At 34.2% G+C, this 144179-nt stretch overlaps 12 protein-coding genes and 2 pseudogenes across 17 annotated transcripts; 8 read left to right on the top strand and 6 right to left on the bottom strand.

Moving 5' to 3' along the window:
* Positions 1 to 5855: 5855 nt before the first annotated feature.
* On the bottom strand, positions 5856 to 9205 carry LOC122606462 (annotated as a pseudogene).
* A 2430-nt stretch (positions 9206 to 11635) lies between these two features.
* LOC122608720 lies at positions 11636 to 15006 on the bottom strand (annotated as a pseudogene).
* Positions 15007 to 18119: 3113 nt separating this feature from the next.
* On the bottom strand, positions 18120 to 21666 carry LOC122606896 (auxin-responsive protein IAA13-like). The gene is made up of 4 exons (XM_043779783.1): positions 20983 to 21666; positions 19669 to 19958; positions 18967 to 19081; positions 18120 to 18541 (listed from the first exon to the last, which is right to left on the bottom strand). The coding sequence occupies exons 1-4, from the start codon at positions 21429 to 21431 to the stop codon at positions 18439 to 18441; spliced, it is 957 nt and encodes a 318-aa protein (XP_043635718.1). The 5' UTR covers positions 21432 to 21666; the 3' UTR covers positions 18120 to 18438.
* Positions 21667 to 40068: 18402 nt separating this feature from the next.
* LOC122608010 lies at positions 40069 to 44428 on the bottom strand. The gene is made up of 4 exons (XM_043781090.1): positions 44229 to 44428; positions 43839 to 43970; positions 41478 to 41665; positions 40069 to 40457 (listed from the first exon to the last, which is right to left on the bottom strand). Exons 1-4 carry the CDS (start codon positions 44276 to 44278, stop codon positions 40243 to 40245), a joined length of 585 nt encoding a protein of 194 aa, XP_043637025.1. The 5' UTR covers positions 44279 to 44428; the 3' UTR covers positions 40069 to 40242.
* Positions 44429 to 47075: 2647 nt separating this feature from the next.
* LOC122606951 (nuclear transport factor 2-like) lies at positions 47076 to 52824 on the top strand. Its single transcript, XM_043779851.1, has 9 exons — positions 47076 to 47200; positions 47524 to 47658; positions 49151 to 49454; positions 50247 to 50575; positions 50974 to 51160; positions 51552 to 51673; positions 51749 to 51814; positions 51966 to 52047; positions 52578 to 52824. Exons 1-9 carry the CDS (start codon positions 47162 to 47164, stop codon positions 52688 to 52690), a joined length of 1377 nt encoding a protein of 458 aa, XP_043635786.1. The 5' UTR covers positions 47076 to 47161; the 3' UTR covers positions 52691 to 52824.
* A 661-nt stretch (positions 52825 to 53485) lies between these two features.
* Positions 53486 to 54514, bottom strand: LOC122608503. Of its 2 annotated transcripts, XM_043781606.1 has the most exons (5): positions 54443 to 54514; positions 54266 to 54334; positions 54053 to 54187; positions 53870 to 53950; positions 53486 to 53747 (listed from the first exon to the last, which is right to left on the bottom strand). In XM_043781606.1, coding segments are annotated over exons 1-5 (516 nt in total). In that variant the 5' UTR covers positions 54444 to 54514; the 3' UTR covers positions 53486 to 53517. The 2 variants fall into 2 exon arrangements, with proteins under 2 accessions (XP_043637541.1, XP_043637540.1); XM_043781605.1 differs by having other exon boundaries at positions 54266 to 54497.
* A 5004-nt stretch (positions 54515 to 59518) lies between these two features.
* Positions 59519 to 63228, bottom strand: LOC122607682 (plasmodesmata-located protein 3-like). The gene is made up of 3 exons (XM_043780702.1): positions 62375 to 63228; positions 61358 to 61549; positions 59519 to 59714 (listed from the first exon to the last, which is right to left on the bottom strand). The coding sequence occupies exons 1-3, from the start codon at positions 63126 to 63128 to the stop codon at positions 59707 to 59709; spliced, it is 954 nt and encodes a 317-aa protein (XP_043636637.1). The 5' UTR covers positions 63129 to 63228; the 3' UTR covers positions 59519 to 59706.
* Positions 63229 to 71936: 8708 nt separating this feature from the next.
* On the top strand, positions 71937 to 73139 carry LOC122609367 (F-box protein AUF1-like). Its single transcript, XM_043782416.1, has one exon. It carries the CDS (start codon positions 71937 to 71939, stop codon positions 72960 to 72962), a length of 1026 nt encoding a protein of 341 aa, XP_043638351.1. The 3' UTR covers positions 72963 to 73139.
* Positions 73140 to 78734: 5595 nt separating this feature from the next.
* Positions 78735 to 79659, top strand: LOC122609366 (F-box protein At4g18380-like). Its single transcript, XM_043782415.1, has 2 exons — positions 78735 to 78810; positions 78996 to 79659. Exons 1-2 carry the CDS (start codon positions 78773 to 78775, stop codon positions 79657 to 79659), a joined length of 702 nt encoding a protein of 233 aa, XP_043638350.1. The 5' UTR covers positions 78735 to 78772.
* Positions 79660 to 92701: 13042 nt separating this feature from the next.
* LOC122607153 lies at positions 92702 to 98668 on the top strand. Of its 3 annotated transcripts, none has more exons than XM_043780076.1 (4): positions 92702 to 92783; positions 94248 to 94334; positions 94442 to 94991; positions 95442 to 97027. In XM_043780076.1, exons 3-4 carry the CDS (start codon positions 94445 to 94447, stop codon positions 96893 to 96895), a joined length of 2001 nt encoding a protein of 666 aa, XP_043636011.1. In that variant the 5' UTR covers positions 92702 to 92783; positions 94248 to 94334; positions 94442 to 94444; the 3' UTR covers positions 96896 to 97027. The 3 variants fall into 3 exon arrangements, with proteins under 3 accessions (XP_043636011.1, XP_043636012.1, XP_043636013.1); XM_043780077.1 differs by lacking the exon at positions 92702 to 92783 and adding an exon at positions 93521 to 93714; XM_043780078.1 differs by lacking the exon at positions 92702 to 92783 and adding an exon at positions 98285 to 98668 and having other exon boundaries at positions 94080 to 94334; positions 95442 to 96916.
* A 3934-nt stretch (positions 98669 to 102602) lies between these two features.
* Positions 102603 to 104135, top strand: LOC122609365. The gene is made up of 4 exons (XM_043782414.1): positions 102603 to 102794; positions 102924 to 103173; positions 103287 to 103513; positions 103590 to 104135. Exons 1-4 carry the CDS (start codon positions 102603 to 102605, stop codon positions 104133 to 104135), a joined length of 1215 nt encoding a protein of 404 aa, XP_043638349.1.
* Positions 104136 to 115265: 11130 nt separating this feature from the next.
* On the top strand, positions 115266 to 122258 carry LOC122607500 (probable inactive histone-lysine N-methyltransferase SUVR2). 3 transcript variants are annotated; one of them, XM_043780484.1, is made up of 11 exons: positions 115266 to 115336; positions 116270 to 116483; positions 116572 to 116613; positions 116951 to 116986; positions 117091 to 117640; positions 118307 to 119382; positions 120100 to 120365; positions 120451 to 120517; positions 120631 to 120681; positions 121203 to 121282; positions 121993 to 122258. In XM_043780484.1, the coding sequence occupies exons 2-11, from the start codon at positions 116301 to 116303 to the stop codon at positions 122075 to 122077; spliced, it is 2436 nt and encodes an 811-aa protein (XP_043636419.1). In that variant the 5' UTR covers positions 115266 to 115336; positions 116270 to 116300; the 3' UTR covers positions 122078 to 122258. The 3 variants fall into 3 exon arrangements, with proteins under 3 accessions (XP_043636419.1, XP_043636420.1, XP_043636421.1); XM_043780485.1 differs by having other exon boundaries at positions 121203 to 121299; XM_043780486.1 differs by lacking the exon at positions 121993 to 122258 and having other exon boundaries at positions 121148 to 121236.
* A 2084-nt stretch (positions 122259 to 124342) lies between these two features.
* LOC122607501 (60S ribosomal protein L23) lies at positions 124343 to 127447 on the top strand. Its single transcript, XM_043780487.1, has 3 exons — positions 124343 to 124680; positions 126668 to 126709; positions 127148 to 127447. The coding sequence occupies exons 1-3, from the start codon at positions 124383 to 124385 to the stop codon at positions 127228 to 127230; spliced, it is 423 nt and encodes a 140-aa protein (XP_043636422.1). The 5' UTR covers positions 124343 to 124382; the 3' UTR covers positions 127231 to 127447.
* Positions 127448 to 133470: 6023 nt separating this feature from the next.
* On the top strand, positions 133471 to 136204 carry LOC122608273 (60S ribosomal protein L23). Its single transcript, XM_043781359.1, has 3 exons — positions 133471 to 133819; positions 135477 to 135518; positions 135960 to 136204. The coding sequence occupies exons 1-3, from the start codon at positions 133522 to 133524 to the stop codon at positions 136040 to 136042; spliced, it is 423 nt and encodes a 140-aa protein (XP_043637294.1). The 5' UTR covers positions 133471 to 133521; the 3' UTR covers positions 136043 to 136204.
* Positions 136205 to 144179: the final 7975 nt, after the last annotated feature.

Below are 144179 nucleotides of genomic sequence, written 5' to 3'. Positions count from 1 at the left end.
GAAGCCATTGAACTTCAAGCTGCAAAAGGAGAATTCTTCTCTGAATTCTGTTTGCTTACTATAATGAAACAATGATTGTATTGAAAGTGATAAAATTACAACGATATTACAAAGGCTTAAATAAGCCAATTACAACAGTTTAGAAGGAAAGGAGCGTGGGTCATTAACCACCACAATCTATTCTATATATACATTTGAGATGAATGGAAGCAAGCTGTCAATTAGCATTAATATTATTATTACCAGTATTATTAATATCATTATTGTTATTATCCTTAATATGCCCCCGCAAGATGGAGGATCCATCGGATACTCCAATCTTGGATCGCATGCGATGAAATGGTCCTCGGCCAAGAGGCTTGGTAAGTATATCAGCGAGTTGATCTGCAGAGTGAATGTGTTAACCCGTAATGAACCATTTGCTAGTTTCTCGCGAACAAAGTGGTAATCTCGTGCTAGGTGTTTCATCCGTGAATGGTAGACCGGATTTGCACACAAATAGGTAGCCCCCGCATTGTCACAATATATTGTAGGGGAATGAGGAATGGATAACCCAAGTTCCAAGAGTAGATTCTGAACCCGTGAAAGTTCAGCCGCACCATTTACTAATGCCTTATATTTGGCTTCAATGGAGGAACGTGAGACTGATTTCTGGCGCGTCGAGCGCCATGAAAGGGTGTTTGATCCAAGATTGATAATATAGGCAGTTGTGGAACACCCCCCATCGGCGATACCACCCCAATCAGAATCAGTAAAGGCTTGAAGATGGGGAGGAGAGCCACGGTTAAGAAATAACCCATGATGAATGGTACCTTTTAGATACCGAAGAACAAGTTTCAGTGCTTGCCAATGAAGTTGAGTTGGTGCATGCATATATTGAGATAGTTTATTGACAGCAAAGGAAACGTCAGGTCGAGTAAAGGCGAGGTATTGAAGTGAGCCTACAAGTTGGTGGTACGGTGTAGGATCAATATTAGGCGAGCCTTCAGTGAGTGATAATGTTTCTGTAGAGCTAAGAGGTGTAGCAACTGGTTTGGCACCATCCATTTTAAATTTAGTGAGCAAATTTTGCACATGAGCATGTTGAGATAGAAATAGGCCATTAACTGTTGAGATGACTTCGATCCCAAGGAAGTGATGCAGCATGCCAGGATCCTTGATTGAGACTTTTTTGGAGAGTGCTTGAATAACTCGTTGAATAAAAGAATTGTTGTTGCCCGTTAATACGATATCATCAACATAAACCAAAAAATAGGAAACAATGTCATCCCGATTATGAATAAACAAAGATGGGTCTGCCAATGACTTTTTTAACCCAGTTCTAACAGAAATGTGGCAAGTTCCATGTACCAAGCACGAGGTGCTTGTTTGAGCCCATAAAGCAATTTTCTTAGTTTACAAAGATGATCGGGTAGATCCGGATTAACATAACCTGGTGGTTGGGACATATAAACGTCTTCATTCAAGGTGCCATGCAAAAAGGCATTATTAACGTCGAGTTGCCGAATTAACCAGTTTTGAGACATGGCAATGGCAAGAACAGTGCGGATGGTTACAGGTTTAGTGACTGGAATGAATGTTTCAAAATAATTCTTTCCATGTTCTTGAAGAAAGCCCTTCGCAACTAGACAGGCTTTATATTTGTCAATTGACCCATCCGGACGTCGTTTAATACGAAACACCCACTTGCATCCAATCGGATCGTGTTGTGACGGAGGGACAAGGCTCTACGTGGCATTTTTGAGAAGAGCATTGAACTCGTTATCCATTGCCTTACGCCACTCGGGATCTTTCATTGCTTGAGTATGGGTACTTGGTTCGATAGTAGGCGGAATTGAATAAATTGTAGTTTGATTAACAAACTTGGAGTTAAAGTATTTAGAGTTAGGTTTGCGTGGGGGTGGGGGTGGGGGTGGGGGTGAGGATGAAGTACCAGGAGAGGTTTGGTTAGATGTCTTTGATTCAGGGGGATTTGAGTGAGCTGAGAGAGAGGGTGGTTGTAGAGACTGGGAAGTTAATGAAGGATCAGAGTGGACTGAACTTGAGTTTGGTGTTTGAGTGTTATGTTGTGGGCTGTTTAGGTCAGTAGGGATTAAAGGGGAAGGAGGCTGGTTAGGAATAATATGGATGGGTGGAGATGAATTTTGTGAGTGGGCTTGTGGAGGGTTTATGTCCAATGAGATGCCTAAGAACTTGTCCACTGCAAGAATGGTAGTGTGTGAATTTAGTCCTGTATGGAATGGGAATTGAGTTTCAACAAATTCCACATGTCTTGAGTGATACATGCGCCGGTTTGTGGGATCATAACACTTGTAGGCAGATTTAGATGATGAGTAGCCCAAAAAAATACATTTTTCCGAGCGTGGATGTAGTTTGGATTTCGCATAAGGACGAAGCCATGGGTAACACAAGCATCCAAAAGGTTTGATTTTGGTGTAAGTTGGATTTTTTTGGAAGAGGAGAGAATACGGGCTCTTGAAATCGAGAATCGGAGTAGGTAAAAGATTTATTAGATATACGGCCGTTTGAAATGCATGCGTCCAAAAGTTTAGAGAAAGACGTGCATAGTGAAGGAGAGATAAGCCTGTCTCCACGATGTGGCGATGACGACGCTCGGTGACGCCATTTTGCTCTGGGGTATGCGGTGGGGTGGTAAAGTGAGAGATACCTTGAGCTTGAAGATATTTGGTGAGACTAATATATTCTCCACCATTGTCGGTGAAAAGGGAAACTAATGGGGTTTGAAATAATTTCTCTACCAATAGTTTGAACTGTGGAAATAAGGCAGAGACATCAGATTTGTGTTTCATCGGATATAGCCAAATATAGTTGGTATGAAAGTCTACAAAAATTACATAGTAACTGAAGCCATCAATTGATTTTTCAACGGGTCCCCAAACATCCAAGTATATTAAATTCAAGGGTTTTATGGTAGTAAAAGAATTCATGCCAAAGGGATCCTTATGACTTTTATTGATAGAACATGAGTTACAATGAAAATCTTGAAGATTAAAATGTAAACCTAAACATTTGGCTATGTTCTTGAGAATCCCGAATAGAAGGGTGCCCAAGTTTGTGATGCCAAGCGACAGACAAAGTGGTCGAAACTGAATTTATTTGAGGCGCTGGCGCTGATGGAAGATGTGCATAGTAGACGTCAAGGTAATTCTCCCCCCGCATTAGATGTGCCCCCGTTTGAAGATCCTTAACAATGAAATGAGTTGGGAAAAATTCCACAGAAACATGGTTAGTTTTACACAATTTGGCAACAGAGATTAATTTGTTTTTAAAATGAGGAACACATAAAATGTCTTTTAAAGAAAGTGAACGCTTAGGGATAGGAATATGTGTTTGACCAATGCGAGTAATAGTAAGACTTTTACCATTGCCAAGGACAATCGCGTCTGGTCCACCATACTCGGATATAGAGTGAAAGGATGCATGATCTGGGTTGACATGGTGGTTAGCCGCACTGTCAAACATCCACGAGGAGGAGGAAGCTGGGCGAGAGGTAGTGGCATTAGCGGTTGGGGTGGCCAAATTGTGCGTCATAGGACCACCAACAGTCACGCGATTTTCTCGAAGAAAATGAGCCAGCTTCCCACAGTCTTTCGCTTCATGTCCTGCAAAGTTGCAAAATTGACAATAGACGGTATTGCGATTGTCGCGATTGCTACCATTTGAGTAAGAGTTGTTGGACCATTGATTGCGAGGTGTTTTGTTGTTGAAGCTACCATTTGAGTAAGAATTGTTGGACCATTGATTGTTGCGGCGTTCAGATACGGGTCGAGAGCCTGATCTTGCTTGTCGGTAAGTATAGTTTGCAGTAGGCATAAGAGTTGGTGATGAGGTTGTTGTATTGAAGAGTTCTCTTTCACAATCAATCAGTTTCTGGAATAATGTATGAAAAGTGATCTTTGTAATCATCACCAATTTCAGTCAGAATATGAACCATGAGATCTTCATCCGAGACGGGGTGTTGAACAAGGGCAAGTTCTTCGGCAATGGATTTCATATCACGAAGATATTCGGTCATTGTACGGGTGACTTTTGGGTTTGACGCAAGTTTCAATTTTAGAGATATGACTCTTGAGCGAGATGTGTTTGTGTAACTAGTTTGTAGTCGGTCCCAAGCTTCTTTGGAGGTTTCCGCGGAAGTAATCAATGGTTGAACGGCGGGAGAGCAACTACCCAGAAGGGCGGCCAGAATTATTTGATCTTGTCGGAACCAAGGATAGTACTCTGGATTGGTTTTTGTGGCTTCGGCATCAAGAAATTCCGCCGGAGCTTTTTTAGTTCCTGCAATAAAGTGGAGAAGATCCATGCCAACGAGGGTTGAGTAAATATGTTTACGCCATATAGGGAAGTTGGTGTCAGTGAGGGGGATGGTGAAATTGTTTGCAGCTATGAGTTAGATCACAGAACTTGGTGCCATGGTGTTGTCTAAAGGGGTTGGGTGGTCGGAAAAAAGTATATAGGATCGGAGGCGGTTTGAGCGAAGTGCTCTGCTACCATATAATGAAACAATGATTGTATTGAAAGTGATAAAATTACAACGATATTACAAAGGCTTAAATAAGCCAATTACAACAGTTTAGAAGAAAAGGAGCGTGGGTCATTAACCACCACAATCTATTCTATATATACATTTGAGATGAATGGAAGCAAGCTGTTAATTAGCATTAATATTATTATTATCAGTATTATTAATATCATTATTGTTATTATCCTTAATACTTACCACCTAAAGTTAATAATCAAGAAATAGCAGTTGATGCAAGCCTTTCAAATTGGTTTGGCTCGAATTCCATACCAAATAACAAGAGAGTTGAAACCGTTACCTATGGAAAAAGCTTATCTCAAGAATCAAAGACTTCAATCAAGAGCATCGAAGAGAGACCAATTTTAGGGCATTGACTGTGGATGAGTTGAACCAGCTTTCAGGGTCGTCGATCTTCTATACCAAGGATGTCACCAGGTCGAAACCCTGATAATAAGGCCATAATTTGCAGCATCGGAAGCTACTCATGTCACACAGGCTAAGCCAATTCTTTGAGCTCTATTTTATTGTATAAAGGCATGCTAAATACCACCAGCAAATACAAATTTAATGTGTTTGTAGAAAAAGTTTTACAATATATTTCGAGTCAAAAAGAGCCTTGGGCACAAGGGTCGCTTTTTGATATTGTTAGGGTGTGCCAAATCAACTGCTGATCCTACAAATTGAATGAGCGATTTGGGTTATGTGAGGTTTCTTATATGACCAAATCAAAGAAAAGAGTATTTCAAAAGGAAATTGGTCCAATGGGTTATAATCGCCGAAAGTGTATATTTAATGCACTCGGTTTTCTAAACCATTTTATGCATGTAGATTAGCATTGAATTTAGGAAAATGGTAAACAATATTTACTAAAACTTAATAATATAGGTTAATGTTGTTTGACACCAAATAGACCCAAACAAAAACTTGCCCATATTATATCTACCCAACTTACTCGGCCCACTTATATAGCTACCTCTATCCATGATATATGAAGTCAGGAGATGCATTATAATAGTATTATATTAGTAAGTAGTAAGTTCATATATTGAAGGGTATTCTCATTAACACCCCACGGGCCAGGTTAGAATGAGCCTGTGTATGTAAGCAACGTTATGGGCCAAGAATAAACTGTAAAAATATGACCAGACTAGTCTTTTTTACCTACTTGTATAATCTGTAAAAATCAGATAATATATTTTATAATATTTCAGACATGAAATGGATAGATGTCCTCTTATTTTACTTGCAAACAGCTAACATCAAGCTCAGTGGATAGAAAGCTAGGGTAGTAGTACGATACATGCATCACATGTTACACTGAGAGTTGGATAGGATCAATACGAGCCACTAGGACACACACCAAATGGTTAGCTCTAGTAAGCGTTAGCCCAAATCCTTCTTCCATATCAACACTTCATAACTTTCCATCTTTCCCACACTGGATCATTACGTCAAGCGTTGTATGTACCTTAAACTGTGTGAGTGATATACCGGGACACATCCTCCTCCCACTACCAAATGGTAACATGTGAAAGTGTTGCCCTCTTACATCTAACCTCTTCTCTTTTTCTTGGAATCTTTCGGGTCGGAATTCATGTGCGTTTTCCCAATGATTTGGGTCTCTGCCAAGCGCCCACACGTTAATAAAAATTTGAGTTTTTGCTGCAATATAATAACCCGCCACCATGAAATCTTCTGTTGATTCTCTTGCTAACACCGGGCAGCTGGATGGAGACGTAACGTTTCCTTCACAACTGCTTGAAAGTATGGAAGGTTTGGTATGTCTGATTCTTGCAGAAGTCTGTTTTCACCAACAACTTGATGGATTTCTTCAAGAGCCTTTTTCATGACATTTGGGTGATTGATTAGTTGTGATAAACCCCATTCCATGGTACTCACCAAAGTGTCTGTTGCGGCAGCAAATATGTCCTGAGATGAAAAGATAAGAGAATAACTTTGTTAAGGGAGAGAGTTTTGTAAGTGATTATACATTTTGAATGATTATATATGCAAAAAACTGTTGTGGGAAAACACAATGTGTTAGATGCATATAACTTTTTTATGTTAGATACATTGATAATACAATAATTAGAACTATAAGAGTGTTTGAAAATTATGATGAGCATTTAAAAGGTTAAATTAAATAGTTGATGTGCGTTTGTTTTACAGGTCTTTAAATTTATAATGTTGTACAAATAACTAACTGAAACAAAACCATACTTACGGACAGCGAACCCGGTTGATGTAGTATAGTCTAGTGATAAGCTACAGGATCGTTCGCATGGACGCGTTGAACTACCTAATCTAAGCCTATGTGTAATTCTAGTTTTTTGGGGGTTTGTCACTGACTCCTAATAAACTATTACCTAAGATTATCTATCTGGTGTTACCGGGGCAGGCCGTGTCGGAAGACAATGTAAATCAGATTAAATTGAAGAAAAGCAAATAACAGTAATAAAATTAAAATACTTGTTTGGACATCTCAGATCTCATGGTACGACCAAATACTTATTCTACTGGTTTGTTAGACTGTTGGAAACTTTATCACGGCTCGGATTCTCGTTAGATTCACCTTGCCTAAGTTACTAGTGTTGTCCCTAGACTCACACTACTCTATAAACAAATTCTCGCTAGTCGCTAGATTCATTGTTTAAGCATTAAGTGACCTAAAGGTTGTCTTACTAGTTCATTATTTTAGTTACCCGACTCTTAAGCCATAACCAGATATAATTCCCTCCAGTGACCACAGTGCTCTTTTCCTAGTCAAAGGATCGCGTCTGGTATTGTTAAGCATCAGGTTCAATTCACCCTAGTTACTATGGTTCTGGATCCCTTGGTTACAAGTGAATCACTTTTTACTCCTAGTTAAAGACCGACTAGTTGTAGTCTGTCTTAGCATGTTAATCCTAGTGTATGACCATAGACAATCATCAGAATTAAATCAACATGTTCAGATATAAAACCAATAGTAACATGAACTACTAATAAACATGGATCTACGATGAACAGTAAAAATCACACTCTACCAATAAACTAACAAACACAATAAAATAGTAAACTACATAATCACATCGATTCCAAACAAGTATTCAGCCCTTAGCCTAACATTATTAATGGAATAACAAAGTCTGAAAATATGAAAGACAAAGTTCAAAGAAAATAAGAGAAATAGAAAAGCTAGATCTAGACCGAGGATAAAGATCAGAGGGCGTTAGAGGCTCCAAAACCTTCTGGAAATCTGCAAGATCGACCTAGGGGTGTTGCTGGGCGGCTAGGGCTGCTGAATCGGCTCTCTCCTTAGGGTTTTGAGGGTTAGTTCGACTTATATAGAGGTGAAAGTCGGCTGCTGAATTGGACTGACCAACGGTGCTGGTTCTGGGATTTACTGGGCCAGCGGCGCTGGTGATGTACCAGCGGCGGGGTGCTTCTTGGCTAGCAGCGCTGGTGACTACTGTTGCACCTCTCGCGTCTTCGTTCAGATCCGAATCACTTTCTTGTGTCTTGTAATCTTCATAGGCTTCCTTATTGAGTTACTTGATGCCCTTTACCCTCTCTCGCATCTTCCGTGAACCTGCATAAACATACATTTCATTAAGTACCAAGAGTTCCAGAATATTAACTCATTTAGGCATAGAAATGAAGCCTTTCACTAGGGGTTTTTATCACAAAATGGACGCTCATCAATAGTCACGCCAAATAAACAGAGAATTAGTTTCTGCCTATATTGCCAAACACTGAGAAAGCATACGCAATTCCAAAATATATGTTACCAGGAAGATAGCTTTGATGTTTTCTTTGCTCAACTTAATCTCCATGCTTTGATCTTGTTGTATATCGAGTAAAATATGGAGCAAGTCTTATATTTCTCCATCGTGTTTTCTTGCCTCTTCATGCTCTGTTATGATCTTCTATATCATTACATCAAATCTTGCACGAAGCTTTTTCACTTTTTTTCCTAATCCATGCAAGTCAAGACTCTTAAACAACCATATGTAATCTGAAAGGTTAAAGTTACCCGATGCCTGAACCAAATCAGCCACCAGTTTCATCACACTGTTTGCACCCTCCTCCATGTTTGTACATCTTTCACCGGTAACCATTATCAATATCACGTTGTTAGTTAACTTCATCATCTCTTTGCCAAGATCCACTACCTCCCCAACTTTAGCATTTTTTGATATTGACTTTATGAAGCCATTAATCTCTTGGTGCCTAATTGAACTAAGCATGTCAAGTGTTTTTCCATTTAGAAGCTTTGACATAACTATCTTTTTCATGAACTTCCAATAAGGTCCATAAGGACTAAACACCAAGCCTTTTGATCCATAAGTTATGTAATCTGTGGTTGAGTTTCTGGATCTATCTAAATACACATGTTCGTGTGTTTTAAGGAATTCTTTAGCTATTTCTGGTGAACAAACAACAATGCTAGGTTTAGCCCCCAAAAAGACAAGAAAAATGGGCCCATATCGAGACTAAAGTTTATAAAAAAGCTTGATGTGGGATTGAAGATAGAAGGTGGAGATGTCCAATTATTGAAAGCGCAAATGGGGTTGGCGGATTATAAGAGTTAGCACGAGTAAGTATCAAAAATGCCAAGAACAAAATGGTGGATACAAGGCATGTAAGAAAGAAAACAAAGTAGGTTTCTAAGGCAGCCATGTTAAAGTGAAGTTTCAAAATAACTTGCTAAAACAAGTTTTACCATGCCAACATTTTTACAAATCAAACCTCATTTTATTTCGATGAACTTATTTTAAATTCAAATTACCGGAATTCAATAAAAAGACATCATGGCCTTTTCCTTGAGTCGAAGTTTTACTCCTCCATGGCCTTTTCTTTACATCCTCGGTGTTGGTTTTTCATTTCTTCTATTGGCTGTTTGTATGTTAGCACATGCTAACTTTTGGTGATCTATATATATTAACAAGAATAAAATTACTTTCGGTGATTCAGTCACCTTTTTTATTATCTATCTAACTTTACATATCTGTCATTTGGTCATTTTTTTACATATTCGTTGCAACTAGTTTCTTTGATATTGAAAATGAACCACGGGCTTCTTAATGAAATTAATGGATCTAATCAGGAATAAGTGTTCTAATAGAAATAACATACTACTAAAAGTCTACACAACAAGTTTATATAGACATGTAATAAAATAAAATGTCTTCAGGAATCACGACCCGTAAAGATGACAACATAAATTAAAAGCTTAAAGCTTGGCAACACACTGTTTTCTTAAATAGGGAATAAATACACACCTATGACTTAACCACTGGGTTGATAGCCCAGTGGCCCCCGCCCCCTTCACAAGGGATCTAGGAGTCTGTAAGGCGTGGGTTTGAATCCTGGCGCAACCCAGTATTTGCTATTCTCACCTACTCCCTGAGGAAGTTACCGGGATGCCAATATGCGGTAGTGCAGCATGGTACCCAAAGAGTACAAGGGCTAAGTGTTTCCCTCCCAATTACCTTTTTTTTTACACACCTATGACTTGCTACATATTGTTTCCACAGAAAAAGTTACTCGAAGAGCATTGATCATTTGGTATAGCAATGATGTAACACAAATTAAGGTTAGGTTAAAATAGGGCCAATAGAGTCCAGAGTCCATTTATACACTTCCTATTTGACGCATACGAATAAAATACTAAGATTATTGTATAACTCGTTGTTATAGAGTAAAAATGAGATAAACACAGTTGAAAGTATTTATTCACGTGAATGTCAAAAACAATTAACAATGAATTTTCATATATTAGTCTTTTCCATGTTGACATAACCATAAAATGGAGAATTTCTAATGAGCCTCAAAAGGCAAATGGGCCTAAAATTGGGCCACAAACAAAGTCCAAAACAACTTTAAAAGACATAAAAGGTCTAAAAACTCATATAATAAAGCGTTCTGAGGACAAAGGATGACCAAACCGCCTACGGCCATTTGCCAAGTCGTGCTCCTCGTTTCAAAAGTCATTTTGACAAGTCGCTAATCCAAAACGGAGTCCAAGTTATATATGGCCATTTTAGTGTAGCTTCTTTAGTCCCACCATCTTGGGCTTTTAGAAATAAAGAGCCCGCTCCTCCACATTTGGGCCGCGTTATGGCAGCCAGATAACTTTGAACTTCTATTGGAAAACAGTAAGTTTTTACTGATCGTCTTGAGTTGATTAATTTCTTGATCACAAAAATAGCTTGGAAGCATATAATATCCTTTCAGTTGCACATGATACTGTAAGCAAATCATCTGATTAACACTGAGATAAGATATGTATGCAGTATATATGCATAAGTTTTGAATATATATTGTCTTTTGTCATGCACTAGCTAGCAATAGTAGGAGACTAAATGTAAGTTCACTTGTCTGTTCAATTCTACAGGAAGTTAAACTTCTCAAGTACTATGCACAACAGGGGAGTTGGGCACTTAATCTAATAAGGTCTTAAGTAACAAATTAGTAAGGAGTAGTTTCCTGTTTTATATTGGTCTTGCTAGCTCTTAAATGTTTATCACATATGTATCATTAAGTTGTCTTAAAGTTGGTACCCAATGTTGTTGGCTATGACACAGGGATATTTATATATGATTTTAAACAATGTTTGAGGCGCTTCTTACCTTGTAAGTAAATTAGAGGATTTAAATAAGTGCAACTTTATTTTTACAGAATGATAGAGCTGGAATTAATATGAAAGCCTTTAAGTTTTGATTAATATGGAAATTGATGTGTAAAAGAGCTGTGATGGCTCAGTTCGACCCATTGGTATTCAACCGAGTATACAGGTGGATAATTATCTTGGAACACTCGTGTCTACTTTTGCTTAAAATTAAATGGGAGCATCAGAAGCAACAATTGAAAATAACCTTCCCACATTTTCGGTACCGAACCAGTTCCCTAGTCAATAACATATACCGTAATTAATTACTAGATTTTCATTATTCAATCCAGCAAAACTCCATCTGTATAAATTATCTCAAGTTCACAACTCCTTTTATATGCTAATCGTGAACCTAAAATTGTGACTCCTTAAAGATATATATGGAGGTACGTGGTGATTAAAACCAAAACAAGTTGAACTTGATTCATTGGGTTCTTCACATATATATATTGCGATTTTTCAACATCGTGGTATATAGAGATGGTGCGCGAGACGAGGCTTAGCTAGAGCTATCAATGGCTTAGCCTTTGCTAAATCTCGAAAGTTTTCCATGAGATCAACATGTAGCTCTTTGATTGGCAACTTCCAGGTGAACCCTTGTATAAGTCTAGCCAGAAGCATAATAGTTATCGTGGATCCCAACAACACTCCGGGGCACCCGCGCCTACCAATGCTAAATGATAACATGTAAAGATTATGGTCTGTTAACACCACTTCATTACCACCCTTCATGTGACGATCTGGGTTAAAAGTTAATGGGTCATCCCAAATCTTAGGATTTCGTCCGAGCCCAATACGGCTTAGTATCACATGGCTACCCTTCAGTATAAGGTATCCTGTGATAGTGGTTTCTTCTAACGACACATGAGGGAGATTGAAAGGTGCAACAGGGTGCAACCGGAAAGCCTCCCTAACACATGCCTTAATATAATTAAGTCTAGGTATATCAGATTCTTCGACCAATCTATCTTTTCCTACAACATAATCAAGCTCTTGGATTGCTCTATCAAAGATCCTTGGTTGGTTAATCATTTCTGCCATTGCCCATTCGATCGCATTAGATGGGTTATCAAATGTTGCTAACACAAGTTCCTATAAGATCGACACCAATTAATATTAATGGACAGATCATAAAAAAGTAACCACATATATATTATTATTTATGCTTAATAAAGACACCAGCTTGTGTTTATCTTACAAGGATCTGGGATTTTATTTGGTCTGCGGATAGTCGAGTATTTTGAATGTTAATGAAAACGTCAAGCAAGTCGTCTTCTTTTGTCCTAATTCCAGCTTTCCATTGTTGTATCCTATCATCAACCAAATAATCTTGATACTTCCTTGCAGTACGAATAGCATCTCTTATGATTTTTTCATGCCCATCAAGATCAGTTATCCATCTCAGCCATGGAAAATAATCCGTCACACTAAAGGCATAAAGGTAATTAAGAATCGTCAAAAGTGAACCAACATGCTCAATCTCTTCTTCACCGGGTCCACCATCTGCACTCCCTTTACCAAAATACCTACTCCCGAAGATGATATTTCTTATGACGTTGCTTGAGTACTGTTGCACCACGGTCCGTATGTTTACAACCCCATTGGTGGCTGCAATGTTAATATGGCATTGGTTGTAAATGTACCTGCAAAAATGCACGCCTTTAATATTAAAATGATAGATTTGAAAGGATGTGAGGCCGAGAGATGAGTATGTAATTCCTCTTGCATATAATTTTTATAATTATGAATATTTAATAGTATTATATTATATTTTGACCTGTTAATGTATCCTCGGATAAAGATATGACTGTCTATATCCATACATTACATTTCCCATATGTTCAGTAGCGTGGTGTATGTCATTGTATTGTTGTCAATAATATCGCAATGTAGCATTTTTGTCATATTAAATAACACAAATCGTCCTTGTGGTTTATCAAAATAGTCACCTTTCGTCCTTAAAAATCCAAAACCTCAAGGATAGTCCTTTATAGGAGGATAAGGTTCACGTTTGGTCCTTTGACTATTTGACCGTCATCTTCTCTCAGTTAGACCCCACACGTGACTACCACGTGAGGGGTATTCTAGTCATTTCCACTCTAAAGGACGAAAGGTGACTATTTAGGTAAACCACAAGGACGATTTATGTCATCAACTCTTTACAAAAACCTGATATTTTTGCATCTTTTTGTTTCACCGACTTAAAGCCCAGTTATTCTAAAATTTAATACACATATACACATACATAAACACATAATACATATATCTCTATTTGAAGATCAATCTATCCAATTTCATTCATTTATTCAAATGAAATGACTGCCATTAATCAAAGGTAAAGAATACAACAAAAAATAATAAATGAAGATGGGGATACCATCACTTTCCTGCAAACCATCGCTGGGCTTTTTTAGGCCATCAGACCGTCGAATCTTTCAGGTCATCTGCTATATATATCTAAATGGTGACAACGGAGATGGGGAGGTCGGCGTTATGGTGATCGATTTTATAGATATAGGTATAAATCTGGATATAAATATCGATTGAAGGTGGGGTGCGGTTGTTGGATTAGATATATATGGATCTGGATATAAATGGTGACGGAAATTTTTATAGATTTAAATACAGGTCGGCGGTGTGTTACCCGACGGATATGAGAGCACAACAACATATGGGTCTCCGTTTGCGGCTGCCAGATGTAGTGTGGAGAGTTGAGTGGGGGTGACGTTAGTGGTGGTGATAAATGGGTCTGACGGAGTAGATGATGAGTAGGGCTGGCGGCGGCGGTGATGAGTAGGGGGTGACGTTAGTGGTGGCGATTTGTGAGGTGCCGACGATTTTTGGTGGTGTGGTGATTAGCGGTGGCGGTAGTATAGATATATGTATAGATTTATACTTAGAAAGAGATAGATGCAGATGTATACATATATCAATGGAAAGGTTTAAAGGGAATGGAAAAAAAAGTATGGATTTTATTGTTTTTTTGTTATTATTAAAAGAAATAATTACACCTTTTAATTTTTGACATAAATCGTTCCTGTGGTTTACCAAAATAGTCACCTTTCGTCCTTTAGAGTGAAAATGACTAGAATACGGCCTCACGTGGTTAGCACGTGGGGGGTTTAACGGAGAGAAGGTGACGGTCAAATAGTCAAAGGACCAAACATGAACCTTATCCTCCTATAAAGGACTGTCCTTGAGGTTTTGGATTTCTAAGGACGAAAGGTGACTATTTTGGTAAACCACAAGGACGATTTATGTCATTAACTCTATTAAATATGTGGTATGAAAATGTTCTTTAAAAGAAAGTAATCAAGCACTGCTAATAACAAGAGAAACAAGTAATCCATGTACATTATCTATATATATACCTAAGTAAATGATCGGATTCTTGATCTCGCTTATTTTGAAGCCACTTATGTTTAGCCACCGAAAGAATGTCCATGGCCAGAAGTTTTCTCATCTTCTTCCAATGATCACTCATTGGAACAAGAACAGTGGTCAAATAGCCACCACTTGTTAGATAACTGGACATGCAATCCGGTCATGACAAGAAAATCCCATCTTTGTCCTTCAAGAACTCACAAGCTATCATTGGGTCGCTCACGGCTATAACATGGACGCTTCCTAGGCGAATGCATAGGATGTTGGTGTTCATTTCATCCATCATCTTATGTATCCATCGGAATGTGGGCCTGTTTCGTAGCATGGGGATTAAGCTTCCGATACAAGGCAATGGTTTAGGACCCGGAGGAAGTGATTTTTTGGGTAAAGAAATAAAGCACCTTATGAGCAAGAACATGAACATGGACATGGTATACACAATGTAGAAATTCATGATGAGTTAATTAAAGTTAATTATATTTTGGTGTATTATTTCGGATATTATTGTTGCATATATATATTGTTGTTTATAAGGGTGATCAGAATAATGCATGCACAAGTTATATATACGTACTCGCATTCTTTTTTTTTTCATGCAAATCCAAATCCAATCCAATAAAAATCCCATTATGAAAAATGAGTGTTCCTTCAGAATCCACATCACGTTTGCACTTTCCAGGTATCTAATCTACAACTCAGCCGCAAATGGTCAGATTGCATTGGGAAAAGCGAGGTTGATTGGAGTAGTTTTTGGATGCATATATGCATGACAGAGTATTTGTGTTTGGCTCATATATGGTCCACGTCAGAGATAGACATGTGTGATGTGTCTAAAAAGTACACCAGAACATAATTTCAACAACTATATATCTTTCAAGTTATTCGAGTATATATAGTAGCTTAAAGGGTTTTGAACTTTTGATCAAATAAAAGTGTATTGTTTTTACTTTTCAGATTTAAGTCCATATATATAACAAATTATATTTAATGGAAGTGAGATTGAGGTAATACTGGTTGGCTTAGATTTATTGATTTACTTCAAGGTAGTCAAGGTTATCACTTTTGACTCGACACGGGTCAAGAATATTTTGATCTTCACTTCTTGCAATGTCGGATTTTTTTTATATCTCAACCTTCTCATAAACTGTCATCAAAGCCGGCTAGATAGATGTGCTAACCTAAGCAGGCCACCAAAATGAGAAAGGCCTCAAATTTTAAACTTTTAAGACTCAAATTAATTTAATTAGTTTTGGGCTCCTAATTAGACTTATCATTGCTTTTAATATCAATAATTTAAAAAACTCTTTCATCAGACATCTTATTTTTGTTCTAGACTTATAAATTAATTACTCGTAATAAATTATAATTGGGCTTGTAAGGTACCAATGTATCATAAGTTTTTGTTCTATTTCTCTAAGAAACCCAAAAGACAGTTTCTCAGTTTGGAGTTTATATGTAACCTACGAATATTCCATTTTTCAAATCTAATATTCTTTTTTTTAGTCTTTGAGGCTTTGTCATATATTTTTTATTCATTTATTTATTTTTATTTTTTTGTAACTTCAACTAATTAATCACACAATTTATAAACTTTTTAATTTGTTTTTGTCTGTTGCAAACTTTGATAAAGGATTAAACTTTTTATTAGCGACTTTGACAAAAGGCCTCCAAATTTGGATTCGTTTAAAGCCACTAAAAAAATTAAGCCAGCCTTGATTGTCCTAGCCTATATTAAGAATCAAGATCCATGAAAAAGCGAAGTGCTTACCTTATGTAGTCAAAATAAAAAAATCTATATTGTCACAAAGGGGCCCACACGTTATGAATAATGAGAGAAAGTATTTGCGTGTTGCGGCGGTGTGATGGTGGGGTGATAGGTCATAGGAAGTGATAAGTCATAGAGTGTGATAGCCAAATGCCTTAGCGGTACGGGCTCCTCCCTCGGATTTAAAAATTCGTTGAAAGTATATCGAATGACATCTCTAATGAAAGAGCATGGAATTTTAACAACACCCCCACAATTTTTATAATTTATCGATATACGGTTTTTGAGATAAAAGATTTTGAATGAATTAAATAAATAAAATGATTTATAGAGGAAAGAGGAAAAAAAAATGAGTGGTTCAGATTTGGGGAGAGAAAAAAAAATGAGTGGTTGAAATTTAAGAGTATTATAAGTATATTAGGTAGAGATGTTTAAATGAATGGAAAAAGAAAAAGAATAATTTAGGTAGTTCAAAATTTTGAAAAATGACAAAATACTTTATAAAATAGTATAGATATAGACATAGATAAATTTCTGACATGGGAATGAAGCCTTGAATTGTTAACACAGGTGTCAACCATAATTCATGTTGGTTTCTCGATGCCAATACGTTGAAGGCTCGGTGTTCACATCAGTGTGAGTGGGTACACGTCGGTTTAGTCGTGGTGTGTGGTTTTTTATGGTTGTTTATTCAAGTGAATTTAGATTAAAAGTTAGGGTTATAAAACTGATCGAGCCATCGAGGTTAAAAGTTAAAACTGAATGAGATAAAAATGTTTAATTTACTGTAATTGGTTAATGTGGTTGCTCAAATTGGCCAAATCTAGACTTTGAGTTGAAGATGTTCACTAATTTGGATCAAACTTTAAAAAAATACACAAATTTATATTCCGTAAAAAATTGGAAGAAAAAAAAAATAGTTTTTAGATCATGTGTTGTTACTTGTTAGTACAACGGAAAATTACTTGTATCTATCTATATAAACAAAACAAGTTTTTGTTACATGACAACATATGAACTTTGAAGTGAAAGCCATAATCGACATTGAAGTTTTTACACAAAAACCTATGAGCTTATGGGTGTATTTTACTGTTATATGCAATGATAAATTGATTCATATTATTACTGTAGAATGTTTGTTATTTTGCAACTCTGCTCTTTCGCTATGGACCATAGCCTATGGTCAAATTTGTGTAATATCTAAGCACTAAATTGATTGAAAGGATTATTATTTCGACCACAGTGTTCTTCACATGCTTTACTCTTATTTCTCGAGTCCAAAAGAGGGGAAGTCTTACTAATATCTATTTCCAAAAAAGGCTAAAATCTCCAACATCTTTATACTTTTAGATAGATAGATGAATGGAAGAACACGGGGGTTTCGTAGCAAGGAAAATAAAGCCTTCTTGAGACACAAGTTAGCACAACGCTTACAACATCCTAAATCGTTCTGTGGAACCTGTCATTTCTAATATTATTTGCAGAATTAAAATACACTGGTCATGGGTCGACCAACCAAACTGTTCGGTCTTTGCCTACATAAAAAGTTACAGAACCTAACTTGTTATGACTGATACTTAGAACCTATTTTTAAAGATGTAGACTATAGAGTCGAAATCAGAAAATTCAATTTTAGAGTTCGAAGAGTTTTAAAAACTCTGCACAACGTGTTTACTTGGATGGTCTTGCAGGATTGTGAAAGGCTTAAATTAACAATAATACCAATATTCAAGAGACCATACATATCTTGCATCTCGATAGCGAGCACACCATAATCAAAACCCTACTTCATTCATAGTAAATTCCATAATTACAATATCATAGAACTCATACTATTGGTGATGTGTGCATTGTGTATGCTTACTAATTACTTATATGCTTCAAGAACTATAGATGCTTATACAAAGCTTCCAGATGAAAAAAAAGGCTCTCACCCGAGACACCACAAAATGTAAGATTTAAACCACCCACAAACCCAAACGCATTGATCAAACTGTTACTCTCTTTTTGCCCCTTAACCAAGAAGAACTTGACTCGAGTTCATCCAACCAAAAAAACGAAGTTTATATGTATATCACTAGAAGGCATCGGTCAAATCTGTGTCTGGTTTTGTGTTCTTGAAAACTCGGTGCTAATCTCATTAGACTCGGAGTTTTTCATGATCCTAAGCCTCTTGACGGTGCTAATAAACATCCTGAAAACAGATAAGTAGAGATTAACTTTGTTTAAATAGATCAGATGTGGCATAATACGTTGTCGGGCAGGTTATGAGATGGGTTAAATTGGGCGATTTAGGTATGAGCCGAAATGGGTTGGATAGACCCGAAACTCTATCTATGCACAGTTATAGGTTATTATACTTTTTCTTATAAGCAATTAGGGAGTCAAGCATTGTTACTAGGTATTATTTCAGAAATCATTTATGCGTTAAAAAAATTGTTCTCTTTCGGCCCGTTTGACCCATTTAAGCTTTATATATTTTTTTCACTTGTTTTACCTATCAAAGATAACATACATATAACTCCAATCGACCCATTCTTATTAAATGGGTCGAAAATTTTATCTCTAGGAGAAATCGAGTCGCAATTTTTTTTCAAAAGTGGAAGTTAGAAATCATACTGCCAAGGAACATCTCCAACAAGCATACAATCTCCATCTTTATCTTCATAAGTGAGGACAAATTCACACGTTCCATCCAACAATCTTGAAGGTCTTGCTGCTTCTGTGCTTGACCCTAAACATATGAACGATAATCACTTGCATCAGTTATCTAAACAAATCAAGAAACAAAAGTTCCGAATAATCCTGGTAATCCTATTTATCAATAGGGGAGGTTAATGAAGGAGTTTAGAGATTTTAAACGAAAGAGCTAGAAAAGTATAACATGCGCATGGCCCCCTCTTCACTTTCCTATACTTCAGACTTCAGAGAGATGTTTATAAAATATATTATAGCATAAAATCATATGTTATGTCCAAATACATATATGATCAACGTGTAGCTTTCACCCTCATTCATAGATTTCCCTGGATACACTACTATTCTGGAGTGTAATATGTAGTTATCCACAAAGAAAGATACCCGGGTACCAACATATGATCTTAGCCTCATTTGCAGTTTAATCTGGGTAACCATCCACTTTTGTTTTTGCCTTGTAGGTCAAGTGTCGTTTTCTGAGTAGGTCATGAAAATATCATTTTTAGTGTTACCCATTGTTTGCAAAAATTACACAGTTTCGGAACCAAACTGAGATCAAAAAGTCGAGCTACAAAATATATGAAGCTTGTGAAATGAAAAACTAATACGGCAAAACTAACTTACTTCTTCCCAAGAACATTTCCTCTAAGGTTTGAGCCAACATCTCATAAGAGGTGTGAGCATTGAGGTCAACCTTCCTTCCGATCAAACTTCCATCAATGTTGACTTTTACTGACCGATACTTCGTGTTGGAAATCAACTTTTTTTCATTAGAATAATCCTTGGTTCCAACAGTTCCATTCTTGCTTTTGTTTTGTCCAGTTGTTGAGATAAGGTTTTCAGTTGGTGACTTGATCTGGTTAGCCAAGCTAGGCATCCTGTGAGCTTTACTTACAGGAGGCCATCCCACAACACTTCAATTACACAAATTCAAAAAAGATATCAGCTTCACCAGAGTCTAGTGATAAAACCTGAACTCAGTTGCTATTAATCATATAGTCTGAAATCAGTTGCTATTAATTATAAAGGTCAAGAAGGTCGTAGCAGGCGCCATTAATGACTTGCTAATTCTACATCATAAAGCAAAAGAATTAACTTTAAAGGATTCACACACTTTATTGGGGTATTTGGATTCGAGTTTTGAAAGTGATTATAGACTTGCTAATTCTACATCGTAAATCAAATATGCGTAATCAGACACACACTAAGAAGCCTTGTCTGGCCATGGTAGTCTCCTTTTGTGTGAGCTTAACCCGGCTCCAGTTTGTGTTCAGTGAACACGAACCTTGAGAACTAGACAGCCAAAGGCCAGACACCATGATCACCAAAGAAAGAACCCGGAGATAGTATTTTCCCACTTGTGTCAATAATCAATTTTCTTACAACCCAATACTCATCAAAACACCCCTTAAACAAAAAGTGGTTTGATAATCTTAACAGATACTCACAACAAAAGAGAACAAGGAAAAAGAACACAAAAATGCATACTGTATTTATTTTTAATCTTTATTCACAAAGATAAAATGGTATGATCTAAGAATGTGGTAAATTTTTTCACATCAAATCTTTTTCACAAGTCAACAAATGACCTCCATATATGCACACAATTAAGCTCAAGAATCCAACATCCACAAAATCATAAATTACCCACAAAATCCCTTAAAGTTTCCAACAACAACAAAAAAAAGAAACACAATTATGCAAGAAACTAGAAAGGGGGATTTGTGGATTCTATCTAAACCTTACACACACAAAAATAGGATTTTGCTAACCATATTTCTAACATGCATAAAAGTGTTGGTAACATATAAATAACTTCCCTAAAAATGATCAACAGACAACAGTCATGTACAATACTTGTCTCTAATTGTTAACTATAATCCTTCGCAAAATCAAAAAAATAATATGAAAAAAAAAAAAAGAGGAAAGGATGCATACCTAGTACCAGTAGGAGGAGAAACAGAATCAGTGGCAATTCTTTTAGTACCAGAAGTATTTGAAGCTGAATTTGGGATATTAACTGAAGAAGATGAAGATGAAGAATTTTGTTTTGTAACCAAACAATTCTGGAAATCTTTCGCAGTCAATATTCTTGCATATTGACTCCAACCATTTCCTCCAGCCTCCATCTTTGACTTCAAACCACCACCACCACCAATACTTAACCCAAGTCCCAATTCAAGACCATCTAAATTCTCATTTTCAGATGAAGTTACTTCATTAGACATCATCATGTTCATCATAACCATACTACTATTATTATTATCATTTTCTTTTGACCCATTCAAGATTGTTGACCTTGCTGTTGTTGACCCATCAGATGACACTCCTCCATCACCACCACCACCACCATCAACTTGGCCTATCAAACCAAGTGTTACTTCCATTTTTACAATAAAGTTTCAATCTTTAACACAAAGATTGGATTTTTAATCAAGAAATATTCAATCTTTGACACAGATATTGGGTTTTTAACAAAAGATTGGAACTTAAAAAAACAAATAGTGAATTTTTATCAAGATATATTCAATCTTGAACAAAAATATTGGACTTTTAACATAAAGGCTTGGATTTTTAACAAGAAAGACTAAAACTTTGGATGAAAGGAAAACAGGGGAAGTTGAGTTTGGTGCAAAACAAAAATAAATAAATGAGAAAAAGAAAACATTATGGACTGGAAGATGGTGGAAAGTGGGACCCATATGTCGGCTTTGTGCGTCTCACAATTCATCATCGATTTCTCCTAACTTTGTCCCCACACAAACATACACACACAAACATAAATTTTTTCTGTTTCCATTTTTGTATTAAACACTTTGTCCCCACCAGTAAATAAAGAGAAAAAATTCTTATAAAAATATTATTACCAAGTTACGAGCTTAATACTCTTCTTATAAGTAACCGCTTCTAATCCACGTTTAACATTATTCATCAATTTTTTTTTTTTAGACACACTACGGTCGCGTTTGGTTCGCAGATTCTGATGGAATTTGATGAAATTGGAATTTAATTTCATTCCTTAGTGCGTTTGGTTACTCAATGATGAAGGAATATCATTCCGTTGGAATGTCAACATTCATTCATTTGATGAAATCTCACTTAAATCTTAAAAAAATGAAAAACATTCCGTCAAATTCTATTCCATCAGATTCCAATTCCTTCAATAGATTTCATTCCTTCTAAAAACATTCTGTGAGCCAAACACGCCCTAAGACACACCCCTCTCTATAACCACCACTTCTTACAATATTCATCCATTATTATATTATTTCATTTTTATTTTCACAAAACTAAACAAACACATTTTATTATAATTAAAACACATTACATTATTTAAAAATAAAAGATAATACAATAATAAAAAAGACAGTACTGGAAAAAAAATGAAATACATAATAATGATACGATTACTCTTCATCGTCATCATCTTTGATTGACATTTTTTCCTAATCCACGGTAAGCCTTTTCATTGAGCCACCGTTTGTCATGTTCTGGACATTTGACTTCCCACGTTGATTTGTCTTCTTCGCAGTTGTCGTGATATGATTTGGCCCATGTGCATTGGTCGGTCAACGTGTGACCAACCTTAAAAACATTGTCGATCACCTTCTTCATCCTTTTGCTCTCATCCTGCAGAAACAACGAATATGTGGATGCTTCTATATCCTAAACATGTTGGTCGCATTGTTGTCTCTTCTTCCTTAGGTAACCTAGGTCTTCGTGTTGAACATTTCACTGACGTCGTCCCAAAAGAATTCGTCGGGATTATTCATTTCGCACCCTACCCGTAACAGGGTCCGGTCTCCTCAATACCCAACACCTCGACAAACAAAGATCTTCTGATTAAGTTTACACACTTCTAGACATTGTGAATGTAATGGTTTATGAAAAATGGTTTATGAAATGGTTTATAGAAGATAAAAGGAGTAGAAAGAAATAAGTTGTGATTTGAAATGGTAGTGTGAAGTTGAGAATAAATAGAGGTATGAAAAAAAAAACATAAAAAGTAAATTAGTCGTTTGATTTTCAAAAATAAGAATAAAAATGTTTTTTTTTTATTTCGGGCCCCACAAACCGCTCCCCTCTTGCTTCTAACTTTGGAAGTCACCAGCCCGGACGCACCAGACGCCGCCGGTACTATTAACTTCCTTCTTCCCTCTCGCATCAGACGCACGCCGGACGCACTCCAGAAGTGCTATAAGGATCGGCCTAATAAGTTAACATCGATATTGGTCTTGTGGAGTAGGTTGGTGGTGACCGGCGTGTTATTGTTGTGGTAGTGGCGTCGTGCAAATGTAAATATAATTGATGTAAGGTGTTAGCGGAAAAATATTTAAATTTAAGACCAATATAAATTATTAAAAGCTGGATACTTTGTTATAAACCTTTCCAAAAAAAGGGTTTATGAAGAACGATTAGGGTTAACGTGAGAATAACAAATATGGAGACCCATGAGAACCACTAAATTCCCTCCCTTTTTTTTTTTTTTTTGGTGTGGTTTTTTATTTTTTATTTTTTGAAACTTTTTTTTGTTTTTTATTTTCCTTTAACAAAAACTTATTCCAAAAAAAAAAAATTTTAAAAATCGTATGGTTTACGTGTGTTTCAAAAAAAAAAAAACAAGAGTAAAGGGGTTATCACGGTACGGGCGTTGCCCTCATCCGTCCTAAAGGGGTTATCACCGAACGCATATGAGAATGGTATGTATTTGATGAGCGACAATCCAAGAGATGGTGGCGATTTGATACGGTACGGACGTAGCCCTTAACTCTAAGGGCAAAAGATGGTTTTTTTAGTATTTCTCATGATTCTCACCATATATGTTGTTCTCACTTAATCCCTTCACAATGAAGAACAATAGGAATATTTCATTTCGAATGAAAAATATTTCTAATTATTTTCTAGAAAAACGGATTTAGAATACGTATTATATATCTATTAATATAAATTGAATCATTCACAGTGTTGAACGGTGAATAGTAACACTTGATCTCACTTGATCATTTCACTATATATATATACACACACATATATAAAGGGGTTAGGTATTATAAAACAAGTATTAAGATAAAACAAATAAGACAAGATCTTGACCCTTAGATCATGGTTAAATTGATGCACGAAAATTCATGAAGCAATTGATGTACGATGATTTTCATGATGCATGGTGATTATCACTCGAGAAAAACCTATTGTTTTATTTGTTTTACTTTAATAGTTGTTTTGTTTTACCTAAAACCTATATAAATATATATATATATATACATATATATGGGTGGGTTATTTATAATACATACATTAAAAAAAGTACAAAAAGTACATGTGTAAGTTAACTTACTTCGTTCTTCTTCTTTCATCTCCGACCGCCGCCAACCACCACCATGATCATCTCCGCCCACCACCAAGATCCTCCGGCGACGGCGACCATCTCCGACGAGACTTACACATATGTAAGTTGTATATAACATAGGTATATGATACGTATTCTAAACCCGTTTTCCTAGAAAATAATTAGAAATATTTTTCATTCGAAATGATCCTACATTCCTATTGTTCTTCATTGTGAAGAGATCAAGTGAGAACAACATATATGGTGAGAACCGTGAGAACTACTAAAAAAACCATCTTTTGCCCTTAGAGTTAATGGTTACGCTCGTACCGTATCCAACTGTCACCATCTTTTAAATCGCGGCCCATCAAATCCATATCATTCTCATATGTATCATATGACAACCCCTTTAAAACAGTTAAGGGCAACGCCCATACCGTATCTATACGTTTTCAACATGTAACCCATATGGCTTAAACATGTAACCCATATGATTTATAAAAAAATAAAATAAATTGGAATGAGTTTTTGTTAAAAGAAAATAAAAGAATAAAAAAAATCAAAAATTAAAAAACCACACGAGAAAGGAGAAAAAGGAAGGAAAACTAGTGGTTTTCAGGGTTCTCTCCCATGTTTTTGGGTCAGTGGTAAACACTCTGGCAACTGAAAACAGAAGTCATGGGTTCGATCCTCATCCCATGCAAAGGTCGTAGGTCTATTTCCATTATTTATGTAGAAACTTGAAGCAACCCCTCTATCTTGATAGATGTAAGGTTTGCCTAGATCTTAACCTCCCCTATACACCGTCGAGGTATTGTGGTTCAACCCCCGGAGAAGGCGGCAATGAGCAGTTTCTTTTTTTTTCTTTATTAACTCTATAAGGTTGTCTCCCTTTTAAACTTAGATGAGGAACCCTCACGTACAAATATTTTATTATTTTTTGAAAAATGAATAAATATTTTTTGATAAAAAAATTTAATATTATCTCAAATATGTAATAAATAACCCGTATATTTGACATATTTATATAATGATAAACTTTTTTTTTTGAACGGCAAAAGATAAATATATATATATATATATATTAAATAGAACACAACCAACTAGCATGATACTAGAGGCCAAGATACAATAGGATAAATCTAATTGATGCGATCCCAAAACAAGAACCGGGAAAAAGTAACATCTAGTGAGAATAAACTAGCAAAACTAACTCGATAAACAAAATAACACGAGCAATCAGGAAAACTTATATAATGATAATCTTAGACTAAGAGGAGTGGTAAGAAAGGGAGGGAGAGGCGACTTGCGCTATGTGTCATGTGGTGTAAGAAGAGTTGTCCCTTAAAAAAGTGGAAATGGGTAGATTTTGGAGAGTGATGCGACTTGTGTCATGTGACATGTGAGATAAGAGAGTGTTGTATGTAAAAAAGGTAAAATTAAATGGGTAGATTTAGGAGAAGTCGGCGAGGGAGGTGGTGTTCAGGGCGACTTTACCTGACTTTTGAGCACAAAGGGGTGAGCTATGGAGGTCGGGCAAAACACAAGTCGGGCAGGGGGATGGTGTGGGGGGCGACTTATGATGACTTGGGGCGAGAGTTGGCAAAAATTGGCACCACTCCTTTCAGTCTTATAAACTGTCTCCCTTAAATTATGGGTGTCTTTTATTGTCTGAATTTCTTTTGGTTGTTCTATTCTAATAAAAAGTACAAGTATTTTTGTGAAATAAATATGAGTTTTAGTACAAAGTACAAAAACACAATGCAGCTGACTTTGCTTATTTTGTATTTGTTTCTGTGAAAGTTGCTTTCTTTAAAAGCAAAAGTTTCTCTGTTTATATCCTTTTTTTTGCTAGTGGATTTATTTTTTGAAACATTGTTTTGGTTTGAAGGATAGAATCCAATGCATAGATAAAGAAAGAAAAATAAAGGAGTACAAGAATCTAAAAATTCACTTTTTTTGGGCAAATTCCCAGTTAAAGAAACTTTAGAGTTATTCAGTTATATATATATATAATAATAATAATAGATAACCCGCTTTATTAAACATACTTCGGCTACACGCTTCAAATGTCTGAAGAAAAATTGATTTCGAGTGTCTACAATGAGCTTTGTGGATTTTAAATATTTGTTATATATCGATACACAACAGAGAATGATCGATATAAACATCGCATGCATACAAGATATACAATTTCTTGAAGTGAAGTCATGACATGTAATTCTCCTGATGTTTTTTTTTTTTAATGTCGTATCAAAAAATTCACGGTATAGTTTTATCAGTAGGTTCATCGAGGTTAAAAGATAAAAGTAAGGAAACTTTCTGATTCACTTGTGATATTCGGGCGATCCAGGAGGACTACCATGGCCCGTAAAAAACTAAAAACTAAAAAGATATACAAATCCAGGAACAATTCGCAAGTAAAATGTTTTTACGTGTACTTAAAAATGTTTTATACACATGTAACACATCAGCAAAGTACCCGTTATATTACCAAACGAGCATGGTACTCGCGCAATGCGTCGGCAGTAGTATGGAAGACAGTCTGCTTTATTAGGGATTTTGGTTAGTTACGTAAAGAAAAAAAAGAAAAAAGTCCAAGGACAAATAAGTTATTTCAAAGACATAAATATTTAATAGGGGGGATTTGCTTTATTAGGGAGTAGAGATAAATATCCATCGTAGTTTGTAAAATATAAACAAATATTAAGTTAGATAAAGTGGTTTGTGCATAATATCAAATGTTAGAGGTCATGAGTTCTAATCTTGTATTTGACTTTTTTCATTTGTTATTTAAATATGATTATAAAAAAAACAAATGTCTACGTAGGCAAATGATGACGTGGCAAATGAAGTGTGCATTAAAAAATATAAATATAAATGTCAATATATCTAAAAAAATTAAAATTATCATAAGATGACACCTAAGCAAAAAACCTAGTTGGCACGAAATGAAAAGTGTCACATAGGAAAAAACATATTTTCTCTTAGTTATATATAGAAAAATATCTATGAAACCTTATAAAATATATTGACTTTTCATATTTTAGGAATTTCAGCACTTTATTATACCTAAAATACCCTTATTTTTTTAATCTTATTCCCCTATACACCTAATATATATATATATATATACACTTTTATACTATTTAATAAATAAAACAATCAATTCTTTAAAAGTTATGGAGGAATTATCTAAAATAACACTAATGATTAAATTACAATATCAGTCATTTATCCCAAATATTTTCATTAACTTTTTACATCAATTATCTACATCATTCAACGATCTACACCATTCAACGACCCCACCACCACAGCGTTGCCGCCACAACCGCCGTCGCATTGCGCGGATACCATGCTACTTAGATACAAAGTCTTATAAACTATTGCCATTCTTGAAATTAAACATGGAAAGAACATTTCAACAACTCATATGCTTGAATATTTGGTAAGTTTGGCGAACACCCTTCCGTTTGCTTTTGAGCAAACATCATATTACATCATAAGTTACGTCTATAAGTCCATTACTTATTTTGTCGATGTACATATATCTTGTCCAATCCATTAGTACCATCAATATTTGATGTAACAATAAACTTAGTTATCAGTATGTACTATCCATTCACAAAAAAAATTTATACTTAAGAGTAAGAAAAATTACAAATTACCTATACATTCATATATAACTAACCAGACAGATATACATCTCGGAAAAATGTTATACTCGTATATCTTTTCTCAAAAAATAAGCTTAAAAATCATTCTTACAACTTGATCATGACACTTAGTAAATCCAAAGGATGTTATTTAAGGAATGAATAACGTGGTGCATATGTCATGTAATCAAGTTACGTTAAAAAGATTATTAATTATGTTGCTTTTCTTAGAAGTAAATATCAGTTTTTTTACTCTGTACCAAAATTAATTGTCAATATGGTTAAGAGTTTTGAATTTCGATATGTGGTGAAATAGTTTACTAAGTTCGGGTTTAAGGTCCTCGTTTGATTTCGCTTTTGAATTTAAACCAGTAGCTAGGAATAACATAACAATAATTATGAGATTACAGTTTACTATAAAACAAATTACCCATCTTTTCAATTTTCTATCTTTAAAATATCTATCTCTAATTTTTAACATATTTATAACTTACACACTAAATCTAACTAAAATATCCCTAAAATATTTTTCAACCATATTTATTCAAACTATCTTTATCCTTTATTCAGTAATTTAAATATTTCTACCTAATATCCATATAATACCCATACTAAAATTATTTACCTAACATACATCTCCTCACCATAAAATAACTACACTGTCATTTACATTAATTACTTTTAGATTAATACTACATCGTTACCACCACCACCACCACCCGTTGCCGCCACCGTCGTTGCATTGCGGGTACCATATCGTGACTATATATGTTATTATAAAATGAGTATTTATTTGAATTGAATTTGTTATTTTTTTTATTTTTATAGGTGATAGATACTAGGTGATAGATACAGACAGCACATGATCTATTTCACATATACATCTATTGTTATAATTATTTTTATTCAAGTTTTATTAGCATAAGGAATCTAAACTTATTGAATCGGGAAAACCTAAAATCAAACTATAAAGTAACCTTACTTGATGAGCGGAAATGGTTAATCATTTCAAAAAGTTAGACTAAAAATCATTTTACTCAAGGTTATGTCACATGCAAAATTCAAAGGGGGAGGGGTAAAGAAATATAACAAGTGAATTATATATGTTAAATGCTTATAATATCAGGAGAATTTTTAAATTATTTTTTAAGAGGATTGATCATTTCTATTTATTGAATGTAACTTTCTTAAAATTTATGACGTATGTGTGCGTGTACGTACGCATGTGGTATGTGTGTTTGGGGAAGAAGGTTGCAGGAATGAGTACACCACCATCAATACCAACATTACCAATCAATGTCGTCACCATCATACCGCCCTAGCTACCACCATGGCTGTCATTTTGTACATATATCTGTTTAGTTTATTAAATATGCATAATAAAGTGGCTTAATAACAAAGTTTATGGGATAAATACGTAAAATAAAAATGAGATTTGGTCATGATATCATTTATAGAAACGATCTTATATAAATCAACTCTCCTTTATTTGTACAAAAATGACAATAACTCACCAAAATTACTTTATTAGAAATCAATTGGTAATTTTGACACATCGTTTTTAGTTTTGTACAATAAACAAGAGTTTGTTTTAACTTTTTTTTATGAACGACAAGTTAGTCATTAATAGTTAGCATTTGAGACCTCACGGTGACATTCAATTGGGCAGTATGCATAGCTAGAACCACACACGTTTAGGATGAAACCCAAAACTCTCGAAAACCCCTTTAATAATCCACTCCTACAATGTAGAAAGTGAGATTCGAACCGTGATGGATTTTTCCCAAAGTCTAAGACTTACCAATAGGCCACCAACTTATTTGAAAATATGTGTTTTAGAAAATGATAATGTAACAAAATTTTGTTTTATTTTATCTATATAACTATATCTAAATTATAGTCTTCATGTTAAAAGTTAAGAAAAATGAGATACGCGAATTGACCAAACCATCCTTAATAAACTAAATCATCATTAACTCTTAATATTAAATTACATTATTAGTATCTTATATTGAAAGAGATCTCTACTATCTCTTTTAATAACCAAACACATTTACATTAATTACCTATACCATTTGACGCCACCACACTATCACCATCCGTTGCCGATATCACACTGACACCATCGTTTCTGTTATTATCAAAGTTATTATTATTAGAAATCAATGGTAATTTTTGGCACATCGTTTATGTTTTTGTACAATAAATAAGAGTTTATCTTTATTGATGGTAATTTGAAAGAATGTTTTTATAGATAACAATGTAACAAAATTTTGTTTTATTTTAATCACCCCGTGTTCAACCCGTATTAACTTATAAACGCTTTACAAATTAACTGAATTATATCCGCGTAGTTTTAAAATACATTATCATGTTAAAATGTATAATAACAACGTTAAATAAATTGAATGATTATGATAAGTTATTATGTAGATAGAAACTAAAGGGAAACAGAACATGTGCAGCTGTGGACACATGTTGAAATACATACGGATGATAAAAACAAAAAAGTAAAACCTATCCAAAAAGACACTATAGTAATCTGCCTATTATAACGAACAACTAAGGTGATTAAAAACTTACATAATAGTATGAATATTTAATAAAAATTTATATTAATGAGATATATTTATAAAAAGAAGGATATTTTAAAATTAATATGATGATGTTATAATTAATTAAAAAGATGCATGAGAGTAGATAATTTTTAAAAGTCTTATGTTATCACAATTCTTTTTTATTTATATAATATAATATAATAATTTTAAAAAGATTATTAACTAAATATGACATCATAAATAAAATAAAAACATTTTGAAAAAATTTATAGACATGACACATCATAATTATTTCTAAAAATAGTTTAAAAAACAATCATTCTTTATTATATATAAAGATAAAGATTTTGTTTCAAAACATAAAAATAAGAGTTAAATACAAAAATAGTCCTTGTGGTTTTTCACTTTTTGCAACGGCAGTCCCTCTCTTGATATTTTAACAACCATGGTCCCTGAAATTATGTTTCAGTTGCAACGGCGGTCCCTCACTAACAGAATCATTAATTAATGTCGTTAAGTTTCCCATGTGAGTAGCAAATGAGGGGTATTAATGTCATTCCACATACACAAACATAGGGGTGTTCAAAAGTATTTGTACCCAAACACGTTATTTAAAAATCTAATCCGATGTTATTTGAAATGTCGGATATTGAAATTTCGGTTCGGATTTGGATTTAGATTTTGGTAAAGATTTTTGAAAACTTTGGATATTCGAATATCCAAAAGTCGGATATTCGACTTTTGGATATCCTAAATTTCTAAATCAAATTTCGGATATCCAAAAAAGATATTATGCCTATCTTATCTTGAAAGTTTTAGATATTTCGGATATTCAAAACCTTTGGATATGTGTTCGGATATTCAAATCCATTATCTGAAATTTTGAATATCCGTAATTCGGATAGCCGAATTTTAGGAAAAACAATAAGTATCCTAGAAAAAAAATATCTCAAGTATATGAATTTTATAAAAATAAATAAATATCATAGATATTGTCGCATTATTAGATATTGAGACTAACGTTTTGGATACTTTCAGATATTGAAACTAGGACTTTTCGATATCTTTTGATATTTTCGAATTTTTTTTTAAAAAATATTGAAATCTAACCAAAAAAAAAAAATTCTAGATATTTTTAAATATCCAAAATATCTGAAACTTTTCAAAAAGCACTATCCGAATTTAAATCCAAAATTTATTGTATCCAACTTTTCATAGAAAATAGGATCGAATCTTCGGATCATGGTTCAAATACGGATACTTTTGAACACCTCTCTGTTTATGTAGGAGGAAGAACATTAATACCTCTCATGTGCTACTCACATGGGAAACTTAACGACACTAACTACCGGTTCCATTAGTGAGGGACCATCATTGCAACTAAAACATATCATTAGGGACCACGGTTGCTAAAAAATTAAGAAAGGGACTGCTGTTGCAAAAAGTGATAAACCACGGGGACCATTCTTGCATTTAACTCTAAAAATAAAACAAACGTTGCAGTAGGAGGGATAAGTATAGGGGTGATTGTGACATTTTCAGAAGGTAAAGACTAAAGAGGAAAAAAGAAATTAGAAACTAACGTTTGGTAAGCAAAAATGGGAGAGGAAATATTGAGACGGGTGGCAAAGACTCCAAACGACAAACCGACAAGATGTGGGGTCCAATAAAGTCTAATCAGGGCTCTATGTCTACGACTTCTTCGATACTCACCCTCCCACGTGGACTTTTAAAATTCGTTTCAACAATTTACACATGGGCGTAAAAGTAGAAAAAAAAAAAAAAAAAAAACAAATCACGAATATTTAGTCAAAATATTATTATCAGAAAAAATATTTACCGTATAATAAACTTTTAACCACGTACCCTTGTAAGAAAAACTAAAATTCCTTTACAAATAAGTTTTATTATATGTTTGAGATTATCTAAAGTTGATCCTAAACATTATATGTAAAGTTGGATCAGAAACGGATTTAAACACATATTTAAATCGAACTAACCCTCAAAATCTTAAGAGAGAGCTGATTCAGCAGTCCTAGTCGTCCAGTATCAACCCTAGATCAACTTTGCAGATTTCAAGAAGGTTTTGGAGCTTCTAAAGCCATTCGATCTTTATCCTTGGTCTAGATCTTATCTTTCTTATTTACTTTCTTTTGTTGAACAATGTCTTTCATCTTTTCAGACTTTGCTATTCCTTTAATAATGTTAGGCTAGTAGCCTGAATACTTGTTTGGATCAATGTGATCATGTAGACGTTTATTGTTTTACTATGTTTGTTAAAATCTGTTGGAGTGTGTTTTACTGTTTATCGTAGATCCATGTTTATTAGTAATTCATATTGTTATCGGTTCTCTATCCAAATATATTAGTTTAATTCTGATGGTTGTCTATGATCATACACTAAGACTAATATGCTAGGATGGAAAACCGTAGTCGGTATATACTACACTAATCAGGTTATCTGTTCGTAAGTGTTCGTGTGATTTAGGAAAATTACTTGTACAACAATTTATAAATTTAAAAGCAGAAATAAAAACGAACATCACTATGCGGCAATACTTGACTCACTCAAAATCAACACACTTGGTGTTCATTCTTTTAATATATGTTTTTTTTTTCAAATTTTTTAATTATCTAATATCAAAATATTCTAATCCTTTTTTTCGTTAAAAAAAACTATAAATTATGAAAAGTAAAACCGACTCAAAAATGATTATGATTTTAATTCGGGTAAAGTCTATTCTTATATATATTTTGATTGTGTATTAAATTATATTAATTATCATAAAATTCCAGAATATATTGAAATGAAATATACAAAACATATAATTTAAATATACCCGCACATCAGACGCGATTAAAGACTAGTATAGATAAATTGATGTATGCATGCAACTTCCTTCTTCCTTTTTCCTTTCTTCGATAAATTTTTTTCCAAACATCTATTTCTTTAATCTTCTATCCAACAAAATCTCTTTTACCAATCTAACAATGATGAATAGCAAGCATACTATAGTTTATTACAAAAAAACCGATGGAGTTTGAATGGTGTCGCCGGGAATCATAAACAGCGACGGCCGGAAATCCTAAACAACGGTGGTGGGAAGGTAGTCGGTCATTAGTTCGGATGTTTGGTGGCGGCTGAAAAACGAATGTCCGCTGATTACAAGGCTCAAGAAGATTGGGCTATAGTCAGAAATCAAAAGTAACTCCGATGGGTTTCATAAGCAACAACCGTGGTGGTAGATGGTGATTAGGGTTTAGATCTTAGACATTTCAAATCAGAATCCAAAAAAGAGATTTTTTTTTATTTGGTATTGTTGTGAAATGGTATTTTGGTAAAGATGGATGAATTCCTTGAAATGTCTAAACATTCCATCTAATTTGTGAATGAATTGTGAATTCCTTGTTTTAGGGAATTTGATGGAATTTTTTCAATTACAATTCCATTCATTGATGAACCAAACAAGTGAATGGAATTTAGATTCCAATTCTTATGAATTCCATGAACCAAACACCCCCTAAGAGGGTTTGTAATGGTTAAGAGGTTGTCGGCGTGGAAGGGAACGACCTTGACCATCTAGGGTCGTCCCATTACAACTCTCGTGTGGATGCGGTGTGGAAATTCCAAAGTGGAGCGGTGGACGGCGAGAAAACATGGGGTGGTGGTGGCCTTCACTCAATTTCTTCAATAGTTCAATTGTTTATGTTTTTTAATATTGTTATATATTTCTTTAATATTGAAGATATATGGTGTGGTGGGATTTATTGTTACGGATGTGGTGTGGTTGTTGAGTAGTTTTATGTGGTGCTGATTTGGTGATGATATGTCACACCACCTGGTGTGGTGATGTGAACCACTACTAATGCTCTTAGTATCATCAAAGCAATTTGGTACAACGGAATAAAAAGGGAATAAAATGAATGAGAAAGATTTTATTTAATTTGTTGTATCAGAGAATGGAATCGAAAATTAAGAAGTGAGAATGATTTACATTCTCTCACCATTCTCTATAATTCAAATCGTATAGAATGAGTGAGAATGTAAGAAAAAAATATTTTTTTTTGTTTTGATGATATTATTTATGTTAATTTTAATTATTTTCTCTTATATTAATTATCTGTTTGTACCAACGATATTATTCATTGTCTTTCTAAATACTTATTTTCTTTCTCACCATTTTTATTTGCTTTTACATTTTCATTTCTTATAATTCTTTTCTACTAAACACCCTTTAAATATCAAACCCCAGTAACGAGTTATATATATAGCCTAGTCCATAGTTTTTATTAATTCAAACTTAATATTTTGTTAAGCTCATCAGTGGAATAAAGAATTAAATCCTTTCTAACCAACGGCAACAAAAAAAAAAAAAAAAAAACGGCGAGTTTTATTTGGATTTTGATATTCGTATCCCTAGACCCTAGTAATTTCGCATAAGAATGTCGTACAAAAAAGTAGATCCATAATTGTAATTTATAGCCCTCATGTATAACATTTTATATCTGCTTAACCATAATCCCGAGAGCAATATAGAGCAATATTTAGTTAACTCCCTGAAAGTTTTTTCGTCTATTTTTTTTTAAACAGTCAGTCGGTATTCGACATCAGCAGTATCGGCTTAAGCTTTTTAGGGACCTTAAACAAGATTAATATTGGGGGCCTACTTGATTAACATACAAATTAAAGCAAACAAAAAAGGCAAAAAAAAAAGAAAAGTAATTCATCTTATATACAATGCTGCTATGTGAAAAGAACGCAAAGAAGCAATATTATTCACTATTTTTAGGAGAAAGTCTTTCATATAATTAAGATTTAATCACTAACTCGTTGGAACTCAGAGTGAAAATCAGCTATTGGATTTTTCGATTTCTTAATAGTTAGGTTTTTTGTTTTCGCTTTTTTCCTTGATGGTTGTAACCTCATTTGTATGGTGTCTTTTTTTTAAAGGCCAGTCATGATGCAATAAAGTTTATTTGCCTATTTGTTTCTTACGCATTATTGTTACCCTTCTATAGTAATAACATATAACAAAAAAAGTCTAAAGTCTAAAACATTAAGCTCAAAATATAAAAATGGGGGCCTTTGTATTTTGGGGTCTTAGGCCCATGCCTAACCTATGTATATAGTAAAGCCGCCTCTGGACATCAATGGACACCTCACCGTATAATGGTGAAGCCATGAACGTACTTTACACTATAAGATATATGTCATAAGCCGTTACAAGTGATTCAAGGGAAAAACTTCCAATCCATGTCACTCTAAAGAGTCGAACCCATGACCTAACGTAAAACCAGGGATGACTCAAGCCAGTTAATCTAGCCTTCATTGTCTTTGACTTGGACCATAAACTCTTTAGTCAATATTATTATTTTGTAATACTTTAAGATTATCTCTCTTTATTTAAAATCTATTCTAAAAGTCAATCAAATTAGGGCATGACATAACAGGTCATATGAAACATGTTAAGACACGAACATGTTAAGGTTAAACACGAACATAACCTATAACTAATCGTGTCATTTTTTCAAATACGAACACGACACTAAAATTAACAGTTGCGTCGGTTAAGACCTTTAAGAAACCTATTAACATCTATTTCATAGAAGTCTTAAATAGTACTTAAAATAAGCCTTAACGATACAAAGTTCTTACAAATCTCAACTAACATAACAATAATAATGAGTATTACAAAAATTCATAGATTTCTTAACTAATACAAATCATATATCAAATGATAATATCAATTCTTAGTATTTTTCTTTTATATTTATAACCTTAATAGGTCCTTACAAGTCTGGATATGTTAAGGTACGAATCTTAATATCTTAATAGATCCAGTACTGACCCGTTAAAACATAAAATCTGTTAAAAACAGGCCGTGTCATGTCTTGTTAACAATTTTGTGTAAAAAAATGCTATGTTTAAATCAAATATATTGTCATGGCCTTTTATTGACTTATTATCGATTGATTAAATTAATAAGTTTCCAATTTGTTTAGAAAAAACAAGGAAAACAAGATGGGCCAAACATATTATTAGAAAAAACCATGTTAACAAAATATTCATGTTTAAGAAAAAACTTCATATTTTGAATAAATATTAATGATAAAGGAAGTATTTGGTAACTTTAAGGTCCCAAGTTTAGTCATTGTTTGACACAAAAAACAAATAAGGTATCCGTTACTAATGAATCTCAGGCTCACATGTGAAATTCTAAGGCCCAAGTTCGATCATTCGGGGTGCCTAGATCATGTGAAGATTATAATGAAAGTATTGTACCGACATCATAAAGCTCATACGAAGTGAGTCGATGGTATCCAATTGTGATATCGAGGTTATGGTTTTTGCTTAATTTTTTTTTTCCTTTTTCCTTTTGTATTTTTTATATTTTGTTTTGTTTCCTTAGATGTAAAGTATGACTTTCTTTTTATATTTTGCTCATGCTCTTTTTTTTTTTCAAATTCTTTTAGGTTCTTGATTGTACATCTATATCTATACTATATTATAAAAAGAATAGCCTTTTTTATTTTTGGTATATTTCACTTGACACCCCTTAAAATACTTTCACATACACTACCTCCTTAACATTAATGATTAAATTACACTATTAATCCTTTATGTTTTAAAATATGTCCATTAACCATTACATCAATTATATATACAACTCAACGTCGCTCCATCACCAACCGTCGCCCAACTATCACACCATCGCCCCGCGACTACCGACGCATCGCGCGGGTACCATGCTAGTATAAATAAATAAAAATGGAGTGCGATTTTTATGAGATAAACACGAGAGACATGTAACATGTCACACATCATTAACGGTCAATTAGGGGCATTGAAATAGTGGGCGGTGATACTGATGGCTTAGGTTGATGTCCGGTTGAGAGGGGCAAAGAGTCCGCCGCCGAGAACGACTTATCATTTTTTTTTCATCTCACACAAAAGGAAATTGTGCCTAATTAAAGTTCTTTTACTTACCCTTTTTTCTATCTAGACTTCTAGTAACTGTGTTCTGGTGTTTCACTGATTAGTTTCACAATGGATATAACATTTTGAGATGAGATTTGCAATATCAACTTTCTTATCTACATTGGATTTAGTGCATCACATCCATGCAAAGTGTCAAATAACTTTTTTTATTTTTTTATTTCATATGTTGAATATACTCTAGTTTTTAACGGTTTAGTTTACTATAAAAAAAATAAAATAAAATAATGGCATAGCTTGTTTTCCGTTTTCTATTTTATGTATAAAACTACTCGTATAATAGAAATGATTAATCCTCTTAACGAAATAGTTTAATAATTTTTCTAACTATGAGATGATGACATGTGGAAAAATCAGGGAGTAAGATTAGGAAAAAGAATTAGTGGATATCACATGTCACCTTCTTAATATATTAGGAGGATTATTAAGCTATTTGGTTAGATTTCATACATTTGTAGAATTGCAAGAGTGGATTATTTATTTATTTATTTTTTGTTGGGTTGGGGCGGGGGCGGGGGGGGGGGGGGGGGGGGGGGGGTTGGGTTTTATTCAAGGCATACGTGGTTCAAGTTCCACATTATGTCCAGTTATATGTCACTGTCCTGTCTCAAATGCTATCTAATTTGATGTTAAAAAAAACATGATTATTTCATTACTTTGTATTTCTTTTGTCGTTCATCTTTCATATTCCCTACTTTCAGTCAGCTAAGTACTTACGGTTTCTAGAGTTCATGTAAGTTATACACTTAATTGATATAGCCAAGTGAACATATACGTATGACATATATTGTGCGAAAAACTAACTATAACAAATTAACAACGTACGAATGCCTCGAATTCCCATGGTGAACTTCACCTAGTTTTGGGTTACCACTGCCCACTAACCCTGCGATTTGCAAAACTCGGTCCAAACTAGTTAAGTCGTTGAAACCAACCTGTTTTGTAAAATTTTGATGCATTCGTAAAATTGCAATCAGGAGCAATACTATATATATATATATATATATATATATGGGAAAGATAATTTGAGACCAACTAAAAAAAGTCCAAAAAAGGACCATTGATTTTCGTAAGTTACACACCACCATCATGATCTAATATGATATACAAGACTTTTTTGTAAAAACACTAAGACTTTCAAGCGACGGGCCCATAGAAAAATCATGTGTAAATTAACTTACACACTTACACATGTGTAAGTAACTTACACATGATTTTTCTATGGATCCATCGCCGGAAAGTCTTAGTGTTTTTACAAAAAAGTCTTGTATATCGTAGTAGATCATGATGGTGTACAAAAATCAATGGTCCTAGTTGGTCCTAAAATAAGAAGTGGTCTCAAATTATCTCACCCCATATACATATATAAATCCTCTTGTGGCAGCGCAAATTCACCTTCGACGACCCCAGGCTATGTAAAAACAAAAAAGTGGGTTGTCGCTCAGGAACTAGTTGTCTCGCAAAACGAGTCGGATACATACTCTAACAGATTTGTTTCATGTGTTTTCTTAAATCTTGTGAGCACTTTTTCGAATAAAGGAAACAATAACTAGCCCATAAGGTCCGACTCCAACCCAACGACCGACCAGTTTGGTCACAGACCGATACCACGAGGTCACGTTCTTGGTTCTTGTCTTCTTGGTCCAGTTTTTGACCGTTCAACTTGCATAAAATTAAACCAACACCACATGATTAACTTCCTTGATGACATTAAACATTGAAACCAGATCACATGAGTATTAGAAAAACAGACCAAATTGTAGTTTTAATGGGTTGTGATGGTCAAAAAGCTAAAATTTCAAATGTGGGCCTATGAAGAAGACAAAAACCCCAGAAAATCTTACTCGATTATTACCAAGAGATATTCCTCCTCTAATGGCTAAAAACCATACTCTTTTTTGTATCATTCTATGTTTCTACTTGAGCACCCAACTTATATCACCCCACTCACACCACATGGCATTATTAATCTATTGAAAAAAAGTACTCGTAATACTCTACTATAAATAAGTGCACAAATATAAACATAAACATTAAGAAATGCATAATTATTACTTATATTTTACAATAAACATAATATTTATTGTTTATTCACATATTATTAGAAACCAGGTTTTATTAATATTGTATCAACAATCAATCAACAATAATAATACAATAAAGTTAAGATACTACTTTTTAAAAAAGGGACATTTGTGTAAATATAAATATGGACAATTATTTTGTAACACTTGAAGTGATACAGAAGATTAAAATGGGCCTAATAATATAAAAACAATATAACAAAGATGGTATGCCTAAGAATATAGTGCTGTAACAAATTTAATGGTCTGGTCATAAAGAAAACAATATAACAAAAGTACAAAACTTCATTAAGTCTAATTTGTGGATATCCATTATCTGAACTTCATTCAGATGCTAACAAATATTGTTACTGCAGGTGGTAAGTATATCATGAGCTAAATATAGTCCATATAGATATCGAACAAAAGAATGAATTTGGATAAAGCTAGAAGCTTAGAACTACAACGGACACATTATACAACCATCCGTTGTATGAAACATGTATATTTTAAAGCAAAATATTTATTTGGAAAAGCACCTGAAATGAATACTTGTTTCGATTTAGAATTATCTGTAAGAGTGTAAAATGACTCAAGTGGCTTGAGGTTGTTTGTTTTCGGGAGCAGCTGGTTCTTGAGTTATAGTGCAACCTGTGGAGCATGGCTGGCATGCAGGTAAAGAAATTTCATCTGAGAGACTAATTCTGAATGTTCTTTCCTTTTCTTCATTTTCAGGAACATGTAAGAGAGCTTCCATTATTAAAATTTCCCATTCACGTGGCCGGAAAAATGATTGCCAGCTCTCTTCTGTTAAAACACATTATCATCACCATGACATTTAAAAGACGGATAATATTAATACTTCAGCTTTTAAACTATGTGACATGATTTGCAAACTATCATAACTTTGGCCCTTTAAGTAGAATAGGGGTGTGAAATTGCCAAATTAGGATAACTGGGTTCTGCTAGAGATGCAATCTAATGGTCAAGTCGGGGTTTCTTAATCTATAATGGGTCAAAAAAAAAGTAGCTCAACAGGGAACAAGTCATATGGGTTAAACAAGCTGAAAGTCCAGCACAAAGTGTATCTTTAATGCTTAAAACCTCCTAAATATGTTGATTTAAATGGTTGGTATAACTGAAAAATTATAGTTTTTGCAAACATATTTGACAAACTGCCAAGTCATAAAGCATGTACTTATCATGCTGAACAAAAAAAACAAAAAACTATTTTGACCCACGCCCGTTTGACCCAGTCGCCCAGTATATTCTGGCATTCTGCAACCTCTAGGATGGACATGGTATTACGAAGTGGGTTGGATTGTCAAAATTCAAGTTTGCAATACCTAGATGCGGATTGGGTTGAGTAGGACATAATTATCTAGACTTAATAGTTTATATACAACCTATTTTCTAGTAACTAGCAATGAATTATGAGATGTACTTCCACACATGTTCAGATTAACTGAGTTTCTCGGGAAATTTAGAACAATAGGAGAAGGCTGTGAGGTTTTCAATAACAAAAGTACTTTGCATCCAAAATTTGTCAGGCATTGTGGATTACTTCAAAAGAAAAAGAAAGAGCATGTATAACACTATAACTACACAGTATGAGGCTTGCAAGTGTGCATCTATAATTCTAGATATAGGAAACTATTTAAATGACAATATATGCGTAATCTTGGGGCGTGTTTATGTTTCAAAGAGGTGCACACAATCTGAGAGGAAATGTTTATGTTTCACATTCAAGGACTTCTGAACGTCACTCACTGGATATGAAACGGCGATTAACGTATATGGAGTACATTGATATGATATGGTTCTTACCCGCATTGCGAACAGCCCTTAGTTGAAAAATTCCACTACCTTGGGGTCCAGTAACAGGAAAAGTGCAGGATACAGAGTGCCTTTTATGAGTGACTGCAAGTGATGCATTATACCAAGGACCTCTAGCAATCGGCACCCCAATTGCATCTATTACAGCCTGGTTTTGGCTCGCTTTCTCTAAGGCTTTGCTGAAAGAAATTAAATTAACACAAAGTTGAGTTTGTGCAAATATTATGTACAGCAATAATTAGCGGAAAGATACAAACAGAGAAATCTTAGAAGTGGCATTTAAAATCTCACATTACAGTAGAGCAATGATAGAAACCAAACAGAATGGCAAAAAACCATACTTCATTAAGGAAATAAAAACTGAACCTCTGGCGGCCCCCACAGACTGGTCCACAACCAACTAATAAATCATTGACTTAATTCCAAATGTAAATAACCAAACAAAATAACAATACGCAGAATCATAAGTCATAACTCATACACATGTTAAGAGCCTTATATACAAGCAATGATAACTCAAGCCTATTTCACTCACATTCTTTGGCTGAAACTTTGTAAGTTGCTTAACCCAATTCATCTTATAGCATTTTATTATCATAATCACTCGATCCAATAGAGATAAATGGGTTGAAATTTCCAATTCTAGTTTAAAAGAGACAACGCATTGGCTGAATCTCAAACTATACGTCTCTAAGTTTAGACCTACCTATTCAACTACCAGGTAGCCGCCCCAACTCAGAACGGCTTTTTCTTGAATCTCAAGTAGCATAGACAAAATGGAAGAAAGCAATATATCAATACCATGTCAACATATTGCAATAAAGCCAACAAGTCTTAGCCTGATTCAACTGGCAAGGTTTCGTGATGGCCAAAGTTGCTCTATAAAAAAAATGTCGAGGTTTAAAAGGAGAATATCAACTAGTTCGGTTTCCATGCATGCATCACAGAAACTAACTCTGCACTAACCTCACTAGATTAATTACCCAGCAAGCATCATCAAATTTATGATTGTATAATACCACTAAGAAAAGGTTAACACGGATTTCTTCCGTCTTATGAAAGATCTAACTAACTGTTCAAGCCTAAATCCAAACAAATTGAAGACTCTGGTAATTATCATATTACAAACCATGATTAGATCATGGAAACAACAAATAATAATCTCTAAACAAGCAGCCCCTCATTAAAGCTATTCAATAACCAATGTGGCAATGTCAACAATAACAGCTTTGCCAGCAGCAAAAAGGATCTTTTACACCATTATGATCTATAACAATCTTTCTTGAAATTCAGATGGAATAATACGTGATCAAGCACCAATGAGTCAAATCTTATATAAATGATTTATCATATTGAAAAACAAAAGCACTCCCTTCGTTCATTTGTCCCAAAATAAGGGTTCACTTTCCAAATTAATACTACATATCTCATTCTGTTCCTATGTACACTAGAAAAAGAAAGCTGCATCAATTAAACACCCTAGAAAGAATTGGACAGCCAATCAGCCAATTAAAGATCGAATTAATGGTATATTTCTTAAACTGTCTGATTAGAATTATCCCCTTAATAAGCCCGAGTCCGACTACCTTCTTATTTAAAGAGTGGTGCCAACAAAGGAAACACTCCGTACTAATATACTACCAAATTTAGCAATGTGAGACATGTAAAAAAATTTCGATTCATCAAAGGTAAGATAATTCCAATGTCTCACATTCAGACAAGCATTAACTGGGAAATTGGCAAATTGCAACTACATAGTAATTAGGTAACATACTATACCAATTTTGACAATGTGAAGTACGTAAAATGGAAAATTTTCATTCAATGTCCCACCAAAATCCGAGATAAAAAGATCAATGCTACCTTTTGATGAGCAATCAAACTACCCTATATTATCAAAATCGGTATATTGAATAACGTTTCCGTAACACCACAAAAGGTCAAAAGTCATATATGTCCGTATACATTGCAATCCCAACTTAAAAAACCATAGTGAAAGGTATTATTAACACCCCACAACTCAATGTTTAAGGGATGTTTGAATTACCTTCTTTTGTTAGCTTATCGAGTTATTAAAACTTCAAAGCTCATTTTTGGGCATACAAGCTTTATCAACACGAGGTTAACCTCATAAGCCAGATAAAAACAAGCTTATTGCCTTTCTAAATTTCTAATAACCGGATAAACCAACCAAATAAGTTCACTTAAAAACACCCCCTTTAACGCGATCGACCTTATTTTCTTCTTTCTAATCAACCTGTTACGAATTTTTACACTTTCCACGCAATCTAGCTAGCATACATGTCGTTAATAAAGAATCAAGTGTTGGGATACAAATATAAAATGACTCACCTGCTACAACCATGATAAATAAGAAGATCATCAAGAGCACTTAACGCAACGCCGCCCGTCACACAAATCAACCCTCCTGACACTATCCTTCTTCCCCATGTTTTCTGCTTCACTTCATCCACCGCCCCTTTGCTACAAACACAAATCACACCCACAGAATTATTATTTTCTTTTCAAAACACAAGTATCCACATTTTAACAATTTGTCTGTCTATCATGGGACTAAAACTAACAACCTTTTGATTGATGGGTTACCTCAAATACCCACAATTTATTTATATATCATGTATGTGTATAAAGATATATCAAATTGAATTTTATATATATGTTACGATATAATATGAAGTTAAAAGTAAAATGTAAGTGTAAATTAATGAACTTTATTGATACCTAGAAGAAGGGTTGCGCTTGAAAAATGAAATAAACCTCCTTCCAATCATCCCCTTTTTTCGTGTGTGTAAAACCCTACTGCCAATTTCCAGTTTTTTAGTTTCAGAGACAATCAAATATTTTTGGGGGTTTTAGAATGTAATTTTCTTGCCCCAAAGTTAGGCTTAGGCTTATTTTTGCCTTAATTGATTTACTTTCGATAGATCTCCTTTTTTGTCATCTAAAAACTTATCATTACTTAATAATTCACTTACAAAATAACTTATAAGTTTTAAAATAAACAGAATATAATATAATGTTGGTTAAATTTAGCTAAGCTTGAAAATAAGTTAAATCAAACACCAATTTCAATTTCTTTATAAAAGTTTGCAAGTTAAGAACTACAAGTATATGCTACTGTTAAAAATTATTTTTAGTGATATTTTTATTATATATAGAACGGTACCCGTACGATACGGCAATATAATGACAGTGGCGGTGGTGGAGGTGATGGGTGGTGGTGGTGGTGGCGGTGGCGATGTAATGACGGTGGCGGTGTGGTGACGAGTGCGGCGGCAGCGGTGGCACGTAGGTTATTGATATGATGTGGTTTTGATTTATGATACATTATGCATTAGAATGTATACATTATTGAAATTAAAATCAATATTAACATTTATGTTAAATGCTGAAACTCAAAAAGAGATTTGTTTTATGATATAGTATAGATGTAAATACAAATAAAGAATTAGCCTAGTGGTAAGACAAACACTTTGTGACCTTAAGGTCTCAGGTTCGATCCCCGCTAGACACAAAAAATAAATACTTCAAGGTACTCGTTACCAATGAAGCCTAGACCCATATGTGAAGTTTAAATACGCGGGTTCGATCTTTCGGGGTGCTCAGATCACGTGGAGATTAGGATTGAGGTATTTTACCGGCATCATATGGCTCATACGGGGTGAGTCGATGAGTATAAAATTGTGGTACTAAGGCTAAGGTTCCCCATTACCCTTTAGTATGGATGTAGATATAGATATAAATAACATTTCATTTCATTATAAAAAATTTTATTTTTAATTTTGTTTACAAGCATTTATTATTTTATAATTATTGTATTAAAACTTTAATTTATTAGTTGACTTTGTGTATCGAAATAATTGCAAACTTTTAATGAAACTTTAATTATGATAATGTGATAAAATTAATATCGTTTCTATATATTGACCGAGAAATTGAGGATATATAGGTGCATGTGTAAATTATATTTAAGGTATTATTGTAGTTAGGTCGTATAAAATAAACTCGAATATGGAGTTTTCTTTTTTCTTTTTTTAACATGATACTGTTACACGTACACTAGTGAGCGATATGTCATAACAAGAATCGATCAGTTCTAGTCCTAAAGGCAGGTAAAATGAGGCCTCGACGGATGGGTCAAAGATCAAATGTCTATTTAGCTTAATATTATTTCTTCTTATGCCAACTTTTTAGGGTGACAACTAACAAGTTGAATGTTTTTTTGTTGTCATAACCTATTTGAACCAAGACTGACTGACTCAGTGACGATACGGGTTTGACTGTGACAACCATCTCATCTCCTGAATATGCAGTGCAAACTTAACAAGCTCGTAGCGAGCCTAAGGTGACGATGATTGTCTTAGAGTGGGATAAATGTAATTTCCATGTGCTTTAGAAGGATATAATGAATATGATTTGATTGCATCAAAGAGAATGTATTGTATGAAATAGTGAGTATGATTCACTTATGTCTTGTGTCATTAGAATGAGAAGTGAATGTACTCAACTTTATTGTTGAATGTATATCACTCACATATGTGATGTGAATTTGTGGTTAAAGTGAATGTAATTTACTTTGTTATGTGAAAGAGAATGACAATACACTAGTCATGTATCACAGAAAAATCCCTCTTTGTTGCTATATGAGATATGACTTATATATGAGAAAGAGAATAAGTGTATATCATTTGATCATTATGATATGTAGTGAAATAATTTATAGACAAAATAAGTAATTGGGTTGATGTCCCAGAATAGTTATCACCCATTTTTTTCAAAGCAATATATGATGAGCCAAAACAGTTGTTTTATTATGTCCTTACGCCTTATTAATACGTATGTAATCACATACGTGATCATAACCCTTTGATTATTAAGTTTTGAAAGATCAAATAGTGCTATTATCTTAGTCGAGTGAAAATATATCCCTTACATACAAAATCCTAAGAAATATTATGACCAAAATTCATTGCTAATCATTAACAAGTAAGACTAATAAATCTATATTAGAATGTCTGAAGTGTAGTAGTATTCATACTAAAACTAGATAAAACTCTATTAAAACTAAGAAAAAATATGTGTCCCCTATAAAGCTCGAGTATTTTGCTTAAGACTAATGAAGTTTCCAAAGACAACCACAACTCACTATCAATATCGACATCTAACATAGAGTTTTCGATTAACAACAATAATACTAATTCTAGAACCAGTCTTAAGGATTCAAGTGTCTTAATAAATTGGTAAAAAAAAGTCTTTAATTTCTGATAAATTCACGTTAGAGGTCGAGAGACTGGTGTTTGACTAGCTCCAAGCAAAAGTTCGATAAACCTAACTTAAAAAGTTTAGCTACACTTAAATATTTTTAACTAACTCCATACACCCAAACTCAACAAAACCTCAAAATATAGGCCCAAACCCAAAAATACATTCACAATCAAACTATGAATCTACACCGTCCATTTTTACAAAAATCCAATCCAATCCTACGGCTATCATAAATTAGAACCCACTCACAAACACATCATCAAATTTTTATTTCAAAACCCTTTCATAGATCTCATCATCTCTAAAACCCCATTTCAATTTATGATCCTTTGAATGCTTTTTATAATTTAATTAATTTCTGGGTTTTTTTTTTAAACTTTATTCTTATAATGGCAGGCCAGTACTCATCTCCTGTTACTGCTTCTCAGGTATCCATCTATATCTATATATGTATATGTATGTATGTATCTATATTTATATATATATTTGTGTCTGTGTTTTTATATCTGTGTCTGTGTGTATATGTCTGTGTCTATATGTACATACATATATGTGTACCTCTGTATATCTATATATGTGTGTGTATATATATATGTAATATAATTTCTGGGTTTTTCTGTATATGTACAGTTTCTGGAATGTTAAGGTTGTTGAATATTGGAAACACACAACAAAAATGTTTTCTTTGATGATATATATATGTTTGCTAATTTTGCTTTTCTTTTCTTTTTGTTTGTTTGTTTATTTTTAGGTTGGGTCATATTTTGTTCAGCAATATTATCAGGTGCTTCAACAACAGCCTGAATCTGTTCATCAGTTTTATACGGATTCTAGTACTATGATTCGGGTCGATGGTGAATCGACTGACAATGCATCAGCAATATTCGTGAGTTTTTTTTTTTTTTTGTACATCAGTTGATTACTATTATTAGTATATAGTGGATTATGTTATTATTTGAAATTGTTTTTTCATCTAATGTGTCATGTATGATGCCTGTGTTGGGAGAAAAAATCACTATATGGTGAACATTGTATCAAGGATTCTCGTGTTGACCCGTACATTTTGTACCTTTAAAAAAAGGTGTATCAAATTTGTACCCTATGTTTCGTGAAGCGAGTTTTTTAACCCTGAACGGCTGAACCTCACCTTATGAGGGTTAAAGTTACATCAACTTTTGACATTTTTTTTTATTCTTGACTTAAAATAGAGGGTTAGATAGTTTTAGGAAGGTTGAGTGAAGTTTTAGATGTCTAAGTTTGTTGTTTTGTGGAAAAGTGATTTGGTAATTTGGTAAACAAATTACACTTTAACAAAACCATTATGATTATTGTTAAAATGTAGCATCACCGGCTGTTTAAAAAAAAATGTAGCATCATCGTGATATAATTAACTCTGATAATATTACGCGATTTGATTATTTTGGTTGCAATAATCGGTTTTAATATGCATTAATGTAGCTCGTTAACCTTCTATGAAGTTGATTAAGCCTTGAGGTCTTTATACATGAGAGCAAAGAAAGGATGATATGAATTTGCTATTTTAGGTTGATGTAGTGAGCATAACCTATATAAGTACTAATTGCATTGTGTCCTACGTTTGAACACCAATTTGGTTGGATGACCTTAAACCAAAGCTGTTAAAGGCCCAACTCACGCAAAGGCGCAAGGGTGTCCCCCCAAGATTCTAGACTCATGAACGCGAGGACTTCATATAGAATAGATCTGTCGAGAGCATATATCTAAACGTCAGTAGGCATATATAGCAAGTAAAGTATGAAAGACAGCTCAACATCATAATTTAATATTAAATCATCATTCAGTTTTGTACTAGAAATAGCAATTATAGTTCACTTCAATAAATTTGGCATCATGCATAAGCTAAAGATAGTTAGAAATAAGTGGAGTATGAAAAGCGTATAGTGTTAAACGTTTTACTTTCGAGGCGGAATATGATAGCTAGAATTTTATCATGAAGGCCAAAATGACTCAAATGCCCATTTAGTCAATGAAGTTTGATCAAAGATTGAAAGACCTAATATCCTTATGTATCACTAATCTCGGATTTGTTTTATTTTGAAACATGTCAAAAGTCGTCAAGTTGACAACAACCTAGTTTTCATGCATACACGTTAGTTTGGAAACTATGAATATTATTGTAAAAATATTGATTTCTTAATAAAAAAATGGACAAACTGTGGGTCAACCCACCTGCCTATAATAAAAATGTGTACTTGTTTTTGACTAATCCAATTTAGACCCATTATCAATCCCTTGTGTTGCCGTCTGTAACGCAATATATTGCTTCTTTTAGTCCCTTTTTAGCTGCTTTTTGCGCATTCAATGTTTACCAACTAAAATCCATTGATTTTTTCTTGCAGCAAATCCATACGCTTATTCAGTCGTTACATTTTAGTGGGATTGAGATCAAGACTATTAATGCTCTTGAATCATGGAGCGAAGGGATTGTTGTCATGGTTTATGGCTCTGTCAGATCGAAGAACTTTTCTGGCTGGCGGAAGTTTGTTCAGACGTTTTTTCTTGCTCCTCAAGAGAAAGGTTACTTCGTGATGAATGACATTTTCCACTTCATTAGTGACGAGGTCATCAATCATGCTCCACTACCATTTGCCGCTGGACATAAAGATGATTTTCAACCAATCAACTCTTCTTCAGAGTTATTAGGTACTGCATCTTTACTAAAGCTAGATACAGTCACAACTAAACACCCTATATATATCAAAGATTCTTAGTCATGTCGTTATATTGAACCAACCCCCTACAGCGAAATAGGCACAAGGAAAGAGCAATAAGCCGGACCAGCCTACAAAAACGAAATGGTCCCTACGTAACCAGTCACAACTAAACACTCTATATCTATTGAAGATTCTTGGTTGTTTCGCACTAAATTTCAGCTCCTGAATAATGATTTTTTGTTTTTTGTTTTTTCATGTTGCGTAGAGTTAAAAGTTTCTATATATTAATTTGAGTATTTGGACATGGAGGATGTAGACATGTAGTGATATTAATTTATTTTCACCTGCAAGATGGTTAAAAGTCAATGTGGCAAAATCTAGAAAATAAAAAATACTTCGTCTTGGTTTTTTATTTAAAGTCAGTGTGTTATGTATATATTGGCCCGTAAGCGAAACAAAGTCTGGTTAGCTTTTATTATAGAATAACTTGGGAAGTGTAATGCATTACACACTTTGGACAACTTTTAAACGATATTGGCCCGTTTCATGTTAACCCAACTAGCTAAGTATAATGGTTTACCAGTTTCACCCATTTTAGATTAAGCATAATCCCACCTCTTCAGAAGTACTTGTGTCAAAGACCCAAAGTTTCCACCCCAGCTGGAATATTGACAACTCTGCACATGTTATACAGCCACAGACAAAGTTAAAGAATGATACTGACCCAAGATATACTTTTAAGCAAAAATGCTTGTTAGTGATGGTGAACATTTGATTGCAGTTGCTGAAGATGTGTTGGAGGTTGATGCAAGGGAGAATTTTAATTCGTTACATTTGGAAGGTGAAAATCAAGGCAACTACTACTATTCTGAAGAGAACCAACATCAGCAACAAGAAGAAGATGACAATAGTGAAGACTACAAGGAAGAACCGCCAGTTGGCGAACCTTATAATCCCGCAGACTATGTTCAGGAGCCTTTGCATCAAAACACGGTACAATACGCTCAAGAGTCGTTGCATCATCACGACACAGCAGAATACGTTCAAGAACCAGTTCAACCTGTGGAAGTGCCTGTTTCAGAACCTGTGAAATTCACTTATGCCTCCATAGTAAGTAAATGTTCTAATATTAGTCATTGAACTTTTGTAGAAGGGGTGACTATGAATCTTTAACTTGTGAAAGGTTCGATTTAACTCGTTCAAGTATGATTTATACTGGCTATTCAGGTAGAAAGTATTTAGTTTAAAGAGGAACTGGTTAAAAGTTTTCAACATGTCCAAAATATCTTTTTGATCCATAATACTTTTTTAATAGCTCTTTTTAAATGACTCCTAACCGATGAAGTATCTGTTTCTACGTGTTACTCGACCCACCCAATTGGACATTATATGATTCCGGTGCCTCGCATTTGTATTTTGTTTAAACTTCAATGTTCTATAGTTTCTACACTCGTTGTTGGGTCTAATCTTTTTATTTTGTGCTTCCATGAAAATGTTGAAATTTATAGTTGCAATCAAAGGGAAAATCTGTGCCATCAGCTCCTGTCCAAGCACCAGTCGTTAAAAGTGCCCCACCTACAAATGATTGGGGTGTCCCGTCTTCAACTGAGTGGGATCAGCCACAAGAACCAGTTGCTTCATTTGTGCCTGAAACCACTCCTCAAGTTACAGAGGAAGCTTCAGTTAATGAAGAAGGTGATTGACCTAACTTTTCTACTCATTTTTCCAGTTACAGGTGATAAATGGGCTGGTTCAGGTGGTCAAAATTGATTGGGTGATGTGCTGTTTGGACTGACCTCAAATTCCTGTAAAAGCTTTATTTCTGTATTTTGAAAATTATTTGGTGTTTTTAAATGTAATCTTAAAAATTATTAGACCTCTACTATAGAAGATGTTGCATGGTTACATATTTTTCGGCAGACAAATGAACTGGTCAAAGTTGCCAAATCTACTTATGATGTTTTATGGGGTTGCTTGTGTGTGTGTTATCTTTCCATGTTGTGTGTATATATATTGCATACCTATGTGCAAAGCTTTAAGTGATGGTCATGCATACCTATTAACCTTGATATATAATTTTGTTTAGGCGAATCGAAGTCCGTTTATGTGAGGAACTTGCCCACTTCTGTTACTAGTCTGGAAATTTTTCAAGAGTTCAAGAACTTTGGGAAAATTAAGCAGGATGGAGTGTTCTTAAAGAATCGCCAGGTCTTTATCATGTTTTAGTTTGCACTAACTTTTGACTGTTAATTTGTATAGAATCTAACGTGTAAACTTGTGCAGGATGTTGGTGTTTGCTTTGCCTTTGTAGAGTTTGAGGATATCAGTGGTGTTCGGAAAGCTATCGAGGTCTGCACTCTGCTCTGCTCTTTTCTTTTTTATATATCCTCTCACCCATTTACAGTAGTGTGATTCAGATCAATACAGGCTAGGTGAGGAATTGTGATTTTTCATATTAATCTGCGTTTCATTTCAATTTTTTTAAAAATAAATATTTCAGGCATCCCCGATACAACTAGCCGGAAGGCAAGTCTATATTGAAGGAAGGAGAGCAGGCAGCAACAGCAGTTCACGTGGCGGAAGTATGTGTCTCATATTCTTTTTAGCAGATAACGTTTTTTATAATTTTACATTTCTTGTGCCCAGTAGTAGTAAGTAACCTAATGCTCTTTTCATAGAAAATGATTAACGTCACTTCATAAAGGGAAAAACATGGAATGAATTGTTTTTACCAGTTGTGCATAAACATCGTTGTGTTTCGTTAATAAAAAAATGATGTCCGATGGTTAATTCGGGAAAAAAATAGATAAAAGGAAACATGTTGAATCTTAAATGTAACATCAATACAACATTCTGAATCATTTCATTTAAAGAAGAGTTTTTATATTATTGTACGTTATGTAATTTAAGTTTTTATACAACATTCTGCACTAGTTAGTTTTAATCAGTCTTTTTCTTTTCATATATTGTAAATAAGGTCTTTTGAATAAAACCCAATTTAACCCATTCTGTTTGTTAACTGACCTACTTGCACATTGCGAGATGCAAATCTGCTGGTTGTGATGAATTGAAATATCAAATAACTTATTTTCAAATATGGTTATCTAAACAGGAGGGGGAAGAGGAGCAGGAAGAGGCAGAGGGAGCTATAATGATTCATCAAGAGGACGTTACGGTGATGTTTCTAATGGAAGGGGAAATGGATTCCGTAACTACCAAAAGTGAATGTAATCAGGTTAAGGCAGTTTGATCATAATTTTGGTTTTGAAACAGATGTTTGACCAATGATTTTGTATGCACTTTGCGAATGTTTTTTCCATCATGATGCATATTGAGAAGTTTTGCCTTCTTTTGCTCGACTTTGTGTTATAATGCCATGCCTTCTGTTCTCAAAACTTGACTTAAGGGTTTGGGTTTCGGTCAAGAAATTTTTTTGGTTAAAAGAATATTCCATTCAGTTGTTTTAACAGCCTTTTAGTTTTATGTACAACACTATAAATAGTGGAAGTCACTCATGCTTTACAACAGGTTTTTAAGTCATCACATTTGTGACATAAAAATATAATGTCGCGTTTGGTTACAAAACATAAGAAGTTTTCAATTTCACAAATGTAAAGAACTCAGAAAACTATAAATATGATTTTTCTTAATGTGTAGTTATTAAGTTAGAAAATTGAGTATTTTATTTTCACTGAAAGTTTTTCTGAAACAATAATTTTTGAACGGATTTCCGAGAAGTTATTTCTAGAGAACATTTGTAGTTCTCTGCAATTAAAGGCATCCTGATGTCCCCCAGCTAGATTTTGGTTTCTACTAATATGAAGTCACAAATAAAATTGCCGTTAAAAAGAATGATAAATGCAAAAATAACAGTATAGAAAACAAGTTAAAAAATGGATCAAGAGGATAAACAGAAGAAAAGGAAAAACTGATCAGAACTGTGGATCAATGGTTGTTAAACTTCAAATTATTGCACAACATTTGATGATAACTTGCAAATTGCAATCAATCAGTTAAGCATTTTAGTCAATATAGCAGAATTTTTCCTTGATTTAGAGTTTTAATTTTGTAATACATGGTTTATCCTTGAGAACAAATGGTCTAGTGTGATCTTTCATTTTGTGACGATTTTGAATGTCAGACGTCACACTGGTGCCACGAACTCTTATGCGTGCGTTATCTACATCAACTCGAGTCATGTTACTTCTTAGAGTAGCCGTTTTTGGAGTTGAATGACGTTTGGAAGCCTTCTCGTTCATCTTTCCAATCAAATCATCATTCTCTGCAAGGTAAATAAGTATAGAAATCATCCTAAATGACACAAGAAAATGCATCACTACACCAACCAATATTAGTCCAATTTTTGTGACAAATGTAAATACTCTTGTAGTACAAAACCTATACCAGGACTAGATAGTATTGCACGAGGACGTTGAGCTACACGGTCAATGTCTTTAACTCGATCATTCTTTGTCGGTCCTGTCCCTGAAGTTCAATTTGTCAAATGTAAATCATATTGAAGTAATCATCTTTCAAAAATTTCTTGGTAATCCACTATAGTGGCAAACACCATTGATATATTGAAACCTTTTGGCGCAGGAGTAATTGCCATTACCAAATTTGACACACAAATTCGTCTCACTTTTACATTCGAGTCACCACGAGATACATTTTCTGTTTCACTTTCTATTTCTGGTCCACTCTGAATTAGATAACGCAAACCTGATAAACTATTGTTAGTTAGTGCATTTAAATAGACATATATAAGTTGAAAGAAAATATATAGGGTAAAAAACATACCAAGTGATTCTAAGGGACAGAATCTATCTCCATCGTGATCTCGGGCCTTGACAATCACCTTGGTATACACTTCCATTTTTTGCAAAGCAAACACAAATCCAAAGTTTCATCCTTGAAAGGTAATTTCCTGATCTTTCTAACAAAATTAAAAAGGCAAAAAAAAATGTTAAAACTTACTTGATCAATGAGTTTCTTGTTTCTTTCAAGTTTCAAAGAGGTGGAAAATGTAATAAGGGATTTGCAGACAATATATTTGAGGCAGAGATGTTATAAATTTATAATAATTATATGAGAGGTTTATGTTCATTGCTTGACTTGAAAGCCAAGAGGAATTGATTCTCCATGCATGCATTCTCATGTGCCTATATGACAAGTAGTTGTTGGTTATTTTGACTTGAGTCCAAAGGCTTGAACCACTGATTTCATGCACTTGATCCATCTCTCCAGAGCTCTCTGTATGCATATTGTATCAGTTTAATCCGGTCCGGTTAAGTTGAAATGGATCCGAATCGGTTGGGTTACGTTCAAGTATTAAAAGCTATATATATATATATATATAATATCAGAATCAGACTATCTTTTAGATCTGTTGATATAAGCAGCTCACCTAATAAATGGAAGGCATAGAATTAGTGTACTTCAGCCATGCCTAAAGTAATGTGTCTAAGCACTACTAAAAAGCAGCCTTGAGCCAGTGGCGAATCTAGAAACTAAATTTATTGGGTCGAACTTTGTTGATGCATAAGAATGCATACTTGTATTGGGTCGTGGAAGAAAAACAGTCGGGTTGGATCAGGTCGGGTTACTAGGAACACTTTCAAGTACAAAAGTGGGTATTCCGTATTTGTATATGTTTTTAAGTGAAAGATAGTGCATTTAAAAGAAACATTACATTGGTATTCCGTATTTGTATATGTTTTTAAGTGAAAGAAGGTGCATTTAAAAGAAACATTACATTATTACATTATTACTCGTACATACTTTCAAGGTACTAAGGAGCTCGTGTGCCAAAAAAGCAAAACAATCAGATCAAAAGATTCCATAATGGGGCTCGTTTGTAAGCTAATTGGGCTACGTTATACTTTCTATGAGTTGAAAGTTCTAAACTCAAAAGTCAAAACCCAAATCTAGATCCAAATGGGATCTTGATGAAAATATAAGTCGTGTCAAAATTTTCTTTCTGTTGCATTTCCAAAAAGAATAAAATTCAAACCAATGTGGTGTCATTTGACCCCATTTTACATTACAGAATACAGATACAAGTAATGTCCTACGAACATCATTGCATCTATATATAGTAAGTCCTTGTTTTTTTACTCAATAAACTTTTTTACTCTAGTTAAAAATTTAATATATTTAATCAAAATTCATATTTCTTTTTTATTTAATAAACAAAAATAATCGTTAATTACCTCGTTTTTACTTAATACATACAGGTATTCTTTATACATTGAACCACTTAATACACTCAATACTTAATGATTAAAAAAAAAACACAGGCCTAAGATGATACATGTAGCTAAAATTCTACAAGTAAACTTAGATGTGGTAAGGTAGGTAATGGGTGAAGATTCGTATATCAGTTCTTTTAATCGGGTATTATTAAATTTTGTTTAATGATGTATTGTATCTGCTAGAATATGATCACGTAAAATGAACGTATGTCCGAAAAGTATTTAAGCCTACGGGATCACACCTCAACGTGAATGTAACTATAATTAATTAATATATTAAATATAATTTATTAATTAATTTGATCACGAAAAACTAACGGTCGTCTGTTAAATGTTAATAGTTAACGGTACTTAACTGACGGACTTAACGGAGGAGACAATTGTGATTGAAAGGAAAATTAAGAAACCCTCTAGAATGTTCCTAGAGTGGGTCGGCCACATTAGAAGGGTTTTTACAAAACCCTAAACTTGTTTTTCAAGCTAATGTTTGGCTATAAATACAAACCAATTCTTAAGGTTTTTCACACACAATTAATTAGGTTTTCTAAAACCCTAAAAATTTCTTCTCTCTCTCTCTCTCTCTCTCTCTCTCTTGGTTCGGTCGACTACTACAAAGGAAAAAGGGTTTTGGGTTTTTGTTTGGGTCGAAATTCAAGAGCAAGGAACAAAGGGTTGTTCGGTTCGTGATCAAGTACTAGCATACATACATTCCAACGTTGTGTGTGCAATCGTAGAAAGGTTAATTTAAACCTTTTTCTTGCTTTAATCTCTCTAATTTAAGGTACACATTCTATACTTGGTTAATTAATTAAACTACATAGATCTTGTATTCCGTTGCGCGCTTTGTGATTTGATTTGATAATAGTTATATAACCCAACAGTATCATATTATAAATAATGTTTAATAGTGTGCGACATTCATTGATCTGGGGAGAAAATGAACTGTCTATTAGTTGGGAAGCTAGACATCAAGTAAGTGGCTTAATGAGGATAACTAAGCTGACACGCTGGAGTTGGTTGCTGGCACAACAGGGTGGTGCCTTACCGCACGTCCGCACTGCAAAGTTTCAGGAAAAATGAAGAGTATAAAAACAAAATTACTACAATCCCTTTTAGAAAAATTCAAAGCGTCTAATGCTTTGGGACATCCTGTTAGAGAAGAAAACTGTTCATGTCCTGTGATCGTGTATAGATATCCACGAAATTAAACATGTATACTTGAAACATTAAACCACCGGATAATAGTGGGACTCGAGATAGAGAGCTCGAGTTACAGAGGGCAATATCGAATACCCAATATACTCGAGATAGAGATGCTCGAGATCAATATCGATTACCCGAAATATATATATATATATATATATATAATGTGTATATTTTCAAATTAAAGGATTTTACTTAATATGAGGGATTCGAGATGGACTTGAAAGGCTCAAGATGTATATTGGGGGCTCGAGACAAAGATAGTAGAAACAAGATTTGACACACTCCAGTGAGAAAGGATACCCGAAATATATATATATATATAAGGGCTCGACTTACAAAATTAGAAATAGGCCCGAGATTTGAAAGACTCTAGGCGTGCCCTAGATATGAAGGCATGAGATATGACATATTCGAGTTATGTATATATATATATATATTAAGAGCTCGACTTACAATATACTCGAGATATGTCCTCAAAGATAGGAAGGGCTCGAGATGTGACAACAGGGGCTCGAGATATGACAAGCTCGAGTAGATAAAGCACGGTATAAAGTGCTCGAGATATGAAGGGTAGGCATGAGACTACAAAAGCATGAGATATAACAAGATCCCTAATGCTCGAGATAGAATACTCGAAATATATATATAGATATATATATTTAGTTTTTAATTAAAAAGCCCGGTTTGCAAGGACATATGCTCGAGATATGACTAAGGAGGGAAGGGCTCGACTTACAGGGGTGTTGCTCGAGTAAATGAAGGGCTCGAGAGGCTACCTCTATTTTTTAGGGAGAATGGCCAAGTTATATTTCAAACTTACCCTAATGGGCCACTTTGCTCGACATAACAGTAGGCAGCCCTACTTGGGCCTGATATGTGTTACTAGATGCCTTGCTCCAGATGCAGACTCAAGATGTAACAAAGCAATGCTTCCTTGCTTAAATATACGTGTTGCTCGAGTAAATGGCTGTGAAGCCTTTCTAACACATGGGCCTGGCCCAATTCACTTGCAATTCTTATACATTATATCTTACTTGGGCACGTTTATAAATGAACAGGTTTACAAATACGTACACGTTACATTATTTCTACAAAAGTGATATTTACTGTGGATGAATCTTAGAAAGAGGTTTGTCACCCTCCCGATTATTCCTATATAAATACTTTGTCAGGAACATATTCAAGAGACATTCAACTCAATCTCATTCAATACTTACAATCAATCAGGATTCAATCATAGCAGTCAAACTCATATTTATTACCCAATCATTCCATCTTAAACTCGCCAAGAGTTTGTTAGGTTTGCACTGATTTATTAGGAGAGTAATGATTGCGTAATGACCCTTATTTGTCACTGAACCGATTAATTTAGGTTCAAACATCTTGCTTATATTTCTGTTTACTTCTCTAAAGCGGAATAATCTTACCTCCCTAAAGTGTTTAGATAACCTTCTAGTCTTAAGTTGGTTTTTCTTCTTCTTCAAGTTTAGTTTACCTTTTCAATTACACATTTTACTAAACTTTTTGGTCATGTGATTATCAAAGTTGTTTGTCATATAAACTTTGGACATTATGCTACCAAGAAACTCTTAAAGGTTTGTAAATCACATAATATTTTGTTGATTGTACAATGACAACTGATTTGAGATAGTGTTTGCCAATTAACCAAGTTTTCAACATTTGCAAGGTTTTTGTTTGCATAATGCCTAAAACTTGTATGACAATTAATTCCATATAACTCGTGACCCAAATCTACGACGATTACAAAAATAAGTTTTTTTTTTTTTTTTTTTTTTTTTTTTTTTTTTTTTTTTTAAAGTTAGTTTCGATTCAGACGTGCTGGAGGCAATTTTAACCAACAAATCGCTGGACCTCCAACCCCCTCCTCATGTAAAATACCTTGAGATGAGAAACCCAATACTCGAACCCGAGACCTTGGGAAAAACTCACCTCCGGGGCCCACATAATAGATTTAGAAGATACCCTTGGCCAAAACCCACCTAAGTGGAGTTGGCTAAAATAAGTTATCTTTGATTATAAAAATGTTTAGTCTTATTAAGTAATCAGTTGAATTAGTCATTTTAGTAAAGGAATTATGAATTAAAGGTTATAATGGTCATTCTAAACGTTTTGTGAGTTGTGACTTCATTTTGGGTAAGTCTTTTTCTTTTTCTTTCTTTAATTTTTAATTGAATTAGTCATTTTTTTAATACTGAGTCGCTATTCTACATTACGATATCGCATCATGATACCTCATATAATGGTGATGTCCTGCATGTATTCGAAGATACGAGAATAGACCATGAACCGTTACAACTGATTCAGGAAAAAACCCCAAAAACTTTAATTAATGACGGAATTTTAACTCTTTCATTTTTCTTGTGTCACGATTTGACAACATGTGAAAAAGAGTTAATTGCCATATATCTTTCATTTCTCTATCTAGTATCTACTTTAAATTTCATTTTGTTTATCATCTCTTCCTTGAGACCAAGTCTATCTCAAAAATTTTAAATCATGCTACACTATGTTATTTACATAAACAAAAGTCAAAAGAAGCTTTGGTGGAAGAAATAGGATAGACTATTCGTTCTACAAGGGAAAAAAGATATATAAACTCATTAAATATATAGAACAAAAATTACACGAGAATGGAATATGTAAACCGAAACTAAAAACTAAAAACAAAATTAAAAATAGAAAAGTAAGAGTCATTGTCTTTGTCTTTACATCCTCCACTTAGAAAGCTCCAAAAATAGTTCAACATTATCTCCTCCTTTATCAATAACCTACATTATTAAAAAAGAACCATACTCCTTTAAGATGTAACATTACATATATTTTATATTCATTCTAAAATCCATCACATCTACTCATTTTTCAAACACCCCATAATTTTTAATCTCAACAAACTTACTTTTTAACCATCTCATAACTTTATCTTCAACCATAAGTTCAACCAACTATTAGTATTTAGAAGTTAGAACCATACAATAATTCATTTAACAAAAAAAAAAAAAAAAATTTCAACATATAAGTAAAATAATGAAAGAACCCAACTATTAATATTTAGAACCATACAATAATTCATTTTAACAAAAAAATGAATAAGTTCACCATTATAAGTAAAATAAGGCAAAGAATCCAACTATTAATATTTAGAAACCATACTATAATTCATGTTAACAAAAATGAATAATTTCATCATTATAAGTAAAACAAGGCAAGAGACGAAACAAGATGATTCACAATCACCACTATTTATTACCGACTATGAAGTGCACGTTTCTGTTGCATGTACATATACATAATATGTATGTAGTATCTATTTCTATAAACGACACAATTTTTTATTTATTTTTTGTTAAGGGCCATTAGCTATATCATTATTAATCAAACTACACATTGCACTTTTTTTTTTTTTAAATGATAAAGGTTTTTCTTTTCTTTTTCTTTTAAGGAATATAAAATGTAAGGACCACTATATAATATGCATTAAGTTTCATAAAGACAATACAACTAAAAAACAATCGAAAGGGTCCATTGAACTTTCTAAACCTTCTTTTTAGTTTTGTAGTGGAGGTGTCGACATGAAAATGAACATGAGTACATATTTTGATGTTCTCTACATTCATATTTCCCATGTGTTACGTATAAAACTCATATGCACACACGCTGTTCTTGAAAAAAAAAACTCATATGCACCTCTTGAAAATGACTATGTGTCATTAAATAATTAAAATCAAACAATCAACTATAGAAGCATGTCGTTGTTAAAAAGAAAGGGAAAAAAAAAAAAACTATTAAAGCATGTCTTTGTAAATGATATTTGGATACGCGATAATTCTATTAATTCATTAAATTGATGTTACTATGATAGCTCTGAAAATGTTGGATGTTATAAGGTTGATTTTTCAAACAATTTCAATTAGTTTATATGACACTGTCTTAGGCCCATCACTTAAAAGAGATATGTCAAGTTCGTTGATTAATTAGACGTCTTGCTCGATCGTACGATGGCCTGACTACAATAACCACATAAATTTCCTAATAAATTATTCTAGATATCAGGGACGGTCTTGAAGAGCTGAAATCTGACCCGTCTCAGTACCATTACTTTCAGGTGACATCAACTCCTTTTTTATAATATTAATAATCGTCATTTATAGATATTTTTATGTTTATATATTTGATTCGTCAAAACCAGAACCTTTTTTTTTTTCTCCCTTGTCTTTAGGGTATATAAATTTTCAAGACCGACCCTGACACTAAGTCACTAATGATGATCATAAATAATTTAACAAAAAATGTTATCATTATTTATAATTTAGGATTAGATGGAAACAAATCATTTAGTGGCAAACATGACAATAGCTTTTTAAGATTTGTTTAATTACCCATGTGTAAAGAAGAAAGCAAGAAGGTGACCAACCTCCGTAATGAGAATGTTTCTCCTTTTTCTTCTTGAAAGCTGATTTCAAAACAAGCAAGAAAGCTATTCCTAGAAACAATCCTGCTAATCCACCGATGATAATCGCCACCGTTTTTTGCGTACTATGTCGCCCTCCTCCACCGCCTGTCTCCGTCTCCCCTGTTTGTATGCCGCCACCACCACCACCCGTCCCTATCGACAATAAACCAAACCCCATGTCATATAGTTGTTAATTTGTTATATAACTTTTAAGTAAAATCTCAAAGAATAAAACAAAATTCATATCATAGATCATAGATCCCACTTTTGATTGATTCCTTGAATGTCAGGTGATTATTGATACCATTTTATTTCACTTTCCAAACACCTTTGAAAAAGATATAACTTAGACTCAACAAATACCACATGTTTGCACACAACAATTTGCCCTTCACATCACAAATCATTTTTTGTTTGCTTTCTCAAAATCAAAATTTCTTCTTTGTGCAAAAGAACTGTATAATTGTGTATATATAGATCACTACATCCCATCCCGGATATGACAGTATAGTGGTGTAAGACATACAACATAAAAAATCATAATCATTTTTATGTCGCTTTTAACCACAGTGCTACACGATTTAATTCTCTTATCATAAACATTTCATTTGGTTATTCTAACCTCACAAACAATTGTGCATATCAACCAATCCTTGTTGCATATATATAGCTCATTTTTTTTAAAGGGACTACACCTATTGATTTGCACACAATAAACTTTTTTTTACTAAGTTGTCTTAGGATTTTATATACAAAACAAAATTATGTTTGAAAAACGACATTATAAACGTGTGTTTTTTTGTTAAATAACATTTTCTAAACACTTTGTAAAACACTATTTAATTTCTGATTAATTATAATCACTCCAAAACGTAATCCCAAAACGCCACTAAAAATAAATCAACTAGGTGCACAAGTTCGTATCAAATCAAACACTTAACATAACTTCGACAAAAAAATCCTGCAATTTAACTTTACCTGATCCAGGAACTCCATTAGGATAGTAAGTATAACTTATATAACATTTCTCCAAATAAATCTGGGCCGAAAGCGAGCTCCCACACACGCTTTTCGCATTCTCGCCAGCAGACTTGATACAGTTTCCGCAATCATCATTTCCTAAATCGCCTTCACACTGTCCCAAAACATATACAGATTGATACACACCACTATAAAACCCTTTATCATTTCCAACACCTTTTTGTATCTGTTCCAATGCAGATTCCAATCTCTGATCAAACCCGGACCCACTTGCCCGATTCGTCCCACACTGTTTAAACAACAGGTCAGTGGACGAAGCGGGCGGGAACCCAACAACCTCGTATTTTAAATAACAACCATCCAGCTGTATGCGGGCAGCAATAGTATTGCCCCCGCATACTTTTTGGATGGTGTCAGGTACTTTTTTAATGCATTTATTGCAATCTGAATTACTTAAATCTCCACGACACTGGTACAGGCCAGTTAGAGAAGTAGCTGTTAACTGGTCGTTACCTGTTGTCGTGTTGTAAAAAGTATTCGAGGAAGATTGAGATATAAGAGTGTTGTATAATGTTTGGAGATTTTGTGATGAGATGCCAGATGGGTCTTGGAATTTTTGGTTGGCACAACCTTTGAAAACTAAGGTTGTGATGTCTTTTGATGCAGCTAATGATGTTGTTTGTGATGATAATGAATAAATGGTGAGAATTAATAAGAGGATTTTGTGTGATTTTTTTGATGATGGACCCATTTAAGGATTTGGGTTTCAGTGAAAAAGAAATTGGGATTTTGGGGGAAGGAGAAAGAAGATGAGACAAAAAGAAAAGAGTTTGGGGAGAGATATGGAAAGAAATAAAGAAAAAAAGAAAAAAGAAAAGTATGTTATTATCATTTTTATATTGGATTGGTAGTAGTGATTCATAGATTTACTAGAATTCATGTTCACATCTAAAAATACTATATTTGTAAGTGAACTTATATATAGTTAAATCAATGAAGATTTGTGGAGGTTCCCTTAAATTTTACTAATAATAATAATGACTCACATATCATTCATTTGTAATGAATTAGTTTTTGCTAAAATTTAAAATAAAAATAAATAAATAATAGAAATCTACAAACTAAAGTATATTCGTCTTGTAATATACATGCCATTTATTCAAACAAATTTGAGTTCATAAAGGCAGTATACAACATGTTATACATGTTATTGTAATATCTAAGTTTGCCTTTTGATAAATGCAGAACACGTTGGTCGTTTAGCTTGCTTGTTTTGGGGAACTACTCTAAGCAAGCGAGCACAATGAAATTAAATTTCATACATATAGTTAAACTTTCTATTATTATTGTGCTTATCAAATTTCAAGCATTGATTATTTTTATTTTTGAAATATCCACCAGTACATTTTACACGGATGCACTTATGTAATTTATAAATAAATAAACATATCCTCATCTAAATCAAATGTGCATGTTATGGGGTTTTGACTAAATCATTTATAGAATGGGAAAACAATTGAGCATGCGATAGTTGAAAGATACATTCAACCTCTAGTTGAGGTTCATCTGTCTAATTAATAAATTTATTGTTTTAATAGATTTGTATTTTCTAATACCCTTTAAGTAACCATATATATAAGCATAAGCGCGGCTAATATATTTTAACTAGTCTTAATACCCGTACGATGTACGGTATTTATATGAATTGTATTATAAAGAAATTTGAATATGCTTAATATATGATTTCTGAGTATGAAATAAATTATACCTAAAGTAAACGGATTATAATAAACTGTAATAATAAATATAATATATGTTTAGTTAGAGTTTGAGATTTACCTTAAATTTTACAATCACGTCAAAATCGAAAATTGTAAGCATAGTTGATGACGGCAAATAGTATTGTGATTTCAGGTTGTAAACTTAATTTTTTGAAGTTTTCATATTAATAACTTAGTATAAGTAATATAAGTAAATAAGAGTTAAAGAGTTAAGAAAAAGAGACAATTTTATTAATGAGGAAACGATTAATCAAATAAGGTTATAATCTGTTTTGTATTTATAAGCTAAGAGTTATAGTTTAATTCTAATTTTAATAAGGAATTTGAATCAATATACAATTAAAAAAGATAATTTATTTAATTAAATAAATTAAAAGGACACGTGTCGATAAAGATTACGCCATGTGTCGTTATAAAAACATCTCAATCCTGTTTTAATTTATTAGTAGATATGAAAAGTTGTATCGTATTAATAGTAGTTCATTTATACCTTAAAAACCTACTATAAATTCTATCATCGATTTTACTAAATATAATGTCACCATCGAAAGGAAAAGTAAACTAGCGAATTGAATTAATATATGGTTGATCCTCTATAATAATATATACTATCTACTTATAAACCAAAAATGAATTGAAACATTCTTTATACGACACCTGGTACATCCTTTCACCTAAATCAAATTTTGCTTCTTCTAATTCGGGTTCGGTTTGAATTTGTTTTTGCATTGGCATGAATTTGCTTTGCATCGACATGAATTTGAGTTGCTTTGAAGTTTGTTTTGCATTGCCTTTTGTTTTACAACTTGAGACACTCTCGAAGTTATTTTTAGTTTTTTACCAAACCTCTCTATCCCTCTTCATAATCGTGCCATCGTGGTGCATCAAATTATATAGACTTTATAATAAAATAAAATACAATTATTGCACACGTATCCCATAATAAACTCATGTGGTGCACTTTCACTTGTTATATTGGCAATTTGTCATGAAAAAGATCGATCGACAAATATATTAATAAATAGAATACATATGAATCTTTTAGGTGTATATGCAGAAGGATCCTAATGGGAAAAGCGAGTGAAGGAGATGGAATACTGCTGGATGATTTTGTTCTAGTAGTATGTCGTTTGACCTTACGCGTTAAGCATTTCTTTATATGCAAAGGAAAGTTATTATAGAAATACCCTTTTATCTTACATGTATGTAGTATAACCGAGATATAGCATTATTAACCCCAAAATGTTACCTTTGTATCCCATAGCGTAGGACATATTGGTTTCATTTAATTACCTTTGTGTTATCTTTTTTAATTTTATTGCCCATTTGGATTCTACTTCTAAAACAAATTGACATTTTACAACCAAAGAAAAAAAAAAATAATTGGATGGGAACCCTCTGATCCCATGTATCATTTGGTACCCACTAAACATCCAGCTAGGCTAGTGTCCAGGTGAATCTCAACCACTTAATAATCTTCTGATTATCTCAAGTTTGCTTTTGGCAAGACTCGAACCCAGGACCTCTTTTAGAAAGTGACGGCTGGTGTTTACAACCAAAGATAACACATATTTTAACAATAATTAGCATACAAAGAATTGAAGAAACCGTATGCATAAAAAAACATATTGCTAAACAAGGAAACATAACCCGAGTTAACATACAAAAACATTTTACGTGGCACCTAGTAGAAATTTTTACAAAAAAGATAATGCATATGTACAACATTATATGTTAATTATAGTTCAAACTCGATCTAAGAAAAGAAATATATCAAACGGTGGTACTTCAATCATAGAAAGGTAAAAATAGACAACAACAAAAGCAAATTAAAGAAGCGATAAAGTTTCATAAAATTGGATTTGGAGTCATATCAATAAAAAGATGGTCCCAAGAAAGTCAAGTTAAAACCTTCCCACCATAAACTTACCTTTTGCACAAGCGTCGTTTGACTTGGGTAAATAGTTTTTAACTGTATACTTTGCACTCGTCATTGCCTCATTGGATGAGGTATAGATTAGACCTATCCACCTTCCAAATCAAATAAGGGAACATACTATAGAATATCGGCTTGTATATATTTTTTATTACTAATAATAATACTACGAGTATTTTTTTTCCTTCCTTTTTTGCCTTTTTGGAACAGCAATACTAATGTATTAATAGGGTAGTGTGGCTCATTTTGTGTCTTTGACATCTGTTGAATGATGATCTTCGTAGAAGATGCATTTGTTTTAGAACACCTTTGAAAGAAAGACTTGTCCCTTCTTTTTGTAGCATGCATTTGGACATTTGGTTATACAAACATTTAAGATTAATCTTTCGATATATTTGTTGTTACTTTAGATTTTTGCAATAATAAACAAGTTAAGTAGTTGAACTCTTGGAATAAAAGAAATTGGATTACAAAGAAAGAGATTGGTCCTGTTTTGGACTAAAATATTAGGTTCAATTGTTACAATGTTTTCAAATGTTTTCCTCTTTCTTATTGGAGCATTAACAATTTTTATGTAAATGCGCTATTTAACGAAAACCCAACATCATAGGGGTGGCACCAAATGGGCTAGTAGTAAGGACTAAGGAGTTAATTTCTCACAAGATCTTAGGTTCGAATTCCATGCTGACTAATTATATCTTAAAGGTAGCTAGGGAAATCGTTGGAATGGTAATGGCCCCAAAAAAAACCGTATCGTTCTCCACAGAGTCAAAACATGGCTCGCCATTCCCAGATAACCTGAACATAACTTTTTTTTTTTAATCTCTTTACCAGTACATGGCTCGTCGAAATCGGTTCGAATGACCGGTCAGGTCCTATTCTTAAAACAGTAACTATAAGTCTATAACTATTTAGTGAAACGAGCGGGCATCTTATAGCTCTCTTGGGCCTTCTTTATTTGATGGATTCTGCATTGGGCCATTGTCTTGGTCTGCATCAGAATTTTTAGTATTCAAAAACGTAATTTACCCAAACTCCCAAAGCTATGTTGATGTATCTATCTATATCTATATCTATATCTATATCTATATATCTATATATAGAGTATAGTTATTATGAGAACTAATAAAATGTCAGGAAATCGTGAGAACTAATCTGATCCATTAGATTAGTTAAATCAATGGTTAATAATATCTTATGGCATTTTTGTAAATATGTTAGAACCATTTATAACGGAGGAACGTGTGAAAGGGTAAAATGGGTATAAAAAGAAAAGGAATTGATAAAAGAAAAATCAAATATTTCATTGAATATCCAATTTCACAATCAGAGAGAAAAGTGCCCGTGAAACTCTCAAAATCCTTTCTATGAAGATTGAATTATACCCAAAAATCAATACAATGAAGCAAAAAACCCATGGTGTTTATGTGTTCAACTTAGATTCCAGGATCAACCGAAAGTGTATAAATAGGAATATCGTATGATGAAGAGTAACAAAGGTAATTTTGAACCTAATTTTTTTTTCTTTTTTTCATAATGAGATTCTTAAAACTAACTATTCGTTTTATTTTGTTCTTGATTCTTTCATTGGTAGGAACACATGTTATGTCTGCATGCACATGTGTTTGCAAATTTCGTATGTGACGATGAGATACGGAAACATGTGTGGTTTGGTGTACACATCTGTATATTAGTCGGTTCACATGTGTTTCGTGTGGTACAAATGCGTGGTGACTAGTTACGTATGAGGTTCGGCGTGTATCATGAGTCTTATATTTTAAACAAAACATATGTGTTATGAGTATTTATGTATGATTTCGACTTTTATGTATCTTTTGTATAATTGTATTAGACAAAACACCAAATCAAGAAAGTTGGAGTAAGTAGCCAAGTGCAAGTGAGTAGAGAGAATAGTTGTTGTAAAAGAAATTGGCGAAAAAGATACTCACGGAGGTGCTAGACAAAGAGAATTGGATAAAGAAGAACCATTAAGCCAATAATATTGGCCGGACTAAAGTGCGATAAGCGATTGAAAACAATTTCGAGAAGGTTGCCCAAAGACAACACTGAACGATTGGTCAAATGCACACAAAAAAGTTCAGGACAAACACTGGAAGTCGTAAACACCATTATGGATCCCATGATTCCGTCATTCAGCTTAGGGTTGCACTAGGGGATGATAGTGTTCCTGAAAACCATATCTAAGTCGCTTATGTGATGAAAACGAACTAATAAGTTACCTAATTAATTTAAGTTGCTGCAAGGTTGTACATGTGTGTTTTTAACCTGTTAGGTATTGGTCTTAAATTTATAGTTGACATGTTCTGATATGCAACAATTGGTCATATGTTTGTATCTCAACTTCGGAGTAATCTCGTTTATATTTGTTCTTTAACATTTAGTAGACTTGTATGAGTTCGTGTGCACATGTGTTTGTATTTCATATGAGTTCGTTCATATGACTGGCATAAAACTGTTTTATATGAAGGAGATATGGTCGGGTTAAATAGAGGTTCTCGTTGGCTAAAACAAGAACCACACGGTTCACATTAGACCCATGTGACGTCGATCACTATATCGACTACTAGTTACACCGATAAAATAAAAGAAAAATGAATGTGTGATGAGTTGTTAGTTGCTACTATATGTAAATATGGTCAACCCCCTCCAGCTGCTAGGCTCTCCTAAATGAGTTTTTGATACCACAATAAACAAAATATTCGTACTGGAAAATATATTTGCAATATCTCTCTTTGTTCTTTGGCAAATCCAACTGATATATCATATACCGTGGTATTCATGGAAAAGTCCAATAAAAATGGAGATTTTTATTATAAGTGTCATTAGATAATAACTAAAGGAGCTATTTAAAGGGGGGTTTTCAATTTGAATCGATAAGTAATATAATTGTATTTTTAAAATTACAATGTTATCCCTACTCATTTTAACTATATATTAGTTCTCATTTTATCTTTTGACTATATATATATATATATATCTATTAAAAGAGTAGTTATCTTAACATTTTAAAACCTCTTTAAACATACTTAATGAATTCCAAAAATTCTATATATGACAAAGATATTTTAATAAATTCTCATCAAATATAAATATTAATAAACTATTTTGGGGTTTATGGAATTTTTTATGGTCATCGTTTGATTTTGACAAAAAAAAAATATTATTTAGATTTTTACATGTATAGTCAACTTAATCAGGTTCAAGAAAATTATTAACATGTAAGTTTGTTTGTTACTCACACATATAAATTATACTCGGTAATTTATAAATAAATTTTTTATCATTAAACCAATTCTTTTTATTATCCGTGTCAAAATTATTTTCAAAAAATAAATTTAATAACCGCACATCGTGCGGGTAAAACACCTAGTATATATGTATTAAAAGTGTAGGAATCCTAGCCTTTTAAATCTCTTCTTAATATAAAGCTATTTTTAAAATTTGCCATATAGGTTTTTATCCTATGTGTCATCATCACATTTTATACAATATTAATCCATTAAATATTAAATAAAAAAGATATTTATATACAAAATCAAGAAACGAAATCCGTTATATTGATGAAACAAATCCTATATGCAAAAAAGAAAACAAAAACCGTATAAACTTAAATATGAGCTTAAATTTTCTATATAATCTACAATATTCTTTATTTTATTTTTTTTGTAAAGTTAGTTTCGATTCGGACCTGCTGGGACAATAATCTTTATCTAACTTTTTGATCTTGGGTTCTTTTAATCAAATCGTATATTATCAAAATCCTTTCATTATAGGAATTTAAATATTTGTAACTAGATAAATGACATCACAATTCGATTCATTGAAGTTACGGGTTATGCAGGTTCATTTCTTTCACGGGTATCAATTGTTTTAATAAAAACATGGGTTGTGATTACAATTATTCCTAATCGAATACGATGTTTAGAGCAAATATGCAGCCACAAGATACTGTCAACCTTGCTTAAACTAATTTTTACTATCTAGGTAGGACAACACCATTAGATTTCTAAATATGTTTAATTCAGTTTAAATTTGTTTTGATATTTAAACGTTGAACATTATATGTATTATTGATTTCAATGTTAATATTAAAAGTTTTAAAAAATAAATTTAATATCCAGAAACATCGTGTATATAGTTGCTTAACACGATAACACATGTTAATTGCCAAGTGACACCTATCGAAAAAAGAAAAAGAAAAAAAGAATGACAAGTGACAAGTTGCAAAGTAGAAGGAAATATTCTGTGCAAAAATCGAAACTTATGATAGCAGGTCATATGTTTGGGAACGATTTCCACCAAAATTTCCAAATATGAGAGAGAAAGATCGAAAATCGTAGCAAAAAAAGAAAGCAGATACGGGTTCATGATTTCGTCTGCTGGTAACTGCAATCAACTTTATTTGTCTACTTTTTATTTTGATCTTTATAATTATAATAATATTATATTAGGTCAACAGTGCATGCAGGTGTAATAAATATTTTTTCTACTCCACTTTGCTATCACATCTGTATCCAGTTCTAGAAGACTCTATGCTATTATGTCGGTTTTGGCCCAAACTTGAAAATCAAATCGATATTTTCGGTTTTTAAAACCAGAAACCGTTGAATTCGTTTTCCATCGGTTTGTTTTTCGGTTTTAGTTAGATAACCAACACGTATTTATACCATTTTCATTTCATACTTTTGGTTTTCTCGCTCATGAGGCCGTTGAGCTACTTGCAGGATCCACCGAGTCATGCATAGTAATGCTATGACGCCAAGGTCTATGAGTGTAGTTTTTAAACGAATTGGGTTGTAAATGTTATTATCTCACTAAATTAAAAGTGCAATACATCCAATGTAGACTTGTGAACTTTTGATACACACAATATAAAACAAGTAAAGTTTATTACACTTTCATGCACTAATTTATTGATATTATCATGTGTGTATACATAGTGTAAACAAGGGTAAATGGGTGGGAACCCTCTAGTCCCATATATGGTCTTGGTAACCAGAGCGCACACCACATAGAACTCATGCTCGGTATGTCACCATCCTCACACATGGATCACAAGATATAGTTTCTCCACTTGCATTTGACAAGTTTTGAACCTTTGACCTGTAGTCTTCATCTGTGGACCCATGTGGTCACATGATAGCGCTACCACATACATATATATACATGACTTGAGATGTTTAGTGAAATCAAAGGTTAGAAAAGTTGTGGTGTCATTTTGGTAATCATTCTGACGTTCAGTTTCGCTAGTATAATCTTTACTGTGATTACCACCGGTGAAGAAGATCTACACAATGACGATTACCGCTAAATTTCGGTGGTGATCTTGATACTGAAGATTTCTTGTGGTAATCTTCATTGAAGATTTTCTTCACTGAAGTTCAGTAGAAGAAAAGGTTTGCACACTGGAAAAGTGACCATTGAACTTTAGTGTAGAAATCTTCACAGGGAAGATTTATACTCATGTCGTTGCACTTCAGATTATTTACAAAAAAGTCCCTGCATATTTGAGCCTAGAGGAACGTTGATCTAATCAATGCTGATCTGACTACTATGACCTGATCATTTTTATGATTTTATCACATCAAATAGCAAACCTACATATATGTTTATATATATATATATATATATATAGTGTACTTATTGAACCGTGAGATTAAGAATTGTAGTCTGTATTGGTAATTTAAACAAATAGTGTAGTTATATGACTGTCTGCAGGTACTTAAAACAAGGGATTAAGAAACTACATTAGATTAATATTTTGTGTTACCTTTGTGGTTCAGGTGAAAGTACATATTAAGACTACCAGACAACGTTTGGGATGAGGAAAATCAAGAAATGTCGTGTTTACGATGACTCTTCTTCTTTTAGATTTTTACCAGATGAAGTTGTTCTCTTGATATTAAATAAACTAATTGACTTTAAAACCTTATGCCTTTGCAAACTCGTTTCTACACGATTCAATTTGATCGTCCATCAAGTTGACACCATTTCTTTCGTTGTTCCTCCAGTATATAGTTTCGATTCAATCCCCCCCACTGATGTCGGATTTCACAAGAAGCTTCTTCAGTTTTTCTTTAAACCCTTTCACCTTCTCCATGGTGTGGTGGTTGCCCTTAGTAAGCGTCACGTTCCTGCTCTATTTTTTGAATGGGGTTTTTTTCAGTCTGCAATTGACTCTATGAGTAGGTTTAGAAGACTCAAGTCTCTATCTATGGAGCTCCCATCTACCAAGAAACATCTTATTAACTGTACTTTTTTGTACAAGTGGAAAATTAAGTTCAGTAATAAAGTCGAATCATTTTTATTTCTGTCACCCAATTCTGTTTACAATACGGCAGGATTATCAAATGTTAATGAAATTGGTCTGGAACAAGAACTAGAGGATCCTGACTTACATGAGAAGAAATTTGACTTGGCATTTGATGGTTTGTTGGATGCGACTGTGAGGTATAGGATGTTAATGGGTTACATTGTTGATTTTCCTTTGTTGGAAAATGTTTTAATTACGCAATCAGGTAAAAGGGGGTCAGTTTCTTGTAGTGGTAGAAACATTGTCGAGATGAGAAAGTGGCTATGTTCACCCGCTGATGGTATTGAGCATAAGCTGGATGATTGCACGGATTTTCCTTGTAGGTTGAGTCACTGCTACGTCCCTTTGTTGAAACTGCCATTTTCAGGATACCTGATGAAGGGGGTAACTCTATATTTGATGGAGAGGAAAGATCTCCGAGATGGAGATAAAAGTTTTATGAACATTAATATGGATGATTTTGAAGATAAAGAAGAGGCTGCATATGGTGAAGCCATGATGGAGATGCTGAAGAAGCTTAGGAGCCAGATATAGAGGACGTTATACGGATCATGTGTATGCTCTGAACTTTTAAACAATCAACTTTCTATTCCAAGTGCTACACATATTTACTTAGAATTAGTTTTTATCTGTCTATATACATGAACAACTTGACTTTTGATGTTTCTTAGGTAATTTTGCTTTGATCCTTGCTGTATTGGTAGCTTTTTGGGCATGAGTTTGGAACTAATTAAGTGATTAGTATTTGCATAAGGACTAGAAAGCACTCAAGGAACCTTTTGACTAATATATCTATAATGTTTATGTGAACCAAGTATTTTGCTACAAGTCTTATATCTAAACAGGTACATACTACACCCGCTTAAGTTTGCATTTTGTGACAAACCGGCCTGAATGGAAGTTCTGTATTTTTGGGTTTCTTACATTTGGTTTTCTATGAGTGTGGGTTCTCATTGTACTTGGCAAGAATTTCAACTTTCAAATACAAGAGAAGTTGATGTACCATTCACCCAAAGTGACTTTAAAAGATCGAATGAACCTAGAGCGATGTTTGAGTGACAAACTAATTAGCACCTACTAGTGATAATAGGTAGTCCTTGGGTTAGAAAATATGTTAAACTTCTATTTTTGATGTAGTTATTTTGTGAGCTGGATTACTGCACTTAAAGTTAAGTACCCAATTTGATTGTTTTAATTTAAGAGAGACCGCTCTCCATAATTTTATTTTTATCTGGTTGGCTTCTTACAATCATCTTAATGCATTGTACCATGCTTTTTCCAGTTAGTTAGTTAACCTTGTTTAGCTGTTTGTCTTTCTTGAATGCTTGATAAATCACACTTAATGACTTAAAGTACTTAATCATTCTTTCGCTAAAATTTGAAGTTGTATCTGGGTGTTTAATGCTATCCTTGTAGTGGTGGTCGATCAGTGAGTAAGTAAGTGAGATTAGATTGATGCATTTACCTTGGTCACTTTGACCTTACACATATTTGCTAACCACGTCTTCCTTTCCCATATTCCTTGGTTACTTTGAAGTAATTACACATATTCCTTTCCTAAATTTTCTGCCAATCCACTGAATGAAATCAAAGACATCTAGGGGTGACAGAAAACACCCCTTGTTTTCTATTTTTTGTTTTTCAAGAAAACATGAAAAATAAAAAACGCGTTTTAATCATAGTTTTCTAGTAATGTTTTCAAAGAAAACAAAAAACAATGTTTTTCATTTTTTCATATAAAACTTAAAAACATCTTTTTATTGTTTTCCATTTCCATATCATTCTTCCTCTCCCCTCACATCTCTAACATGTTTTCTAATTTTCTAATTAGAACGCGTTTTTAAAATTTTTATTTGTTTTATAGAAAAATAAAAACCCCTTTTATTTTTTAGAAAATTAGAAATGAAAAACTTCAAAACATTTTCAACAACCAAATTGACCACTAATTCTTCAATTTCCGTTTTTGAGCCTTAACTGTGCAGCTATTTCTCTTCACCAGCATTGTTTACTCCATGACAAGTGAGTTATAAGTTCCACCCTCATCTTCAATCTTTGGTAAGCATCCCCATTCTTAAACTATACTCTCACTAATATGCTTTTAAATACTTCCATTATTTTGATCTTTTAATTTCTCTTTTGGTACCTGATTCTTTTTAATAATCTATCTTTTTAATTCATTGTTATTGTATGTTTAATCAGTCATATATGTGGCGGTCGGTTTACAAATCATAAAAGAGTTGTGATGAGCATATTGGAGAAAAGCCGTGTTTGCAGTGATGTTTCTTATTTTAGCTATATACCAGATGAAATTGTTCTCCTGATATTAAATAAAATAGTTGATTTGAAAACCTTATGCCTTTGTAAACTCGTTTCCACACAATTCAATTTGACCGTTCATCAAGTCGACACTATTTCTTTTGTTGCGTCTCGTGCAGACACTCCCAGTTATCATTCAAACCCCTCCTCTGATAATGCCGGAATTCCTAGAAAGCTTTTGCATTTCCTTTCTAACCCCTTTTATAACCCCCTTCGTGGTCCTACTGAAGAGCTTCGTGTTCCTGCTGCATCTTATGAATGTGAGTCTTTCCGGTCTGCAATTGAGTGTATGAGTAAGTTTACAAGACTCAAGTCTCTATGTATCGAGCTCCCGTCTACACAAGATGTTGTTGATAATGGTTCTGATTTGTACAAGTGGAAGGTTAAATTTGGTAGTAAAGTCGAATGGTTGGTTTTTCTGTTGCCCTAATCAGTTTGCAATATGAAAGGATTGATATCAAATTTAGATGGAAATGGCCAAGATGAAGAACAAGATGGTACAGATCATTTTAGTGTGGAGAAAGCTTTTTTGGCTATTAATTATTTGATGGACGCGGGTGTGAGGTTTAGGATGTTGTTGGGTTGCACTCTTGATTTTCCATTGTTGGAAAAGGTTTTGATTATGCAATCGGGTAAAAGGGGGTCAGTTTCTGTTAGCGGTCAAGACATTGTTGAGATAGCATGGATCTCTCTGGTGGGTTGTATTGGTTTTATGTCTCCTTGTTGAAACTGCTGAAGGGGGTAACTCCGCTTATGTTTCGGAGCAAGGATCTTGTAGATGGAGATGAAAATATCATGAAAATTAATTTGGATGATTTCGAAGATAAAGAAGAGGCTGCATATGGTGAAGCCATGATGGAGATGCTGAAGAAGATATAGAGGATGTTATAGGGGTCATGTGTATGCTCTGAACTTTAAAACAGTAACTTCTATTCTAAGTGCTACATATGTTTACTTAAATATTGTTATCTGTCTCTATATAAGAACTAGTTGTCTTTTAGGTTTTTCAAGTAATGTTGCTTTGATTTTTGCTGGTTTGGTAGGTTTTTACTTTTTAAGAATGACTTTGGAACCAATTAAGTGATAGTGTATGTGGTTAAGGACTAGAAAGCACTGAAGGAACCTTTTAAGAATGATTTTTGCTGGTTTGGTAGGACTAGAAAGCACTGAAGGAACTTTTGACTAGTATATCATGAAGATTTTTGCTGGTTTGGTAGGTTTCTCTATAAAGTTGTCTTTTAGATTTTCCAAGTAATGTTGCTTCGGTCTTTGCTGGTTTGATAGCTTTTTGAGAATGACTTTTGAACCAATTAAGTGATAGTGTATGTGGTTAAGGACTAGAAAGCACTGAAGGAACTTTTGACTAGTATATCTATAATGTTTATATGACGACCCAAGTATTTTGCTGCTTACGCCCAAACAGGTATATACTACATTCCTTAAGGTTGCATTTGTGACAAAACTGAATGAAAGTTCTGTATTTCGGGTTTCTTACATTTGTTTTGCTGCGAGTCGTCTCATTGTACTTGGCAAGAATTTCAACTTCTAATTACAAGTGAAGTTGATGTAGAAAGAATTTCAACTTCTAAATACATGTTTGAGTGACATTCCCATTTAATCACCTTACTAGTGATAATAGGTAGTCCTTTAGGTTATAAAACATGTCAAAATTTGAATGCTGATCGATGTAGTTATTTTGTGAGCTGGATTACCGATTTAATGTTAAGGTACCCAATTTGATTGCTTTAATTTGCACAAAGAAGAGAGACTAATCTCCATAACGTTATATTTAACTGGTTGGCCTCTTACAATCCATTTAATTTGAAGCGATCTTTTTCCTATGGTTTGTTTATTACGAGTAGTATACAAAATATGGTGTAATGTTGTTATGCCGATCTATTCTGAAAGTTGTCCGACACAACATTGTTGAAACCTAGTACCATGCCTTTATAATCGTAAGATTTTCAAGCGATGAAAATCCTATCCAGTATTTTAGTGCTAATGATGTGTATACAACATGGTAACCAAGTATTCACATAAGAAATCTATTCAATTCCATGTTAAAATCACAATACCAAGAATCAATATTTGGAGTAACTGAGGACTTAAAACACATACCCGTTGATGACATAGATGAACCACTTGTTTTGATGTTGGGCATATTCATTTGATGAGAATGTGACAATGAGTCATGAGTCATCTGATGGTGTGATATTCTTATTTCAACTATCAAATATAAATTACGGAGTAACTAAATTCTCAATATTTGAAATAAGAAACTAATACAATATGTTGCAAGAGTTGTTTAGCAAAATATATAAATAAAACATCTATTCAGTTACTTTTATAAATTGTATTGTAATCGGGCTATTTCGATTATATGATGACAGATATTCGCCTTCTTAAAGAACAAGTGGCTTTTGATGTATTAGTGTATCACCCGTTATTTTGTAAATGTTGACCTTAAAATAACAATAACTATTTTATCCCAATGTATTTTGGAACACTTGCCAAAGACATTGATGATATCAAAAATGTTTAAATATCTTGATATACAATTAACTATGATGTTTATAATAGTATGAACGAACTAATTTAGACATTATTTTATGTTGACAACTTCGTTAAAAATTTTAAATCATGTAACCGGCCACTCAAAACTTACATGTGGCAACTCACATTGTACACGATGCTACATGATTTTGAAAGTTTACTAAATTGTTAATATACCATGTCCAAAACCTTAATTCCTATTATAAACATTTGATGGTCCTAGTTAGTTATTTTCTGAGATACTTAATCCTACCATAAAATTTGGTTGATAATATAATTAAAAGACCATAATCTTGTTAATTGGCTTTACTTATATATATATATGAAATGCTTATTTGAAAACTAAAATTTATGTGAAAACCAAAAAACTAACCAAATACATTGTGATTTGAAACTTAACATAATGTGTTTATAGCTGTCCACCACTAACACCACCATCATCTCCGGCGACGCCATAGCGTCCCTACCGTATCAAACCACCACACTATCTCTTGGATCGCCTCCCATCAAATCCACACTATTCCTATATGCTTCCGACTTCCAACCTCTTTATAAACGCCTTGAGGTCGGCGACCGAGAATGACAAAGTCTTCTTGTATGGCGCAGCCATTCGATTAAGGGTTTCGCGCATATCGTATCACAATTTCCGGCAATAGTGGTGGTGGTGGCCAGTTTTAAACCTATTGCGTTAAGTTTCAAATCACAATGTGTTTCACTAGTTTTCCAAGTTTTCACATATATTTTAGTTTTCAAATGATCACAACCCACATGTATATAACCATAAATTGATAGAAAAATCTTGTTTTTTTGAAACTTATTATGCTTTTTTTTTTATAAAAATGGTAAATGGGTGGGAACCCTCTGGTCTCATGTACCGTCTTGGTATGAGAGCGCACACCGCATAGAACTCATGTCCGGTGACTCACCATCCTCACACATGGATCACTAAATATAGTTTATGCTCTTGCCTTTGGCAAGACTTGAACCCGTGACTTGCAACTTTCATCGTGGGCCTATTTGGTCATATAATGGCGGTACTAATTGATCTATGATCAACTGGTTATTATGATTTTTAATATTAAAAAATATTTATAATTTGATAAAAAAAATAAAATAAAATAGACCCATCCCACTAACTTAACATGTTTTTCATGTAATATTAGGTATTCAACTACTACTTATTAATATTGATCTTTATAATTATTATCATGGGGTGTGTGTGGTGGTGGTGGTGTTATTCTACAATTTTGTTTATCACATTTTAATATTTTATTTTTAATATATGTCTTAAAAAGTTAAATAATACCTTTCCCAAAGTGAAAGTCAAATATGAGTAATTTACTCCAAATAAACCATCCTCATATGAGGTGGGCCCGAATGAAAGAACCAAACTATAGGTTTAACTTTTAACAGCCAAGTTGTTTTAACTGATAAACCCTAAATATCATTTTTAGCTAGGTGTGCGGCAGAACACAATGATCACCCGTCAACTAATTTGTATTCCGTTTTTCAGGTAATACTTAGTATTTGAATACTTCTTAATTCATTATTATTAGTGGTCTTTATGATTATTGTCATACACATTGATTTTATATTATTTATGTTAAATTTAAGCTTATTATTGAGTTTGGCGACTCCATATTTTCATTCAAACAATTTTTTTTTTTTGTAATTCATTGTTATCGTATGGTTAATTAGGTATAAATGTGGCAGCCGGTTGCGTAAAAGTGGTAAGAAAGTTGTGACGAGGAAAATTAAGAAACGCCGTATTTGCAATGATGTTTCTTATTATAGCTATTTACCAGATGAAATTGTTCTCCTGATATTAAATAAAATAATCGATTTGAAAACCTTATGCCGTTGTAAACTTGTTTCTAAACAATTCAATTTGATCGCCCATCAAGTCGACACCATTTCTTTCGTAGCGTGTCGTGCAGACAACCCCGCCAGTCATGATTCAAACCCATCCGCTGATGATGAACTTCCTGAAAAGCTATTGCATTTCCTTTCTAAACCCTTTAATTTTACCCTTCGTGGTCTTAATGAAGAGCATCGTGCTCCCGTTGCATCTTATGAATGTGAGTCTTTTCGGTCTGCAATTCAGTCTTTGAGTAAGTTTACACAACTTAAGTCTCTAAGTATTGAGCTCCTGTCTACCCGACAAGATGTTGTTGATAATGGTTCTGTTTTGTACAAGTGGAAGGTTAAGTTTGGTAGAAAAGTTGAATCGTTAGTTATTCTGTCGCCCAGTTCAAATGTTGATGGAAATGGCGTGGATGAAGAACAAGATGATCCAGATTTATGTTTGAAATATGAAAACTTGGCTAAAGACTGTTTGATTTTCCGTTTGATGCGGCTGTGAGATTTAGGATGTTGTTGGGTTGCACTCTTGATTTTCCGTTGTTGGAAAAGGTTTGTATTATGCAATCGGGTAAAAGGGGGTCAGTTTCTATTAGCGGTGAAGACATTGTTGAGATGAGGAAGTGGCTATGTTCGCCTACTGATAGTTTGGAAAAGAAGCTGCGTGATAGCATGGATCTTCCTAGCATGCTTTGTCGGTTTTACGTCCCCTTGTTGAAACTGCCAGCTTCAGGATACGTCATAGAGGGGGTAAATCTAATTATGATTCAGAGGAATATTTATGATAGTTTTATGAACATCAATTTGGATGATATTGAAGATCAAGAAGAGGCTGTATATGGTGAAGCCATGATGGAGATGTTGAAGCTTCTTTAAATATGGTTTTTTTTTACCCGTCTCTATATTAGAACTAGTTGTTCATCATTGCTGATTTGGTAGCTTTTTGAGTCATAGTATGTGGGTAAGGACTAGAAAGCTCTCAAGGAACTTTTGACTAGTATATCTATAATCTTTATGGAACCAAGTAATTTGCTACGTTATTATGTCCGAACAGGTTATTACTACATCCTCGTAAGTTTGCATTTTGTGACAAACAGGGCTGAATGAAAGTTCTGTATTTTTGGGTTTCTTACATTTGGTTTGCTATGAGTGTGGGTCCTCATTGTACTTGGCAAGAATTTCAACTTTCAAATACAAGTAAAGTTGATGTACCATTCACCCAAAGTGACTTAACACATCTAATGGACCTGTTTGAGTGACATTCCCATTTAAGCACCTTACTAGTTATAACAGGTAGTCCTTAGGTTATAAAACATGTCAAAATTTTAATTTTAGTGTGCTGGATTTACCGCAGTTAGTGTTAAGGTACCCAACTTGATTGTTTCAATTTGCTCAATGAAGAGACTGTTCTCCATAATTTTATCTTTTACTGATTGACCTCTTACGATCATCGTTGTATATATCTGGGTGATATATACATAACGTCTACCCTCGTAGTGGTATCTGACCTTACACATCTTTGAAAGGTCTAAATTTTTATAACCAAGGTCTAAAAACTCAATGATGTCATGGTGTTTTTCTACAAGTAGAATTTGTTGACGAGTAGAAGCACATAAATGCAGTCTTGATTGCTTATATGGTATGATTTTTTCGAAAGGAAAATCATATTGTTGGTGTGCTAATCACATTCTATAACTCAATGGTCCAAGAAAATCCAGTTTAATGAAAATTATCATACAAAAACTAGTAAAAAAATATTTGGCTAACCAAAGTCTATTGCTATTATCTTCTTTGAGTAACTGATTCTAGTTATTGCTGCTTATTTACGGATAATATGATGAGCTTGGTTGACTTGTAATTGTATGGTTGACTTGTAATTGTAAGTAGATTTAGGGAGCAGATTAGATTATCTAGTCAACTCTGACTGTACCTAAGGCAAGACTTCTTATTGTCCGAAAACCAGCTTCGAATCGCTTTAAGAAGTTCAGTAAGTCGCAAATTTCTGTTTGAGATGTCAAGCTTCTTTTAGTTAATCATTTGGAAAACCAGCTTCGAATCGCTTTAAGTTAGAGACTCAATCCGGAGCATGCTATATTATTGGTAGTCTTGACCATGTACGGGTGCTTGACTAAAATATGTTTGAGCCTAGTAACTAGGGTGGTACACTATCAAGCCCCCCAGCTTAGCATTGTCTTGAAGTCAAAATGCTAAGTTAGAGGTATAAGTTAGAGATATATGTTTATTTTTGACAACTGCTTGGCATATATTCTCTCCACAAGCTGATGACTTTTGACCCATGGTCATTCACATGCATAGTCTGCAGCATGCATTGATTGTGGGGATTGAATTATTGATTCAAAGCATGTTATTGGTATAGCCTTTCCCCCCAAAATGACTTACAACAAACGACCCATCTTTTTAAGTGGTCAAGTCCCTAGATAAGTTGTACATATTTTATTTATTTATTAGATTTTGGCCATGTATATGTACTTTCACAAAAAAAGGGATAATTTGAGAATATGAATACTAAAAGGTGTGATAACCCTTTCTGTTCCTGTCCTGCACGTCATCCCCTGCCTTATGGCAGTGAGACGTCCCATCATAGTCAGCGCACTATCCTCTCCCTCTTTCCTATAAAATGACTCTCATTCCTTTACTTCCCTTTGTTTCTCCCGAGTTTCCCTCTAGGGAGATAGATTACTCGTCTCTCTCTTTCTTTTTTTTTTCTTTTGGGCTCTGGATCTTCCTCCTATTTTGAACTCTTTTCATCTCCCACTCCTGAGCCTCCATCTGTAGCTAATATACAGGTTTGTTTTGTTATTTCTTTAATCATGGCAAAAAACGATTTAGATTCTCAAGCATGCAGTTTAGATCTTGATCAGTTAGGTTCTTTTTTATCGAAGCATAGGTTTCCCTCCGGGTTAGGTTATATGCTCCCGGAGCCTCATCACACTGCTACTGATGCTCCTGCAGGGAAAATTACCCTCTATTGCTCCCCTTTTGAGGTCGGTAATATCCGACTTCCCTTCACCGATTTCTACTGTTCTGTGTTTGATCACTTTAGGGTTCATGTATCACAAGTAAACCCCTATGGTAATATCCGAGTAGGCATGTTTGAGCTTTGCTGCCGGGCCCATGGGGCCGAACCCACTGTTACTTTATTTCGACGATTCTTCAAACTAGCCAAGACTGGCAGTTGGTATACTTTTGAAAAACGTTCAGAAGATGAAGTTGGGGAATGTGTTACTGGTCTGCCTGATTCTATCAAAGGGTGGAAATCTAGATTTTTTTATGTTGATGCTTCTGTGATACCTCTGAACTTTCATTATGCTCGTACTATTCGTAAGAAATCAAAAGGGAAGATGTCCGACGAGTTTCCTACTGACGGTTTTAATATGGCATTGGTTGATAGGATGACTGAGCATCCATTACGCTACCGAGTTGTTCCGGAGCCGATACTCTACCTTGCCGGTTTGTCTAAGTTATGGGCTTACCACCCTGCTAGTCCCATTATATATATGAACGGTTCGGGTACGGTTCCGGAGAACTCTCATGTCCAATTTATTATATTATTGTATCCTTCCTATGTGTTATTATTCGTGGATTTTTAGCTCTTATTCTGCTTCTTCATCATTTCATTTTTCTTATATGTATTATTATTATTATTATTATTATTATTATTATTATTATTTCTTATAGTCATGGGACTCTCAAAGTTTCTCAAAGGCGGCTATAACAATGCTACATTCAATCCGGACCCTTCTGATGCTACTGTCTTAAAGCTTAAAGATTTTAGGCGGGAAATTGTTGTTGGTTCTGAACCCGGAGAAGGATCTGCTGCCCCTGTTGAGGTTTTGGCGGATGATAATGTCGATAATCCTGTTCTTCCAGCCGCTTCTGACGCTGCCACGTATGTTCCTTTTGGCACAATTGCGGGTCCAACAAAGAAAAGGAAACTCGTTCGCTGCCACTCTAATGTGTTGCCATCGCCCCTACAGTCTAATGATGAGGGCACCTCCTCTGCTGTTCCCAAAAGGTCGATTACTCAAATGCTCAAAGGTGCTCCATCGAAACCACCTGTTAGGGGAATTATTTTAGTTGATGGTGGTAGACCTCTCCCTTCTATGAGTGGGCCTGGAAAGGGCAAAAGCCCCAGGTCTCTTGAGAAACTACATGCTGAGGTTACGGCGGAGACAACTAAAGTTAAGGAAGGTATCGCTATGTCATCTGGAGAAGCTGTGAGTGTAACGGGTCCAAAGAATAAAAAGGATATTGAGAAACATGAGGGGAAGAAACTCAAAGAGAAGGTGGGTGATACTGGGAAAGAGAGGGACCATCTTTCTCAAGATGATTTGCCTCTTGACGCCACTAAAGGTATTTTTAGTCCTCCCTTTGCTCGCGTTCAACATACGAGTAGGCTCGACGACTACGATGACCGTATGGATTATGTGCGAAACGTCATGGTGCCATATCGAATTAAGAAAGCCATCAAGATGCATAAGGACGATTTTACGGATTTTGCCAACGGGCTGCTATCGACGTTATGACCGCTTTGGTATACTTTTTCTTTCCCTTGCTCTACATTTTTGTTATTATATTTTGTTTTTGCTTGAGACGAATTAATATAGAAATGGCGCCATGAAGACTGACTCGTGAATATGCAAAGTAGTGATTGTGGATGATATAGAAATGGCCACATAAATAAAATTATACTTACCCTGGCATCATGAGGGAATCGATATGTTGTTAATGTAAGCAACAAATTGTGACTTCTATATTCATCAGCTACCTTTTTTGTTATTATGTATTTGTTGTTATGCTATGCATGTTTGTTTATTGTTAACTTGTGTAACTTTGTTATCTTACAGTCAGGGTACATGACACGACTATCTCTTTCTGATGACGATCGGTACATGCTTCAACGGCAGAATGCTAAGTTAAAAGATAGAGTTAAGCAACTAGAGAGTACCGAAGCACGTGCCCTTCAGACGAGTGCATATGATGCCCTTCATAAGGAGCTTGCAGTTAAAACTCAAGAGAAAGATGCTTTGCAAGCAGAGTTTGAGAAGCTTGAAGGAAAACTTCAGAAGCTGGGCTTGGAGAAACAATCGTGGAAAGAGAAGTATGGTGAAGCTAAAAGGCAGTCTGAGGGTTTTGCTCTTGACTTGGTGAGTGAGGCTGATAGGATAACTTGTTTAGAAAAAGAGAATGAAGCTTTGTGTTTGAAAATTACTAAGTATAAAGATGATGTTGCGGCTGCTATCTTGGAAAAGAAAAAACTAGTGGAAGGGCTCCCTGTGCTCTTTCGGAAATTCCTTAGAAGTGACGAGTTCAATCTAGAGATGTGCGTGGTCCAGAACCACGCGATGGATGCGGGGAGCCATAGGGCTTTGAGTGATCTTGAGACTCAGTTTTCAGACATTGATCCTTCCACTCTTGCTGGATACGACCCGAAGGCTTTTGATAAGCTTATCACTGCTGCTGCCAAAATGGAGGACACTGCTTTTCCTTGCATTAACACTCTTGCTTCTAGTTCAAATCTTCCAACTGAGGAGATCCTTTCTCTTGAACCCGCGGTGATTCCGGTCGATGAATAAGTGTGAAATAGCCCTGCGTGGCTTTATTGACATCTTTGTATCATTAATGTTTAGAGACATTAATTGTCTTTCTTTTGCTTCATGTATGCGTCTGGAAGTTTTAATCGTTATGTGTACCCAGAAACACTAAGTTTAATTTCTCGTATCTTTATGTGTCCTTTATGCTTACTTGCCATGCTTCATATAACAAGTAGAGGTTGCTTAAAAAATATTTGGTCGAGAGTCATTATCTGCGCATGCGATCCGGAGCCTTTGTTCGCTCACTTTGGTCGAAGTCGCCTTTTACATGTGTGGGTCAGGGCCCTTGTTTACTTACTTGAACTTGTTTTATGCACACTTGGGCCGGAGCTGTTTATGTGAAATATGGCCAGAACCAATTGTTCAATTTTATAGGTTGACTCATCAAACAGAAATGCTATCGTATTGATAAATTTATTCGAAGTCATAACTTCAAGAAACATAATGCTTTTTTTTTTTTTTTGTGTGTGTGTGTGTGTGTGGAACATTGTTATATATTGCCAACTATAATTTCAAGATTTTCAATATGTGGCAGGGTTGCTGAAACAAGCTGCTTAATTTTACTTTCAAAATTGTTAGCATATAAGCGAGCATGCCTCTTGTTGTTTTTTTTTTTTTTACATACAAAGGAGCATGCATAGAAGCATATCATTTAGCTTTGATGAAGAAGCGTGTATTGGAGCATGCTTGTTTAGCTTTGCAGCTTTTAATCAATTTTTATTTATGCACAGATGCAAACACGCTGAGTGTTTCAAGCTACCGTTAAGAGGCGGGCTTGTGTATGCTTCTGTTTTTGCTCCATAACTGGGCATGAGTGACAAGTTCGTTTTAGAACGGCTACATAAGAATTAGCTGTTTAGATGCAGCTTTTCATTAAAATTTCTGGCCGCAGCCATGCTCCATCCCACTATGATAGTTGGGTTTAATTACAAGAAACATGTGGCCGGAGCCTACATGAAGTATTCAGCTGATTATAAAAATATGTGGCCTGAGCCAACATAGAGCATTCAGTTTGTTATATTTACATTAAATGGCTAAAAATAAGAATTCTTCTAAGTAGGTACTTCTTTGTTTCACATATCAGGGATCCGCTTGCTTCTTTTCAGTTTCTAACAAGTAGCATTTTTTCAATTGGGCTCCATTCCAGGTCCTGGGTAAACCTTCTCCTTCCATGGTTGCTAACTTGTATGCCCCATTTCTGCATGCCTCAATCACAATATAAGGACCTTCCCATCAGGGTCCCAATTTTCCTACATTTTCTGCTTTACTTGCTTCATTATTGCGAAAAACAAACTCTCCTGGAAGGAAACTTTCTTTACGGACTCTTCTGTCGTAGTACTTTTTCATCTGGCTCTTGTGTTGAGCTTCTCTAATTGTTGCTATTTCCCTTCGTTCTTCCAAAAGGTCTAGATTTGTTAGAAGCTGGTGTTCATTTTCTTCATCATTTAAAAATCTTCTTCTGGTAGGGACACTTACTTCTGGTGGGATCATTGCCTCAGTGCCATATACTAAGCTGAATGGTGTGACTCCGTTACTTGTCTTTGGTGTTGTTCTGTGTGCCTATAACACTTGATGAAGTTCTTCTACCCAACCAGAATGGCTTCTTCCCAATCTTGCTTTCATTCCATGCACAATTGCTTTATTAGTTTCCTCCACTTGGTCGTTGGCTTGTGGGTGTGCCACGGAAGTAAAAGATTGCTCAATCTCTAGATTCTCACAAAATGCTCGAAAGGCTCCTTCACAGAATTGCTTTCCATTGTCGCTCACAATTGTGTTTGGTATTCCGAATCTTGTAACGATATGCTCCCATACAAATTTTTCCATGTGTTTTCCAGAGATCACAGCCAGTGGTTTGGCTTCTACCCACTTTGTAAAATAATCTATGGCTACAACCAAATATTTTAGTCTTCCTGGAGCTGGTGGGAAGGGACCCACTATATCAATTCCCCATTTGGAGAATGGCCATGCTGATGATACTGGGATCATTCTATTCTTTGGTGCCTTTGAAACAGATGAGTGTATCTGACATGCTTCGCAGTTTCGGAGCTCTGTTTCCACATCTTGGTACATCGATGGCCAATAATAACCCATCATTCCTATTTTGGCTATCACCATTCTTGGTCCAGCATGCAAGCCACATGATCCTCTATGCACCTCTTGTATTATTCCTTTGGCCTGGTTCAGACCCACACACCTGAGCAGGGGTCCCATATATGACTTCCTGTATAGCCCTTCTTCTCGAAGCTCATATTGAGGTGCTTTTACTCTTATTTTTCGTGCTTGATCTCTATCTGCCGGAAGCAAACCGCTGGTAAGATACTCTATCATGGGTGTCATCCATGTTGTTCCTTCTTCTTCAATAGCATTCACTTCTGGCTCCTCTTCAATAGATCTTCTTTCCAATACTTCCACCAGGACTTCCTTTGTTAAGTGAGCAAAGGAGGTGGATGCTAATTTACTCAAAGCATCTGCTATCTTGTTTTTGTTTCGGCTAATGTTCGATATTTGAAATGACCGGAATTTCTGCTTTATTTCTTTGACCTTTTCCAAGTATTTCCTCATTATTGGCTCCTTTGCTTCATATGTACCGTTTACTTGGAAGGCCACTATTTGTGAGTCCACATGAGCATGTACATGCTTCACACCCATCGTTTTTGCTATACGAAGACCAGCCAATAGTGCCTCATACTCTGCTGCATTATTTGAAGCTTTGAAATTAAACCTTAGGGCATAAGTGAACTCTTTCCCTTCTGGACTGGTTAGGATAAGTCCGGCTCCAGATCCATCTGCACTTGAAGCTCCGTCTGTGAAAAGTTTCCATACAGAATCTTCGGAACTTGACTCTGCGTCTACTGGGTATGCCATTTCCGGCTCCTTTCGCTTCTTTTTGACATCTCTAACTGGTGTTTCGGCTATGAAATCCGCCAACACTTGCCCTTTGATGGAATTCCTTGGGCGGAATTGAATTTCATGTTCTCCCAACTCTATCGCCCATTTTGCCAACCTTCCCGAGGCTTCTGGCCTTGTTAACACTTGTTTGATTGGCTTATCCGTTAATACTTGGATGGCATGGACTTGAAAATATCTTCTTAGTCTTCTTGCTGCATGTATGAGTGCTAAAGCTAATTTTTCTATTTCTGAGTATCTCGTTTCAGGTCCTTGGAGGACTCTACTTACATAATATACAGGCATTTGGCTATCGTTCACACTTGCCATCAATACTGCGCTCACAGCTTCCTCAGACGCTGCTAGATACATCTGAAGCACTTCTCCTTTTTCCGGAGCTACCATAGTAGGGAGGTGGTCTAGGTAGCCCTTTAGTTCCACAAATGCTTTTTCTGCTTCTGATGTCCAATGGAAACTTTGCTTATCTGTACATCCTTTTAAAGTTTTGAAGAAAGGAAGAGAACGTTCTGCCGACTTTGACAAGAAACGGTGAAGTGCGACTAGCTTCCCATTCAAGCTTTGCACCTCTTTTAATGTTCGTGGGGAGCTCATGTTTTTAATTTCTTTCACCTTTTCTGGGTCTGGGCGGATGCCCTGCTTGGTTATTATATGACCCAGAAACTGCCCCTCTTCCATGCCAAAGTGACATTTTTTTGGATTGAGCTTCATTCCTATGGACCTTAGTGTTTCAAAGGTTTCTTGAATATCCCATAACATATCTTCTTCAGTTCTGCTTTTTATAACCATATCGTCCACATACGCTTCTAGGTTCTTTCCTATTTGGCTACTGAAGGCTTTGTCAATTAATCTTTGATAAGTCACTCCAGCATTCTTGAGGCCAAATGGCATCTTTCTGAAACAGTATATTCCTTCTCCCGTGTAGAACGTTGTCTTCTCCTCATCATCCTTATGCATTTGGATTTGATGGTACCCTTTGTATGCATCCAGGAAGCATTTCAACTTGAAGCCCATTAAAGATTCTACCTTCCAATCTATTTCAGGTAATGAGTAGCAATCTTTCGGGCAAGCTTTGTTTATATCTGTAAAATCTACACACATTCTCCAACCTCCATCATGCTTCTTTACCATTACTGGGTTTGCTACCCAGCTTTGGTATTTGACTTCCCGGAGTATGCCTGCTTGAACTAATTCCGATACTTGTTCTTGTGCTGCTCGTGCTCGGTCCGGAGCTAGGCTCCTTCTTTTCTGTTTGATGGGCTCAACATGTGGGCGAACATTCAACCTATGCTGCGTATCAAATACTTCATTCCCAAACTTAAGTTGCCTTGGCACTCCTGTCATATCTGAAGGAGCCCATGCAAATACATCTTTATTTAGCCAGAGCATGTCTTTGAGCTGCTTCTTAACTTCTGTTGGTAGTTGCTTTCCTATGGAGATAGATTGGTCAGGGTATTGGGGATTAATGAATATCTTTTCTGCTTCATTACTTAGTTCCAGCTTCTTTGGCTCTGGTGCTGCACTTGATGGAGCCTCAACTTGGGCGCAATGCTGAGGCTTCTTATATTCAGAACGCATGCATCCAACTCCATTTCTTGTTGGGAACATGGCTAAACCGTGAAGAGGGGAAGGGATTATCCCCATTCGGCGCATAGCTGTCCGACCTAAAATCACATTATAAGGAGATTCTGCTCTGATGATTATAAACGTTAGCTCTTCCATTCTTGTTCTCGGATGTTCACCAATTACTACTTTGAGGGTTATCTCCCCCAAAGGCCAAGATTTCTCTCCGGAGAAGCCTACCAATGCATTTCCCGAATCTCTTCTTCGTGTCCGGAGAGCGGGTCTAAGTTTTAAAAAACAATGTTCATACATTATTTCACAACCGCTTCCTGTATCTAGGTGAACCCTCTTTATAGGGTGATTTCCTATAACTGCCCTTATCAGGATAGGTCCTTCTGCTTCTTCATCTGGAGGGGGCATCAGGAAGGTTATGAACACTTGCTCCCATCTTTGTCTTTCTCTTTCAGGCGAACGCCTTTCCCTTGCATAATCTACCATCATGATAGGTTCGTCAAGGGGTTCCTGCTTTGGTCCTGCAAGTTCCGCAACGTTTTGCTTCCTTTGATCATTTTTTGGCCGCTGCTCCTTCAAGCCCTTTATTAAGTTACTCAACCTTCCCGTTTTCATAGCTTCTTCCATTTTCATCTTCAATATGCGGCAATCATTTGTATCATGTCCATGGTCATTATGGAAATCACAAAATTTTGTCATATCCTTTCTTTTCTCCTTGTTACGATCTCTTGATGGTAGCCTTTCTGTTACCAAAACGTCTCTTTGGGATCTTGGAGGGGTAAACAATGTTCCCCTATTTGGTGGGGGTCCTCTAGGGGGCGGCTGATATGGGGAGTGTTTGTGCCCATCTATTCTTTCATTTCTATATACCCTTCCTCTTCTACCACTGGATCCTGGGCCTCTTCCCCATGGTGGTCTCCCGTCTAGAGCATGTGCACCATGAACCTCTCTGGCTGTTTCTCTTGCTGTAAGGAACGTGTATGTTCTATCCATGACACTTGTATATGTTCCTGGGAGATCTTGTGACAAAAATTCTACCAAGGGTCGATATCGGAGACCGTGAACAAAACCAGAGATCTTTTGATCTTCATTCAGTCCTTTGATAAGGGATGTTTCTTCAGTGTACCTTGTAATGAATTGGCGTATGCTTTCATTATCTTTTCTCTTAATGTTATGCGCTTCCAGGTGGATCTTCTTATACTTTCTTTGTTGACTGAAAAAGGACCTGAATTTTGTCTTGAGGTCTTCAAAATTCATTATGTTTCCCATTGGTAGGCCATCCAACCATGCCCTAGCAGTATCTTTCAAAGTGAGTGCAAACATGTGACATGCTATCGGGACTGTCCATCTTTCCATCCTGATTATTGCATTAAAATGCTTCAAATGATTGTCTGGATCCTCCTTCCCGTCGTACATCTCTGCTCCTTTAGGCAAGCGAACCCCTTGTGGTAGGGGATACTCTTCAATCCATTGAGTGAAAGGACCTGGTTCTGTCTGTACTAACATATCTTTTTCGTTTGGAGTCCACTGTTGATTTACATTTGGTACTGGAGTGTTATATTGTGGGATCATTTGTTCCTGACTCGGAGCAATTGCTTGCCAATATGCTGGAAGATTATTCTGCGTATTTGATCTTGGCTGTGGTGGTGATACTTGTGTAAAATTTGGCCTCGGTGTATTGTATTGAGTTGGATTGACATATTGGGCATTGTACTGAGGCACCTGATTGATGAAAGTTATGCTCGGAGTTGCTACATAGGGTCCATACTGGTACCCTTGTACTTGTGGGAAAGTTACTTGAGCATATTGTACCTGCGGGGTATTAGTATAACCGTGGTACGTTGGGTTGTACACTTGGCCCGTTTGCTGAACTTGTTCTGCTGCTAAGGGAGGTAAATAATTTGGCTGCTCCAGAAGTGCCATGCTTGTTCCGCTTCCTATTGTATGTGGAATTGTTACCGGGGTTGCATTAGTAGGTACGGATCGCTGTTGGGATCTTGGTTCGGATTGGCCTGCTGGTGGGGCTTCAGCTTCTATCTCTTATCTACTTCTTCACTCTCCCCATCAAAATTCAACTGTGTTTGGACATCTCTTAAGGTAGCTCTCCTCAACACTTCTCTTAGTAATGGTTCAATAGTTTCCACCTGCCTCTGAGTCGGTCTGGAGCTGGTTCGGACCGATGATGGAACTTCACTTGCGGTACCACCTCCGGAAGGGTTGCCGTATCCGGGAGGTGGCTCCGGATTTTCTCCTGCTGACATTGTTGCCTCCGTCACAAGCTCTTCGGAATAAAGCACGGATGGCGCCACTTGTTTAAACGTATTTCGTCGTCTAGTTGCTAAGGGGTGAACTTGTTGGAGGAGGGGTCAGAAGAAGGTTGATTGCATTTGCTGGCGGTTCCCTACCGGTGATGGATGTTATTCCACGCCACCAAACAATCAAAGTAAAGTGTCTATCTCTGTGTGAAATCATCCCCCTCAAATGAGTGATTGAGACGAGTATTTATAGAGTGTTGGGAGACAAGGTCTGAGTACTTGGTCTCATACAGCTCATTGGTACGGTTTGGAGCCCATTAGGAGTGTACTTTCCTAATGGTGATTGGTATACCCTTATGTCACCATGTCAGGTTGGTCAGCCACGCGTTGTCCTTTCAATGATCCTTTGTCTCGAGTATGCTCATCCGGAGCTCAATCCGGAGCATGCTATATTATTGGTAGTCTTGACCATGTACGGGTGCTTGACTAAAATATGTTTGAGCCTAGTAACTAGGGTGGTACACTATCAACTTGTAAATTTGAAAGTGGGTCTAAATGGCTGGTCAAAAGAATAATGTAATTACTTTAGAGATTAAGAGGTAAATATCGTGAATTAATTTAATAAAGGGTATGTTAGATATTCAATAAGTTTAAAAAATTGCTGATAATGTTAGTTATATTAGTTTAAGAGTATCTTAGATATTTTAAAAGTAGAAAAGTTAAAAGGGGAAGGGAAAGATATTTAAAGAAAGGGAAATGATTAATCCTTTTAACAAAATAGTTTAAAAATCCTTTTAACTATTGGATGATGATATGTGAAAAAATCAGGGTGCAAGATTAGGAAAGAGAATTAGTGGATATCACATGTCACCTTCTTAATGTATTAGAAGGATTATTAGGCGAGAATTTATCATTTTCCAAAAAGAAAAAGGGAAATATTAGATTGGGACATTTAACAAAATCAGAGGTAAGTTTAGGAAAGAAAATTAGTGGATAACATTTGTCATGTTTTAAAACTTGTTGATAATTTTTAGGCTAATTTTGAGGAAGATTAATCATTTTTCAAAGAAAAAAAAATTATAATTGGTGTCGTATCGTCATATATTACAAAGTAGAAGGACCTGTTGTGTCTAAAATTGAAACATAAGTTTGGGTAAATATATGCGAGTGAATGAGTGATACTTACTTCCAATCAAATTTCCAAAAAGTTACTCAATTTGAGAGACGGAGAAATCGTATCATAGGGTGGCAGCGCCTGGTTATGGTTTCATATTGTGGTAAATCCTGACTTAAACCTTGTGTCCTTTCTATTCTCTTTGTGGTAATTATAGTTAGGGTTATATGCGTAATTCGTAAATTAGGGTTATATGTTCTTCATTTTAAGGAAAGAAAAAATAAGAAAGGAATACAATGAATTATAAAACAAATTGTGTTCTTGAGTTTATTTTTTAGGATAGAAAGGAAATGAAATGGTATGATTTCGAGAGATAATCTAATTGTTTATTTTTTTTAAAAATTTTCTCCCCATATTTTAGGGTGATTTGAAAGGAATCAAACTTAACTTCCAATCTTTTCCTTTCTTTCATAAATTAATCTTGAGAACATATACTACGTTCTAACAATAACAAAGGTAGAAAAGGACCTCCAGCTTTGCAAAGAGTAAGGATCGAACACTTGACTTCTGTTTCCAAAGGCAAGGGTGTAAACCAGTTGATCCAACCTTGTTTGTGACTTTTTGATTAATATTTATCAATCATATAAACTCTTAACACGTCTCAAAATATGAGTAGCTCTCGATTTATGATACTCGTAATTCTTATACTACTTTTACATTTTGTGAAAATTGAAAGTTTGATTTTTATTATTAATAAAAATCGTAAGTTGCTTTTCATTTTGGATAATTCTAATTTAGAATTTATGCAAAATTTGTTGCTTTTTTAAGCAAATGATCCTTATAATTACATATTAATGGCTCACCGACTTGGGTTTTGTACATATGTTATGTTTATTATAGCAACCGCTGCAAAGGTGGCCTAGCGGTTAGATATATCATGTATGTCCCCATAAAAGGTGGCCTGAATGAAATCTATTGCCTCAGACCTCCCTGAACATCTTGAGGGCGGCCAAGGGTTCAGGAAGTGTTAGGAAACAGTCACATGTACCCCGGTTATGTCTTGTACATCTGAATCAAAGGCTCGCCTTTCCTAGGTAATTTAGTACTTAAAAGGACAAATTCCACATAATAGCATAGATCCTTTATCGTTAGTCTCACATTGATCATTGTATCCTGAAATGTTTTCAAACGACAAATTAATGTGTATCAAAATACATCTTTATTTTTCAAACGACTAATTTTTTCAAAAAAAATCTGGTTGATTGTTTGATCTTAGTTCACCATCTGTGTCTAAAGTTATTGTCATCAGACAAAAACTAGCAGTTTAAGAAAAGCATTAGTATTTGCAAATTATATTAGTTAAAATGACAGCCTTTACCTGTTTACCAGTTATTAAATGATTTCTTTGATATCTGTAATAGTAATTTATATATAAATGGGTTGGTTTAGGTTTCGTCTTATCTCAAATTTACCACAAGTTTAGCTTAAAAAGAATGGGTCATATGGTCAAAAGTTTCGAATTATGTTCCTTCAACGGATACCATCTCCTATATCGTCTTGTACAAAAAAGTTAGATTTTTATTGCACTGATAAAACGTTTGAATCTTAATCATGTATCAAAAATAAGTCTTCAGTGTTTTGGGTCAACCCATCCGTATGAATTGGTGTAATCTTTCACGCGGCAGAACAGAAAAAGAAACTTGAGCAAGCTGAGGTATGTAATATGTTTTATTCAGGATTCTATGCATTGTTTTGATAAACGTCTGTTAACCTGACTTCTTCTTAATTTCTACTATATTTTGCACGACTCTTCATTATCAGCTAATGAAAGTTACTGAAGAAGAAACACAAATTTCCGAAGAACCAGAACGACCCTTAAAGCGGTTGTGGCTAAGGTGCCAAGAGGGACCTTCTGGCACCGGCTCTAGCTCCAATCTACATGTAACACCACTTAAAAAGCCAAAACTAGAGATTGACAATCTTCCTTATGCAGTACCGCTCTCTCAAGCACGGGCTATGGCTTTAACTGGTGAGCCCGCTTCAGCCCAAACAAAAGATACCGACAAGGGGAAGCAACCTCTTTCAGCCAACACTTTCTTTGGAGATGTTGAGAGAAGTCAACTAGATGTCAGAAATGAATCTGGATCTGGTGCTAGTGTTCGTCCAACGCAACGTAGAGATAAAGGAAAAGAACCAATTTTAACTCAATCAGGTGGTTGTGAGACGAGGTCTGGTTCTGATAGAGCATCCCAAAGAGTGCCATTTAAGGAGCCAGAACCCAAACAAACTGATATTTCATTGATAAAGCCTAGAGACGGACCTGGTACAGAGATAACACCACTTGAGGTGCCTCTATCGGTGATTATGCCAGGTACTTGTGTATCATAGATTATTGTTTCATTTTTTTGATAACTTGTGAATGTGAAGTTATACAATTAGTACGTTAGATAATGCAACTTTTTCTATTAAAAAAAGTTAAGAAATTTTATCCTTTTTTGAGACTTTAGATACATCTGACCCAGTGACCCATTCCAATGCCTTTTAAGTTACATTTTCTGATTTTTCCTGTTTAATCCTTGAGAGAAAAAAAATATATAACCGCTAGCCTTTCGTTCATAAGTTAAGTAAAAATAACAGCTTTTGGCGCATACAATTAGGGGACTTGAACCCACAACCTATTGGCCAGCTCAAATACATTTCCATAGATAAGTGTATAGATCAATATTCTTTATATCAATTACTTTCTGGTATCTTCATAGATCATAGAGGTTGTGCAGTTTTTTGAATTCATGTTGGCATTTTTTTTCTAAAAACATTACAGAATCATTGACCAATGGGGGTTCTTCGAATGAAATCGATCTGCCCAAAGAAGCTGATCAACCTCAATCTTCTGACAACGAGAGTTCATCAATCAAAATACGTGGTCATGAGCTTACAATGATCCCGAAGGAATCAACAGAAAGATTAGATATTGTTTCTTCATCATCTGGGGAAATCAAGATTTTGTCTAACTGCAACTCTTCAGTAAAAGCTAATTTATCTGTAGATGCACTATCAATGAAAATGGAAGGTAAGTGCCTTAATTCGTACAAATTCCTGGAGCCCAGCTTTTCTATAAAGGAAACCAACTCCATCCCACCAACTGATTCATTGGGAACTTGTGCCAGCAATACGAATGCCGATACCAACGGTCATGCCAATGCTGATACTAATGTCACTGCTGAAGCCAATGCCAATGGTTCAGGTGACATTACATATGAAGTGTCAGTTCTGATGAGGAAAATTGAGAAACCTCGTGTTTGCAATGATGATTCTTATTTTTGCAATCTACCAGATGAAATTGTTCTCCTGATATTAAATAAAGTACTTGATTTGAAAACCTTATGCCTTTGTAAACTCGTTTCCACACAATTCAATCGGATCGTCCATCAAGTCGACACCATTTCTTTCGTTGCTTCTCGTGCAGACAATCCCAGTTGTGATTCAAACCCTACCGATGATGCCGGTTTGCATTTTCTTTCCAATCCCTATCACCTTCCTGCTTTTAGTGAGCATGGTATTCCTATTTCATCTTTTAAAGAGTTTTTATGGCCTGCAATTCAGTCTCTGTGTAAGTTTACAAGACTCAAGTCTCTATGTATCAAGCTCCCGTCTATCCAAAAAGACGTTGATAATGGTACTGATCTGTACAAGTGGAAGGTTAAGTGTGGTAGTAAAATCGAATCGTTTTTATTTCTGTCGCCTACTTCAGTTTGCGGTATGAAAGAGTTATCAAATGACAATGGAAATGGCCAGGAAGAAGAACAAGATGGTATATATTTACAATTGAAGACACTTCGGCTGGCTTTTAATTGTTTGATGGATGCGGCTGTGAGGTTTTGGATGTTGTGGGGTTTCGCTTATAAACTTCCTTCATTGGAAAAGGTATTGATTAATCAATCGGGTAAAAGGGGGTCAGTTTCTATTAGCAGTGAAAACATTGTTGAGATGAGGAAGTGGCTAAGTTCACCCACTGATAGTTTGGAAAAGAAGCTGAGTGATAGCATGGATTTTCTTCATAGAAGATTTCAGCATTATGTCCCCTTGTTGAAACTGCCCGTTTCAGGATACGTGATGAAGGGAGTAACTTTATATACATTTCAGAGGGAGGATCTCGTAGATGGAGATGATAGTTTCATGAACATCAATTTGGATAATGATTTTGAAGATAAAGAAGAAGCGGCGTATGGTGAAGCCATGATGGAGATGTTGAAGAAGCTTAGGAGCCAGAAATAGAGAATGTTGTACGGATCATGTGTATGCTCTGAACTCTAGAATGGTTGATCATATGTCACTCTTGAGTTTATAAGTAGTTATTTTTGAGCAAAAGTACTGCTTTTAGTATCAAGGTACCTAATTTGATTGTTATAGTTTGAGCATAGAAGATAGAACTCCATAGAAGTTGGTGACCTGATGACAGGGGAGCCGGCGACCGAACCCCGGTGAACGGCGGCTGGCCAAAATACCAAAAGGAAGTAAATCCGTTTTTTTTTATTCCCGTGGAAGTCCATATTTTGGCCGAATCTTGTTCCATAATGGTACGGCACAATAGTATTACTGGGATAGATACACAAATCACTTTAAATAGAAGAAGTCGTGTAGGTGGATTACTTCCACATATTATGGGTAACGTAAGAGACATCTCTATTTTCCCCCCGGGAATCTTTAGAATTACCACTGCTTAGCTTTCAATTCACCTCTGACCATCAAATGAAATGTGAATAATCCGTAATCTTCTCTTTGAAATTGCTAAGAAGAAAAAAAAAATTGCTTGGTAAGTCTCATTTAGTTGCTACAACAATTGGTAAGAAAATCCGTACATAGTTTGGTAAGAAAAAAAAAACGTAACTTTCTCAGTTGCTCCTTCCAGTTAGTTGACCTTATTTGTCTCTGAAATTGCTTGGTAAGTCTCATTTAGTTGCTACATGGAGTAGTATCCAGGTGTTTCACATGTACTCTTTTATTGGTGTGCGTTTACATAGTTCGGTCTGGCATGCATAATGCCATATTGCCATTGGCCTGACCCATTATCCAACCCGAAATGTGTTTCGGATAAACTGGGTCCAAATCGTTGAAAAAGGACGTGTCTTTTGTGTGGCAAAAAAAACAGTCGACTCATTATCCAACCTCACCCGCTCATTTTGTGATCTAGGCTTGATACAGGTGAACCTTATTGACGTGGCCCTTTTAAGTTTTTAACCTTTGTTTTTGCAGAATAATTTTCTCTGAAAATAGAAACCAATCACGTCATATTAGCTCACGCGATATGTTGCACGTATGTGTAACTATTGTTATATGTAAGTGATTAGGCCTTGCTAATTTACATATATGAATTCTTTGAGCATTTATTTAATGAGTAATTTTTAGATCTAAACTTTGACATTGGATTGTTCTTTTGTTACATATGTCATTTGTGGCCGAGATCCTACGCTTTAGGTTCTTTGATTGGTAAAACTTTACTTGTAACAATGGTGCAGTATGGTTATTATAGTTGTTTTTTGGTTATAATTTGGAAGGGATGTTTAAGAATTTAAAATTTGTTACTGGTATCTCGTGTACTCGTCTTTTGCGGGACATCATTTTTGGGTCAAGAGTGACGGGGGTTCATTTTTGTTTGTTTTTCAGGCTTTGTTTAATGAGATGGACCCATCTTTTCCCAAGCCGAGGTGAAGCAAGTATGGCATTCCTTAAAATATCTCCAGGTTGAAATTTTTTTGTTCAATGTAGCCGTGTTTAACGACCATGTCTTTAGCACCAGCGGCCAGCCATTGCTTCATTAAAGAAGACTGCCTTTGTGCGTGATCTAACGATGGTGTGTATACAGTACCTGTAATTTGAAGAAAGATTTTAGTGCTAAATGTGTTGGAAATAAAACAAACAGCTTAAAAAATAAACACTAAATGTGTTGGAAATAAAACAAACAGCTTAAAAAATAAACATTCTCTACTTTCATTCAGATTTCTATATTGTAATAGAACAAACAGCTTAAAAAATAGACATTCTCTACTTCCATTCAGATTTCTATATTGTTCTTTATCAAATATAATTTTAAGTAGTCGTATATAGATTCTTTAAAGATATGGCTCTAATTGAAACCTATCTGTAACGTAATAAAATAGTTCAAAGAAACATATTACATGATGTTTCTACTCATGGTCCACCACTCTGTTCGTTTCCTTCTCATTAAATTACTTTTGTAAGTTATTTATGTTTGTATAGCTTAAATATTAAAGGTAATAAATAATTTGTTAATCAAAACGGTTAGTTTACTGAAAGTCCAATATGTATTGAGATATAAAATTGAAATATACTTTTTTTTATTTTGAGGGATTTTTTTAACGCGGATCCGAGTGAGACAATATATGTTAGATTTATTGCGTGTGATATGAAGTTTTAAAAGAAATTCACCTTTCAAACAAAATAGAGGCAAACAATTTTTATGAACCACGTGAAAAGGAAATTCACCTATCTAATTGGCAGAAATATTAAGGTCTAAATCTCATAAAAGACAGCAGTGGTTCGTTTCCTTTACCCCCACTCTATCTTTCAGAAGTCCAAAGGCCAAAAATAACTTATAGGGACCAAAAGTGTAAACATTAAATTTTGACCAAAACTTCTAAAACAATCTTTGCATGTATATATAACATACTAGTGACATACAAACAAAACATACACACGCTCAGTGTGTGATCTCATTGGTCTCATTTCTCGCTCGAACCTCACTACCTTGTAAGCAAAACACACACACAAATTTATAATTTAATTTTTATAAATAATGCATTACATAGATCATTTTGTTATATGTTCTAGGGTTTGTAGTCCTTCCATTGTTTAATTTTAGTCTATTTATATCTATACTTCTATACTATATTATAAAACTAATAGGGTTTCAATTTTCAATTTCAACAATGTATACATGATAATATATAATGTACCATACATCAATGCCTACAACTTTCTCTCTTCTCTATAAATCATTTTATTCATCTAATTCTTTCAAAATCTTTTATCTCAAAAACCGTACATCGATAAATTATAAAAATTATATGGGTGTTCTTAAAATTTCATGCTCTTTCATTAGAGATGTCATTCGATATACTTTCGACGAATTTTTAAATCTGAGGTCGGAGCCCGTACGGCTAAGATATTTGGCTATGACACTCTATGACATATCATCTCCTATGACCTATCACTATCACCATTTCATCGTCGCAACACACGGGTACTTGCTCTCGTTTTTCTTTAATTGGAATTACTTGTTTGAATTTTTTAAAGAGTTAATTGCATAAATCGTCCATGTGGTTTACCAAAATTCGCGGTTTCCATCCCTGTCAAGAATTTTGTCTTTTTCATCCCTTTCGCAAGATTTTTTAGCGATTTACGTCCTTATTATTAACGCAGTTCCCTTTTTGCCGTTAAAAGGAAGCACGTGCCTCCCACGCGAGGACTGTTCTGTCATTTTGCTTGTCAGAGGGATGTTTTCTGCCAAAACTCTTATATTATGAAAAGACCCTTTATATTCCCATTTATCCCCAAATTTTCCTTAATAAAAACCCTAAAACCCACAAAACCCAATTAAACCACCCCGTTCAATCCCTAAATCAACAACCAAATCATTCAATGAAATTTTAGTGTTTATAATTCAATATTTCACGATGGCAAATACATGGAATATACGAACAAACAACAGATTCAATCCTACCAGAGCTTATGGTAATTTAGGTTTTTTATTTTCACCTTTTTGATTTATTTCCCCCCGTTTTCCTTTTTTTTTAAATTAAAAAGCAAGGTAATGTTTTCTAATCGATTGTTCACTAATGTGTTCCTTTTTTTTTGTAGGTTCTAAACTTAGTTTGTTTTCTTTGAAAATTAATCATGGTGGGATGTTGAGTGAGTCTCCTGAAAGGTCATACATGAATGGAAATGTCAGTTTTGTGGACAACATCGATGGAGATGCTTTCAGTGTTCCAGAACTAGAGTCAATGATGCACGACTTAGGGTATGTCTCCAAAAATCCAATGTCTTACCATTTACCTGACACTTACCCTTATATGGAAAGAAATGTAATTAAGACATTAGCCAATGATAAAGATGCATTAGATTTAGTCAGTTATTCAGGCATGTCAAAAGTAATAGAGGTGTTTGTTAATCATGGGGAAACAACTTTACATGCTAAAAAGGCTTTATTTAATGACCAAAACAATGCCAATTTGTATGAAAATCCCTTTGATGATCCTTTCTTTAATGAATTGGTTAATAATGACTATGGGGATGGAGGTGCTTGTATTAATGTAGAGGCTGCAAGCAATTTGCGTGCAAATGAAGTTGGGCAGGGGGTATTGATACTAACTTGCATGCAAATGAAGTTGGGCAGGGGGTAATGATACTAATTTACATGCAAATGAAGTTGGAAAGGCTGCAAGTAATATAGAAATTGAGAAAGACATTGGGCAGGGGGGTACTGGTACTAATTTGCATGCAAATGAAATTGGAAAGACTGCAAGTAATATAGAAATTGAGAAAGACATTGGGCAGGGGGTATTGGTGGTACTAATGTGAATTCAAAGGAAGTTGGAGAGGGCAGTGGGACAAAAAAGAATGACATTGAGGTTGTGCCATGTGATAATGAGAGGGAGGGTAGTGAGAGTGGTAGTGACAGTGGTGATGAAAGTGGTGATGATACTGGGGAGGATAGTGACTTCATTGCTGATGATGTGGTGGACAAGGATGATGTTCAAGTAGACATGACTGATTTCAAAATGAACATTGATGAGGGTGTAGAATGGATAGGTTGTTCTGAGAAACCAACTAATGTAGATGAAGGAGAAGCAACGGATGTTGAAAACTTAGAGCTTGATGATTTTCAGAGTGGGACAGATTTCGAGGATGAAAAAGCTAGGAAGGTAGCATTGGAACAGTTGAGGGGAGATCATAACACCAACCCAAATAAAAAAACTCATTTCTATTTAAGTCAAACTTTTGGGACTAAATCAGAAATTAAAGACCTTATAACTTTACATGTTATTGAGACTAGAAGGAATTTACATATAGTTAAAGATGATAAAACAAGAGTTGGGGTTATATGTAGAGGCACAATCCCAATCTTTAGTGATTCCACTCAACCAAAGCCCATTGAACCCATGCTGCATGAAACCAGTCAGTCCAGTCATCTCACTAAGCCTTCTGAACCCTTAATGGCTGAGTCCAGTCAATCCAGTAAGCCCACCAAGCCCATAGTGACTGAGTCTAGTCACTCCAGTCAGCCCAATAAGCCAAAAGAGCCCACTGAACCCACAACTCCAAAAGGCAAAGGCATATTACAGCCTGTTTCATCACCAACGGGAATAAAGTGGGTTAAAAGAAAGCAAGTTGGTCCTGCAAAAGGCAAAGGGACAAAAGTGACCGAGAAAATCAAGAAAATGGGTGAGAAAATTAAGAAAGTAGATGGCAATAAAGAAATTACTTGTCCTTGGGTACTGTTGGTGTCAAAACCTATTGGAAAATCAACTTGGCAGGTCAAAACTTTAAAGGAAGGTCATAGATGTAATCAAACTAGGATAATTAAAAAGTGCACTGCAGGTTTTTTGGCAAAAGAAATTCAGGAACAAATTGTTCCAAACCACAAAGTTCAAGCTGCTACAATTAGAGACCAACTGCAGAAAAAATATCAAGTAGGTGTTTCAAAGCACAAGATTTACAGAGCAAATCAGAAAGCAAGAGGAAAGATAATGGGGGATTACTCTGAGCAATAGGGTTGTTGAAAGATTATATCTTAGAATTGAAAGCAAGAAACCCAGAAACCACTGTAAAGTTGAGCTTTGAAAATAAGCCTAATCCTGATAGTCAATCAAGGCAGTTCAAAAGGATTTATGTTTGTTTGTGACCTTTAAAGAAAGGGTTTAAAGCATGTGGCAGAGATCTTCTAGATTTAGATGGTTGCTTCATGAAAGGTGTGTATCCTGGACAGATGTTGACAGCAGTGGGTGTTGATCCAAACAATCAAATCTATCCTCTAGCTTATGGGATTGTGGAGTCTGAAAGTAAAAGCTCATGCAGTTGGTTTCTTAACTGTCTTGGAGATGATCTTGACCTAAATGAGAGGTCAAACTTTACATTTATCAGTGACAGACAAAAGGTATGTCTTCTTAATTATATAACTTGTTAATTGTATAACTTTGGAAATTATATAACTTGTTAATTATATAACTTGTTAACTACATAACTTGTTAATTATATAACTTTTTAATTGTATAACTTGTTATAGGGAATAATTCTTGCTTTAGAAGATGTGTTTCCAGCAGCAGAACATAGATTCTGCTTAAAGCACATATATGATAACATGAAAAGTTATTGGAGGGGACAAATGTACAAAGACTATCTTTGGAAATTGGCTACAACAACTACTGTGGAACAGTTTAATAGGGTGATGGAAGACTTCAAGACAGTAGATAAAGATGCTTATGAATACTTGAAGAAGATACCTCCAATGCATTGGTCTAGATCCCATTTCTCTAGTAATTATATCCGTTGTTTGCATTTGTTTATACATACAAGTATACAATAGACAATTGGTTGCATTTCTCAGGTAATTACATCCCTTGTTTGCATTTGTTTATGATCTTAATAGGTAGACCAAAGTGTGATGTGCTATTGAACAATATGTGTGAAGTTTTCAATAGACAATTGGTTGATGGAAGGGAGAAACCAATTATACTTGCATTAGAGTATACCAGGGAGTATTTAATGAGGAGGCTTGCAATTGTGCAAAAAGATATTGATAAGTGTAGAGGGCCTTTGACACCAGTTGCAACTGGTTTGTTTGAGATTATTAAGAAAGAAGCTTTTAAGTACAAAGTAATAACTTTGGTTCACTTACAAATCATTTAATTGTTTGTGTTATTTCATAACTGTCACTTTTTATATTGAATAGGCAACCTTTAATGGATATGCCAAATTTGAAGTTGTTGGTCCTTGGATGGATCAGTGTGTTGTCAACATGGAAAACAGAACTTGTTCTTGTAGGAAATGGGAACTCACTGGGATGCCATGCAAGCATGTTGCTGCTTATATCTATGACATGGCAGATAATCAACAAAAGGTTTATCTACCTGAGAGTTATTTGGATCCAGTTTATTGGCTTAATACATGGAAAAAGATGTATGAATTCAAAATTGGTCCTGTGACTGGAAAAAACTATTGGCCCAAGTCTGATTGGCCAATTTTGGTAAAACCACCTAAGCATCATGTTCAGATAGGAAGACCCAAGAAAAAAAGGAGAAAAAGCAAGGCAGAGTTGGAGATTGTAAAAAATGGCAAACTTTCAAGACAAGGAAAACATGTCAAGTGTGGAAACTGCCAAGAACATGGTCATAACAAAAGAAAATGCTCAAATCGTCAAAAAATTCCAGTTGGGAAATCAAAGAAGGCCAGTCAAGGTTCCAAAGCTAGAAAGACCAAGAAGGCAAGGGTGGAGTAGTTTTAATTTGTTGTTACTTTTAAAACTGTTGGTTGGTGTATTTTTTGAAACTTGATGTGCTATGCCTCTTTTGAAACTGCTATTTTGTAGCAAATGGTATGCCATTTGAAACCTTTAATGTGTACCAGTTTGGTATGCTATGAAATTCCAGCCAATGGTCGTTTTCTTTGTCATTTGGTAATTTGGTTATATGCTCATTTGGTATGCAAATTGTTATGCTATGGTCATTTTGTTACATGGTCATTTTCTTATGAAACGGTTATATAGTCATTGTGTCATATGGTCGTTTTTTAATACTAGGCAGATTGTCTTTGGTAATTTGGTTATATGAAACTGCTATATACACATACAAATTGGTGCAATTTTAATACTTCATTTAACCAAAACCTCTAAAATACACATACATTCATATTCATTAGATTGTCTTTTGGATGCCAAATTGTGTCACAGTAAACAATTGGTGCAATTTTAAAACCTTCATTTAACCAAAACCTCTAAATTACACATACATATTCATCAAATTTGTTACATTATTGATCAATAAAACATCATGTAAACAATAAAAAAAAAAAACCCAAGTAAATCCGAACATAATCTTATATCTTCTTGCTTCCTTTGATTTTGCTCTAGCAACTTCTTCACTTCGATTCATTGACCGTAGCAAACCGGGTATAACTTCAACAGCCCTTGAACACATTGGTGGGTCGTGCCAACGAATGAATCCACACCTTGATCCCTAATCTCGAATAATCCAGCCATGAACATCATTAAGACGAAAATATGTTCATGATTAATTATCAATAAAATTGAAAAACCCAAACTAACCTTTCTTGAATAGCAGTAGAACCTTCTTTCTGGGTTACTAGGTGTCCATGATGTGCGTATGATGGAAGGAGATCCACATGATGAACAAATCACCATAATTTTTGATGATATGAAAAGGGGATTGATTAATTTAGGGTTTATAAGAAATTGGGGGAAAGAGAAAGGGAAAAAGGGGGAAATTAATTTAGCGGGGGAAATGAGAAAGAATAAGGACGGGGTGGTTTAGTTGGGTTTTGTGGGTTTTAGGGTTTTTAGAGTTTTGGCAGAAAACGTCCCTCTGACAAGCAAAATGACATAACAGTCTTCGCGTGGGAGGCACGTGCTTCCTTTTAACGGCAAAAAGGTAACTGCGTTAATAATAAGGACGTAAATCGCTAAAAATTCTTGCGAAAGGGATGAAAAAGACTAAAAATTCTTGACAGGGATGGAAACCACAAATTTTGGTAAACCACAGGGATGATTTATGCAATTAACTCTTTTTTAAAAGTATTTGTTTATGGTTTTTGAGTAATTTAGGTTTTTTTATCAATTAAAGATTGTTACTTTTTTGTTTTTCTTAATACAGTTTTCTTACTTTTAAGTAATGGGTATTATTTTTTTATTATTATAAAGTTTGTGCTTTTTTGTTATTTAATCTATTGGAAACTTGAGTTTGATATATTATGTATTTTGCATTCTTGTTAGAATTAATTGTGAAGTTTATCTTGTTGTAAATTGTAAAAAAATATATATAAGGATATATCAAGGTTTATTAGGTTCAAACCTAAGATTGGTGTTGACTGTTGAAATATTAACTAATATTTGCTGTTTAAAAAAAAAATAACTCCCAATGTCATCTTTCACGGGTTTTGGGTCCCAATACCGTCTTCGACGGTGTATGGGGGAGGTTGATATGTAGACACTCTTACCCCAACCAAAGGTAGAGAGGTTGCTTCCAGGTTCTACCATAGATAGAAAAGAACCTCCAGCCTTGCTAGGCATGAGGATCGAATCCATGACCTCTGTTTCTAGAGGCATGAGCTCCAAAAAACTGATCCAACCCAGTTGATTTTTTTTAATATTTGCTGTTTAAAATAACAAATTAATATGTTTTAAATACATTTTTATATTTCAAACGAAATCTTTCTTTTAAAAGCTTTGGTTGATTAATTGGTCTTAGTTCACCATCCGTGTCTAAAATAATAGTCAGACAAACTATCTAATATCTAATACTATATTATAAAGGAGGACTCCTTTTTTTGAAATTCTCAAAAGATGAATTGAAGTACCTATATTGCCCTTCTTTTTTATTCACTAATTTAAACATCTCTAACTAATATATCTATAATACCCTTAAATCTCAACCAGTGTCGGCTTAAGGTTTTTTAGGGCCTTAAGCGAGATCAATTTTGAGGGCCTTTTTTAAACTTGAATACCATAATCAACAAATCTATATTCGAATTTATCTGGGAGAGTAATAGAACTTTGATTTTCAAAAATAGTGTTGATGGGTGTTAATAGACAAAAGAGATGTTTTCAAGCCCTAACTATAAAATTATTAACCTTTAAGAAAAATCTAGTTGTAACCGTGTAGTTATAGACTAAACTACTGAAAATTTGGGGGCTTTTGTTATTGGTGGGTCTTAGGCCCATGCCTAAACCCATAATACTATCCAGCCGACTCTGATCTCAACTATTCATTTTTCTCTCTCTTCTCAAATCTCAATCACTCATTTTTTCTCTCTCCTCCATAAATCATTTTATTTCTCTAATTTATTCAAGATCTTTTATCTCAAAAACCGTATATCGATAAACTATAAAAATTGTATGGGTGTTTTTAAAATTTTGTGTTCTTTCATTAGAGATGTCATTCGATATACCTTCGACGAATTTTCAAATTCGAGGACGTACGGCTAAGGCATTTGGCTATCACACTCTATGCCTTATCACCTCCTATTACCTACCACCCCACCATCTCACCGCTGCAACGCACAGGCACTATTTCTCGTCAGTTTAATTAAGAAAAGCATTAATGTTTGCATATTAAATTAGTTAAAAGTTTATAGATATAGATGTAGAGGTAAAAGGACTAGAATACCCTCAGGTGCACATGAGAATAGTAACCGAACCACACTAACGTCCTAAGGTCATCATAAGAATATGTAATGACAAAAAAAACTTTTAAGTAATGGGTATTGATTTGTTTTGGATAAAGTTTGTGCTTTTTTGTTGTTTACTCAACTTCAGCTTGATGTATAATGTATTTTGCATTCTTGTTACATTTAATATATTTCTTTGAATTCTAGTAATTTTAATTAGAGGTAATAATGAGACCTTGTGTTTTTAGAAGTAGACACAAGGGCGGATCTAGCATAGTAGAAGGTAGGTCCTAGGACCAACCTAAGTTTTGGAAAAATTTCAGAGGCTATGTGATAACTTTTTTTAAGACCTACGTAAAAACTTGGTGAGGACCTACCTTAACATCAGGATAACATTCAGGCCTTTTGGTGAGGAAAAGAAGGAAAAAATTCCGGCAACGGAAAATGACTGTAAAACGAAAAAGCAGGGGAATAATAAGGAAAAGATAGAAGATGAAGCATTAATGTTCTTCCATACCCGTGTCACCAAACCAATATTTTTTCTTCTCTCTGTTGACATTAAGTGTGTTTGGAAAACAATGACTTTTGTGATGTACATAAATCTTAGCACAATGTACAAATTTGAAATGAAAAAGTGAACCAAACATCATTTGATTTTTATACTAAATGAAATGTCCGTATTTTATACTAAACTTGTGATGTACATTATTTCTACTACCATTGTACCCGCGCAATGCGGCGATGTACATTGTTTCTACTAGCATTGTACCCGCGTGATGCGGCGGCGGTTTGGTGGTGACTACGATTGGCGGTGGTGACGGTGGCCGTGGTGGTGTTGTTCATGGTGGGTGCAACTGTGTAAGTAATTTGTGTAAATGTAATTGATGTAAAGTGATAGTAGATATAATTTAGAAGATAAATGATTAATGATGTAAATTAATTTATAAAGGGTAAAATAGTAATTTTTCATCTAACACTTTTATGAGAGAGAATGTGATAATTATTATAAGATAGTATAGATACTATATAAAATTTTTAAAAACATGAATTTGTTTTTGAGTCTAGAAACATAATTGAGATTTTGAATAATTATTTACAATCTAGTTTTCTACCGTATCTAAGAAAGAAATTTTTTTTAATGTGTTTAGGCCTAATTTGTATTATCTCAGATTCTCACAAGCTCTTTAAAATTTATAAATGATGTCAACATCTATACTTTTATATTACTATATAAAAATTATAAGCCCATATTAAAAGTTTACAAAAAATGGGACATGCAAATTGACCAAACCTTTAATGAATTAAATAACCATCAACTCTTAATATTAAATTACATTACAAGTCCATTATATTATTAAACATCTTTACTAACCCCTTCAAATCAAATACCTTTAATTACACCAATTGATGCCCCCATCACCGTCACCATCCATCGACGCCATCACACCACCGTCATCGTCGGCTCGCCGCTGCATTGCGCGGGTACCATGCTCGTTAATGATAATGTACGAATGTTTTTAGGGTAAATTTTGGTTTTGATAATGTACGAATTATTAACAATAGTAAAATCGTCTCTGCATATATTTCATGTTTATATCATTATATGTTTATATGTATACATTTGTGACTCGATAAGTTGTTCTGGGCCCTTTAATATTTTTGTCCCATGTTAACTAAATCGTCAAGTCAAAATCAAAGACCTACCTAAGTTCAAATCCTAGATCCGCCACTGAGTAGACAACTATTATGATATGCCTAACATAGTAAGGTGGCCATGACGGTGATTACTACTAGTATTTACATGTAGGAAACATCTTGTCATCGAGGAATTGTAGAATAGAAGTACATTGTGTGTTTGATGTTTTGTTTGTCTAGATTATGGAGATATATGATTTAGTTTTTCTCGTGATCAGTGCAGCCTCCCGGACTTCATATTCATCATCTTTGAAAGCGGGGGGAAGGGTATGGATTCTTAGGCAAATTTTAAAAAAAATGTATGATGGTATCTGGTGTGGCATCAAATTGTTTTGCAGTCCATTTAATAGTCTGGATCTGTCGTAGCAATGACTTCAAATATAAAAGTTGCAAAAGCTTTTTGTGCTATGAGAGAGCTTGGGATTCCTGATGAGAAAACAAAATCAGCTTTAATGAATCTTCTGAAAATCAATGATAAGAATTGGGAACTAGTTGAACAAGAAAATTACGGAGCACTTGCAGATGCCATTTTTTTACTATCTGATTGTTTTATCTTTTGCAGTCCATTAATGTTCCATATTAATTTATTATGCTTCAAATAGGTTTTATGTTCCAAAACGTAGAACAGAAGAAAAAGGATGATATTGCCAACACTGTAGTAACTAGATAGCATGACTGTAGAGATGGCATTTTTGACCGATTTATCTATAGATGGGTTGATTTACGTTACGTCTTATCTCAAAATTACCACAAGTTTAGCTAATAAAGAAATGGGTCATATGGTGGAAAGTATCAAATTATATGCTTTAACGGTAACCATCTCCTAGATAATCTTTTACACAAAAAAAAGTTGGATTTTTATTGAACTGATAAAAATTTTGAGTTTTAATTATGTATAAAAAATAAATCTTCACAGTCATATGGTCATGTTTTAGCTTGAGTATCTAGTATTACTTCTCCTTCCCTTTGTTCTAATTGGTGTCATCTTTCAGGCCGCAGAACAGAAAAATAAACTTGAGCAAGCTGAGGTATGTAATCTGTTTTATTCAGGATTCTATGCATTGTTCTGATAAACGTCTGTTAACCTGACTTCTTCTTTATTTCTACTATATTTTGCACAACTCTTCATTATCATCTAATTAAAGTTATTGAAGAAGAAACACAAATTCCCGAAGAACCAGGACGACCCTTAAAGCAGTTGTTTCTAAGGTACCAAGAGGGACCTTCTGGCACTGGCTCTAGCTCCGATTTACATGTAACGCCACTTAAAAAACCAAAACTTGAGATTTACGATCTTCCTTATGCAATACCGCGGTCTCAGGAACGGGCTATGGCTTTAAATGGTGAGCCCGTTTCAGCCCAAACAGAAGTTACCTAACAAGGGGAAGCTACCTGTTTTGGCCAACACTTTCTTGGGAGATGTTGAGAAAAGTCAACCAGATGTCACAAATGAATCTGGATCTGCTAGTCTTCTTCCAACGCATCAGAGAGACAAAGGGACATAACCGATTTTACCTCTGTCAGTTCCCCATGAGACGAGGTCAGGTTCTGATAGGCCCTCCCAAGGAGTGCGGTTTAAGGAGCCAGAGCCCAAATAAACCGATATTGCATTGATAAATCTTAAAGACGAACCCGATGCAGAGACAACACCACTAAAGGTGCCTCTTTTGGTGATTAGGCCAGGTACTTGAGTACTATAGATTTTTTATTTTTGATAATTAGTGAATGTGAATTTATACAATTGGTATGTTAGATAATGCAACTTTTTCTATTAAAAAAGTTAAGAACTTGTATCCATTCTTTGAGACTTTTGTTACATCTGACCTAGTGACCCATTGGTTTTCAAATTTTTCCTGTTTCATCCTTTAGAGAAAGAATCATAACTGCTAGCCTTTCATTCATAAGTTAAATAAAAATAACAGCTTTTGATGCATACGACACACCACCTTATGGGACATGACCGACAACCTATTGGCCAACTCAAATACCGCTAGGCTAGAAGCCCTTTTAAAAGTTTTATCATGCTAATCCATAGTTAATTGTATGGATCAAAATTTTTGGTGTATTTATCACTACCCATAAGTAAATTGGTTGAAATTGGCACCCCTTATCATGCTAATGTTAGGGTGTTAATGTGTCAATGTGATAGCTGCCAATGGCCTTCCTGTCTAGTTACACTTTTAAACTAACAGGCCTGTTACAGGAGTTTGTGATTCCTTATTTCCTTTATATCAAAATACTTTTTAGCATATTCATAATTCTTAGATATTGCACAGTTTTTTTGTTATTATGTTGGTATGTTTTTAAAAAAACGTACAGAATCATTGGCCAATGGAGATTCTTGGGGAAATCAAGATTTTTAACAGCAACTCTACAGTAAAAGCTAATTCATCTGTAGATGCACTATCAATGAAAATGGAAGGTAACTGCCTTAATTTGTACAAATTCTTGGAGCCCAACTTTTTTGTAAAGGAAACCAACTCCATCCCACCAACTGATTCATTGGGAACTTGTGCCAACAATACGAATGCCGATACCAACTGATTTTGGATCTGCCGATACAACTCTGCACGTCTCCCTTGTTCTTATAGATAGGAATGCCCCTATAGCTTCATGGTATGACTTAGGAGTTTAATTCCCCTATAGTTCCTATGAACCAAGTCAGACTGTTTAGAATATTGCTTGGAAGCAGTATCCGGGTGTTTAGAGTACTGCATTTTCATAATTTGGTCTAATGTGCATAATGAGATTACATCCGTTGATGTGACCCATTATCCAACCCGAAAGTGTTTAGAATAAACTAGGCCCAAATCGATCAAAAAGGACATGTCTTTTGTGTGGCAAAAAAAACCCAGTCTTGACCCATTATCTAACCTCAACAGCTCGTTTTGTGATCTAGACTTGATACAGATGAACCTTATCGACGTGGCCCTTTTAACCTTGGTTTTCGACTTTTCACAGAATAATTTCATCTAGCGACATACTTGTGTAGTCGTGTGGGAGTAACCTCTTTGGGAATTACATGTGTGTAATGATGGAGACTGAAGGTCCCGGGCATCTCTTTCGAATATAGAAACCAAACGTCTTATTAGCTCAGGATGATATGTTGTCACGTACTTTCCTTCACGTTCATCAATAAACTTTCTTTACCATAGCATAAGTTTTTATCGACACAATCATCATTATCTTTCAATCTTTTATGACACATATGTCCATTTAGCTAATTAGCTTCGCTTAAGTGGTAACAGCCACCAGTAAATATAAATAATCCGGATAAATTATCACCTTTTATTATTTAAAAATTAACGAGCATTGTACCCGCCCAATGCGACGTCAGTAGTGGGGAAAACGGTCTGTTTTATTAAGGATTTTGGGTAGTTACGTAAAGAAAAAAAAAGTTCAAAGGCAAATATATTTCAAAGACAGAAATATTTAATAGGGGAGGATTTGTTTTATTAAGGAGTAGAGACTAGATTGGTACCCGTATCAAATACGTACATGAGTTTGTTATGACCTTATTGATATTAAATAAGTTGTTAAATATGTAAATTTATTGGTAAAAAATGTAGGTAAAATCAAATTAAAATAATATATATAATTCTAAAACATTAGACGCTATATTGTATTTCATTTTTTTAATATTTTTTTTATAGACAATATTTGTTTATGTTCTTTAATCTGACATATGTTACTTGTTATCATCTTAAGATACCATTTATTTCTTATTCAAATCAAGGATTTTAATTGTTTAATGGGTCGTTAAAGTAAATATTCCTAGTATAGTAGTATATATATATATATAAGTAGACACAAAACACTATAAAAATTGATAATATATATATATATATATAATGAAATTCATATGAATTGGATGAGTTGTATTACATACTAAATGAAGTATGATATATTTAAAGGAATGTAATATCATAATATTATTATTTATATTTCATATATAAAACAGTTTAATTACCTCTGCTCTAAAAATTTAAGACTCTTCAATTTTAAGTTAAGACAATATCTGAGTCATCTATCTTTAACATGATATTTACTATTTAGACCATCCACATCTATATTGTACAAAGGATAATTTAGTCATTTTACATGTTTTTGAAAGAAACAAAAGGACAATATTTAATTTAAATTATCTTTTCTCTCACATTCATACCTACACATCTCACTCACCCACACATCACTCTCACATCTTTCACTATTTCAGATCTTAATCTTATTCTTTTCAAGGTGCGAGACTATACAATATATCTCTAGAAAAGATTGATAAACTACAAACATCGGGGATTGTGTTGTAAATTCGTATCTCCGCTACTATGTGCGGTTCACCGCTAGTATACTTAACTTATTTAAAAGATTCTAATATCATATATAAAATGTGGTATGTTATTAATAACTGTATTCAAATATCAAAAAATATTTTTATGCATTTTTAATATTTTTGATTTATATATTCATTAAAACTGTAAGTTAAGATACACTTTGAATATTTTATGAAAAAAAAGCTATAAATAATATGTTGAAAAGTTTTAATTAGTTATATGATGAAAAATAAAACACAAAAAATCTCATGTTGACGGCTACATATGTAATAATTACAAATTAAGTATTTAGACGATAAAATTAAGGTGTAATTGATGGAAAATAAATAAATGTAAAATTTATGAGACTTTTTATAAATATTAATATACTTGGATAATGATTATTAAGATTTTTAATTTATAATTAGATTAATAATGACACCATTAATGTTCAACTTTGAGGATTGAAGAGTTGTGATTGGTCAATAAGTTGTTAAGTCAGTTGTCTTTTAATATATATAAAAATGAGGTTTTATCACTTTTGTGCCTAGTTAACCATAAAAAAAAATATTAAAAGATCAAAATGCAAAGAAGTTTAGTTATTAAACAAAAAGAAAAATGATAATACTAGCCCTAATAGTTGTCATTAGTAGCTAATTATATGTATAAAAAATAGTACTTTATACATCAAAAACTTCCCTTAAATTTTTGCATAACAAAGTAACAAATCTTAATACACCCAAATAGTTTATACTAAACAATTGTAGAATATATCATTAGAAATGTAGATTAAAGTTATTTGAAGAATAAAATGAAAATAGTCGAACAATTCGAAAAATTGAAAAAAAATATATATTTTAATAATTGTACCGAATTCTCAACTCCACTTTTAATATCTATATCTACATCTATATCTATATCTCTTATAAAGAAAAAGCTCCCTTTTTGTTTTAGGTCATTATACCTTTGAATTACCAGAATTGTCCTTGACTTTTTATGTTTGCCCTTAATGAATTAATTTTCACTTTAAATCTTTATTTTAATAATTAACACTTTAAGCCTTTATCTTCTAAAAATTTCCACTATCACAATTACATTAACCTACACCACTTGATACTGTCACCACTATGAGTAGTACCATCACCGACACCACTAAACCGTCTTCCCCACCACTGTCGCTGCATTACGCGGGTACCATGCTCATTTTAGTAACTGGTAGGACAAAAATACTATATTTTAAAAGCCGGGCCGAATTCTCAACTTGACTTTCAATATCCCAGTAGTAGAACCGTTAGAACCAGCCAACCTTTAGTGGTCGAAGTGATGGGCTAGACCCGGGTCGGATATATATATGTATTAAATATAACAATGACAGTTTTAGTTCAAATAAAACAAGTATTAAAGTAAAATATGAAAATTTATGTGCAGTACATGGAAGACAAATGTTTAACTCAAATATACGCTTCGTAATAATGAAACCTTTTCCATTACTACCTCAAAATGTTTAGCTACCATTTTTGAATATAAAATACATCTTATAAGGGCATCATAGTATATGTCCGTTAAACCACTTAGATGGTGGTTATCCTTCTAATCAAAAGCATAGTTATTTAAACATACAAATTAGGTTATATATCAATCTATACAAATATGTTATTCATCCAATACAATGAAAAAAAAAAAAAAAAGTTCACTTACCTATTACTCACTTGAATAAATCACACATATGTGTGAGGATTTATATGCTTCAGATTAAAATCGAATTCAACCATAGTTACTACAAATATATGGGAGTAATAATTTATATTCAGAATTCTTATACTATATTAACTTCTCAAGTATTCTAAAAGGGAGCTCATACGTATATCATATATATACGATTATTATATTAAGTAATACAAATATTTTATACACAGTAAAGTTAAAAAGATCTTGATCTCCCAATTAAAATAAAAATTCATGATTGAAAGATGATTTTTTAAAATTTTGATCATTTGTTTTTATGTAAATAAATATCAAAATTCATATTAGTGAACTCAATAAAAAAAATGAAATACCTTTATTGATTCTCATCCCAAAACCACCACCTACCACATTTTACCTTCTTTAGTGGGCGAAAATAGCTTACAGGGACCAAAAATACAAACACTTAAAAATTTGCCCACAACTTATAAAACAATCTTTGCATATATGACATACCAAACCTCCAATTTTATCGGTGCCCTACTCCACCTACACACACACACACACACACAGTGTGTGTTCTCCTTTCTCTCTCGCACCTCACTCCCCTGTAAGTAAAAAAACTCTCTCTATATATAATTTCAATTTCAAAAAATATTTATTATTTACTTAATGCATTTCACCGATCATTTTGTTATCTATTTTCGCTTTTGTAGTTCTTACATTGTTTAATTTTACTCTGGTTATCTTTAATTGGAATTTCTTATTTTATATTTTTAGTATTTTTTAGGGTTTTTGAGTGATTTAGGTTTTGTTTAAGCTATTAAAGATAGTTACTTTTTTGGTTTTGTTAATACAGTTTTTTATTTTTAGTGATGGGTATTGATTTTTTTTAATTAAAATTTTGTTTTTTTGGTGTTTAATTTATTGGAAACTTGAGTTTGATACATAATGTATTTTGCATGCTTGTTAAAAGTAATTGTGAAGTTTACTGTAAATTGTAAAAAGTAATAAAAATAAGTTGAAAAGTAGTAAGGTTGCCAAGAAGGCGATTGCGACTAAATGAGGGTTTGTAACATAGAAGTACATTGTGTGTTTCTTTAATGATAATTAGAGGGTGTTTGGGAGCGATTATCTGATTATTGCGTGCGTTTGTAAAATGCAAATAATCTAAACAATGTTTGTATGAAAAAGTGATTACCTGCTATGAAAACGCAGTTTTGGAGAAGCATGTACATACATGCTTTTTTAAAACCTAGTTTTGAAAACTCAATATTTGTTTTGTAATCGCAATACCAAACACCCCCTTAATCTTTTGTTTGTCGAATCACGGAGATTAATGATTTAGTTTTTTTTTGTTAGCTACCTATGAAAATTGTAAAATAGAAGTACACTGTGTGTTTCTTTAATGATCATTAATGGTTTGTTTGTCGAGATTATGGATTTTTATATTATAGTTTTTTTCGTTAGCTACCTATGAAAATCGTAAAATACAAGTAAATTGTGTGTTTCTTTAATGACGGTATCCGAAATTGTATTGTAGGACCATTTGATAGTCTGGATTTGTTGTAGCGATGGCTCCGAATCCAAAAGTTGCAAAAGCTTTTCGTGCTATGCGAGAGCTTGGGATTCCTGAGGAGAAAACAAAACCAGTTTTAAAGAATCTTCTGAAAATCTATGAGAAGAATTGGGAACTTATTGAAGAAGAAAATTATAGAGCACTTGCAGATGCTATTTTCGACAGTCAGGAGGCAGAGGCACGATTTTCTGATTGTTTTATCATTATCTTTGTATTGTTATGCATTTAAACTTAACTCCAAACCCCTGACTGGTTTTATGTTCCAGGAAGTAGAACAGAAGAAAAAGCATGATAGTGTCGGAGCTCAAGTAAGTAGGTTGTATGACTGTAGAGGTGGCACTTTTGACCCATTTAGTTATAAATGGGTTGATTTATGTCACATTTTATCTAAACTTTGCCAGAGCAAAAAGTTTAGCTAAAATATAAATGGGCCATATTGTTGAATGTCTCAGATTTGTAATTTTAAGGCGTACCATCCATTAGATTGTTTTTTCACAAAAAAAGATCAGATATTCTTTGAGTGATAAAAGTTTTGACTTTTAATGTTGTTAAACATTAGATTTTGACAGTCTTTTGGGTTGACCCTTCCATAGAAATTGCTTCTCTTTCACTTCGTAGTTCGTTCTAAATGGTGTCATTTTTCAGGCAGCAGAACAGAAAAAGAAACTTGAGCAAGCTGAGGTATGTAATTTCTTTAATTCAGGCTTTTATGCATTGTTTTAATAAACGTCTGTTAACATGACATCTTTATTTCTAATATATTTGACACAACTCTGCGTAATCAGCTATTGAAAGTTATTGAAGAAGAAACACAAATTCCCGAAGAACCGGAACGACCCTTAAAGCGGTTGCGACTAAGGCACCAAGAGGGACCCTCTGGCACTGGCTCTAGCTCCAATTCACATGTAACACCACTTAAAAAGCCAAAAATAGAGATTGACACTCTTCCTTATGCAATACCGCGGTCTCAAGCACGGGCTATGGCTATTACTAGTGAGCCCACTTCAGCCCAAATAGAAGGTACTAACAAGGGAAAGCAACCTGTTTCAGCCAACACTTTGGTGGGAGATGCTGAGAAAAGTCAACCAGATGTCACAAATGAATCTGGCTCTGGTGCTAGTCTTCGTCCAAGGCATCGGAGAGACAAAGGGAAAGAACCGATTTCACCTCAATCAGATCGTCGTGAGAGGAGGTCAGGTTCTGATAGGCCATCCCAAGGAGTGCGGATTAAGGAGCCAAAGCCTAAACAAACAGCTATTCCATTAATAAAGCCTAAAGATGAGCCAGTTTCCGAGACAACACCGCTTGAGGTGCCTCCTTCGGTGATCAGACCAGGTACTTAAGTACTTGATATTCATTTTGATAACTTGGGAACTTGAGGCTATAGATTATACTGTAAATACTGAATATGTTATAAGATAAAGCAACTTTTTATATAATAATTAGAAGTTGTATTCATCCTTCAAGACTTTTGATACATCTGACCATTTGAACCAGTGCCTTTTAAGTTACATATTCTATTTTTTCCAATTTAATTCTTTAGAGAGAAATTATCGCTAGCAACCCATTCTTAGGTTAAGAAAATATCGCTAGCAACCTTTTGGCCAACTCACATACCTCTAGGCTATAATCCCTTTTAATTGTTCCATCATGTTAATCTATAGATACGTGTATCTATCACTTCCCATAAGTAATGGTTGAAATTGCCACTTTTTATCATGTGAATGTTAGGGTGTTACTCTGTAGATAAGTGTATTTATCACTTCCCATAAGTAATGGGTTGAAATTGCCACTTCTTACCACGTGAATGTTAGGGTGTTACTATGATAGCTGCCGATGACCTTCCTGGCTACTAACATTTTTCAACTAACAGGTCTAGTAATGGCTGTTTTAGTAGTTTCTGTTTACTTTATATAAATAACTTTTTGGATATACGTAGTTCATAAATATTTCACAGTTTTTTGTATTTATATTGGCGTTGTTTTCTGAAAAACATTACAGAATCATTGACCAATGGAGATTCTTCAAATGAAATCGATCTGCCTAGAGAAGCTGATAAACCTCAATCTGCTGACAACGAGAATTCATCAAACAAAGTACGTGGTAATGAGCTTGCAGTTATCCCAGAGGAATCAACAGAAAGATTAGATATCGCTTCTTCATCATCTGGGGAAATCACAATTACTTTAACCTGTAACTCTACAGCGAAAGCTAATTTATCTGTAGATGCACTATTAACAAAAATGGAAGTTAAATGCCTTAATTCGTACAAATTTCTGGAGCCCAGCTTTTCTATAAAAAAATTGATGAACGATATGTGTGAGTGCCTTTTGGAAACGGAAACCAACTCCACCCCACCAACTGATTCAATGGGAACTTGTGCAGCCAATACCGATGCCAATACGAATGGCCATGCCAATGCCGATACTAATGGCACTGTTGAAGCCAATGCTAATGGCTCAGTAGGGAATCAAGGTGATTCTGAGAATGACCAACACATAGCGGAAAATGGGTCTCAACATACCAAACCCCAAAGTTTGGTGGCAGCATCCAATGACCACTCAACGTCTAATGACTTAAAGTCACTTCTTGATACTAATGACATAGCTAAAGGACAAGAATCAGTGATAATTTCATTGGTTAACGAAGTCAACAAGGAGCGTCCTCCAGCATTCCATTACATTCCCCAAAATGCAGTTTTTCAGAGTGCTTATGTTAACTTTTCACTTGCTCGTATTGGGGATGACAATTGTTGTACAGGTTGTTTTGGTGATTGTCTGACATCAACTACATGTGCTTGTGCTCTACAGTCAGGGGGTGAATTTGCATATACAAAAGAGGGTCTTGTTAGAGAGGAGCTTTTAGACGAATGTATAAAAATGAATCGTGACCCTCAAAAGCACTGCCTTTTTTACTGCAAGGAATGTCCTCTAGAAAGATCTAAAAATGAGGAGATAGTAGAGCCATGTAAAGGTCATTCAGTTAGAAGTTTTATCAAGGAATGTTGGCTGAAGTGTGGGTGTAATAAACAGTGTGGCAACCGAGTTGTGCAGCGTGGTATTAAACGTCAGTTACAGGTTAGCCTCATGTTTATAATTGAAACTCTACTCAATTTTCTAGATCATTTGATTATTCTTTTTTGTTAGAGGTGGCAGATGGGCATTTGCCGCATTGGGCAGGTTAATTGCTGGTACGGGCCAGCCCAAACCACTTTCTTTGCAAATAAAAATATAAAAAAAGGGTTTTAATAGTTGGTGTTTTAAAATATGGTAACTAAGAGTACGATGGTCAAGACTAGTTGACACATTAGGTAATGGTCAAGACTCAAGGTGGGTAATAGCTGGTAATGCTCAAAATGGATGATGTTGGATGGGTTAGGATGACCCCAACATCTTTTTATACTACAATTTTTCTATTTTTTTTTTTAAAAAGAAAGTGTATGTCATTACAACAAAAATTTGTTATTGTTTCAATAACAAATTTAATCTTTAAATAGAACTGTAAAGGAGGTTTTATGCATTAAAGAATAGATTTTGGGTGATTCGCCCATTCGACAAATCTAACCCATTTCAAATTGAATCATTTATAAATTGATTACGACTTTTTCTTGGAAGCTTTTGTGTATGTTTTTCCTAGCATAATTTCTATAAAAATCTTTAAATTAAATTAAATATGTATACCTACTCTCGGATTTGAGCTAGTGACGTCAAACATCAGGAGTCGACTTTGAGCCCGAACGGCCCAAGAGGGATTGGTATGTCTATAAAAATCTTATGGTCTCTATTTCTTATTAGGTTTTCATGACACCGGGAGGAAAAGGTTGGGGTCTGCGTACCCTTGAGGACCTGCCTAAAGGTGCATTTGTTTGTGAATATGTGGGAGAAGTACTAACGAATGCAGAACTTTATGACCGAGTTTCAAAAAGTTCAAACAAAGATGAACATGCTTATCCTGTACTTCTTGATGCTGACTGGGGTGCTGAAAGTGAATTAAAGGATGATGAAGCTCTTTGTTTAGATGCCACTTATTATGGAAATGTGGCTAGATTTATCAATCATAGGTAAGTTAGTACTTTTAGATATTTTAGTTGGTTTCGGAATAAGAACCCCATTTTCTCTCTTCTAATCGTTAATCCTTTTTTGTAGGTGTTTTGATTCAACTTTGGTAGAGATTCCAGTGGAGGTGGAGAATCCTGATCATCACTATTATCATGTATGCAGATTAATTCACTTCTAAATACTTTTTTACTTTCACTTATATTTTAGATGTTATAGCATCATTGCTGCAACTTGTAAAAGAGTCTTATCTTTGTTCCATATGTGCAGCTTGCCTTCTTCACTACAAGAAAGGTGAAAGCCCTTGAAGAGCTAACGTGGGTGAGTTAGTCAACAATAGATATTTGGCTATTATTGTTTACTTTAATGCAGTTAAATTAAAAGATATGCAGAAACAGCTTGTTTTTTTCTAAATGCTGGATGTCGCAATGTGGAGAGGTCATTTGACCGATTTAGGTTATAGGTTAACCGATCGAAAAATATATTTAAGGTTAACAAGTCAAATGAGGTCAAACTAATCAAAAAATAGATAAAAGAGTAACAAGTCAAATGTGGTCGATAGTTTCAACATGAATTTTTTATTCTTTTTTTTTTCCCATCAAAGTTCGGATTTCTTTTGAAGTATTATTATTGTTTGGACCACACTAGTTATTAAGTCTTTATAATGTTCTTTAACAAGAGTTTTTATGGGCACTAAATCGGTACCATAAGTTTTTCAGTTTGACCAGATACCTGACCCAGCCAGCTCTACACTAATGTTTTTACTTTTTATTTCTGCTGTTGCAAGTGGTGCATGAATATGAATTCATATCCTTAAGCTATCACATCTAACATTCCCGTAGGATTATGGTATCGATTTCGATGACGAAGAACACCCTGTGAAGGCATTTCGTTGCCGATGTGGTAGCAGGTTTTGCCGAAATGTCAAACGTCCAAATAGTAAGTATTTTTTGTTTCATTTTTCTTGTTTTCGTTGCAAAAGAGCATGGGATAGTACATGCTTCATTCTCGTATATTAACAGAGGGGACCATGGATCTTTCTTATTTTATCATTATGGTGTAGTGCCACAAGGATATCATATTAGTTCATCATCATCATCTATCATTAATACTACCTTCATCGTATGAAGATTACAGCAATTTATATGGACATTGTACAATTGCTCAAATTCCGTTGTATTTACTTTGCCAAAATCATTTATTTGATCAGGGTACATCTTATTTTAACCTTTTTTTTTTTTTTTGCCACTTATACTACTTTTGGGTCATATAAAAAGTGCTTTACTAAATTAGCAGGGCACAGGTTTGATTCATGTACTTGAATTGTGAATGTTTCAATGTCAGTTGTGTTTTATCTCAAGCGGTTTTAAACTTCAAGCTGAAAACCAATGATGTTAATCCATACATTTCTTGTGACTGTTTATTCAAAGGTTTATATTATGTTTCAAATAGCACAAGATATGTTTAGAAAAAGATATTAAATTTAGATAAAAAGTAACCTGAAGTAAACTTGCAATTTTGTCACTTCTAGCAATTATGGTTCTTGCTCTTGGAGTAAATTGGGATGAAAGGTTTTATATCCTCTCTCTTTTCGGATTTATGGTTAACGTCCTTCTCTTTCTTTTATTCCAGGGACCAGAAAAAGAAGATACAATTGAATTCAAGATGTGCCTCGCAGGTTATCACCACCATAAGGCCTGCTTTTGGGGTGGTTTAAAACCTTTGTAGTGTTTCGTTTGCAACTTGTGTATGTAGGTGATGACTTATTTTAAGATGGGTTGTTAAAGTTAGTTTTGTATGCCCGTCATGTGTTTGATGTTTTTTCATCTCTTTTTGTATCAACTAGATTCATAACCTGTAGACTTCAGTAGTTTTGTAGTGTTGGCGTTTTCATGAAATTAAGGTTTATCTAGGACCCCATTAGTTGTAGCTGGTTTCTTATGCCGAACTTTAACCTAGGGGCCTTTTGCCTGATGGTATTGGGGCCTTGTGGGTGACCTGTCAACCAAGCGGTTGTAAGTTGAAGTCTCACTTGTGACAGCTGGTGTAAATAAACCGTTCTTACGAGTCATGTACGCCTTTCAATAAAAAAAATTGCATGAACTTTTGATATATATACATTTTCCCTTGAATTTGTTGTCGTTTTATGTTCAAACGACAACCAAACAATCTTCAGTAGACGCCCTTGGTTCAGATTTCTGGCAGACCCATTCGTCTTGATTTTACTTGGTATTCTGAACAAATTACTTAAAGTTCACCCCTTCCAGTTAATCATAGTTTATATAAATCCTTAACTCACTTTTACTTTCCGTTACCCCTTAGCTTTTCTCCTATGTTGTCATTAGCCTTTGGTTTTGCTTCTTGAAAGATTCAAGTATATAACTTGCTAGCATGCATATATTAGCGCACATGCTAAAAACATATACTTGTTGCTTTATGGCAAAATATTGTTGAGTAGAAATTTTGTAGGCCGTGAGTAAAGATTTGAGTGAAATAGACAGTAGGCATATCTACAACTCTTTAAACTTAACAGTTTTACGTGATGCGACGGTGACAGGTGGTATCGTGCAACAGTAGCAGCGGCGGTGGAGATGTAATGGTGGTGGTGGTGGTGGTGGTGATGGGTAATTATGGCGTGCAGCAACAACGATCTTGGCGGTGGTGATTGGTGGTATTTCAAGTAAATATTATTATCTCCAGTTTAGAAATATCTATAATATAGTGTAATGATCTTAATGAAATTAATTTTCATTTACCTTTAATTCCTAAAATGATTACACAATCTTTTTTACATCAATAACCTATAATACTCGTCGTCGTCACCATTGACGCGTTCCACCACCACCTCCTTACAAAGTCGCTATTACAAAGTCGCATCGCGCAGGCATAAGACTATAATATAGTATAGATTTAAAACATAATTTGTAAGTTTGTGTATTATAAATTATACATTTAACAAAATACCAATTTTTATTGAAAAAAAAACCTTTCTTTTGAGTGTTCGTCTTGTTATTACGTCCACTTTCAAAATGAGTATATTGAATATATTTTTCCGATAATCTAGTTTTAAAAGTGTATTTCAGTATTTGGCAATGTTTTAAAAACCGGTATTTTAGTTATACCGGCGTGGAAAATTTTTCCAATATTACCGGTATTATTGGTAATACCGGAAATACCGGCCGGTACGACTATTTTTAATTTATTATATTTTTTTGTGTAAAAATCTTACAAAACTTATTACAATTTAATAAAAATAGTCAAAATGCAATTATAATTTACTCAAAATTAATACCAAATATGTATTTCATAATAAAATATAGGTTTTAAAGTTCACAAGTAACAAAAAATAACATTAAAGTATCATAAAAATAATTTTTTAAAAAAATCAAAATTTATTTTTTGAAAATACCGGAAATACCGGTATGGTAATACCGGAAAATACCGGGTATACCGGAAATACCGGCCGGTATTGAATAGTGAAAATACCGGACTTAAAATACCGGCGTGGTCTCCGGTACCGGTAATACCGACCGGTATTTACCGGTATTTAAAACATTGGTATTTGGTAACATTAATATTGTAATGTTGATATAACACAACGCAACAATTTTATAACTGTTATAGTTTTGTATTTGGGAAAAGTGAGTACGAGGCTGTTATGTACCCAACTTGGGTGAAAAACCCCTCACATACTAATATTTTAATATTTTAAATAAATACATGACCCCCCATGATTTTTACCTCTTAAAAAAAGGTATGTGAGGGGTTTTTCACCCAACTTAGGTGCCTAACAGCCTCATATTCCCTTCCCCTTTGTATTTTCTCAAAAAAATTTATTTTGAAGAAAGGAAAAAAAAAACTACTATCTACATTTTACAGCCCATGAACTTGAAATCCAAACATAGGCCCAAATCCACCAAACCCTAGTAACACACCTATACATACAAAAACCTATATCTATACACATATATAAACAAACACACCGCCTCCACTCCATTCCATTTCAATCAACAACAACCAACATGTCAAAGCGAGGCCGTGGAGGTTCCGCCGGAAACAAGTTCCGTATGTCACTAGGTCTTCCGGTGGCGGCGACGGTGAACTGCGCCGACAACACCGGAGCCAAAAACTTGTACATCATATCAGTGAAAGGTATTGGAGGAAGGCTGAACAGGTTGCCGCAAGCTTGCGTTGGAGATATGGTTATGGCTACTGTTAAGAAAGGGAAACCTGATTTGAGAAAGAAAGTTATGCCAGCTGTCATTGTTCGTCAACGTAAACCGTGGCGCCGAAAGGACGGTGTTTTTATGTACTTTGAAGGTATATATATTTAACATTCTTTGATTATATTGTATTTTATTTTGTATATGTAATATGTATATCTAATGAGTCATTGAGTTTTGTTGTATAAGCTATTTGAGTTTTGTATATGTAATATGTATTAACTTTTGTTGTTTAAGATGGTAAAATGACCGATAAGCACCTGATAAGTATCCCTCCGTCCCATATTAAATGTCCAATTCTTATGCTTACAATTTTGACCATAAATATCTTTGTTTGTGTTGTATAGTAGTTGATGAAAGTTATTTTAATGAAAAGTGTACTTAAAACTCAATCCGATCATTTAATTTATATGAAGTGTTATAGTACAAGCAAAAATAATTACGGTCAAAGTTGAAAGCAGAACAAGTTAAAATTGGACAATTAATATGGGACGAGTATTGTGTAAGTGTAAAATAAGCTCTAGCTCATGATATAAGCTGATAACTCATAAAACTAGCTTGTTTTGTTGTTGATAATGCCATAGTCATCGCAATAAGCAAAAACGAACACTCTCTTAGATTGAAAAGGTGGTAGCTTTAGAGCATAATTAGTTGGCTGACTTGTTACCCGTGCAAAGTATTGGTGTCCAACTATTTTTTTGTGTTTTTTGGGTTGTTCTTGGCAGTGTGCTGTGGTGATGGATGGTAGACGCAGGTGTGGGAGAGGGTGTGTTTGTGATTATCACATTCATTTTGGGTGGGGAATATAGGTTGAGATAGAACCATGCTAATGAAGCTTTTTAACCTTAAAATTGAATAGAGTAAGTTCTCTATTCAAATTGATATGGATTAGTTGATGTGGCATTATGATGGCATATCTGAATTAAGATATCTGAAGGTTCTTGGTTATAAACTTTAAATGTGAATGTGTTTTTTGGTTGCGATGAAGGATAATGAGAACTGCTAACAATGAATCCAAGAAAGGATTAACGTGGAAGCTTGAAGCCTTTCTTTACATATTTAAAAACCAACTCTTGTTTTTTACTTTTATTTTGATTATCAGGTACTTAAAGTTCTTTTGTTTTCTAAACTGAAAATGAAGACATTCGAACACCGTACCAAAAATTTATTAGTAGTTTTGAAGAGATTTACAACCCTTTACATTTTTTGAGAAACAAAATGCACCCATATGCAATGTTTTTGAAATTTTAAGGCGTTTTGACATGTTTTTTTACGGTGACTTTGCCTTTCATGTGGTGAATTTTGTCTTGCCACTTTTGCGTTTATGATCTTTAAGGAGTTTGAAGTATTATAGTTTATTGCTAAAAAAAGTTGATTTCATTATATTAATGTAGCAATTAGAAGATGTTAATCCATAAAATATTTACTGTTGAAAGTAGCTTGTAAGATTTAAAATGCCAATGCCAGTGCTAATGCTTTCAGATTACTATTTATGCAATTTTTTGCTGTGCTCTTAAGTTTTTCTGGAGTGGGAGGTAGAGGGAGTGAGGAGTTGACGTTAGAATTTCTTTAGAAAAGTGTAACAAGGTGTGCTTTTTTCCTCACAAAATCTTAGTCCTACTTGTGGGATTGTTGTGGAGGGTTCGCTTGCCCTTTTTTAGATTTGTCTTCAAGAAAGACAAAAAGGGGAAAAGGCGGTTGTTGCATAGCAGCTGCAGATTGACTGTGTTGAGTTGGGTGGGGCGAACGCGATTCTTGTGGTGGGGTTGGAGAAGCATGGTGAAGTAGGACTTATGGCTCAATAAATGCTTCTTTGAAAACAAACACCACCCGGTTACAATATGCAAATCTTGGTTTATCTTTCTATCACCAAATCACCTTTGTATTTGGCTTGCTTAACTATGGTATGAAAATAGTTTATCGTCATTATTTAAAAAGCGTATCTATATAGTTTCTGTTGGGTTTCAGTTACGCTTGACATTCTTTTGGTAAATGGCTTCATTTTGGTGCTATAGAGGTGCAACACATTTTGTATTGTATTTAGCTTTATATGGATTTTTACGTTTTTTCTTGTCTTTTTGCAGATAATGCTGGAGTCATTGTCAATCCCAAGGGAGAAATGAAAGGTAATTTTAGTTAAAGTGCTACCTTTGCATGTAGGGTTGTGTGCTGTCAAGTTTAATATGCATAAATAAGATGTTGAGATCTTTATAATGGTTAATTGGAACCAGACATTTGTTTATGTGTGGAAGATGATGAATCAGAGTTAGCTCATCAACTTATTTTAGAAACATGGACATTTAGGTGCCTGCAGTTCAACCGACGTATGACTGTTTATATGTATGATTTAAAATATATACTGTTTCGACCCATTTCAAAACTGCCATCTTTACCCATTTTGCCACCTCTCCAATGTTTGGTCTTGATGTTTGTATATGCATATAGGTCTGATGGTTCTGTTATGTTGAAACCTTTCTACAGAATTTGTTTCTTAGTATATGTGTGGGTCAACGGATGCTATTTGCCATAACCGTTGTTTGTTTTTATGTGTTCAATTATTGTAGGATCTGCAATTACTGGACCCATTGGAAAAGAGTGTGCTGATTTATGGCCTAGGATTGCCAGTGCTGCTAATGCCATTGTGTAGGATGTGGTCATTTGGAGGTTTATGGTTGTTACTAGTCTTACCTTGTTTTTTTATGACTCAGTCGTAATGTGTTGGTTGGTATGAATTTTGCTACAATCAAAGACTTGCAGTGAGCATGGTCATCTACTCATTTTTGTTTTTGGTGCATTGAAGTCTTGTTATGTTTTGTCACCAAGTTACCTTGTTTGTTATGACTCAATGGCATTAAATTTATGTAGTCTTTGAAGCACCTTGTCTATGTTTTGAAAACCTCGTTATAACTTATAAGTTTTTATCAATTTGTCTGAAACTACTTTCAATCAAAACATAGACAAGGTGCTTCAAAGACCTATTAAACTTGTTTCGTTTTTGTTCTTGTATTCATGTGATAATTCACGACTGTCACGCTACCAAATTTAGTTGAAGTGAGTGGATACATATGATAGGCTCAAGGCTGATAGCAATCAATTTGTGAGTTTGATCAATACAATGAGATTTTGAATTTATTATGCATACAACAGCAGAACAAGATAAATACACCTGCTCTTTTTGGTTTTATTATGCAGATTACAGCAGAACAAGATACATACACCTGCTTATTTTAAATTATGACGATATGAAGCAAGTTGTGTTATAAAAACTATTTATCTCTTGTTAGTTTGTATACATAAATCGCTCTTTCTATTGTTTTATGCAATGATTTCTAATAATTTTATTTATTAAGTAAACTTATTCACAAAAGTAAAGCAAGTACACTTGTAAACACACATATGACAATGTATTCTGTACACCATCAGCAGTTTTTAGCCATACGTTACTAGACATGTTTTAAGTGTTGAACAATTTCTAGCGTATTTGGTGGTGACAATTAAAATTTGGTGGTGTACGGATTATGAAAAAGATAAAAAAGATATTTTTTTTTCATTTTTATTAGTTTAATATGTAATTTTAATGAAATAATATATTATATTTGATTGGAGTTAATAATTCGACCACATAATACAAATAATGAACTATATCATAAAAAATTGATGTATGTAGGCCAATAATATATGCAATGAGCACACTTTAAAAATGGTAGGTGCCAATGAGATGATAGATGGGATATTCCAGTTTTTTTATTTAAATACTCGTATATCATTAGACTCATCACTATCCAAGAGACGTCATATATTTTTATTATTAAGTTATCAATTCAAAGTAAAGGCATAGTTTATTCATAGTTTGTTTAGTCTTTCACAAAAATCTCACAAAGTTACTGTTAGTGACAAAAATAGTTGGGTTGCGTTTGGTATGCATTAATGAAGGATAAAATGAATAAAACATTACAATGGCATGAAAAATTTATTTATTTATTTAAATATATTTTTAACTCACTACCTTTTTTTATATGTTGGATATTTTGGTCTCTTTACATTAATTTTATTTCATTTGATCTTAACAGCCAAACATTAATAAAAAATGCTAATGGCTCAATTAATTACCTGCTAATTCCATTATCACCTTCATTTCATTCTGTAATTATTTCATTCAATCTTAAAGTTTTATTATAGTTTCATTTCATTGTTGTAAATTTTTTCTCATAACTCGTAAATCCCATAGAACTTTCTTTTTTCTCATCTACATTTAAATAGTGAAATGGGATTGGATATATTTTTACAGTTTAATTAAAACAAAAGGAATTTTTTTGCTTATAAAATCAGAACCATTTCAAACCATATTATTCTAAGCAACAATATTTTTCTTTCATTTTTTATTTTTTAATACAATGACAAAAATCCCAATGCAAGAGGTAGAATAGAGCTGTTCAAAAAGAAAAAGAAAAAAAAAAAAAAAAAAAGAAGAAGAAGAAGAGGTATAATAGATTTTGCTTCTAAACTTTTATGTATATTTCACAAAGTAATCTTTATTATATTTCTTTGAACTACTTTTTGAGATAATGAGTGCTTTGCAACTTGCATAATAATTGGTTATGTACAACTTATTGTGCCATAGTACAAAATGGTGGGCGTATATGTTTTGATTGATGGGCGACTGTTCATCGTAAGGACATCGTGTTAACCCGGTCATTCTTTCGACATCAGAAGACCGGGGTTAAGATTCAACGTGAATTATTTTTCGTTGGTTTAGACGAAGTCAGTGGTTATTTTTTATTATTATTATCTTCAAGTGTATTATAGTTAATAAGTAGAAATATAAAACTAAAAATAAAATTAGATGACACTTTGTTAAACTTGAAAACCTGATTAGATATGGGTTTATATTTAACGGCTATTAAAATTTTTTAAATAACTATGTAGTAAGAACTAAGAAACTAGCCCATACAAAGATACACAAAAGTCTGATACAGCCATACAGGTTAAATATGGGTTTTTAGTCGGAGTGGGCATTAGCCTTTATTTATATGGCCACTCCAACTTTTTAAAAACGTGAAATCGGTTTATAGTTTTTATTAGAAAAAAAATTTCCACATCAAATTGAACAAGTTGAAGAAAAAGGACAGCCAAGTTTTACCCTTTTGTCTTTTAAGTTTTAACCCATTCTAAAGAGGGATCTTTTATCCTTAAAAAGTAATGCTTATGACGTGATTACATAATAATTGTTGATAGTCGATCATCATTTCGGTATGGTGAATATCCACCAGTTGCGGATCAACCATAAGAGCCCAAAAACAATTCAACTAAACAAGTAACAAAGGAAATGATATATCATCTTACTAAATATCTTAATGATATTTTTATAAATTTTAAAATATGATAAGTATAATCAAATCATTCTTAACCAATTTAATTCTTTGATTTTACGTGTCATGATCTTATATCTTATATATATATGTATATATATATATATACTATAATACAGTTGAACTAATGACTTATTAACCAATCAAATCACTTAATTTCATCAAATTGATTTTCGCTTATGTCATCATTTAGATTTACTACAAATTAAAAATCATAATAATCATTATCCAAATATATTATTATATTAGTATTTATATTAATTTGTAGAAAAAGTCTCATTAATTTACACTTTTTTGTTTTCCATCAATAATTTACATTTTTTAGCCCTGGATACTTAATTTATATTTAATTTTAGCCATCAACTTGAGAGAATTTTTTACAATTATTTGATTAACTAAAATATTTCAACATATAAAATATTGTATTCAAAAAATTATTTCAAAACCTAATTACTTATTAACAAATATAAGATTACATTTTTATAAATTAAAAATATTAATATTAACAAATGTAAGAAAATGACTAATCCTCCTAACACTCTAAGAGAATGACATGTGGTATCCAATAATTATCTTTCCTAATCTTGCCCCTTATTTTTCCACATGTCATAATCCAATAGTTAAGAGAATTTTTAGGCTATTTTGTTAGGATGATTAATCATTTCCCTTAGTTTAATATTTAATATAAACACAATTTGAACTCTAGATACATATCACAAACATAATAACAAATGATGATATACAATATTATTATCCTAAACACAATAGGAATCACAGAACCTGAAACGATCACAGAACAAAACACGATTTACAACGAAGGGTTACTTGAATACTAAATCCAAATCAATATGAACTCCATTCAAGATTCATTTTATCTTTCAATAAAAAAGGTACATAGTTTTATCTTTTTATTTTTATATATATTAGCTTTGCGTATTAATGTTTAAAGTTACAGTTGTCATTAAAATCAAGAGTCTTAATTATTATCAAAGAATATAAAAACAATCTTAATTGATATCTAATTATCATAAGACAGGTGATTGAAAATAAATCTATGCGTGTTATGGGTCCGCATCATGATCAAATACATATACTTGAATATTAAGTACAAGATTACAATTATGTTTATATTTTAATTCTTAATTATCTTTCATAATAATATCACATTATGAGTACAATTGGTTTCAAAATATTCAATAATAAAGAAAATGTGCCTTGTGGAATTACGACGGCAAACAATTCCATCAGTATGTCTCGGATAATAATGACAGTGACGAACCTATGATTATTGTACTACAAGTTGCAAAATATAACACTTAGAACCGTATATATTCAAAATTATAAACTTTTATGACTTAAATGTATGAAGATCTAGTTAATAATGATAATATCTTAAATCCCGTGTCCAGTGTTGGACACGAATCTAAAATCTAGTTACATCTATAAACCCTTATAAGGGGTTTGGAATTAAGATTTTAAGCATATTTATTTTATTCCTAAAATACCCCTGTAACCCCTCACCAGTCACCACACGCAGCGACGCTGCTCTATTCTGCTCTAGCTTTCCCCTCTCAAAACCCAAACATTCAACAAACCAAACCCCAACCCTTTCTTCCCCAAACCCTCTCCAATTACCGCCGCCTACAATCACCACCAACCACCGCCCTTTAACATCCTCTTTTTCAAGGATCAATTTATGGTAAGTATAATTAATTATAATAGGTTTTTTAGTTTAGATTTAATTAAAACATCCTCATTTTTATTGATCAAAATCCAACCGAGGTGATTCTTTTTATGATATTCGAATTCTTTTCTAATAGCTGAAAGAAATATTGGAAACAAGATATGGGTTCAGTTTTGGAAGTGATGGATTGTTATTAGTTGATCAAAGGTGGAAGATGTAACTTATTATGTCATCTAATTGTGTAAGTATTCAGATTTCTTTTAAAGTATTATTATTGTAGTTATCAAGTCTTTATAATGTTCTTTGACAAGAGTTTTTTATGGGCATTAAGTAGGTACCATAAGTTTCAGTTTGACCAGATTCCTGACCCAGCCACCCACCTCTACACTTGTGTTTTTACTTTTTACTTCTGCTGTTGCAAGTGGTGCATGTATATATGAACTCATATCCGTAAGTTCTCACATCTAACATTCCCATTGGTTGTAGCTGGTTTCTTATGCTGAACTTCAAGCAAGGGGCCTTTAGCCTGAGTGCCTGACGGTATTGTGGCCTTGTGGGTAACCCGTCAACCCAGCGGTTGTAAGTTGAAGTCTCACTTGTGACAGCTGGTGTAAATAATCGGTTCGTATGAGTCAAGTATGCCTTTCAATAAAAAAATTTGCAGGAACTTTTGATATATATACATTTTCCCTTTGAATTTGATGTCATTTTATGTTCAAACGATAACTAAACAATCTTCAGTAGACACCCTTGGTTCAGTTTTCTGTCAAACCCATTCGTCTTGATTTTACTTTGTATTCTGAACGAATTATCTAAAGTTCACCCCTTCCAATTAATCATAGTTTATATAAATCCTTGACTCGCTTTTACTTTTCATTACCCCTTTGCTTTTCTCCTATGTTGTCATTAGCCTTTGGCTTTGCTTCTTGAAAAATCCAAGTATATAACTTGTTAGCATGCATATATTAGCGCACATCCTGAGAACATATGTTTGTTACTTCATAGCAAAATTTTAGTAAGTAGAAATTTTGTTGGCCATGGGTGAAGATTTGAGTGATGTAGACATATCTTCTTTAAACATAACTAGAATAGTACTTGCGTGATGCGGCGGTAACGTGTGTTGGCGGCGGCGGCGGTGGCGTGCAGTGACAGCGATGGTGGCGGCGACGGCGGCGATTGGTTGTATTTCAAGTAGATATTATAGATATTTCCACTTTAAAAATATATCTATAATACCTACTTGAGATACCTATAAACACCTTAATGAAATTAACTTGCATCTATTCTTAAATCTTAAAATAAGTACACTACCATTTTTACATCAATAGCTTATAATACTTGTCGTCGCACCACCGCTGACGTCGCCATTACAATGCCTCATCACGCCGATAATATAGTATATATTTTAAACATAATTTGTAAGCTTGTATATTTTAAAATATAAATTTAACATAAAACCAATTTTTTGTTAAAAAAAAAAAAGAAGACTTTATTTTAAATGTTCTATCTTATTACCCATTTTCAAAATCAACTTTACCATTTAGCTTGAATATATATTCCATATAATCTATTTAGAAGTGTGTCTTGTAATGATAAAATTGTAATTTTGCTATAACACAATGCAACAATTTAATTTCTGTCAAAACTTTGTATTTTTTTGATAAAACATTTTATTTTACAAAGCCAAGAGAAATAAAAAGAGAAAAAAAAATTAAAAAATACAAACTACTATCTACATACAGCCCATAACTGTCAAATCCAAAGAAAGGCCCAAATCCACCAAACCCTAGTAACACACCTATACATACAAAAACCTATATCTATCTACACATATATATACAAACACACCGCCTCCGCTCCATTCCATTTCAATCAACAACCAACCATGTCAAAGCGAGGCCGTGGAGGTTCCGCCGGAAACAAGTTCCGGATGTCACTAGGTCTTCCGGTGGCGGCGACGGTGAACTGCGCCGACAACACCGGAGCCAAAAACTTGTACATCATATCAGTGAAAGGTATTGGAGGAAGGCTGAACAGGTTGCCGCAAGCTTGCGTTGGAGATATGGTTATGGCTACTGTTAAGAAAGGGAAACCTGATTTGAGAAAGAAAGTTATGCCAGCTGTCATTGTTCGTCAACGTAAACCGTGGCGCCGAAAGGACGGTGTTTTTATGTACTTTGAAGGTATATATATATATATACACACATTCTTTGATTATATTTTTATTTTTTGTATCTATATGTGATATGTATATATAGATGTTATACATTTGAAATATTTTGTTGATTTATCGTTAGGTTAGAGAGATGTTAGATATAAAGGGTTGTTATGAGCTTGTATGACTTGCAAGTTATATTTTTGGTTTGATTATTATATATTGAAGGAAGTTAGTGAGTCAATGAATAATGTTTTGTAAGGTAATAAGCTAGTGGTGAGTGTTTGGATTAAGAGATGCTGTTTAAGATCGTAAAATGACAGTAAAGCGCTCGATTTTAATGATTAATGTTTTTTCTGTTGGATGGTAGGATGCAGATGTAGGGGGGGGGGGGGGGGGTGATGGTAACATTTATAACGGGTGGGGAATAAAGGTTGAGATGGAACCATGATAATGGAACTGCTTAACCTAAAGCTCAAATAGAGTATGCTCTTTATTCAAGTTGATATGGATTAGTTGATGTGGCATTATGATGGCATATCTGAATTAAGATATCTGAAGGTTCTTGGTTATAAACTTTAAATGTGAATGTGTTTTTTGGTTGCGATGAATGATAATGAGAACTGCTAACAATATTTCCAAAAAAGGATTAACGTTGGAAATTTGAAGCCCTTCTTTACATTTTTAGAAACTAGCTCTTGTTTTTAACTTTTATTTTGATTAACTGGTAGTTGAAATCCCTTTGTTTTTTTTGAGAAATAAAATGCACCCATATGCAATGTTTTTGAGATTTTTTAGCCGTTTTGACACATTTACTTACGGTGATGTTGCCTTCCATGTGGTGATTTTTGTCTTACTACTTTTGCCTTTAAGATCTTTAAGGAGTTGGAAGTACTATAGTTTATTGCTTTAAAGAGTTGTTTTCATTATTCTATGAATGTAGCAATGAGAAGATGTTAATCCATAAAATATTTACTGTTGAAAGTAGCTTGTAATATTTAAACCGCCAATGCCAGTGTTAATGCTTTCAGAATACTGTTTATGCATTTTTATGCTGTGCTCTTAAGTTTTTCCGGAGCGGGAGGTAGAGGGAGTCCTCTACCTCTCGCTCCGGAAAACCTTAAGAGCACATCATAAAATTGCATAAACAGTAGATTTTTTTAAAAATAAAGTGTAAGAAAGTGGGGCAATTTGTACCTTTTTCCTTGCAAAATCTCATTTCTATTTGTGGGATTGTTGTGGAGTGTTTTATTGCCCTTTTCTAGATGTCTTCAAGAAATACAAAAGGGGAATAAGGCACTTGGTGGGGTGAACATGATGCTTGTGGTGGGGTTGGAGAAGCAGAGTGAAGTAGGATATATGTTTAGGAGTGAAGTAGAATCTATGCCCAAAGATTTATGAGTCAAGAAATGCTTTTTTGAAAACAACACCACCTGATTAGGATATGCAAATCTTGGTTTATTTTTCTATTAACATATCACTTTTGTATTTGGCTTGCTGAAACTATGGTATGCAAATAGTTTATAGTCATTAAGTCAAAAGCATATCTATATAGTTTCTGTTGGGTTTTAGTTACTCTTGACGTTTTTTTGATAAAAGGCTTCTTGGTGCTATAGAGGTGCAACACATTTTGTATCGTTTTTAGCTTTATATGGATTTTTACGTTTTTTCCTGTTGTTTTGCAGATAATGCTGGAGTCATTGTCAATCCCAAGGGAGAAATGAAAGGTAATATTAGTTAAACTACTACCTTTGCATGTAGAGTTGTGTGCTTTCAAGATCTTTATACTGGTTCATTGTAACCAGACATCTGTTAATCCGTGAAAGATGATGGATGTTGATCTGAAAGTTTCATTCTCTTTACTTTTAAATCATAGTTACTGGTTAGCTCATCAACTTATTATAGAAACATGGAAATTTAGATGCTTGCAGTTCAACCCACGTATGACTGTTTATATGTACAATTTGAAACAAATACTGTTTCGACCCATTTCAGAACTGCCATCTTTACCCGTTTTGCCACCTCTCGAATGTTTGGTCCGATGCATGTATATGCATATAGGTCTGATGGTTCTGTTATTTTGAAATCTTTCTACAGAATTTGTTTCTTAGTATATGTGTGGGTCAAAGGATGCTGTTGGCCATAACCATTGTTTGTTGTTATTGTAGGATCTGCAATTACTGGACCCATTGGAAAAGAGTGTGCTGATTTGTGGCCTAGGATTGCCAGTGCTGCTAATGCCATTGTGTAGGATGTGGTCATTTGGAGGTTTTGCTTGTTACTGGTCTTACCTTGTTTTGTTATAACTCAGTAGTAATGTGTTGGTTGGTATGAATTTTGCTAGAATTAAGACTTGCAGTGGGCCTGGCCATCTTTGTTTTTGGTGCAATGAAGTCTTGTGTTTTGTCGCTAATGTTACCTTGTTTGTTATGATCCTATGGCATCAAATTTATGTAGTTATTGTGCCTGTTCTAATTTGTTAGAACCGTGTTAACGATTTAACAAAAAGTGAAATGGGTCAAACATGATGTAACTCATGTGTGAAAAGTTATCACCCAAGATCTCGTGACAAAAGTTTTAAGTTTAGTCTTGTTAACTATTTTTGGCGTGAAAAACTTTTGACATTTTAAAAGGATTGTTTGCTTGAAAACCTCTCTAACTATGTAAGTTTTTATCGATTTGTATGAAACTACTATCAATCAAACCAAAAGACTAGGTGCTTCAAATACCTATTAAACTTGTTTCGTTTTTGTTCTTGTATTCATATGATAACTTAGACCGTCACGCTACCAATTTTAGTTGAAGTCAGTGGATAGCAATCAATTGTGAGTTTGAATTATACAATGAGATTTTGGATTTATTATGCATACAACAGCAGAACAAGATACATACACCTGCTCCTTTTGGTTTTATTATGCATACTACGGCATAACATCATTGGTTGTGGTACAAATATCATTTTCGTACCAAGATACATACACCTACTCCTGTTTAACTATGACGATATGGCACAAGTTGTGTTATAAAAACTATTATTTCTTGTTAGTTAAAGACGTAAATCGCTCTTGCAATTGTTTAATGATTTCCAGTAATTTCATTTCTGAAGTAAACTTTTTTACAAAAGTAAAACAAGTATACTTGTAAACACACATATTAAAAAAGACAATGTAATCCGTACACCACCACTAAACATGCTTTAAGTTCCTTATTGTACAACATTTTAGAGCATGTTTGGTGGTGACGACTAAAATTTAGTAGTGTACAGATCGTGGAAAAGATAAGAAATGATTTCATTTTTTATTTTTATTTTTTTGTTTACGTTAGTTTAGTATTTGATTTTAGTGGAAAAAAAGTTACATTTATGGATTTTTTTTTATTTTTTATTTTTTTTTGCAAAAGTGAGTTTCGATTCAGACGTGTTAGAGACAATTTTAACTAAATATTTTTTGGACTTTCAACCCCCTACTCATGAAAAATATATTTGAGATGAGAACTCCAAGACTCGAACCCGAAACCTTAGATAAACTCACCCCAGAGGCCGTTTAGTGGATTTGAAAATACCTATATCCACTAAGGTTATATTTATGGAGTTAATAATTCGATCACATAATACAGGTAATGAATTATTATAATTTAAAAGATTGATGTAAGTAGGTCAATAATATATGTAATGAGCACACTTTAAAAATGGTAGGTGCCATTGTGCCAATGGGATGATAGATGGGATATTCCAATCTTTTATTTAATATCAGCAGACTCATCACCAAGAAACGTCATATATTTTTATTAATTTATCTATTTATTAATTAATGGTAAAAGTATAATTTATTCATAATTTGTTTAGTGTTTCACAAAAATTTCACAAAGTTCCTATTAGTGACAAAAATATGGGTAGAATGGAATAAGACATCATAATGAAATGAAAATACTTATTTCTTTAGTTTTTTTTAATGAAATAATCCATTGTATTACGAATATAATTCCATCATTTTTATTCTGAAGTTTTTACTTTATTTTTTTTCCCGTTCCATCATGAAATTGAAATGAAATTATAAAAATAATCTTTTAACTTTCCCACTAACTCACTACCTTATAGGCTTTCATTATACATCGAGTATTTTGGTCTTTTTACAGTATTTCATTTCATTTAATCTTAACAACCAAATATTACAAAAAATTCTAATGACTCAATCAATTATACTACTACTTCCATTACAACTTTCATTCCATTCTGTTATTATTTTATTTTGACCGTTAAGTTTTATTATGGTTTCATTTTATTGTTGTAAGTTTTTTCTCATAACTTACTAAACCTATGAAATTCTTTTTTTTTCAGTCATTTATATTTTAATAGTCAAATAGGATTGGATATTTTTTCATTTTAGTTAAAACAAGATGGATTTTTTCATTTTATAATATAATGACAAAAGTCTTAATGTCAGAGGTAGAATAGAGCTGTTTTTGTTTTTACGTAGAATAGAGTTGTTCAAAAAGAAAAGGGAAAAAAGAATAGAGAAGTATAATAAATGGGAGGGGATCCCCTCAAGTGAATTTCAACTTGAAGGGTTAAGGTGAAAATATCTTAACCATTATATTAAATTCAAAAGTCAGAATTCAGAAATAATCTTTAAATCTTAACCGTTTAAAGAACTTAGAGAGAATCCTTTACTAAAATAAATTTTGCTTCTAACGTTTATGCAATTTTCACAAAGTAATCTTTATTATATTTCTTTAAGCTACTTTTTGAGATAATGAGTGCTTAGCAACTTGCATAATAATTGGTTATGTACAACTTGTTGTGCCATAGTACATAATGGTGGGCGAATGTTTTGATTGACAGGCGACTGTTCATCGTAAGGACATCCCAACGTAAGTGTCAAAGTAACGATTCAAAGTAAACGAACTCGTGTTCGTATAGACGAAGTTAGTGTTTTTTTTATTATTATTTAGTTTCAAGCATAATTTAGTTAATAAGTAGAAATGTTAAATTTATCTTAATATATACTAAAAGGTAACTGACCTTATTTCAATTAATCAATCACAACGTTCAATTTCTTAAAATTAATTTAATCAACACATGTCTAAATTAATTTACACTTTTTGATTTTCTTTAACCAATTTACACTTTAACCCAATTTTTAAAAAATTAATACTTTATTGCATAATGTCTATCAAAAAACAAAATATAGCTAAGATTTAGAGAGTTACAACATTTGGGTTAATACAAATAAAGCTTTATATAAAAATTTTATTTTAAATTATATTGTAATCAAACTAATTGTAATATTGTTGTTATCAGTAAATGTAACCAGACTATAATAAGGATAATCATTGTTATATTGTTGTTATTAGTAATTGTAACCGGACTATAAATAATCTTAGCTTTAATTGGATTACACATATATAATTTTATCTTTAATCTTTAATATGTTATAAATAATCCGTATATTTGACACAGATCTAAATCTAGTATAAAACTAAAAAATAGAATTAGATAACACTTTGTTAAACTTAAAAACCTGATTAAATATGGTTTTTTATTTAACGGCAATTAAAATTTGTTAAGAATTAATGTAGTAACAACTAATTAAAGTAGCCCATACAAAAGAGTATACAAAAGATCTGATCCAAAATCCGGATTAAATATGGGTTTTTAGCCTGAGTTGGCATGAGTCTTTATTTATATGGCCACTCACTTTTAAAATCGGTTTATAGTTTTATTATTAAGAAGAAAATTTCCACATCAAATTGAACAAGTTGAAGCAAAAGGACAGCCAAGTTTTACCCTTTGGTCTTTTAAGTTTTAACCCATTAAAAAGAGGAATCCTTTATCCTTAAAAAGTATGCTAATGACGTAATCACATAAGAATTGTTGATGGTCTATTATTTTGTTGCTGCAAATGACTTTTGTTAAAAGAAATATTTTATATATAACTTAACTAGACGGATGTTCGCGTGATGTGGCGGTGATGGTGGTAACAAAGAAGGTGTAACGACGACGGCAGTGGTGGTGGCCATGTGCGGCGGTGACAGTGGTTGTGGCGTGGTGGTGAATATAAATTAATTGATGTAAGATGGTTTAATATAGTTCTTTAAAGGTTGGAGAATTTACATTGCAATTTATTTCATTAAGGTATTATACGTAAATAGGTGAAAATGTTTAAATTAGTCTATAAAAAGTATGAGTAATATGGTCATTTTAAAATCTTAATTACTTAAAGGGGTGAGATAGTTTACCTTATAGAGTAGTATAGAAGTAGGGATAAGTCAATCATCATTTTGATCTGGTGAATATCCACCGGTTGCGGATCAACCATAACTCCATAAGAGCCAAAAAAAATTCAACTAGACAACTAGCAAGGAAATATATCAGCCTAATAAGTAACCTAATAATCCTTTTATATATCTTAAAACATGATAAATGTAATTCATTCATTTTTATGTCCTAACATAATCATATAATTAAGACGATTTTTAATAAAATTGTTTAAAAAAATTCATCATCTTCCAACTAGCAATTCCCCTTATGTTAACTGATTGTACACCAAACTGAGGTTAGGTTTAGAAGGGGGGATGATGGGTGTCTTTGGTTGTTTGTTGGCGATTCCCCGAAGGTAGAGTTCGTGCCTCTTTACGCCAATCAATTATGTTTGTGCTAGCCGATTATGACCGTACTAGGGAATGAGTTTTAGATCTGATGGATTGTATTGTGTATAGTGTGTTTCCGATCTGTTCGATCGTGTTTAGCATGCTCATGGAAGGATATTATCATATCCCGATATCCAAGGATGCTTTTGCCTAATCATTGTAGGCTGTGAGAAGCTTTGGAACGGAGAGTCGCTGTCCCGCAACATATTGGTATATTGTTGATATATGAATATATTGTTGTAGGTCTAAGGATGGGCCTTCTGACTTGAGGCTATGTAAGGTCTGCGGGACCTAAGCTATGGCCGGACCCTCGAATCTGAGCTTTGTAGGATCTGCGAGATCTTCTTCAGAAGGTCTGCGAATGGGCCTTTAGATGGGCCTTCGGGTCTGAGGCTATATAAGGTTTGCGGGACCTAAGCTGCATCTGGACCTTTAGACATAATTCTCTGTAAGGTCTAAGGATGGGCCTTCGGACCTGAGGCTATGTAAGGTCTGCGGGACCAAAGCTACATCTGGACCTTTGGATCTGAGCTTTGTAAGGCATCCGAGCTTCGGAAGGTCTGCGGATGGACCTTCGGGTCTGAGCTTCAGAAGGTTTGCGGATGGGCCTTCGGGTCTGAACTTCGGAAGGTCTGCGGATGGACCTTCGGGGCCGAGGCTATTTTTATAGCATTAAAGAGGTCTTCTAATCTATAGGCTGTGTGTGGCAGAAAAAATATATTCAAGATATGGGGCAAACATTCCTCCTTAATCGTGATGTTTTTATACTCTACCTATGGAGATGTAGCCTCATCTCATGTAGGGAAAAGTCGGATCTTGATATGAATATCTGGACCTTATTTCGGCTAGCCTTTATAGGAGACGACTTTGTAATCGATTACCCTCTGTAGCATAGCTCATTGATGGGGCCGTGTAATAATGATACGAGTCTTTGTGACCCACGTATTTCGTGGTGCAACCGGTTCGTGATGTTGCGTGTCACCATGACCCGAATGTCATAAAAAGTATCAATGTCGGTAATGCTTAGTTGAGAAGTTTAATTATGAGGAACGCCAAACACAGCTTGAATCTGGATCAAATCCCTAGATTATAGCCTTCGCTACGGTGTCGTAGCGAACTATTGTGATAGGTCCTTTAACAACTAGGTCCTTAACATCGAGATGATCTTCAAATCTGGATGCTTCGGGAGTCTTCGTTACGGAGAATCCTTCGTGTTGTAACGCGCTACTGTGACAGGTCCTTTAACAACTAGGTCCTTAACATCGAGATGATCTTCAAATCTGGAGGCTTCGAGTTGCAACAAAGATGTTTCTTAAGGGAAAGGATCTCCAAACCGAGAAGAGATCTTTAGATCTGATGGCTACGTGTCGCAGCAAAGATATTTTTTAAGAAATGGATCTCCAAACTTAAAAGAAATGTTCAGATCTGATGGCTACGTGTCGTAGCAAAGATATTGCTTTTAAGAAAAGGATCTCCAAACTGGGAAGAGATCTTCAGATCTGATGGCTGCGTGACATAGCAGATAAATCTTCTAAAAACATGGGGATCTCGAAACAGAGAGGCTACGTAATGCAGCGGACATATATATACATATATATATATATGTCTGTGTATTTTAAAAGGGCATCTCCGAACGGGGGGGGGGGGGGGGGGAGATCTTCAAATCTAGAGGTTGTGCTAAGTCACATGGAGGCACATGGCATGTATTGTTTGGGTACATTTCCCGTCTTTAATAAATCTAGTTCAATGCGCGTTATCATAATGATTTTGGAAAAGTTGATATGGGATCTGAAAGTTAGGGTCCCACGGATGGCGCCAAATGATTGTACACCAAACTGAGGTTAGATTTAGAAGGGGATGATGGGTATCATTGGTTGTTTGTTGGCGATTCCCCGAAGGTAGAGTTCGTGCCTCTTTATGCCAATCAATTATGTTTGCGCTAGCCGATTCTGACCATACTAGCGAATGAGTTTTAGATCTGATCGATCGTATTGTGTATAGTGTGTTTCCGATCTGTTCGATCATGTTTAGCATGCTCATGGAAGGATATTATCATATCCCAATATCCAAGGATGCTTTTGCCTAATCATTGTAGGTTGTGAGAAGCTTCGGGACGGAGAGTCGCTGTCACGTAGCATATTGGTATATTGTTGATATATGAATATATTGTTGTAGGTTGCTGGAACATCTCTTATAGAGAGAGGAGGACGTCCAGATCTGCGTGTGTGTCTTCTGGAGAGGTGGAAAATCATTTTTTAGGTTTAAAACTCATCCATATATATAGGGATGGTTATCTTGGAGAATAAGTTTAGGATTTAGAGAATATTCCTAATAATATGTCAGATCTGGTATTTAGGACGAGATTAGAGCAAATCTCTTTAATTTAGGAGGAAGAGATTGAGAGAATATCTTTCATATTAGATAAGGCTTACAACGGGTACCTTCGTTACGCAGGATCGGCTCTGTCATGAAGGTCAGGCTCTGTCACGAAGGTTCGATTCTGTCACGGAGGGTGACGTACACCAGCATTAAGACTAACAGGAGTGGAAAGTTAAGGGAATGCCCCTCCTCCACTCCTTGCTTGACAAGTGTCCACTACTAATCATAAGGGGCATTCCCCCATTCCCTTATGGTGAAGGAATGCCCTTTAGAAGCATTAACCCCCCCCCCCTTTTTTTTTTTAAATTATGATTTATAAAACTAAATAAAACATACTACCTTTTATTAAATAAAAAAACACATTACACTAAAAAACAGTACATAAAACATAAAATAAGATTAATCAGAGTCGTTGGTGCTAACATAATCTCGGAGATCTGCGAAGGGGTCGGTTGGAGTCTCGAAGTCATGTGGTGTATTCGCCCAAAGACGGTCAACCAAATCTGCCGTTAGCATGTTGTGGGTTTTACGGTTTTTTACGGCACACAAATTTTGGATCCGAACTTCCATTGGAGTTTGGTGCCTCCAATAATCCGGATTTAGGCCCGGTTCTTCGGCGTTGTAGTCTTGGCATAGGGCCTTGTTTTCGTCCTCCAGGATCATGTTATGTAAAATGATACAAGCATAACAAACATTCTGGATAGCTTTTTTGTCCCAATATAGTGCCAGATGTTTTAGAACCTTCCATCGTTTTTTAAGCACACCGAAAGCCGCTCGATACCCTTTCGTGTCGACTCTTGTTTCTTCTTAAAATGTCTTCTGTTATCATTAATCGGGTCAGAAAAGGTCTTCACAAATGTGGCATATTCGGGATAGATGTCGTCACCCATATAGTAGCCCTTCTCGTAATGGTTTCCGTTTGCCCAAAACGATGCTGCGAATAAAACATTTAGAATTAAAAACTTAAATTAAACACTTAGAATTAAACATCTAAAATAAAAAAAATGAAATTAATCACTTACCGCTGGGTGCCAATCCGTTTATAATTTCTTCAAGAATCGGCGATGCTTCGAACACATTGATATTGTTGTGAGAACCTTGTTGTCCAAAGTACGCATTCCAAATCCATAGATCGTTGGATGCTACAGCCTGAAGGATCAATGACGGACTACCTACATGGCAGCTTGTGTAACTACCTCGCCACGCCACCGGACACATCTCCCATGGCCAATGCCTTCAATCTATACTACCAATCATACCGGGAAAACCAAGAACTTGTTCATGGACATCGTATATACGTTGCAGATCGGTCGGAGTTGGTCTCTGTAGGTATGTTGCTCCATAAATTTCCCGTATACCTT

This window comes from Erigeron canadensis, chromosome 7 (genome assembly GCF_010389155.1).
Source record: "Erigeron canadensis isolate Cc75 chromosome 7, C_canadensis_v1, whole genome shotgun sequence".
Classification (NCBI taxonomy): Eukaryota; Viridiplantae; Streptophyta; class Magnoliopsida; order Asterales; family Asteraceae; genus Erigeron; species Erigeron canadensis.
This window is presented reverse-complemented; position numbering and strand designations above follow the sequence as displayed.

Bases quoted from the DNA above. Each gene is read 5' to 3' on its own strand.
- LOC122607682 (XM_043780702.1), bottom strand. From the start codon at position 63,128: ATGGGTCCATCATCAAAAAAATCACACAAAATCCTCTTATTAATTCTC. The intron at 61,550-62,374 runs GTAAAGTTAAAT...TATTGTCGATAG, and splicing joins TAATGGAGTTCCTGGATCAG to GGACGGGTGGTGGTGGTGGC.
- LOC122606951 (XM_043779851.1), top strand. From the start codon at position 47,162: ATGGCAGGCCAGTACTCATCTCCTGTTACTGCTTCTCAG. The intron at 49,455-50,246 runs GTACTGCATCTT...ATTTGATTGCAG, and splicing joins CTCTTCTTCAGAGTTATTAG to TTGCTGAAGATGTGTTGGAG. The intron at 51,815-51,965 runs GTCTGCACTCTG...TAAATATTTCAG, and splicing joins GTGTTCGGAAAGCTATCGAG to GCATCCCCGATACAACTAGC.
- LOC122608010 (XM_043781090.1), bottom strand. From the start codon at position 44,278: ATGATTGGAAGGAGGTTTATTTCATTTTTCAAGCGCAACCCTTCTTCT. The intron at 43,971-44,228 runs GTATCAATAAAG...TTGTGTTTGTAG, and splicing joins AAGCGCAACCCTTCTTCTAG to CAAAGGGGCGGTGGATGAAG. The intron at 41,666-43,838 runs GTGAGTCATTTT...AATTTCTTTCAG, and splicing joins ATTTATCATGGTTGTAGCAG to CAAAGCCTTAGAGAAAGCGA.
- LOC122607153 (XM_043780078.1), top strand. From the start codon at position 94,445: ATGAAAGTTACTGAAGAAGAAACACAAATTTCCGAAGAACCAGAACGA. The intron at 94,992-95,441 runs GTACTTGTGTAT...AAAACATTACAG, and splicing joins TCTATCGGTGATTATGCCAG to AATCATTGACCAATGGGGGT.
- LOC122609367 (XM_043782416.1), top strand. From the start codon at position 71,937: ATGAGGAAAATCAAGAAATGTCGTGTTTACGATGACTCTTCTTCTTTT.
- LOC122607501 (XM_043780487.1), top strand. From the start codon at position 124,383: ATGTCAAAGCGAGGCCGTGGAGGTTCCGCCGGAAACAAGTTCCGTATG. The intron at 124,681-126,667 runs GTATATATATTT...GTCTTTTTGCAG, and splicing joins TGTTTTTATGTACTTTGAAG to ATAATGCTGGAGTCATTGTC. The intron at 126,710-127,147 runs GTAATTTTAGTT...CAATTATTGTAG, and splicing joins TCCCAAGGGAGAAATGAAAG to GATCTGCAATTACTGGACCC.
- LOC122608273 (XM_043781359.1), top strand. From the start codon at position 133,522: ATGTCAAAGCGAGGCCGTGGAGGTTCCGCCGGAAACAAGTTCCGGATG. The intron at 133,820-135,476 runs GTATATATATAT...GTTGTTTTGCAG, and splicing joins TGTTTTTATGTACTTTGAAG to ATAATGCTGGAGTCATTGTC. The intron at 135,519-135,959 runs GTAATATTAGTT...TTGTTATTGTAG, and splicing joins TCCCAAGGGAGAAATGAAAG to GATCTGCAATTACTGGACCC.
- LOC122609366 (XM_043782415.1), top strand. From the start codon at position 78,773: ATGATCACCCGTCAACTAATTTGTATTCCGTTTTTCAG. The intron at 78,811-78,995 runs GTAATACTTAGT...ATGGTTAATTAG, and splicing joins ATTTGTATTCCGTTTTTCAG to GTATAAATGTGGCAGCCGGT.
- LOC122609365 (XM_043782414.1), top strand. From the start codon at position 102,603: ATGAAAGGTGTGTATCCTGGACAGATGTTGACAGCAGTGGGTGTTGAT. The intron at 103,174-103,286 runs GTAATTATATCC...TGATCTTAATAG, and splicing joins GTCTAGATCCCATTTCTCTA to GTAGACCAAAGTGTGATGTG. The intron at 103,514-103,589 runs GTAATAACTTTG...TATATTGAATAG, and splicing joins AAGAAGCTTTTAAGTACAAA to GCAACCTTTAATGGATATGC.
- LOC122606896 (XM_043779783.1), bottom strand. From the start codon at position 21,431: ATGGAAGTAACACTTGGTTTGATAGGCCAAGTTGATGGTGGTGGTGGT. The intron at 19,959-20,982 runs GTATGCATCCTT...GTGTAATTGAAG, and splicing joins TCTCCTCCTACTGGTACTAG to TGTTGTGGGATGGCCTCCTG. The intron at 18,542-18,966 runs GTATGATTTCTA...ATCTGTTTTCAG, and splicing joins GTTGGAGATGTTCCTTGGCA to GATGTTTATTAGCACCGTCA.
- LOC122608503 (XM_043781605.1), bottom strand. From the start codon at position 54,341: ATGGAAGTGTATACCAAGGTGATTGTCAAGGCCCGAGATCACGATGGA. The intron at 54,188-54,265 runs GTATGTTTTTTA...ATAGTTTATCAG, and splicing joins CTGTCCCTTAGAATCACTTG to GTTTGCGTTATCTAATTCAG. The intron at 53,748-53,869 runs GTATAGGTTTTG...TTTACCTTGCAG, and splicing joins TGCAATACTATCTAGTCCTG to AGAATGATGATTTGATTGGA.
- LOC122607500 (XM_043780484.1), top strand. From the start codon at position 116,301: ATGGCTCCGAATCCAAAAGTTGCAAAAGCTTTTCGTGCTATGCGAGAG. The intron at 117,641-118,306 runs GTACTTAAGTAC...AAAACATTACAG, and splicing joins TCCTTCGGTGATCAGACCAG to AATCATTGACCAATGGAGAT. The intron at 121,283-121,992 runs TGTCAAACGTCC...CTTTTATTCCAG, and splicing joins GGTAGCAGGTTTTGCCGAAA to GGACCAGAAAAAGAAGATAC.